General features: G+C 38.5%; 2 protein-coding genes across 28 annotated transcripts; one reads left to right on the forward strand and one right to left on the reverse strand.

Annotated features, from left to right (window-relative positions):
• Positions 1-25,770: 25,770 nt before the first annotated feature.
• PSPC1 (paraspeckle component 1) lies at positions 25,771-95,729 on the forward strand. 23 transcript variants are annotated; one of them, XR_003990063.1, is made up of 13 exons: positions 25,771-26,305; positions 28,268-28,569; positions 31,247-31,342; positions 32,333-32,529; positions 37,878-37,962; positions 38,868-38,976; positions 55,357-55,414; positions 59,613-59,782; positions 78,337-78,592; positions 81,615-81,716; positions 82,985-83,086; positions 87,370-90,081; positions 94,576-95,138. XR_003990063.1 is itself a non-coding variant. In XM_030476507.1 (9 exons), exons 1-9 carry the CDS (start codon positions 25,925-25,927, stop codon positions 63,482-63,484), a joined length of 1,584 nt encoding a protein of 527 aa, XP_030332367.1. In that variant the 5' UTR covers positions 25,771-25,924; the 3' UTR covers positions 63,485-63,779. The 23 variants fall into 23 exon arrangements, 4 of the variants coding, with proteins under 4 accessions (XP_030332367.1, XP_030332368.1, XP_030332370.1 ...); XR_003990061.1 differs by lacking the exon at positions 94,576-95,138 and having other exon boundaries at positions 87,370-87,545; positions 89,854-93,100; XR_003990067.1 differs by lacking the exon at positions 78,337-78,592 and having other exon boundaries at positions 87,370-87,545; positions 94,576-95,729.
• MPHOSPH8 (M-phase phosphoprotein 8) lies at positions 88,518-115,531 on the reverse strand. 5 transcript variants are annotated; one of them, XM_030476502.2, is made up of 14 exons: positions 114,827-115,531; positions 110,823-110,978; positions 109,032-109,886; positions 105,363-105,465; positions 103,992-104,198; positions 103,407-103,532; positions 103,231-103,319; positions 102,141-102,281; positions 101,272-101,358; positions 99,235-99,389; positions 95,377-95,531; positions 93,951-94,078; positions 93,190-93,273; positions 88,518-92,288 (listed from the first exon to the last, which is right to left on the reverse strand). In XM_030476502.2, exons 1-14 carry the CDS (start codon positions 115,106-115,108, stop codon positions 92,247-92,249), a joined length of 2,610 nt encoding a protein of 869 aa, XP_030332362.1. In that variant the 5' UTR covers positions 115,109-115,531; the 3' UTR covers positions 88,518-92,246. The 5 variants fall into 5 exon arrangements, with proteins under 5 accessions (XP_030332362.1, XP_030332363.1, XP_030332366.1 ...); XM_030476503.2 differs by having other exon boundaries at positions 105,363-105,459; positions 114,827-115,286; XM_030476506.2 differs by having other exon boundaries at positions 103,992-104,240; positions 105,363-105,459; positions 114,827-115,286.
• Between the last annotated feature and the right edge of the window lie 18,922 nt (positions 115,532-134,453).

The raw sequence follows: 134,453 nt of genomic DNA on the forward strand, positions 1-134,453 counted from the left end.
GATCCTTCAGCGCTGTCTTGTAGGCAAGAGGACTACTATAATCCTTGAATGCATAAAGAACAAAATATTAAGAGATTGTAGGGTAATTACATTACAACTGTATGTGGCAATATTGTGGATCAGTACTGAAGTACATAGTCCAAAACATGAAAAAAATAGAAAAAACAAATGAGAAAATTATGGAGAATAACTAATAGAGTGAAAAAAGAGACTTAAAATGTGGTTTTCATCTCACAAAACTGCACTACTCTGTAGATGGTACAGGATTTCAGCAGGTACTTTTCTCTCACCATTGTGTAGGGTAGCCTTGATGCTTACTTACTCTAAATGACCAACTTTTGGATGTCTGAAGAGCGCAAAGCAGTGAGAGACACCATTGTACGAAGAAGTTCACATGACTTTAGCTCTGTACAAATCCTAACTCTAAGATTTCTCCCATGGGAAGCTTGTATTTGGTAGTATTAGAGCTCCTTTTTTATTGCCTAGATGTTGAAGTCAAACATAATAGAACAACAGAAAGGCATAGGACACACTGGAATTATTTATCAAGCTTTGGTATGGATTTTTCATCACTACAAATGTTTTAATCACAGTTACTCCCCCCCCCCCCCCCAAATTATAATATAACTCATGTAGGAGTTAATTCTGAGAAAGTCTTTTGTTCTATGATGATTAGGCAGCCAAGAGTCTACCCTAGGGTTAATCAGGAGAGGGAATGCAACAGCCCTTCCTGGCTTTCTGATCAGTGAAGCCATCCTGGATATCCTTCTGTCATTAATAGGGCCCAGGTAGTTTAACTAGAATCAAGGATTAAAAAGAAAAATGGAAAAATGTCCTGTGACACTTAAGCCACATGTGGTCTAATCAGTTTCTCAGAGGAAGACTGATGAGTTTCATGTTACTGTTTATTCAGACGTGATTATAAATAAATAGATGGTACATCAAGGAACTGGAGAGAGGCATTCGGAATGTAGAACTGCTAGAGAAGAGTTACCAACATTTTCTTGTTCTTCTGCTATAAAAGAAAGATTAAATTGCTTTAATCTTTGGTATTGTATTTTCCACTAAAGAGCTTTTTGTTGGTTGTTGGTTTTTTTTGTTTTGTTTTGTAAAATGAATTACTCATTTTGGTAAGACATTTTCTGAAGGGTGATTAAATTCTAAAATAAGCATAGCAGGAAAAACTTGTGGTTTATTTACAAAGCACAGTTAATAATAATTGACCAGTTATTCTTCCTGAATTGCATTGCATTTCTTAATTCTGATTTTTCTCCAGCAACAAATAGCAAGGGGTTTAATTTTCTTCACATTTACCTAGATGCAAACTCAGAGAGATATTTTAAGTTCATAATTACATTGTTGTCAACTTCAATATTTGCTAGAGAAAATAATTTGACTCAGACATTTTTGTGTGGATTAATGGCTGCACTCAGAATCTGTTGCAGTTCTATATCAAGTTTGTCACTGCTGGTAATATCATCATAACAATCAATGTATAAATCCATTATGATGCTTTCAGAATTAAAATTAAGCTATTTTAGTAGAAGCAGAAACAGTGAGGTAAATGGGAATTTGGGCAGTACAAATGAAATTAAAAGCAAACCCTTCATTTGCATATTGTAAGATGTACACTTTTGTAGTAAACATTTCTCAGTATATGGAGTAAAAGTCAGAAGTGTTTTAATTTTCTTTCTTTCACTGACTCAGAAAGGTTCAGAAGCTTCACAGGATTCCTACCTCTCCCAATTCCCCCAGTTCTAGAACTCTAAAGCAGGTGTTTTTGGGGCATTTATCACTTTTAAATTTCAGACCAAACATGAATAGTATAAATTAAAAAATATAAAGATACTTCAGCATTTTCCTGTTTTAGTGTTTTCACTTTCTAGTTGTCACTTAGAAGTTGATGTATTGAGTATTCCTGAGTATATACCAGCGGAGGTAGTGGTTGTCTTGTACATTCGACATTGGCCCAGGGAACCATGATTACGTTTCTTTGCTATGAAATGAAGGAATCATACTATTTGATAGAAAGTGATTGAGGAATAGTCAGCTGTGTTCATCATTTAAAAAAAAAAAAAAAAGTCTCCAGATAAAAGCAGAATTTGCCAACCTTTTAGAAAATATCACCATGAATTTTTCTGCATGGGACAGGACTTTTAAACACAGGAATGCAATAGTGCTTGAATATGGAACAAAGCTAATCTAGTATATTTTGCATTATAGAGAAAGAAACATAAAAGTTAAGCATTTAGAAAGTTCTCATGTTATATGCAAGGTTAATAATACTGTCTGGAGATCAACCCTTTTTACCTAAAATACTGCATGTATTTTCCTTATTAGCTGTTGACAAGAATTACTCCAAGATGAGTCTAGCCCAAGCCAATGGATTCTGAAAATGATTATAAGTAACACTTTTTGAAATTAAAACAGTTAAAACCATATATGTATTCATAGCTGAGAATATTTGCACCTATTGTTTCTCAACAAGCAATAAACCATGCAAAACAGGCCACAGCAAAACCCACAGGCTTTCATTGTAAACAAAGAAGATGCTGAGCTCAGGAAGGCAGAACTGTCAAAGGTTTTACCAAATTAAGTAGTCAGTCAGGAGTATGTCCACTGACAAAGCTAAAAAGAACCAAAGACAGTTCTAGGGTATGCAGAGGGCTGAACTGGGAGAGGAAACAATACAGGACCAGAAAGCAGATCTGAAGGATATCAGTAAGGATTCAAGAGCAGAGGTCAGGAGCATGATTACAACTGAAATGCAAGAACAGCAAAGAATTCCAGTGCATATGAAATGCATGGGTTGGATCTTTAAATACAGGAAGTGAAATTTTAGGGTCAGCTTCTTAGCTTGTCTGCTTGTCAAGACTTGCTACAGAGCTATTAGCCCAGAAAGTGACTCCCAGAGCAATCCGACTGCAGGACACAACAGGGTGTAATCCCTAATATATCAATGCTACTTGGATTTCTCAGTGGCCCACGTGAGACACCACACCTCTCAGCTCCAAAATATATTTACCAGCTGAGTACAGACATGGAACAAACAGAGCAAAGGGTTTAAAAAAAAACCCCAAGAAGTTCCACTGTGGACTGCGGCACTACCACTGACAGAGATTAGTTCTATCAATAAAAAGCAGTTCTTCAGACATTTTGACTATACAGTATGATTTGTTTAGGTTTGTTTCTGTGAATTTTAGTCACCGCAGCAGCTCCATTACCTAACACTGGGACAGAAGAGCTAAATTCAAATGAAATATAGAGTAGAGAAAAATTGAGTTGGTCTCAGCAGACCAGAATTTCCAGCTGTCATTTACTTTTTGTAATCTGAAACGATCCTTTCATATCATAGCATATATTTGCATATAACTTGTCATCCTCCTCTGGAGACAAGCAGTATTTTTAAATATCTTAAAATGATACTGAAGGCTTTTAGATTTTTAACCTTAAATCTCTTACCTCTCTAAAACACATCTATGTTTGCACTGATAAGAATTTCTGAGAACTGGAAAAATATCACATGTATCAATATGGAAAGTGGCTTCACCTGTAGGTAACATCTACAAATTTTAGTTTTCGGGGTTGGAGACAGCCCCTATGTTGAGTGGCAGCTGCATCCAGGTGCCCTCTTTTATCCACTACATGATAGAGTGCATCTCAGCACCAGTGCTAATGTGAGACTGGGAGGGAAGCCAGGACGGATTTAGTGATAGGACAAGGGGTAATGGGTTCAAACTTAAACAGGAGATATTTAGGTTAGATATAAGAAAGAAATTCTTTACTGTGAGGGTGGTGAGGCACTGGAACAGGTTGCCCAGAGAAGTTGTGGATGCTCCATCCCTGGAAGTGTTCAAGACCAGGTTGGACAGAGCTTTGAGCAACCTGGCCTAGAAGTGCCCCTGCCCATGGCAGAGGGGTTGTAACTACATGATCTTAAGGTCCTTTCCAACTCAAACCATTCTATGATTCTATGTTTCTATGCAACTTGGACCTTCTACCCTTATTTGTAATTGAAAAAAGGAATACCTGTAATGACACATGTCCAGCTAGAGAAACAAATGTTTTTGAACACTTGCTGATACAGATACAGAGATAATGACCAGCAGAGTACTGGACTTCTCACATTTATCATCAGTGATGGCAGGTAAGACTGTCAAGATACACAACTAGAAGCAGCTCATCTATTGTGTATGGCACAAACTGAATCCTATGGAAACAATGAGATGCAACATAAAACCAGAAGTGTGCTAGTGCTGGCTAATATATATGGTACTGTAATGAGAAAAAAGACTTGATTAAGTGAACAACTTACCCCATCTTTATTTGCTTAAAATTACAGTTTAGAATATACTAAAGACAGTGTGAAGCACCAGAACAGTTATTCCTGGGAAACTTACCACTGGGAGTGGTAAAAATGACAATCATCATTACAGACATAGTGTAGTATCTTCCACAAATAAGAAGAAATTACAGACTAAAGGAGAAGGACAACCACACACATACAAAAGAAATTGTCTAGCACCTCTGGGAACGGTTAATTACTCCACAGCAGTCTGCGCACACGGAGTGATCAGAAGGGGACAGCATGTGACAATATGCCACACCAGCTCTTTTTAGAACATCAGACTAATACTCTGGTGCTTTTCAGGTAACAACTGGAGAGTGAATAATTAATTCCATTTCACATACTGTGCTGTATCTTTAGGTGCAAAAGGTGTCTAAATGTCTTAAGCATTCTAAGCAAAGAACCAGAAATAGCGAAAGTAATAAGGCCCATGATCAAGAATTCCCTGAACAGACCATAACTGACAATGGCTCAGTTCACAGATGAAGAGTTCCAGCTGCTTTTCAAGGAAATGGTATCAAAGTGACACATCAGCCTCTTACCCTCCTGCCATGAATGGATTAGTGAAATGATTCATTCAGCTATTTGAGAAAGCAATCTGTGCTCCATTCCTGCATGGCATTAAGCTAGTTAGGCTCAAGCTAGTTAACAACACAATAATCTTCTGTCTGTGGAAAAGCACTCTAGCACTACTGTTTATAGGACTTAATTTAAGACCTCACCAGGATGTCCTAATCCTTAATCTACAGAAGGATACTGAAAATAAATATTATGACTGAAGAGTCACAGCTAAAATCATCTGAGGAAGCAGTTTTCGTGTTTAAAAAATGAAAGATATTTCTGGGGCAATTTGGAAAGGTGCAGTAATTAGGACAAAGACTGATCCTCTGCTTCACTAGGCTGAAATCTCATAGAACTAATTAGGTTGTGGAGAAGACATGGAATGCTTAGGCTGAAAGGGATCTCTCAACTCATGTAGCCCATCACTTTATCCCAATGCAAAATGAATTATATCTTTATCATTCCTGACTTGCTCTTTAAAACTTTAGTTAGCTTGTTTTTAAACAACCTCTACAACCTCTTGAATTTTATTCCAACACTTCAACACCTTCAACATTCAGAAGTTTTTCTTAACAACCAGTGTGAATCTTTCTTGCTTTTTCAGAACAAATATACCCAAACCATATTCTTAATTTCTTTCAGACCGTATTTTCTACAGCTTTAGTTATCCTTTTGGTTTTCTCTGGATACTTGCTACTCAATGAATGACTTTGTTGAGTGTCCAGAATTGAATACAGTATTACAGTTGAAAAGTCTCCAGTGTCATGTAATGTGGGACTATTTCCTTGTCTTGTAGACTGTATTCCTGTTTATCCACCCCACTGTTGGTGGGGGTTTTTTGTAACACCATTGTATGTTGGTAATACACCAGGAGTCCCACATCCTTTTTTGTAGAACATTCAACTGAGCACTTCATTGTTCTCCATCCTACATTTGATTGTTTGTGCCAAAAGGTGGCACTGGAACAGGTTGCCTAGAAAAGTTGTGGATGCCCCATCCATGGAAGTGTTCAAGGCCAGGATGGATGGGGCTTTGAGCAACCTGGTCTAGGGGAGGAGGGTTGGAACTAGATGATCTTTAAGGTCCCTTCCAGCCCAACCCATTCTATGATTCCATGATCTTGCAGTTTTCCCTATTGAGTTATATGTTTTTTTCCTCCAGGTGATTGATTTCTCTGAATTACTCTTTGAATTCTAATCCTGACTAAACACAGTTAAAATATCTCAATTTTTTGTGTCATCTGCAAAGTTGTACTTTCTATTTAACTACTCAGGTACCTTTTGAAATAGTGAACAATACTGGACCCTGCCCCTACAGGATTCCAGTCAATACACTCTCTGCTCTTCCACTTGGATGCAGAACAATCAATAACAATTCTATTAGTACAGTTTTGCATTACTGTAGTTTCATCTAGGTCATGTTTCTCCAGGGTATTTATTAGACCTTCACATACAGGAATATCAAAACCATTGCTAAAGTCAGCATAGAAAACATTAACTGATTCTTCCTCTATAAGACCCATTAACCTGACATAGAAAACAATTAAACTACCTTGCTATGATTTGCTACTAACTTTTGTTTTTTTCTGATTCCCTGATTTCTCTTTTCCCCCTTTTTAAGTACAATGTTTTCCCTTTTCTACTCTCTACTTTTCACAATTTGTCAAAGATGGCTGCTAACTACTTCGCCCAGTGCTTTTAAGTATCCTAGACTGAAGTTCCTCAGGTTCAGACAATTTGAGAGTACACAATTGAAAGTAATTTCTTGTCTATTCTTTCTTATTCTGAGCTGAGTACTTACTCCTTTAACTGTAGCATTGTGCTACCGTCTGATCAGAACTGACCGTGGAGTGGAAGCTGAAGCAGAAAAGGCATTAAACTCTTAGACCTGCTGATAACTTTCTTACATATTGATCAGTGGGCAAATTCTCTTCTTGATATTTATGTTACTGCTAAAGTAGTTAAATATATATGTCCTATTCCTTGATAGTCTTAGCTCACTGCCTCCTTTTTTATTTTGATTTTTTATATGTCTTGGCCTCTCTGATTTTTGTACCTTTATACTTATACTATATGTTTTTATTCCTTCCTTGGTAATTTGACCTATTTTGCACTTTCTATGTGTTTTTTTGTTATTTAAGAAGAATGAAGAACTCATGGTTTAACCAAGTTGGCATCTTTGGACATTTACTGTGTTTCCTACACAATGAAACAGTTCACATTTGTGTTCGTAAATTATTTCTTTCAGGAACTGATAGCTTGTCTCCAATTTCTGCTTGCTCTTATTTTCCTAAAGATCTTGAATTCCTATTTCCTAGTCTCTCCTCCCTAGGCATTCTCCTAACTTCCCATTTCCAACCAGTTCCTCAGTTGGTTAAAAATGTATATTGTTGAAGCTTCCTTCAAGGTGCTTTCCCCTGCTGCATCAAAAAGTTTTCATCAGAGGATTGCATGACCTTACTGCATAGTCTATGTCCCACTGTGTTATTTTCCTAACAAATAATAAGCCTAATTAAAAAATCTAAATTACTATCAAATAGTTGCTCTGGACCTACTTGCCCACAGGTAGTTACAACTTTGGCTTTGCTGATGTGTAACAGGTTCCCACAGTGATAACACCCATAATATTTTCTTTATTCTTTGTCCAAAGATCTTCATCAGAAGATGTCCCTCTACCATCTGCAGCTCACAGCAAAGGTAACTCTTTGCTTATTTCCTTATCTGTCCTTCTGCAACAGGTTTTACCCCATTAATATTCCAGTTCCTCCCAAAATAATACAATATTTTTAATTCTTGATTAACCAATTTGATAATAACTTGAATAATGTATTAAGACTTAAAGGTATTTAAACATAGTCATTTAGAATAGTTGTATTTATGTGGAGGGGTGAGGCAAGGGGGTGTTCATCTCATAAGCATCAGGTGAAGACTGAAGATTCATGACTGCATATGCTAACCACGAACATGCAGGGCTTCTGGTTATTTTAAGATATCCTCATCATCCTGTAAGTTCCTATACTGCAAAGACCCAGAGGCTTCCCTACCCTTTATTCTACAGTGGGGATCTGCAAGTTTTCAGCCTCAAAGACCTGTCTGACAAATCCTAAATCCATACATTTTTTTGGCATTTTCTGGTAGCCCTTGAAGTAGCCTATGGACTCAGGTATGGGCCTCCCACTGGCTTTGCTGTGGCTACTCTCCTGGAGTAGTAGCGGCCAGATGACAGACTGTGTCATCTACTCCCAGACAGGCCTCAGGGGATGACTCCTCTCAGGAACAATGAAGTGACTACAGGAATCCCCATCTCCCTGCAGAGAAAAAGCAGGAGCAGGAAGAGGTATGCATAGATAGTACTTCTCAGTAGCCAAGATATGCATGTGTCTGTGTGTGAAAGAAGCCATCTGCGACTTCCTTTGTCTGTTTGCGGAGTTCTTCACAATGTGGTAGTTGCAGCTCACACTTCTTATGTAGGCTAGGAGATTAAACACCCTCAATCAGTCCTACCTAATTTATGACTGCAGTATTTCCTCCACAACCAGTAGACTGGAAATTTGCTTTTATATTTTAAATACAAGTCATAGATTTTTATTTACGTACACTCTTCCAGGAGGTAGACAGCAGGCTCAGGGATATACTATCTATGCTTTAATCCTACCCTAAATAAAGTTAGCTATCAATGTCCTAGAAAAACTCCAGAATGCATTATTCAGATCAGGCAGGTTTTCTATCATGTTATTTGGTAGGCTGAGAATGGGATAGTAAGATAGACATTGAATAAGCAACTGTATTTTCAGAAATTGCACCTGATTGTTCCTAACCAGTAGCTGTTTATTACTATTGCCCCAATCAAACTGTGTATTTAGAAAATGAAACATCAACAGAAGATACTAATTTTAGATCTCCATTAGAAAACTGACACATTTTTAAGGATCTACAATGTAACTGTTTACAGCACACCAAAAAATGTCTCCTGCACCCTGAAAGTAAACAATGGACTTTCTATGTGACACCTTCTATTGTGAGAATGAAAATTTACTTGAAACTGTCACTATTTAAGTGATTTTCACAATAAGCTAGCTCAGAATTCTTCTTGTTAATAACCTTTATGCAGTGCAGCTGGAATTGTACACAGGTGCTTTAATAAATAAAATAATAAATAAATCCTGTAGTTGTTTTCTGAAGACACGCTTCCTCTGCTTGCTTGATAGGAACAGATCATAAGGCCATAGTTTCACAAGGCTGTCCACCTCTTCTAGGATATCTAGTAGTATTGGATCAAAAACATTGCAGCCACGTGATGCAAAGTCCTGAGCTCATACAAACTCACCACGTAACTTCAAGTGTATGTAAAAAATTAGAAGGGCAACTCAGCCCTAGAGGACGTGATATTGGATCAGGTATTATCTCACAAAGGTACTTTACACTTCTTGCTGAATCAAGCATCTTTTGTCCTCCTACAGACAGTATGAAAAAGGACAGCCACCATTAAAAAAGGCATAAACACTTTATCAAGTGTTTCACACCGTGATGGAAATACGGTGCTGTATTCTTTCTTGATCTAGATTAAATCTGTACTGAAAGGTGATCCAGCATATACAAATTTGGAACCAGATCCTGAGGCTTCTCCTGATCAGGAGAAGTATTCCAGTAAATGCCCAGGATGCTTATTGCACTCATCATTCCGTATAGTTTTACTTAATTACAAGCTCTGTTCAAGTAAAACATCCCATTCATTATTTTTCCAGGAGTTCTAAGAGTGAAAGGCAAGGTAAGCTAGAAATAGATCCTTTTGAACTAGTGGATATTGAGATCCAGATCCTACAAGGTATTTGGCTATCAGATTATAGTGGTTATAGTTCTATGTAGCTTGAATATTTTGGGTTGAAGCAATTTTAAAACACATGTCAATGTTGCACAGCACCAGGATTTTTTTCTCCATCATCTGGAATTCAGAGTTAGTCTGTCCAACTGTTCAAGTCAAACAAATTTACGAAAATAAAACAATACAGGACTAAAACCAGAATTTAGATGGTAGCTTAATTATGCTGACCACAGTTCTACAACAGTAGCAGTACCATTTCCATAGGTAAGATTGAACTAATTGAGTAGCATATTTAACTACAGTAAAACCCAATGTATTCTAGTGAAATAAACAGGAAATGGGGAGCCATGTCCCAGCTTCAGCTGAGTAAATGGAGATTTAATATTCTGCCATTTAACATTAAGTAACCACAGTTACTTAATTCAGTCAGGCTCCAAGAGGTGAGTAGAAATGGATTTGTAATTGTAACTGAGAAGAAATGTGTAACTTTGAAAACCACATTCTCTGGAACACCTGGTATTTGGGATACTAGGTACGTATACCAGACTGTCTTTATAGGTAGATAGTTTGTGACTAGTTCTCAAATGGATCCACATAGATCTTTAAATCTGCTGAATAGAGACAAATGCAAAGGCAGGACACATACTCCCATAAAAACCGTCATTTGGCAGCAGCTCTGGTCTCCAAGAGCAGCAGTTAAGCGGGCTGATGGATGCTCTTCCTTCATCATTATTTCACTGTGTAGCACAACTATCTGACTGTGTAGTGATGATCTCTGAACCACTTTTCATTTTAATCCCTGTCATTCCACATCAAATAACTTTGCATATCAAAAAGACCTATGTAATCTGTGAAGGTATTTCTTCACTGAGGCTTCATTCAAGCTTGATGTCTCTGTGCCATTCATCCATTCGCTTAGGCTACCTAGAGAGCAAGTTTTGCTGTTCTGTCTCTTTCCACAAGTTTAGAAAAAGAAAATTAGTTGCCTTTGATGTCCTTACTGAACTCCTCTGTATGATGTGAGCCTTTTCCTGACCTTTACAATGTGCTTCGTTTTCCTTTTTGTGCTGTTTGTTCCTCTGATCCTCAAACATTTGTTGGAAGTAGGAGATTCATATCAGAATATGGAATATATATTTTTAATTCTTGATTAACCAAAACTTTTATCACACTCTCAAAACGATTTGCATCGGAGGATGCTGGGGTAGTCTTCCCTGAAGTGATTTTGAAATATACAAAGAATGTTTTATAACAGTAAATACAGTGCTTCTCACAGGCAGTTCTTCTCTAGGTTAAACATTCACACTGTCTGGATGGACTGCAGTCTGTGTTCACAGATTTATGTGTATTTTTCAAATACAGTATCACCCATTTTGCACAGTATGGTCTTCTGAAAGTTCACTTGGCAAGGAACAGTTCTTGCTAAGTATAAAGTGTGAAATCTGGCAATAAAATTTTAATTTAAACCCAGCATTTTCCAGCCTACATTCTGGCAACTGCTGTCTTTCTAAAAACTAGCAATTTCTAGCCAGTATTATGTGTAGTGGTGTAAGGGGGTGTAACTGAATGCTCATACTTCTGCATTGATCAATATAAAATATTGTTTAATAAATTATAAGATCTTATAATGCAATGTTCAGTAGTTGTATTTTAACATATAATCCCAATGGTATAATGATTTACTTAACGTAATGGTTTACTCTGCATCACTTAACGGTATCACTTAGTCCTACTGTCTTACTGATTTTATAAACATCTTAATACCTGTTCCAAAGTATTTACATTTTAAGTCTGTTCAGTTTAACTTTATGCAGTCTTAATGTACTAATTAATATTGAGCTTAAAATTAGTTCCATGACATCAATCGGTATCTACTGTAAAATATATTGTTATTACTGTTTTAAATTAAATTATATCTAGAAAGTGTATAAAAGAGTGTATATTCACATAATATATGATTAGACTTCAGAAAGAAGCAATTATTTTAGGATATATATATCCTGAGAACATATATGAGGATACATACACCTGATGAGATATATATATACATACACATAAATCTAAGGATATATATATACACCTGAGGGTATATATCTACCCAAAACATTCCACTTAGCTTTCCCAGCACACACATTGCTTTTCTCCTCTGTTCTCAGAATTAGCTTGAAGCAGTCTTAAAAAAAACCCAATAGCGTAAAGTTCCCATTAACTATTTGGATAAATATTTCTATGGAACATTTAATATATTTCTTTTTCAGGCTATTTAAAAATCAGTTTGTGCTATAATAATTTTTTAAGATAGCTAATATTTTATTATCTATCCCTTACTTCACCCAAATAGTCTCATTAGCTAAAAACTAATTAAGTAGCAAAAATGTAGCACATCAGAACTTATATTGTCTTTGAAACTTTAAAAATATGAGTAGCTTGTATTATCTTCTACTTTTAAAATTGTGGTACAATTTATGCAAGTATTTTGACAAGTAAGGCTACAAATACAAGCCCTTCTGTTGGGTCACATTAGTCAGTGGAACCTAAAAACTGTAAGAGTTGAAGGTCCAGATTGCAAGTGCCTTTACTTATTAAAGCTTGATAATACGTTTTCCTTTGTAAGTTGTTCTGATGAGTCGCACTTTAAAAAAAACCCAACAGGGTACTTCCAAGAGATATCATTAAGTTAATAAAAACAAATTACTTGTTTAATCCTTCTACGAGGCACCTGGCCTTGCGGCCATCTCCACCACCTCTTCTTCAGAGCAACATACCCACAGCCATTGAGATACCAACAATGGATGGGCAAGGTTGACTGCAACAGCTCTGTTGAGGATATGTTGAATGTTCCCTGTAAGAAAAGTTAAATGGAAAAAGAAACAGTACGATGACATCATCTTTCAAATGTATTAGCCATTAGAGAAAGATCTTGTAAGAGTAAATACACATTGGGGCATCCCAGCCAAGCTCCCATGAAGGTAAGGGATGCTCAGTCCCATGGGCAGAAAGGATCCCATGTGGGGAGACAGCCCTCAGCCCTGACGTGTCCAGGCACAAACAAATGGATCAGTGCATAGTTCCTTACTATAGATATAAAACCAGAATGTACTTCCGAAGATTTGAGTGCTCTCTTCTTGAATACAAAGTCAGAGGACTGTGTAAATCAATTGCTAGCCTAGAAGTTTAAACTGATAGCAGCTAAAGTTTTCTATCCCGTGTACAGGCTAACCCTCCTAAATTGTCCTCCTATGGAAACAAGGCAGATCATTATGATTCCTGCACTGTTAAGACCTACCAGGACCCCCAGCACTGCATCCCTGCAGCTGGGATGTTCTTTGTTGTTGACCATTTATTTCCCTGTATTCCCAAACGCAAAGGTTCACCCTCCGCGGAGGCTGAGGCCGCTGAGCACGCCGCAACCAGCGCCCTCTTCAAAAAATGGCGGTCAGTGCACACAGTTCTCAACCGCAGGGACGCCACCTTCGCCCCCAGGCCGCCATTTTGAGCGCGGCGTTGGCTGGCTGGCCAGCGGGTGGGCCGGACCTCCCGGGGCCGTGGGGCGGTGAGCTCAACCGACAACAGCAACGGGCTGGGAGATGGCAGAGCAAACCGCACCGGCCGTGATCTCGGCCCCACTGGGAAGAATGGGAGGCGCCGGCACTGTGGAAGGGATCAATTATTCATGAGGTTCCTCACAGGCGCCTCTATGTGCCAGCCTCTGCTGGAAGCCAAGTCTCTAGCTATAGGAGAAAAAAAGTAATAATTAAAAAAGGAATTAGACTATCAGTGCTAAAGAAGTATTTTAAAAGACGGACAATCTATGGTAGGGCAGTTAGTAGAAGGATGGTAAGAGATTAGAGTAAGAAACATGCAATGCTATGCAAAGCTATATGGGTGTAGAATAAAGGAGAGGATTACCATATACATAACAAAAAGTGTGTGTGTTTGTAGCATATACAAAGTACTGCATGGAAGTAATTCACACTTTGAAAACCAAACTAGCCCCTTATCGCAATGCAGCTAAATCTATTGCTGTTTACCAAGCCCAGCTCCATCTCCAAGCTCACTCTGCTGCCCACACTAGTGGCACCTCCAATTTTTGTGCTGATTGCAGCATATTTTCCTTTTAACACTGTTAATCCTTCTGCCTTTCATGGGAACATTCACTGCTTTCTGGGGTGGCAGGTACTAGTGTACAGCCCATGCCAGAGATAGTAGCTTCAGCCCTCAGTGTATTTTGATATTTTGACCGACTGTCTCCTCATCCTCCAAGCACTCTGTCTTCGCCATCTCCCACTAGCAGCAGAAACATGGAGAAGCGAGGGCGATGTTGCCATACTGTTAGATGAGGGCTTTCATCCTTTCAGTGCACTTGCTGTGCAGGTTGGTACATGCTGGTTCCCTGCATTGGTCATGCACCTTCTTTATTCTTTCCTTCCACATCAGGGCACATTATGTTGCATTTGGTTCTCTGTTATCCATGTTCTAGAATTGGCCTTATTTGTGTTCTCAAGTTATATGCCTTCAGTTCTCCATTTTGTCTTAGTGACCATTTTGTATTAGTGACCTGTATCTATAGCTTCCTTCTGTGATTCATATGACAATACAGCTTGGAAAGATGCCTTTGCCACTCTTCAATGTAACAAAGCGATGGTTGGACTCACCAAATGCTTAATTGTGTGTAATAACATTAGGTCTTTGTCTCTGATTATAAAAGAGAGTCTCCTTTGCCTTATCTACTTTTAATTCAAACATCTTCATGGTTCTTTTGCTGTCTTATAAAAGTAGAGAATCCATTCTCTAGTCAGTCCACTGGTTACCAAATCAAAGCTGACATGTAGTCCCTGAAAGGATGCATCCTGATGGTTTAAAATGCCCAGCAGCGCTCCAGTTCTCTGCTTAGCTTTTGATATTCAGTCTTCAAGCTGTCTTTATGGCCAATTTTGCCTGTGCTGAAATTCTGTTCAGTGCAGAATCATTTAAATTGTGCTGCAATGCATGGTAGTACCTTGCCTGAGTGTGGCCACTAGCCAGGTTTAGGGCTTCACTGAAGCCTGACATGTCTTAGATGGTGTGTGCACATGTCTGAGGAGGGTTTCCTCACTGCGTTCTGCATCCCATCACACTCAGCATAGCATGCAGGATGGGGGCTAGTTTGAGAAAAAGTATCTCCAATGTTCTGGTCACAGTTCTTCCTTGAGTATCCACTAAATAAGTCCATCTGCAAAAAGCTGATTTAGTGACTTTTTGTGACTATATAGTTCCACTTTATTTTGGCTGTGTCCAAAGGAATTGGACACAGGACTTTGAACATTCCAGGACCCTGGAATGTCACTGGGCTCCAGGTGCTTCTGCATCATCACATTTTTTTCAAAGTTCACACTTCTTCCCACACACACTAACCGAGGCATTCATCCCAAGCCAGCAGGCACATACCCTTAGCTGTGCTCAAGCACATGTGTGTCCCACACTGCAAACACTGCTGGTTGTTGGTTTTGCATGTGGGCTGCTTTGTACAGCAGGATGCCGCTTTGTGAGACACGAGGTGATCACATGAGCTGATTTGCGGAGGTGAAGTAGGAGTATCTGGTGGTTTTTTTGGTGGGGTTTTTTTTTTTTTCTTTTTTTGTTTATTTTAGTCTTTCCTGTCGTGTTCCTACAAGCAGTACACTGAGTCCTTTGCCTGATAAAAAAAATGACCACAGTGTCCCAATTTGTCTCTGAACTGGAACACCTAATGAACATCACTTGCTTTGGGGATTTGTCCTGCTCATATTTTTGCCACAGGATAAGTGGGATTCTGTGTGTGATAATATGCTATTAATCTTGGGAATTTATGCTTGAAGAGTTCCTTTCATTTGAGGATTCAGAGTGTTTAAAAGTTAATTCATATTACATTACATTACCCTTGTGAAAAAAGTAAACATTTCCCCCAGTGCAGAAATTGAGATATTAAGAAGATCAAGACTTTGTAGACTGTATGTCCCATAGTACCTCTATAAAAATGGCCTTGTTTCTGAAGATAGTAAGTACTTACGGCTTCCACTGATTTTAGCCTCTAGCTTTTGTCACTTGCTTTTTGAAAACACTGCCTTAAATAAATTGCCCTGGCTCACAGGGTGATGTGTTAAATGTGTTCACAGGAAGTATCTGCCTTGGCTTGGTCTGACATTCAAATAGAAACCCTACCGTAGTTCCCTTTACAGTCTTTAATATTAGGAAAAACATACCAGTCTTATCTAGAAGCTGGCAAGATTCAATGTTATATCAGGCAAATTTCTATATGAGACAGTACAATTCCTAACAGATTTCTTCATTGCCGGGCAACAAAGCAATCTTGCTACCATGCTACAGATTTAACCAGTGACTTGCAGTAACTGTCATACAGTGTAAATAGCGCCATAAGGACATGTAGGAGCAGCTTAATCTGCCCTCTAACTGATAAGTCACTGATGCAGGGAAGTGCTCAGGGCAACGGTTCCCTGCTACTGGGTTAAAATGGGATCCCAACAGAAGTAGGATCTGGCTGGCTACAGGAGGGTTGTCTTCAAGTGCAAGAGGATTTCTTTGAGACCAGGCTATCCCAGCAAAGCCGGCTGACCTGCAGGCATGTAGAGCAGTTTATTGTATTTGTTTGTTGAATGAGCTAAACTGCCCTTTCATTTATTCTGGGATTAAATCTTGCTTGAGGGATTAACTGGGGAGCCTGTGGCCTTCTTTATTCTGGTCTGAAAAGAGGTAAAATGGACTATACTGGACTATTACATGGACTATAACTTTGGGGAAAAAAGTGGGTCTACATTTAATGTTTTCACTAGACTAAAAGTTTATGGTTAATTTTACTATCATGATTTAGTGTGTTACATGCCTGCCTGGTAGCTGAGCTATGTCCTTGCCAAGACAACTTCACCTTAATCTCAAGAAGAGCTGGGAGCGAGAAATAATGTGCTCATGTCTCATTTACTCCGTTCAGCCTACTATTTTAGCTCAAGTCTACTTTGATGAGCAGTGTACCGGAAAGCTGGCAAGACTTTGAAGAGAGATGGCTGATACAGGGATAGAAAAATCTTAAACTGCAGCAAGATCTGTTAGGTTCCTCCTCAAATTTCTCAGGTGTGGTTGTTACAGGGACAAACTCTTTGTCATGATCACACAGACAGATACCTCCAAATTACAGATATCAAAGGAAATAGTACTTTAGGGAGTGTTTCTTCCCTCCCCTCAGGGAAGATGAAGCCTCTAACAGATGCTCTTTGAGACTAGGATGAAATGTGATACCACATTTATTAGCTATCAGTGCTTGTTTAAACAGACCTTCGCTTGCTCTTCTTCTCCCTCTCCTTTTATTCTTTTAGCTGGATTAGTTCAGCCATTCTGCAGCTAAGTAATGTGTTAAAAAAAACCCCTACAGTAAGAAATAAGACAGGGACAGTAAGAAACATCAGGGGGAAGAATGGAGCAGAGGCTCTGCATACCAGTGTAAGCCACACTCGCAAGATTCCCAGAGTTTTGCAAAAATAATAAAAATATATAAAATGTTTGAAATCTGATCTGTGTGTGGTATAACTGTAGACATGCACCTGAGTTAACAGCTACTGAATAGCAACTTTAGCAAGTTGAAAACAGCTTAATGCCACATTACATAACATGAAATGAAACAATTTTCTGGTATCATTTTTAATTTAGCAACTTTAAGATTACACAACTTGCCTTTTTTTTTTTTTTTCCCTTCTGTAAAACTGTACATCTGCTACCTACATCTACTTTCTAGACAGGTCAGCATGGTTCTCTTAAACATTTGGCATCAACTACCTGTCAAAGACAGTACAATGAAATAGACAGACTTCAAGGTTTCTGTTACGGCAGTTCCTGAATTTGTGTGCTACACTACAGACATACCACATCCTACTTTAAGAATAATGAAATAAAGATCAAAATTAAATATTAAAATAAGTCTCAAAACAATGTTTCAATTGACCTAGTTTGTTAATTATTTAATAACTTTGATTAGGTAAAATTTTTAAGTTATTCAGTTTTCAGGTTGGTAAAATATTTTGACTTGTAGAAGATGCTAAAACATTATAAATACTATTTCTTGCCTAGCTGTAAGAGTGATTGACAGATATGAGTGAAATCAAAGAGATTTAGGTAAAAGTATTAGATAAACTTCTGAAAATTGAGTTCACACATCCCTAATTCTGTTTAAACTCCTTCCCTTGCCAAACACAAAACCAAATCCTAGACCTGGAAAGCAAAAATAAAGACCACAGAGAAATGTCTCATACTTTTCTAGATCATAGAATCGTAGAACCATAGAATAGTTAGGGTTGGAAAGGACCTTAAGATCATCTAGTTCCAAACCCCCTGCCATAGGCAGGGACACCACACACTTTTCTAGATCACAGTCTATTGCAAGAGTTCTTAAATTGTTCAGATTACAGAAGATTTTCAGCCCCAGTGGCATTGTGGAAGAGTAAGTCAATTCGCAGAGAAATAGCCTTATGCCCCAATCTGAGAGGAAAATCAAAAGAAGAAATTCCTGCACAAAGATGAATCAGGTAAGAATATTCACAGAAGACATCAGCCTAATCAGAGAAGATACAAATAATCAAGTGCAAGAAATGTATTTCCCTGCAGATAGTAAGAGAGATGATTTGGAGTAAGAGACAACCACCCATTGGCCATCTATCGCACCCTAGTGGACATCAAGTGAATTGTCCCTCGAAGTCTTTAAAGCTGGATAGTTCTCTCTGTAGTGTTATTGGCTCTTTAGAATTTAAAACTATCCTGTTAAAAGCCTTTAATGGAATAGGTAGCTTCTTTCATCTCTTCCACAATGGGTGAATATTGATAGGTTATAAGTATTTGTACATTTCACTACAGGTTTTACGAGTTAAAACCAGTATTCTACTGCACTTGTTTTAGTAAGATGCTTAGCCTTAGCAGAGAACATCTGATTTGTATAACACAAACTCTTCCACTTATGTATTTCACAGTGAAAATCTCTGCTTTAGAGACAGGGTTAAATATGTGCTTTTTTGAATTTTGTCATACTAATAGTTTTGCATGAAAAACATATGGCTACCAAAACTGTACAGGTCACTTTACTTCTATGGGTATATGTTCAGGCAACCAAGCTCTTAAAAAGTGCTTAGTTATGCAACCCTGTAGGAGACAATGATATATGTAATAAATATTTGAAGCCATGTACTATTACTTGCATAGAATTATTTTTCAAGGTTTCTCTGTCTAGATTCTCTCATAAGATTCAAGATGTCAGTATAGTAATCTAGAACATTCTAGATATTGGAGCTTTTGGTGAATTGTGTGAATGGTATCTCCTATCAATGGAGTTTCAGAGGTCAAGGCTCCCTGATAAGGGAGAGGTGAACTGAAGAAGTTGAGTCTGGTGTTACATTTGAACTAGAAATCTCTACATCTTAGATAGGTTTAGAACTGTTTTAGGTAATATTAATAATGATTATAAAATACAGTATAGTTGCCAAATAATTTTCATACAAAAAATGTATTTTCTTCATTATTCTCAAATTCAAAAAGCATCACTATGGAGAGGTCATAAACAAAGAAACTCTTAGCTATGCTTGAAAGGGTTTCTTCACTTGATGACACTGCCCTGGTTTCCAAGTGATATCAAGGCATGCTTGTCCCCTGCTCTGGCAGGATGCAGGCCTTCCTTGGTACCCAAGCCATCCAGGCTTCAGCCTTCACTGCTCGTTCTAAAACAAAGATGACAAAAGGTGAAGTTCTGTAATGGTTGAAATTGAAACAACTCTCCTGTCATTCGCCTTCTCCCTGCTGTTGGCAACTTACACACTGCTCACCTTTGTGTTGGATCAGGTGCTTGTCAGACCGCTTTTTGAGCTGATCCAATTCACTAACCCAGCAGAAAATTAGTTCAGTGGAAAAGTATCGAGTTTTCTGTTGGTTAGTGAGCTAACTGGATTATGGAAGGGTCTGCTGAGCATGGAAGCCAGCACAAGAAGAGGGACACTCTATGGCCAAGGGTGAGAGGAAAGTAAGGGAGAAGCAGTAGAGGAGGGAAGGGAGTGTGTTTACCCATTTTGGTGGCAATGAGCTATGAGATCAGCTCAGTTGCTTGTGCACCCTATGTGCAGACTATGAATCCATCACTTTAATATGGGAAACAGTTCATAGTAAGCTCATTCAAACTCCAGCTTCTTTCTTGCCTGCTAATGCAGTGAAATCTCTTGCTCAAAATCAGTACAATAGAGCAATAGAGAAGCATTGAAAATAATTGCTCACTATCTCCCAAAAAGTCTCCACAAAAAGAAACTGAGATAGCCAGTTACTCCATTACCTCCATATCAGTGATCCAATTGCCAGGCGTGTCTCCTGTTTATCTAGCATTTGAGAATTAGATGTTAACAACATCTTCAGCCTGTTTCACACATTTACTGTGATACTTATCTTTTGAACCAATGGCTGTTTATCACATCTTGTTAGTGTGATGACACAGCCTTCTCCTACTTTGTGAACCTACGCTCCAGATGTGGCAGGTTAACACTTCCCTACTCCCTGTACATAAATTCACCATGGAGCAGAGGAGAGGTGTTAGCTCTGCATCAGGATGTGTGCTATTTAACAGAGTTTGTCCTCAACAGTTGGTAGCCTGCTGATCTTCAACCCTCTGCTAGTCTCTTACTCGTGTGATCCCAACAACAAATTCTTCCTGCATCATACATGGTATCACTAGTACTGAGGAAGAAAATACCTGATGGGTGTAGGGTTAGTACGTTGAAGTACCTAGTACTGTATCAATGGCATGCCTCAATTCTGAGTGATTGCACTGCAAAGACAGCTTCCCTGACCTTAGTGTGTGGTTATTTGGATGGTAGCTGCTGTATAGAGGCCATAACCACAAACAGACTGGTGGTGGATCATTTTCATGGTGTGCAAAGTACGGAATGAAGAATAGCAGATGGTTCTGTGATTTGGTAGTGCACTTTTGATCAGCTCATATCAGGATTAAATCATCAGAGACGGGTTAAAATTTGTCCACATGCCATGTGTCACATTAGGACTTCAGAGGAAGAGAGAAGCTTCCTGAGGCCAGAGAAAGACAAGTACACCCAATGAAGACTGCAAATGAGAAGGCCTCTGGGGCCTGTGGGCTATTTTGGTTGGGCTAATTGCCCAGCTTGGTGGCAAATTGCAACTGCAATCTGAGTTTGTGTTAAACTGCTTAGAAGAAAATGGCCTGAATAAAACACATTTGTGGCACTGCTTGCTTTCAGGGCTAGGAGCTCAGCCCGTCTGGGTCTGTCCCAGTCACTTTAACTGTTTCACACAAACTGCTTCTTCTTCCTAACCTAATCCCAGGTTGTAACTGTCTGTCAGGAAGCGCTACTGTCTGATGTGCTGACAGCACACCAAATGGTTGTTTGGAGATAAATTAAGGGCTGAATATATTTGGGGAATGCTTCCTTAAGGCTTTAACTTCCAGCTTGCCTTAGTAGTTAACAGTCACTCTCCTAAAGAATAGGCAAAGACAGTATGCTGAAAAATATTCAAAATTAAGTGTATTGTATGCATTGGTTATATTAGTGGGGAAAGCAATTTTGGAAAAGTTAGGTTAACTTTTGTCAAGCCTAAATGCCCATCTGACAAGTGTACTTTCACAAATATATTCTCGTATGTTTTCAGTCCTTGTTTCCTTGAGATCAATGTTGGTTTAAAGAACACTGACTACTTATACTCAGTTAATTCTGAAATACTGGTTTTCATTCACATTAAAAAAAATCTATTACTATACCAGGCATGTAGGTGAATACATATTGGGTTAGATTTTACAGATTATTTTATAAATTCATACACATTTCTCTCCATGTAAAAACAATGACTCTATCTTGTTGGATTATGCTAATATTGAGGAGAACAGAGAAAAGAACCTGCCCACCAGGTTTAAAAATAGAAAATCCAAGTCATCTTGTCCATCTGGGACCAGAGAGATAATTTTATTTTAGGTTTTCCATCTTTATTTTCACTGGATTTATTCTATTAAATTCTAGTGATAATTCTAGTATTTGTCACCAGATGGCACTGCAATGACATTATCTTGTTACCACTCTTAATGCCCGACTAGTAGCATAATGAGGTCATCCTCAGACAATGACAAAGTATGCATCATTGCTTCAGATTGCATTAAGCACCTCCTTCTCCACACCGTGATGTCTGTACCATCAGGCTTGCTGGCACAGCTGTGACGGCTAGTGCTTTGAATACTCTTAGCCAATTTAACGTTGTAAGAAAAGCTCAGTATCAGAGACCAAAACCTATTCTAAATTTAATTTGTCCGGACATCACCATTAGTAATGCTGCTGGCAAATGCTGTCTTTAATGCCAAGAGATGAAGAGCAGCAGCAGCTCTGACCTCTGTCACGTCCTGCACAGAGGTGTGCCTCAGTTCCCTGACTTTGCATTTCTCAATAGGATCCCAGCCTCAGGCCATCAACCACTGTCTGCTGCATCCTCTACTTTTTCAGTGAGGAATTTCATGCTTTCCCTTATTGCAGTTCTCTTCCCAAATGGAACATTCCCGTCCATCCCCTAACTTACCTTTTGGTTCTAGTGCTTCCTGATATATTCCGTCATGATCTACCACTGTAGCTTGAGTTACAAGTACTGATCCTAACTGTGGCTCATTACAGATTCTAGGAAGTAAAAGCAAATATACCTGGGAGTCCAAAGATGTGTTGAGCAGTGAACTACAATTGCCTATGTTGAGAAGCTGACTTCAGCACTAATACAGCTGTCACCACGGGAGTGCTGTTACCCAAGCAATCACTTCGAAGTTGTTCGAGGGTAAACACAAATAGTTTGAGATTTTTATTTGCAGATCAAGATGTGTAGTATTTACAAGTCTGAAGCACAAAAAAGCTGTCATGACTTTCTTTTAGAGGTCTGAGGCCTCCCTGATTTTCAGTAGCATCCTGTTATTTGGTAGAGAAGTAATGCTGTGATACAGAAAATAACTAGAGCAGTTGCTTCTGACTGTGTCTCGTATGGCACACGGCAGAGTGGTGTGTGTTTTGGAAGTACACCCAAATCTCTTGGTAGTGCTAACACTTCAGCATACACCAAACAGAACCTTCCTCTGTAGCAGACAAAATGAAAAATACTAGTGTCTTTCAGAGTTCTGCTCCTCTTTTCTGCCACTAAATTGTTCGTGTCCTTAGGGGAATAGTGATTGTACTAGAGACAATCATGAATGTGCAGAATATTGTATTTATGCTAGCAAATTTAAATACACCACCACTTGCGAGATCACAATCCAAGGCTACACGAGTCAGAAAAGGGAATCTAGTAATACACGTGAAGGTGGTATATTATTGATACAAGAAGTTGTCATCTCTTTAAGGTCTTAGATAAATTCCAGGGCAAACCAAACTTTGTTAGTACAACATTAGGGTTGTCTGTTGCGGCCTTTTGAATGCCAAGTTGAATAAATTCAGGCTTCCAAAGAAAAACCTTGAAGAATTACAGAGTAAAACCAAACTACTGTGATCGTAACTATTGTTCCCCCACTCTTCTGAAATTGCTTTCATGTAGTTCAACTGCAAACAAAGTATTAAATATAATAATACAAAACCTATGGAGAGTGTCTGGAACAGTCTAGCAGAACTCCTCCCATGACATGAATTGCAATTAGTAAGTCATAAAAATTTAAGTGGATGTTTATAACAGAAAGAAAGCATTGGAACAAGAACTTCAAGGGGCACATTTTTTGTCTCCTTTCAAAATGTTTATTATCTGGTGTCAGTGGCAAGGCGTAGCAATCATCAAGCCACGAAGACTCCGGGCAGTTAGGTAGGAGATGAACTGTCTGGTGTTGTTCTGATGAATGAGTAAAATGTGAAATGATATATTATAAATGAAGGTGAGGAACTGATTGAGCATAACAGATATTAGGGGTTTTTTTGTGCATTACCCTAAAATGTTTGACTATGGGGCATGTGCAAATAGCTCCTGCTCAACAAAGTTTAAAACCAGGGCAAGTATGTGCATTATAGTTATACCGTGAGTCTAACTAATGAAAGTAAGCTATGATGTATAAGCATATTAAATACATTTTTTTTTGTTTGTTTCTTTTCTTCAGATATATTAATGATTTTCTCATTTCTGGAAGTTGGAATTTTATTGATCTCTTTTACTGGACTATCATTTACTACTGAGATTTTGCTACAACAAAGGAAATGTAAGAATAATATGGAATTTGTAAACACTCCTTGCTCCTCTTATTGATTTTTTTATAGTACACAGGAAATCATGGTTGTATTTTTAAATGGTTGTAGCTTTTATTACTAACCTGATTTAAACTGTGTCTGAAAACCATAGCAATTTTATTACACAGCACTGGCAATAAATTAACAAGCAGGCTACTATTGATCTCCGTTTTCCCATCTACTGAGCTTTCACTCTCTACAGTGTATAGTCACATGATTTCTAACATATATCGCACTCCATTTACACGCTTGTCAGTTTAAAAAAGCTATTGGTTTGCTGTAAGTTGGTTCATTTTTTGTCTTAACACTTGTTATTGAATCCTAAATATCCGACATAGCTCTTGGACAGTTGAGGTGATTAAGCTTTAGTGGTCCCATGCTGCTACTCTAATACCTCCTCCATGTTCCTACACTGCCTGATTTCCTGCCTTTGCTGGGAGTAAATACCCTTCCTCTACCATCTGTATTTTCTGATTTTCAGAGGTTTAAATCTGGATTTAGTTTGATGCCTTACACCCAGAAGTGTGTTCAGAAAGGGGTGGGCTGGTAAAATAATTAATGCTGTCTGGGAACTTATGTTTTCTCCAGATTCTGGGACAAGCTCAGAATTAGGAGGAAAGGGACTGAGATCTTTCGTGTGCCTCAGATGGAAAAACAAGACAGAAAGACAGAGTAACTTAAAATATTCCCCAATGGACAAGGAAATCTCTGAGCAGTGGATTCATCCCTGTTGTAGAAATAACCTTTTCTTGAGAAACCACGAGACCGTCTGGACTTTTTCAGTGTTGTATTAAAACAATACAGTAATTTTCTCCTGAAGCCTTGCTCTATTGTCCAGGAGTTCCCCTGTGTGATACAAAGCTACATGGGCACCTGCGGCCCTCAGGCTACTATGGTAGTAAGAGACAAGAACCAATTACCCATCTCCTTCCCCCGCGGGGTGGGGTGGGCGGATTCTATGAGGCCTCAGGCAGACTGATGAGCTCTTTGTCTGAGAAACCATGTGCCAGTTGAATTACTGGTTGAAGCAGAGAGATCAAAACAACGAACTGGGCGTCTAGCAGCTAAGGAAGAGAGAAAACATATAGTCTTATGCTGCAGATGAGACATGTGGTCCAACCTACAAGAAGGGGTGCCCAAGGAAGGACATGTTTGACTTTGCACGTCTCAGAAGTCATCACCTTCATAGGGAAATCTGTTGCCCTGTAAGAAATTGTTCTGTGAGCAGCAGATGTAACAAGGTTTCTCTCCACTCAGCTTTGTCTCCACACGTCACTCGGTGAACGCTCTTCCCGCCCTGCCTGCAGGTCCTCCCTCCCGCTCCCATGCCGTTCTGTAGCGCTCGGGCTTTCCCTTTCCCATCCGCTCCCCGGCAGCCGCCTCAGCCGACCAGACACACCAGGGACCCGCCCGCCTGCCCTGCCCTCAAGGGAGACCCCAGCCAGGTCCCCCCGCCTGGGGAACGGACTGTGGCAGAGTGTGCGGGATCTGAACGCTTCCGAGACCTCTACTCTAATACAATATGGTTGCGGGCGGGCCAGACACCGAGGGAGCCGAGCTAGCAGGGGAGCTTCTGGGCCGTGCTCAGGCAGTGCAGCCCGCTGGTACGCGGCAGATGCAGAGACCGATCTCTCCCGACTTGAAGCACGGCCATCTCTATGCCGGAACCAAAAGGGAACAGGGAGACACCACAGCAAGCCCCTGCGGCCCTACAGCCACACAGAAGGACGCACGCACAAACCCCTCCCCACGCCCACAGCGAGCCGCGGCCGGGAGAGCGACGCGCACGGCGGTGGGCGGGGCGTGCCTCAGGGACGTTACAACTCGCCGAGGTTGGCGGCGGCGCCATTTTGAACTGGCTGAGGGTCGGGGGCGGTGGTGGCCGGAGCGGGCTCCGCGTTCCCTGAGAAAGCCAGTGAGGAGGGAGAGAGGTCTGAATATGGCAGCGAATAGGAACTTGAAGCAAGTGCGGATCGAGAATAGCTCCCCAGCGGCGCCGCTGGGCATGGTGGGGGGTGGTGGCGGCAGCGGCAACCTGAAGGGATTGCGGGGCCTAGAAACTGAGAGTGAGGCAGCGGCGGCCATGGCGCTAGTGCCGAGCAAAGAAGGTGGAGATGAAGAGCAGGAGGTTGGGTTCACCATCGATATCAAAAGCTTCCTCAAACCTGGCGAGAAGAGCTACACGCAACGCTGCAGGCTGTTCGTGGGGAATCTGCCTACCGATATCACAGAGGAAGATTTCAAGCGCCTCTTCGAGCGCTATGGGGAGCCTAGCGAGGTCTTCATCAATCGGGACCGTGGCTTTGGCTTCATTCGCCTGGTGAGGATTCGCGCGAGCCGCTGTGGCTGCCCCGTAACCCAGGGGCTGCCTTTGCGAGCGGGAGAATTCTGCCCCTTGTTCTTCCCCCGCCGCTCCCCGCCTTTCCTTGGCGGGCGACGGTAAAAAAAAAAAAAGACAGCGAGTGTCCTTCATTCTCTTTCTCCTTGCTGCTAGCGCTGTTCCCTCGCTTCCTCTTCCTTCTTCCCCCTCCCCTATTTGCCTCCGTATATCCAAGCCCGAGGCCTGCATTGTGTGCAGCCTTCCCAGCCCCTCGCGTTCGAGTTCCCACCTCACTGCGCGGTACTCGGCTGGTTTAAGGGCTCCTCCGCGGTTACCGTTTACGTGCTGTTACACGGGTACTCCTGCAGCCTGTGCCGCTTCGGTGAACGGAAGATACGGTTGCACGGTCCGCTTTCGTCGTGTAATACCTGTATAAAGAGTTTCTTAATTTAATTGGGAGAATTTATTATACTTTGGGGGGGGGGGGGAATCCTTCTTCGTGCAGAAGCAAATTTCAGCCTGTACAGTTCATTATGGGTATAGGTTTTGTCTATGAAAACACAGTTAATTTTAAAGACTGGACAGGATTGTTTCGAAATACCACTGCTCACACATCGTGGAATCAGAACATGTAATCTCAGAATTGCACAGAAATGGGACCTTGGGTTGTTTGAATTACTTGTGTCCAGATAAGACAAGATTTTTTGAGGGTAATAGGACGTTTGATCGCTATGTTCAAGTTAAGCGTGCAAAAAAAGGAATCGTGAAAAGCTTATGATACTGTACTTAACTGTCACTTTAACGTGCAGGATTAGTTTTCATGTCTGCCATGTCTAGAATCCACGGATTTATATCATTTTAGGAATAGCTTTAGAGTGCTTTGGGTGTCTCTACTTACGATTTTTCTATATATTTTACTGGTTAGGATATTTTTTTCTTTTTGGTCGTCATCTGAAAGATAAGTGCTTGTGGCATTCTGCCATGCATCTTTTACCCTGAGAATCCCCCATCCTGAAATAGCAATTTTTTGGAGGAAGTGTGATATATTTATATGTTACTACTCAGTTTTGTATGTGATATAGGGTAGTTACAGCTTTTGTATATACAGCTTTTCTGTTATGTTTAGGGAATATGTTATTTTTTTAAACAATTTAGTCAGTTGAACTCTGGAGAAAATGGCTATGATCTAAAGAAGAATTTAAATGTAAGGAAATGCAGGTATGAAGCTATGCGAAAATCTCTGAAATGACAAAAAAGGCAGTTGCTGATGCAGACTGTATCTTGGATGTGGGTGCAGAAAACCCGTAAATGTGAGAATAATGAATACATGAACAGAGGTAATTTCATCATTTGTTGGTGAAATTCGAATTGGACGTCCATTAAGAGTTCATCTAACAGTGGTAATGAGAAAGTGTGATATTTTTGTTATTTAAAAACAAAACAAAAACCGGAACAAAACCACCTTAGATCCTGTAGTGTGTTCTTTGAAAATGTTGTTTCCTACTATGTGGAGGCAAGGATGGAGAATATCAACATTTGAGTAGTTATATGAAAAATCATCAAGCTTTCAACTCTACTGAAAGCCTTTACGGAGCAGCACAAATGTATCCATCATAAGGAGAAATTAAGTCTGGTACTCTAATGTTACAGTAATTTGTGTCTATCGTGTGTGTTGGGTTTTTTTTTTAAGGGTTTTTTTTTAAGAATAAATCATAGGGCCTGACTTGCCTTTTTTTTCCCTTTTCCTTTTTTTTTTTTTTTTTTTTTTCCCCTCTTTTACTTCGGTGGACAGCAACTTTGTCTTTCTCTTGGTGGGTGGGGGAAGTTGAGTGACCCTGATGCTAGTTCAGGAAAAAAACCCCTTAACTACTTTTCGGGGGTGGGGGATGGGTCACTGACACAAAAGTGCTATCTTTTGTCTTTGAAAATAAGATACATCAAATATTTTCTATCTTGAAAAAGGAATCTAGGACACTGGCTGAAATAGCAAAGGCGGAACTTGATGGTACTATTTTGAAGAGCAGACCACTTCGAATTCGATTTGCTACACATGGAGCTGCCCTAACAGTCAAGAATCTTTCACCTGTGGTTTCTAATGAGCTGCTGGAACAAGCATTCTCTCAATTTGGGCCAGTGGAAAGAGCTGTTGTTGTAGTAGATGATCGTGGCAGAGCTACAGGAAAAGGTTTCGTAGAGTTTGCAGCAAAACCTCCAGCACGGAAAGCTCTAGAAAGATGCAGTGATGGGGCATTCTTGCTAACAACGTAAGTTCACAGGCTTTTGTTTGAATTGGTGTATGTATTTCTGATGTGAAAGAAAACTGTATTCATGGCTATTCCTTAGTTCTTATTTTTAAGAACTTATTTTTATTTTTAAATTATGAAAGCCATGAGGTGAGAAATTGAGGTGTTCTACATGAATATACCAAATGCTCCTGGTTTTGGTTTTTTTTTTTTGGTGTGTGTGTGTGTAAGGGAAACCATCTTTTTTTGCTTACCGTTTATGAGACTTGTAATTACCATATGAGGGTCTGATAGAAATGTTTTGCTTTTCCTTTATATACAGTATTACTTCTCTGTAGAGTAGGGCTTTTTTCTGGTGAGACTTATTTTCATTGATTGTGCTCTTCCTGATCCCAGTAACTAGCTGCTAAACGGCACACGCAGTGCATTGCTGGTACTTCTGTAAACTAAAGGAGGTGTCCCTGCATTTATCACAGAAGTGTTATTTGTGGCTTGAAAGGCAGAAGTACGCTGGTGGGGTTTTTTTGTAAATGAAGACTTAGATTGAAGTCTTAGATTATGCAGAAGTTTATGGCAGTGATCTCTGGAAACTTTCTGTTTCAAGGGCAAGCAGGCTCGCAAATTACAGTGCTTTTCTTGCATCTCTTATTTCTGTACATGCTGGAGAGAGTTGTTAACTGGAGAGAGTTGTTAACTGCTGTGCTTTAACACATTCATTTGTGACATTTTCAACTCCTTTCTCAAAGACTGTGTGAAATAAGAGATATTCTGTATTTAAAAATAAATATTATTTTCTGATTCTCATTTGGGAAAATAAAGCTGTGGTTTCACAGGGTGGAAGCTCACTGCCATCAAACTGGGGAACTGGTAGGTCGTTTTCTTTTCCTGCCCTGGCTGTGCTGTTGATCTTTTACCCACGTGAGAACTCTTTGATACTTCCATAAGCCATTTGTGCTTGATAAAACAACAGAAAAGTATTCAGCTGTTTTTGTCGGGTTCGTTTTTGTACATGAAGGTGCCTGTTAACATGGGTGCTGTCACGGGTCCAGCAAAGGATAAGGCAGGGGAAAATGTTGCCAGGAGATCACAGAAGGGGAGAGTGTCTGGAACTCCTCTTTCTCATGATAACCTCATAAATCTTGTGTGCCACTGAGCTGACCTGGTGGCTACATAGTAAATTGAATCTGAATATGCCTTTACTCTTATAAGTAGGTGCCAGCAATTTGTTCTTATCCCCTGGGTTTCCTTGGCATTAGTATTTGTACAGAAGCATGGTGAGCCAAACAAGGGAACTGATCTAGTTCAGTGTTACATGAATGCTATTCTTGGCATGAGAGATGTGGCAGGGAAAAAGAAGCTAGGATATGAGGGATGGTATTCTTGTTTTACCAGCTGGATAGATTACTTCAGTTGAAATGACCATCTAACAGTGGCCTGGGTGAATAAAAAGCATTTGATCTTTCCCTTGCTTAGGTGGCCAGCGTGCTCCTGATGACGCAGTTGCAAAGATAATTAGCATGAATCTGCTGCCATGATACTTTGATGTTTTGCTTCAGAATCTAAAACTTTATATTTTTAGCTGAAAACTGTTTGCCTGATCAGAAGAAAATATTTAAATTCGTGGTCTAAATATATCAAAACTAGGCATTGGAAACATTAGAGATTCAAAAATCTTGTGTTACATCATAATTCGTTAACACCACAGTTGAGCTGCATTTAAATAACAACTGCCAGCAATTGCCATGCAGATAACATCAGGAGAAACAGCTGCTGACTTGTGTTCTGTGATTCCAGGCTTCATCTTTTTAATCTGCATGCTATGCCCAAAGTTTTCTTTTTCAGATGTTGATGTTCTAAAAATATATTGATTCTTTTTTTCTGCAAAAAGATCTGTGAAGTAAAATAAAGGTTTGGAACACAATAAATAAGCACTGGCATTTTGAAAATAGTGTTTCTAGCTCTTTTCTTACCGTGTGTTATAGGCTATGCTCCTAAGACTCATGCAGAGTCCTTTTACACGGTTCAGGATCCTTATACTGTTGTCCTTGGCAGTACTGCTAATACTGCTAATACTTCTGATTGCTACAGATAATAAGAATTCAAGGAAGGTATTTTCATAGATAAATTAGGATTCCGATTTGTGAGAGTATGATTATTCAAAGAATGGGTTTTAAATAACTTAAACAGAAGGATTTTTCTCATTATCACTGGAATATTAATGCCAGATTATCAAGCTGTTTTCAATTGTAGAGTAACTTTGAAATGTAATTTTTAATATTCTGTGGAAATAAGAATAGGTCGCGTTGCTCTGTTTTGGGTTCATTTGGTGCTTTCCCAACATGATCGTGGCCCCGTGTGTTGCTTCACTGGTGAAAACAAAAAGGTAGTTCTTTCCTAAATATCTTATAATTGTTTGTAGGTGGTTTTGAGATTTTTTTAAAATCTCTACTTTGTAGCAAACAGAACTGCAGCAAGTAAATTGTGGTTTCTAGGCAGAAGAGCTGGTTTTGGGTATAGAAACAATTGTTTTAAAAGATAATTCTTAAAATCACGATTCATTTAAATTCTATGATTTAAGAAGAACTTGGAAGACGAGAATTACAGATAACATTAGCTTTCTGAAGTGTTTCCTCAAAATATAAAATAAGTTTAATTTCCTCATTTATGATTCAATTATTAAATTGAAAATGTCTTCCAGAACACCTCGACCTGTTGTTGTAGAGCCAATGGAGCAGTTTGATGATGAAGATGGGCTCCCAGAGAAGCTAATGCAAAAAACCCAACAGTATCACAAGTAAGTTGTGTTTAGGTTTATTTTATAAAATGTGATTAATGTACTTAGTTACCTCGGTAAACGGTATGCTAATTTTCAGTATTGAGTCTGCGTAGCAGGAAGTATGTTGTACTATTTTGTGTCAAATGATTAAATAGGATTTTGCCAGTATTTTCTAATCATTCAGACTTGTTGATATAACATTCTGTGTATTTACTGAAGTAGATAGATACCCAGCCTACACTGAAATCAGTTGGAGCTTGTTGTCAGCAAAGCAAGAAGTCCTTTATGGATTAGGGGTGTGGTCTAATCCTCCAGAGATTTGTATACCCACGAATTTTATGTTCTCTGAATAGCCCCTTAACTGTTTGTAAAGTCAGTGGTGCGTAAATCTTGGCAGCTTCCACAGTTCAGATAAAACCTTGAGTATGGCATGAGGAAGTGAGTCTTGATCATTGGGTGACTTAGCTTCTACCTCATCTGATAATGTTAATTTTTAATACTGAAGTTTGATTACCATTTAGAAGTCATGTTGCTTGAAGGTAAAAGGCCTGTTTTGATGATGCTGTAGAATACCACTTTTAAAAAATGTGTCATTGTTCATTGCAATATTAGTATTAGAATGTGAAATAAAACGTTGGCACCTTTTAATGGTTAGAGATTCTGGCTAATACTCTGAGCTGCCTGGTAAGCTTTATTTAAATAACTGGTTTTATGAATTGACTGCTTGCTTTAGAAAGCTGAACACAGTTAATCTAGCATTGCATCTTAGTATGTATTTTGTATTGATGTAGGCATGAATTTTTACCTTAAAACTACATAAATTGAAGAGATCCTTATTTGGAGAATTCCAGCTGAATTAAGCTTTTACTGGTTTAGAATGTAGTCATCTGACAGGTTGATTTAAAGTCAGACCTACACTTGAAGTGATCGTTTATAGATTCTTTGGCTGTTACAGCTGTTGATCTAAATGTGTCCTTCTGTACATTTTAACTGCAAAATTTTTATTAGGGAAAGAGAACAGCCTCCACGTTTTGCTCAGCCTGGAACATTTGAGTTTGAGTATGCTTCACGGTGGAAGGCTCTTGATGAGATGGAAAAGCAACAGCGTGAACAGGTTGACAGGAACATTAGAGAAGCCAAAGAGAAACTAGAGGCAGAAATGGAAGCAGCTAGACATGAGCATCAGCTAATGCTGATGAGGCAAGGTAAAATCAGATAATCTACTAGTATTAATTTTGTTTTGTCACAGATTTTCTTTGTGTAGTATATTGAGCTGTATGTTAAACTTAGATATTTTGTTAGATGCTCTTTAATTAAATGCTTTGAACTGAGAAAAAGGAAGTCATATATCTCCTTGCACATGCTCCTTGATGATTTGTAGAGATGGGTTAGAAAACTGAGAAAGAGGCGATTGTCTGGGTCTGATTTCTTCACTTAGATTTATATGATGTAAGTAATTTAAAGAAATTGGTAGTTTCACACCTATCAGTAAAATTACTTTCCATTTTTGGTGTTGCTCGATAGGACCAAGTACTGTTTATGGGCTATATGCAGGAAAAAATAAAAGGATAGCTCATACTTCTCTTGGCTGTTCCGTGCACCTCAGGTATAATTTCAAATGTTCCAGTAGCTAATGCTATTTCTTTTTCCCTTTGAGACCCAGCTGAGAAGTCTGATGTGTGCATAGTATTATATGTATGTAACAACTTAAAATAACTCACAGTTGCCATGAATTTCAGTCGTTCTTGAAATTTTGAGATCATATATCCCCTCTTTTGTAATTGTTTGGGCATCGAATCTTCTGCTAGTGTTGGGGGGGAGAAGTTTTCTGGGAATTGCTTTCAAGCTCTGCCTTTAGGAATGGAGCTGGGTGAAGCTTGTGTTTCTTGGGCAGAGTAACAGGGCAGGTATCTGCTATTTTCTGCTTGTTAACCTTCTACCCAAAGCACATTTTTCCTGAAATGCTGTGGACATGCAAGCACTGCTTTCCAATTCAGCAGTATTGAACTACTGCTTGATTTTCAGTTCCCTCTGTGTTATTGCTAAATTGCAAGACTTTGAGTGGTTAAAGTTTAAAATACACTGCAGAGCTGTCAGGAAGGATCTCAAGGTTTGTTGCATGAATGAAACACTGAAGATTTGTGTTGGTTTTTTTGTTTTTGTTTTGTTTGGGTTTTTTTTGGTTTTTTTTTTTAATCTTAAGGGAGATCATGACTACCTAAAAAAAAAAATCTTACCCCTAAGAGTGTTAGATTATAAGACAGTAATTAGCTTGATAGCCTGAATAAAAGGATTTGAACTTGTAGTGGATGCATTTCAAAACTTAAACCCAGGTAACTCATAAAAGCTGTCTGCTGCAATTATTTGGCTTTACTTAATGCTTACTCTTAAGAAATGACATTTTTGTTGGTAGTCTGACTTCCCTGTGTGAGACTGGTTTATCTTAATTTTTTCTGCTGACTTGAATGTCATGTTGAAAATCTCTCAATGAGCTGAATTAGTGTATTCACTAGGTTGTTGGCATTAAAGCACCTAAATGCTTTTAGTGTGGTAAAAAAGATCTTATATAAAGGTAAAATACAGAGCATAGTAAAATAAAAAACTGTTTTGAAATGCTAAATAGTTATTGTAGCACCTGAAATGGCAACTGTCAAGTTGCTCCTTGGTTTATTTTCCAAGTAAAAAATGTTTAAGCATTTGGTTTGCATGTTAAGGATAGTTATATCTTACAGGTAAGGAATGTGGATGTTAATGTGATCTAACAGCAATGCCTCTAATACACAGTACAGGCCCCCCCCTTTCAATTAGACACATTTTAAATTTTGATCGTAAGTTCGATATTGGTAAAGATGGTTCAGTGCTGAAAATACAGGTTGGATAAATTTACCATTGACTTAACTAATTGTTAATACCTAACAGTGACAAATACTAACTTACACTAGAACTTACACTCCTCAGGTTTTTCAGAATTTATCCAACTGTTGCCTGTACTTGACAGCCGGCTTAGGGATGGCTTTTTCTTAAATTGTGCCTTAATCATGTTTTACACTGAGACAAGCTGACAGTGGCCTGTTCATTAAGATAGAAAAGGCCTTGATGGCAGAACACGAGAGAACAGCTTAGGTGTGATTCATGGATATTAGGGTTTCCTTTAAGAACAATGTGAAGAAAAAAATACTCTTCCCTTTTTTTTTTTTTTTTTTTGCATATCTGTTAAGCTCCACTTTTATACAGAAGAGGAAGAGAATTAGTGCCTCTGTTAAAGAGCCACTAGAGCGTGAATACTTTTGGTGCTAGTATTCCAGTGAAGAAACATGCTCTTTGTTAGCATAGGAAGAATGTGGAATTTTTTTTCCCTCCTTTTTTTAATATCAGAGTACTTCTCTTTGGTACCAAATGACTTGGAATTTTGTTCGGATAACTAAATTTCTGGTTATTCACCTACAGATGTTTGGTTTGCTAAGCTCTAGGGGTAACTAAATATTCCTTCTGTTTTAATCTTGTCAACTCTCCAGTTTTAGTGTGTAGGAAATGAAGGTGGATTTTTTTTCCCTTGTATTTATTTTCAGACATGAGCTGCTTGTAAGTCTTGCTGGTCTGAACAGTGTCTCTGGGTATAAGTTCAGACCATGCCAAGAATATTAATTATGAGATTGTATCACAGGGTTTTTAAGAAAGATGCAGTTGATACTTTTGAGATGTCAGAACCTAGAATTATTATTTCTGTATGCCTGGTGCACAAAGCACAGATTTAAAGGTGTATTGAAGTAGTTATTCTGAAATATGAAATGCAATGTATTAATTGTCAGGAGTTAAAAAGAAGATGAGAAGGGTGAGCTGACTACAGTGCATCTGCTCCTGCGGGTGAGGGCTTTATAGAAGTTGCTTTATGAGAGTTAGCAGGACTTGAACTAGAACATGTTCGCTTAAGTGGTTGTTTTTCTCGTGGTGTGGTATTAATGCTGAAGGTAGGCTTCATTCTTCTGATACGTGTAATGTTTCATTTTTAAGTGTCATGTTTTGACAGATTTGAGTCAGAAGTAATTTGTAAAGCAGAGTACGTGTTTCCATGTGTAAGTAAATTGGCATGATGTTTCTGATCTACATATTAGTGGTATGCTTCAGACTTTTGTAAATTTTCTCTCATAATGGTGGTTAAATAGTTTATGAAAATATTGGAAAACATGACTGATTTTAGTCAGATGCTTCATTCTTTATTGGTTTTATGAAAGCTGGCCGTTTGTTTTCCATTTTCAGAACCTGAAAAATCAGCAGCTAAAACAACAATCTTTTTGGGATTGGAATTCTTGCTTGTAGGATTAACTTCAGAGGTGAGAGTATGCTTTCACCTTCTGCCGTCTGCTGTGCAGAAGGTTGAGGATAAAATGAAGACCTTGGCCCTGTTTGAAGCAAAGGAAAGTGCAGAAGCTAATTATAATGCTTCCCCCCCCACACTCCTAGCTTCTTTAGTGCAGTTTTTTTCTATTCAGAGAAGGGGCCCATGTCCCAACATGTCAGTCCAGAATTAACCATTGTTGCAGATCTTTTAATATGAATGGCTCTCTGCACAGCCGAAACCTGTAGATGTATATTTTCATCTGGCTAGTAAGGCTTTGTGCCAGGAATCTGCCATTGTCAAATGGTACCAGATCATAAATCGATATGTTGAACTTTAAAATGCTAATACTTTCAGGAAAAGTAATAAGAACTGTGCCGTGGAAAAAACCCCTAAGAGTAGGACTCTACCTCAAGAATAAGGGGGAGCATGACAAATTTGTAGCAATTAGTGGTAGAGAGAAAGTAGGGGATCTTGTGCCAGTGTATTAACCCAAGAAAAAGGGAAAGCTGCATAAATTTGAAAGAACAAAGAACCAGAAAGGAAACATTTTTTCCCCACAGGGGACAATATTGAGAATAGAAGGGGTCAGTTCTTGATCTCAGTAATACCCTGAGACAACCTAAAGGTTAATTTTGAAAGAACATAGTGAACTTGTACTTTGAAATAATCTCAAGGTTACTTGAAAACTAACAAACAAAACCAGCAACAACAAAAGAAACCCCACCACCAAAACAAACGTGCTTGTGGCACTCGTGTCAGGATAACAGTGGCGAAGCCTTCTATGGCAAGCACAGTTGGAATGAAGCTGCCCTCAGACTTTGTGATTTGAATGAATCTTCAATGTAATCATATTCTGTTGAAGTGTGAAATACATTAATTTTGCAGAAGAGATTGGAAAAGCAAGCCCGCAAAATGTGCTTGAGAAAGGATTTCTAATGTCAATAAGAATGCTGTGAGAGTAAAAATCTGATAATCTTTAGTAGAAAAGGAAACAAATCCATGCCATTTTGATGAAATGTACTGGTCATTGTAGTTGTTTTGGGTATTAAAGTGAAGAGCTAAGTTTGAATCATAGAATCACAGAATAGCTAGGGTTGGAAAGGACCTTAAGATCATCTAGTTCCAACCCCCCTGCCATGGGCAGGGACATATTGCACTAAACCATGTTGCCCAAGGCTCTGTCCAACCTGGCCTTGGACGCTGCCAGGTATAGAGCATCCACAACTTCCTTGGGCAACCCATTCCGGTGCCTCACCACCCTCACAAAAAGTTATAATGTATAAGTAATAATATATGCTGATGCAAGTTTGAGGAAAGCGATTTGTGTAGCTATAAAAGGATGCTTTAATACAGTGAAGAAATGCATAGACAAATGCGCGAGTAATTGAACTAAAGGCATATCATAGGTGGTATAGGCGAATATTTCTCATGGTGTCTATAAATAATGTCATGTGGCAAATACCCTGTGAAGACAGAAAAGGCAAGGAGCTGCTTTCTAACAAAAGATACAATTAATATTCATTGAATAAAACACACATTTCCAGGCTGAAGTCAGTAATGTGACTGGTCAGAAACTAGTACAGAAAAAGTAATTACTATTAGTTGCACCCTGCTTTTTTACACGTATTTTAAGTGTTTTTGTAGAGGATACAGCTGTTCCTTTCCGGTAGCATTAAAAGATTAGTCATTTATAAATTGCTTTCAGCAGAGTCATGTGATAAATCTATGCAAGCTTGGATTACATGCACCTGAAGTTCCTATCATTTCTTTCTGATGCATGCCATGCAGTGGTCTGCAGTAGATAGTGGAGAGTGTAAGCCCATATATATTTACTAGTTTTCTTGTTAGTGTGACTTTAGAGGTACACAGCATTGTGAGAAAATTGATGCCTTGCCCTAGATGTAAAACCAGGATGTGATGAAGAGGTTTAAAGTTTTTTTTTCCTTTCCTTTGTTTGAAGACTTCAGATTTCTGTTTCTGTAACCTGCTGTGGAGGCTTTGCCTGTACCTTTTTGTGTTTCTGAGCCGTGGATCCAGTGTGTTTTTTCATATACTAATAGACTTAGCTTTATGGGAAGAAGCTAGTTAAATGTGTTGAGAAATTTCTTAAAAATGGAATGTTAGAACTGTAATCTGACAGTAATAGCGATTTTTATGTTTTGCCACATTGTTGAGTGGCAGCTTTTATCTTTATTGCATTTTTAATCCTGTTAGATCTCATGCGACGTCAAGAAGAATTGAGGCGTTTGGAAGAACTTCGAAATCAAGAGCTTCAAAAACGCAAGCAGATACAATTGAGGTATTTTGTTTTCTACTGTGCAAAGGTGTGGCATGCAGCTGCTGTAGACTTGCATTAACGTAGATCCTCTAGCTTGTAGAGCTTGCTTTTGATGTCAAATAAAAATGTTTCTGCTGCTAAGAAGTTGCTTTTGAAAGCATAGTATGTGATGATTCTTTTAATGTTCTTGAAAAGTGATCACTTTGACTACTATAAAAGAATGGTTTCAAGTATTTCTGAAGTTTTTTATTTCAGCTCTCCTAGTTCTGTTGTAAATTTATGAGCTTAATAAATAGTGTAGAATATCTTAAATGTGATTTTTTTTCTTTTGTTTCATAGTGTTTATTTTAACCTCGTAATTGAAGCATAGCTGTAGTACATACAGACATGCTTCTGAGATTAATGGGCATGTGGAATAGTAGCATTGCAAATTTAAAGTCCGTAATGAGATTTTTTAGGGGTATTTTCACTTGATATTCTGGTATGTTGCAAATAATTTTTCCTTCAGGATTGATTCATACAAATACTTGTTTTCATGCCTCTGCTAAAATTTAAGAAAATAGACATAGTATCATCATGCTGATTGAGTTTAGACGAAACACAAACACCTCTCAAGGGTTAAAAATACGTCTTTTGGCAGTATTGGAATGTTTTAATCCATAGGGACTTGTTACAAAGTGGAATATTTTAGCCTGCTATCCAATATGTAGGCAGAACAACAGGCATAGAATGTACACCTATATTCCAGTTAAAAAAGATAAACACTTCAATAATATTCAAACCCATCAGGTGGAGTAGATTAGTGCCTTACACTATCTTAAAAAAATGAATGTCTAGTTTTGTGTATATGCTTGATCTTATCTCCTGAGTGCAGACCTGAACAGGTCAAGAGTCTAAGTTGACACAGTTTTCAAAAACTATTCTAGACATGAGGAAGAACATCGACGTCGTGAGGAAGAGATGCTGCGGCAGAGAGAACAGGAGGAATTACGACGACAGCAGGAGGGAGGATTCAAACCAAATTTCATGGACAATGTAAGTAAAATTCTATGGCAAGAGTCTGAATTGTTAAAAGAATTTTTTAAAATTGTCGTATTTTTATATACTAGCTATTGAGCTGCCACCTTCTTGTTTACTGTTTTTCCTTCACTATTCCATCATTCTCATGAGCGAAGTGGTACAAATTTAGTAGAGTAGTTATTCCTACAATCTGGTGATATAATACTTCTTCACTTGGGTTCACATAATAATTTGCCTTTGTTATTTGAGAAAAGAATTTTTCCAGTAAAATGAATAATTTTTCTAGGTGGGAAGTCATGGGAATGAATGATGTTTCCATGAAGAGGTGCCCTAGTTTGACTGAAGTTTTAAATTTTAAACCAGTTCAGGCTGTTAAGCTTGTTTGAATTACTTGTTTTGGTTTATGCTCAACAATAATGTACTTCAGAAACAAAATGGGCAGTGTTAACTTCATATCGAGCCTAAAATCACTCTCCCCTATGACCCTACTCTAAAATTAGATGAGGAAAACCTCAAAATCTTTTCTAAATGAGACCGAAAGATGAGAGATGTGGAGGGGAAAAGAAAAAATAAATAGCCCTCTGCTATAATTTCTACATCATTTATATTAGTAATCTGGGTGTGTTCTGCTTCTCAAGACTCACCTTGCAGAACTAGCAAAGTGGTGGTGTCAGAGGAGTCAGCTTCTAAATTTTGATGGTCTATTCTGGTCAAGGGTATGATTTCTTTTTTTTTTTTTTTTTTTTTTTTTACCTACCAACCAAAGCAGTTAAATGAACACACTCTATGGTGAATGCTTTAGTTTCATATGAGAAGAATACCTTTTACTGTTACAGCTATTCTTAGTGAGGAAGCAATGAGTAAGTGATCCACGCAATGTTCTCTTAGAACACTGTAGTCTGCAAGAGGGAATTTTGCTCCCCTTCACAGGTACAGCTTGATACATAAATCAAAAATAAACTGCTGGTTTCTCAGCTACTTTCTAATTTTGTGTTTTGCATTCTATACCATAACATTTTCTGTAGAGTTGAGAAGATTATATTCTGAGACATCCTAAGAGAAGTTAGAAAATATTTCCTGTTCTCAGCAGCACATCTCCTGCCTGCCTCCCCATCCTTTGCCCCTCAGTGTTCTTAGTAAAGATGGGGGGGAGGAAGCAAAATTGCTCCTTTGATATTACTAACAGCTATCAGTTGATTTTGCTGAAAACAAACATTTATTTCCATACGTGCTCACACTGTGAAAGAAAACTGCTTTCAACATGTCTTTTCTTTGGGGTGATGAAGATCAAAATTCATCATGTCCTTTAGTGTGTTCTCACATAATTAGTAAACATACTTGGTGAAATAGCAGGTAATGGTTGTCTGATGTAACTTAGATATAGCACTTAAGTGGTTGTGATTTCTCTAGTACCAAATATGAAATTTCACTGTAATATCTTCACGTAGCATCTTTTGGGTGGCCTGGCTTTGTGACACTGTAAGCTACCTGTCAAAATCCTCCTGTGGCTGATCTGTGAGACCCCATGCTACTTGCCACAGAGAGCTGTGGGAAGGGGAAGCAAGGGAGCCAACCCACAGGCTCGAGAGGGCAGTAGGTCCCTCAGATGCCATTGCTGTCAGGAGATCGTGGCCTCTCTCATGCAGCTTGGGGTGCTGGGGAAAACTAGATAATGTTGGCCACAGCAGTCTACTGGTTTTCTTCTTTCAGCTGTCTTAAGGTAATGTTACTTAGCCTCTGTGCTTGAATTGCTTGCCACAGTTTGGCCATCCTTGTGCTTATCTGCATCTTTAAATGCCGAACTCTGTGTGAATAGAAACTTGGTGTGCTAGACATGGCAAAAATGTAGTTGAAGAAGGGAAGAGGAATGGTTCAAGTGGAAAGCACTTCAAACACTATGTGTAATTTTTGTGACTTACATGGTGAAATTCTTTTGGGGGAAGGGTAAAGGTGGAAGAATGCTTTGAGAGAATTTAGCTTTCCCACTGAGTTGCATTACTGGAATAGTGTGTTCATCTGGAGCTAATTAATACACTGCAAAAATATATAGATGTAGCTGTGCAGTGACAACCCTAGCAAAAGTTATAAGTTATATAAGGAAATACACAGTACAGGTGGTGTTTTTCTATGTCATGTGAAGTTGAAGTGGCATGTACAATGATCTAAAAACAAAAGTTTTCTCTAGTCCTCAGACTAGTCCTTAGTATTCTGGTCATGTGTTGGCTCATGTTTTACTTCTAATGTCCTTTGAAGTTTCGAAGGGGAAGAATTGAAACAAAATTGAAACTGATGTATTTACTTTCTTTAGCAACTGTTTCTAATAAGGGCAGCTATGTAACTCCAAGCATGGCCTATCAATTTTATAGGTGTTCATTATAATTAGTTGTATAGTGGGAATAGGAATTGAAAAAGGCTTTGCATTTTGCAGCAGGGAATTGTAAACCATTTCTGGAGACTGCAAAATGAAACATCAAATACTCTTTCAATTTAGCAGGATTTCTTACACAACTATTTTTTTTTAATTTGTTCTGACTAATATTTGTTTACTGTGAACAGACTCCATCTGTTAAATACTTCTAGTCTCAGATTACCATTGTACATACACTGGAAAATTCTCTTTTAAGAGTTCAAAAGTTGCCTCTTGGTGAAAATTGCATTTTGTTTTTATACTGGTGGATAATTTTTACCATACCAGGTCTTGATAAATTATTTTGGCATAATCCTTATAACATATGAAAGTCTTCTGCCAACCATATATTTAGAAGGAAAATAATAATTGTTTCTAATCCTTGTTTTTGTTTCTTAAAAGCTTTGAAATTAAGCTTCCTTCACTTATATCCTATCCCTTTTTACTGTTCAGTCTAAAAGAAGGACATAAATGGTAAGTGCAACAACAACCAGAACTGGAACCTCTCATATAAGGCTGCAGGGCTTTTCGTTTAAAGTTTCTGTCTGTATCTTTTCTTGTTAAACTTTGATTTTTCAGTATAACTACTTTTGAAAAACATCTTGTAATCGTTTAATGCAGTTACCAGTTACTCAGTTCAGTTACAGATGATAAAAATGTTTTCTGTGTGGGGATTTCTCTTCCTGAAACATTCTTGTTCATGGTGATTTTGTACATGAAAAATTTGATTGCATTGATTGCTAATCCAATGGGCAGCTCAGTGATACCTGAGCAATTAATTAACCTAGTTGTATGGTCTCTAGTAGATAAGGTATTGATAAACACTTCCGTATGGGCTGTGGTTTTTCCCTTGCTTTGTAAAAGTCAGTTAGTTGAAATCTGCTGTTACAGCTCAGTATAGATATATTCTAATTTCACAATGGCTTAACCAGGAAACTTATTTTCCTACAATATTTTGCTGATTTTTATTTTGTAGACATGCTGAAAGAGGAGCTTGCTGATGGTGACTGGAAGCAATATTTAATTTTTCAGCAGCTCAAATATTAAAGTACTTCTGAGTGCTAGTAACACATTAATCAAACTGTGCAACACTTACTGTCCAGTTGTGAATGGCTTACATAGATTTACATTGTTAAATCTCAGTCAGAGCCTTTTTACCAAATAATTCCAGCTCCAGGAAAGACTTCTATTCACCTATTCACTTGTATTCACATACTATGTCACCAAGTTAGAAGAGTGAAAAGAGTGATTTGGATTTAGTTTATTAAAATAGTTTTTATGTATTCATAATAGTTTTCGTTACCAAAATATGTGTGAGTTGCAGTCTTAGTTTTATGGTGCACAGCTTTGGTTCTGTAGTAACACTGAAAATAGTGTCAGGTGGATTGGATATTTTACTTAATGGGACAACAGCTGTGATACTGGTCTACAGCTTACAGCTCTTCTTGCTGATGGCTTAAAGAGGGAGTTGAGATCTTTGGATATCCTTGTCCTCTTACCTCCTAGGAAACTCCCCCCTTTTCAAGTGTAATTTGCATATGAGGAACTGTTTCTTGTGAGTTCATCTATTTCAGCTTCTGAATGCTTACTGTTCTTTCATGTTTGACTTTGTCAGTGAAGTACTTAACTTTTCTTTTAATCTTTTCAAAAACTATTTCTAGATGTTGTTTCGGTTTCCTTTAGTTTTTCTTACACAGAAGTACTGCTGCTGAAGTATCACTTGTGAAAGTATCAGCATAAAATGGCAGCTGCTAAAGCAGTAGAAATTTCCTCAATAGCAGAGATTGTCGTGTACTTGGATCAAAAGCTGTAAGACAGATGAGAACAAGGGACTAAAAAAGCACATCGCAAAACAACAGCCATGTTCATAGCTTCAGGAATGCCGGAAACTTCATTGGGGAAAAAAAAAAACCCACACCACCAAAACAAAACTAAAAACCCCAGACATGTTTATTCTGTCTTCTAAGAGTTTTGTCCTTTAGAGCACCTCATAAATGTAGCTTCCCGTTTCTTTATGTGGAGCTTACTGAGGTATATCTTATCCTTCACTTCTACATTCACTTGCAAGCTGGGCAATAGATGTTTTTGAAACAAGACTATTGGATTTCTGTGGACTTCTGTAATTCAGGAATAGTTTTTTGCACGTGGCTTTTAAGCGACCGAATTGATTTTGTTTTGTTTTCTGATTCCATGATGCTTGCAAGTCCCTGTTCTGTAAGAAGTTTGAATTCTCACTGAATGCAAATACCTTATTCAAAACTAAGCTAAGGCAGATTTACAATAATAAATTAATAAACATTTCCAAGGATCTTTTCAAATTTGGTCTGTTTTCTGCATTTAATAAAAGTTTGTTCTTTATCTTGACAGCCTAGTGTACTTAATGAAGCTGATGGTGGTGAAGTTTTGTGAGATTGTATGAATAAAGCCTCTGTTGCTTAACAAACTGCTATAAAGCTAAGCTGCTTTATTAAAGCTTTTTTGTAGAGCTTGGATAAGAGAGATGAATTATCTCCTTATTGCAATCCAGCATACATACTTATGGAAGTAGTTCATGTTTGATACCTTAAAAGTCTTTTAAGGTAAAGCTAGCTTGCGGAAAGGCAGAACGTTAAATGTAGAACTGAAAAAGAAAAATAACCCACAAAACCCACTGGACAAAACATTCCTGCTTTCTTGGCAGTTGTTTTACTTCAGTGATCAAGTTTCTTCCTGTGCATAAAGCAACACAGGCTAAGCCTTTGAGCAAGCAGTTTATAAATACAGTTTGTGGCTTTCTGGGTGGTCTTAGTTTGGCAGTAGCACTAATTCTTTTTGTATTTTTGCAGGATTGCAGTGATATGTATCAGTAGCCACATACTTAAATCTTGCATTTCTTGTTTTCCTTAGTGTTTTAGATACTAAATTTCATGCTTTAGGCAACAATAGCAATTCCTTAACAGGCCTTAAGATATTCACATTGTCTTGTTTTCAGAAACTAAATTAATTACTTTTAGCTTTTAGTTACATCACCAGGTATAAAAACTATTTTAAGTGTCATATCTGCTTTTAGTATGAAAAGACGTTGCATAAAAGTCAATGCAGAACTTCAGCCGTCTTTTTGTAGCATATTATGTGTTTGTATATGTAAACCAAAACTATTTGTGGAAGAAGGTATTTTTGGATTGTAAATATTTATTTTGTGATCATTTTAGGATTATGTTTTTATATGTATCAAGGATGCTTCTTCAGGTGATTTTTCAGTAATGGAGCAAATAATCATTATAATGTTACATTTAATTTCTGACTTTTAGTTTGGTCTGTGTGAACTGTGAATATTTAGGGTAATGTGATGTTTTTCTTATGTTACAGATTTTTAGGAGACTAAATATTTTACTCTGCCATCATCTAATTCTTGCACAAAGTACTTCAGAACATGCTAATATTTCATGTGAACTTGCAAACAGAATAAGTAATTTTTGTCCCTTAATGTACTGTCAGACATGCATAAGTCTCCAGTACGAATTTAGGTGTTGTGGTACTGCTTGCAAGCATTCCCACATTTGTTCTCTTCTACAGTAATTGATAAGGAATTTTTTGTCTGTTCTTTACGTTATCTGTTTTTGTTGATAACTTAATTTTCTTCCAGTAAGACTGATAAGAAAGTGAAAACACTTTTCAGGTGCTTCATATGCAAAGGCAAAATGACATCAGTCTTTGTCCGTTTTAGTGTTTCATGAGGCCTCAGACCTAGCAGATGCCATTTTTGTTCAAGTATTAATGGAAAGACTTAAAATCCATCTGGTGTGCTTGTTTATACAATACTCCATTTGTGTACTTAGCTTCTCCCATTTCATGGGTTTAACAGGTAGAAATGAAAAAAATCTATTAAAGAGCAGATTTAACAAGTCTACATTCCATATTTTAATATAATTTCTGAAAATTGTTACTGCTCACAAGTTAAAAAATCTTACCTAAGTTCCTTAAATACTTGAGTTCTTCAGTTTTTTATCTTCTGACAATTAAGAATGAGGCTTTTATAAATAACTTAGAAAAATCCTTTGCTAATGTGTTTGATAAATACCCTACATATTTTGAAGAAGCTAAAATTAATGTTTGCCTTAATGATTTTCATTTTTTCTTCCTCAGCTACTGGAGTTAAGTTTGACTTGAAGTTTGTACACGTAAGGCTAAGAAGAAACTTAACTTTCAGTTTCAGTTGTCTACTTGGTACCTATTTTGGACTCACCCACCTGTCTAAATCCTGAGATCTTGGTGGCATTGAGACTTGCAGCCAAAATAAGTTCCTCTGCTTAGAAAAGCTTGTCCTTACTCAAAGGGCCTGTGTTTAAAGCAAGAGTAAAACACTGAAGCAGCAGTAAGTGAAATTTCTGTAGAAACAGTATTTTTTGATGTGAGAAAATGTGTTAATGGATCTGTTGCTTAATATGACGAAAGCTTATTTATAGATCTGATTTTTCTCTCAAGAGTGCCTTCTGAGTAGCTTTTTCCTTGGTGTGAGCAGTAGCCTCTGACCTTTTGCGTCAGTGGCTCTCATGGAGTGGAAAATTTTAATAGTAATAATGCAGTAAACTGAGACATAGAAATTACCTTGTCTTAGTGAGCTTGCCTGTCTTTTGATATCAGGCTAAATTCTGTTTTTTAATTGAAGTCTTTAGGGTTTTTCTCATGAATATTTCACAAGCCTGCTTTCTGTAGTGTAGCCATTGAGTAGGCTTGTCATTACCCGAGGTAGTGATCTTTTTTGGGTTATTACCTCTTACATGAGGAATATGGAATTTAAGTCTGATCGTTCTGTCTTTCCACCAAATCTTTCTTTGGGTCGCACTTTACTTTTCTAGAGATTAGGATTTATTGTTAGATGAATTAGTATTTTCAATTAATAGGGTTTATTTGGAAAAAAAGATGAGGCCAGGTTGGACAGGGCCTTGAGCAACCTGGTGTAGTGGAAGGTGTTCTTCCTGCCCATGGCAGGAGGTGGGAACTAGATGCACTTAAGGTACTTCCCAGCCCACACCGTTCTATGATTCTATGAGTCTCTGTAGAGCTGTTCTGTAACTGTTCAGATGGGGAGCTTAATATCTTGGTTAATAGAAACTGACATTTAAAGAGTCAAATATATTTAAGGTTTACCATTTAAAAATGGTTTTCCCAAACAATATCATAGAATTGTTCGGGAAGGAAGCTTTAAAGGTCACCTAGTCCAACCCCCCCCTGCAATGAGCAGGGAGATCTTCAACTAGATCGGGTTGCTCAGAGCCCCATCCCACCTGCCCTTGAATGTTTCCAGGGATGGGGCGTCTACCACCTCTCTGGGCAACCTATTTGAGGGTTTCAGCACCCTAATTGTAAAAAACTTCTTCCTCATATCTAGTCTGAATCTTCCCTCTTTTAGTTTAAAACCATTACCTCTTGCCCTGTCACAAGAGGCCCTACTAAAAATCTGTTCCTATTTTTTTTTTTTTTTTCCTACAGTGGCTGGTGGCTCACTGATTTGGGCTTAGCATTGTATAAGATCAAAGAGTATTTGTATTAATTTGGTTTGGTACATGATATGAAGCACACTGCTTTTACTAGTGTTGCTGAATGCGGTTTTATTGATACGCTGGTGGCAGGTTAGCCAGTAAGTGCCTCTTCTACATCTACTAGTACAAAATAGCTGAAAAAGACAATGTAATGTCAAAATCGGGCTCTTCAGGCTTTGTTTCTCTTCTGTATGTAGTCCTGATTTTTATAATACTTTCAAAATTTTATTTACTGATGGAGTATTTGTGTTTGTTTCCTTCCCCCCATCCCACTAGCCCTTTCTGAATTATTAAACTCTTGTTTGTTTATACGGTAGCTTATATGTTCTTTAGGTAAGAACCAGCTATTCTTGTTTGTCCCTATTCATTGTGATGCCCACTGTGTCCCTAACATGATTCTGACCTTTGGGTCTATAGTATGTAAACCAGTAGTTTTTGTTAGATATCTTTTGATGAAAGCAGACGCTGTAGCTGAAGAGTTACTGTGGGTGGACTTGGGTCAGGGGATTTAAGCAGAAAGCAGTCTTTCGTAATCCATTTGGATTTGTTCAGATCACCAGTTTCTTAAACTTCTTATTAAAATACTAGATGCCTGGTACAATGTGTATTGTTTTCCTCAGTCAAAAGTCTGTTTAAACAATAAGCATCTTGATTGAAATCTGTCTCATCTTGCTCCAGTTTTACAGTAAATGGCCTCCAGGTTGTATAAAAGTACTAGCTGGAAAATTATGGAGCTGGCTTCAGGCCTGGAAGCTTCATTGGTGGCTCTTTGTTCATGTTTTGTATGTTTAAGTGCAGTGTGTGCACAGGTCAGAACTTTGTTGGGGAAATGTTAAACACTGAACTATTCTGATTGTAAGCAATATTCATAACACATGTGAAAGAATGTGTATGTTTGTTAGATGTTTTTCCTACAGGACTTCTTTGTGGCAATGAAAAACTTTGGCTTTCAGCTTCCTTTTGTCAAATACTTACATATTCTAATTACTTGGCAACTCAGGTTGCTTAATGGGATAGCAACTATGGACTTCTGTTGTTGTTACAATTTAGTCAGCATATATAATATCTACTTGGGTGAAGAAAAGTTGTTAATACAGAAGTCTGACAGTCATATTTAGTGCACTGACTGTACTTAGTGCTGCTTTTCAAGTGTTTAAGATTAATTTTGCAAAGTTACATTCTACATTCTAAGTAAGTAGTAGTTAGAATTTTGCATAGACACTTCATAATAAAGGATACTCTTAGCTGGTTAATTTTTATTCCAAGTAAACATGCATGACTTCCATCTTATTCTTGAATCTTGCAGTTGCGGAAAATTGTTGTTTTGAATTGGTCCAATGTTTACTCTGTTTTAATATTTGCCTAGATTTGTTTCCTGTGAAAGAAAAGAAAGAAAACATTTGGGAAACCTAAAACGCAGCATTTGTTTATAACTCCAAATCTTCAGTTAAATATTTTAGTCTATTTCTGCATGATGGTACAGTTATCCCAGACTTTGTTACCAGTTAAACAGCCCTTCAGCTCCATACCCATCAGGGTGAATTGTGGAGTGCATTTGAAATTAAGTTATTTGCAACTTGTTCCGTGGAAGTAAGGTATTGTCCATGCTCCCATGGATGCCTGTTTTGATACTTACCTGCTATAATGCCATTTCTTTAGCTAAAATAAATCCAGAATAATTTGAAACTGCAGCATAAAATGCCTCTGAAGATGTGAATATATTGTGAACGTAATGTAATCATGTTACACGTATAAATAGCGAACTTGGTGATATGGTGGATATTGCTTTCAGAAAGTAGTTTTGCAGGTAAGTAAATAGTTAAGTGCCTTAACTTGATTAAATGAAAAAGAACTGTATTATGTTCAGCCGATGAACTGAATTTAATTTGTTTTTAATGTCATTACTGTCATTCAAAAAATGATGGCTCTTGTCTCCAGCAGAATCCAATTAGGTTGAAGAATGTTGTAATGAGGAAGTTGCTGTTAAGAGAGTTAATATATAGATATCTTCCTTCCCCCCCCCCCCTTTTTTTTTCCAATAAAGGATCTCCAGATCTGTTAAAGAAGTCACCTTCTCTAAGCACCTTTGTCTTGTGAAAAATCATTTCTGAATTTTACCTTGAAATATTTGAGAAGCAGATTGCATTAATAAGATTTTGCAGCTGCTATAGATGAATCTTTGAGTCCTAATGTGTACAATGAGATCTATGTTACAGCGTTTAGTAAAAATCTGTTGCAGTTTCTGGGATCTTCCAGTCTCCTTGATGCTCATAAATTTGAGGGATCTCCAGGTGATCTTTGGCCTTACCTCATTTAGATTAGCTTAGTAGATGTCTCTTCTGCATTAAATAATATTTTCTTTCATGGGATTATTGAATGTTGCTTGTTAGTGAGTTGTCTCCCAAATGCATTTGTGAGCAATATTAGTGCAATTAAAATGCTTCCTTTTCCAAAACTATCAGTGTAGACCTGACTTAAACATCATATGAGGATTGATGTATTGAAAGGAAGTCAGCTTTTCTTCAGATTGGTTTTTGCATCCAGCTGTAGGAGGATGACAAAAACCCAAAGCATGGGAGGATCACAGTTATTTAGCACTACTTCACCCCCAAAAAATCCCCATCAATTTGCATGTTTCGGAAGGTAGAAGCTAGTTTTACCTAAAAAAGAGGACAATTTTGAACTGTCTTCCATCTTGTAAAGATCAGAAATGGCTGGTATTAAAATAAAGTGAATTTGGGAGAATATGTAACTCCCTTTTTTAAAACAGCTTCTTTTGAATTTGTGAGAAGTGTTGAGTGTGTGTGCATTCTCTTGCAGGTAAAATCGCAATTCATTTCTCTCTTTGCCAGTGTTAATGTGTGTTAGGTGATGCACTGAGAGGCTTTTCAATACTTGTTTGTTCCTGAAACAGAAAGGAGAGAACAAAGATGTAGTGCACAGAGGTTTTTCCCAAACACACTCCTATACTTTTGCTGTTAATTGGCTTTAAAAGAAATTCCCCTGTTTTAATAGCATTGATACTTCCTTTACAGTCTTACTGAAATGAGGAAACTAAGAGATGCATGGAATTAAAATAAATCTTTCTTCCATAAGGGAAATCAGATTTTTATTTTTTTTTTTAACAGCTACAATTATCCTTGTTACTACCATTAGAAATGTTTTTCCAGCTTGTAGCATTTACTGGAGTATCTGTATCTGCATATTATTTCATGCAGTGCTTATTCCTATTTTTACTGATGTGCTAGGTTTTTGTAGCGTTCAGGGTTTTTTAATGGTGTAGCTTAGTCATCTCCATCAACTCTATTGAAGACTTGAGTCACCAAGGAGGAAATGAGCTTTAACTCTCTGCTATAGCCCTGTTAGAATGCTTTTCTCAAAGATTGAGTCCTGTTGATGGCTATTAAACCTAGTGAAAATTCATTTCATTAGACTTTCTAGTTAAAATAGGGCTTTGTAGTTTCCTGTATGCTACCTGTTTTATAGCTATATTTACTGTAGTTGTTATCTAGTTTAATGTAGTTGCTTGTCTTATTTTTGAGCGAGGTAAAAGAGCTTACTTTTCCCCAAACTCCTGGGTGGGAGCTGTCATTCTGTTCATAGAATTCTTGAGCAGTTTAGGCTGGAAGATATCCAGCTCTGAGGAGAGATTAGCTCTGGATTTAAGTTGCAGTGCATGTGATTGAATAAACTGAACTGGGATATTGTAATTTTTGGATCTTACAAATAGATCTTAATGGATAAACAAAAGAGAGAAAGGTGACAAGAAGGCTGGGTAGAAGGCTTCTATTCTGCTGGCAGTTTAACTTCTAGTAAGCTAGTCATTGAAATGAAATAGAATATTCTGAGGAAATGAGAAATAACGCACAATCAGAACTATCCCATAAATGCTAATTTTGACTGCCAGCCTAGCAATTTTAACCACTTGTATGATTTGTCTTTAAAATATGGGTCTCTTACACAAAACTGCAATTTTGTGCAAGGTTTAAAGTCTTATGCCAATTTCTTCTCTGTTCTTCTCTGGGAGAAGCCTTTGGAAACTTTCTTTTCTAGAAAGAACTTTATGAAATAAACCACTCTAGAAAGGAGTAATGAGTTCTAGGAAGGGTTACAGAAATGTCATACCTGTTTTGACAAAGTCTGCTAGGGAATAGAATGCAGTTTCCATGTTAATGAAAACAGGTGAGGATCAATAGCACTGTGAATTTTACTCGAAACACACAATCTTAATAAAGTGTTAATTACTGATTTTAATGTACAAGTTTAAGTTTATGGGTTCTTTTTTGATTAGACAATTTTTGATGCTGTGTCTTGGTGTTATTTTGGTCACCATTCCTTAGCTGAAAGGTGAGTGAATAGTCATATGTTAATTGGGAAGCAAATCCCCTGTCTGTAAACACTTCGAAGAAGACTATGATATGTTATCTTAATAATTCTGTTGCTACCTTGCTTTTTGCTGGTCTGGAATATTGCATGCCATATTTATTCCATACCATAATTTTCTTGAGAAAAGCAGGAATTCTTGCAGGATATTGCATCATTTGGAGACAAGATTTTGAACTTTTTTTGGGCTGCTGCAATTGGAAGGTCTGCTTCTGGGAGTACCAAGTAGTACTGGTTTGTCAGTTAAAAAACCATCAACTTTTATGGCTACTTGTATTTTTATTTTCAGTATGACAAGTGAATTGTATCCAGTATATTCTCCTATATCAATTCTTAAGTGTCTTTTCAAAACCCCTAGTTTCGTGGTTTTATAGATTTATATCCTAATGTATTTAGAAACCCCCCATATTTAAAAAAAACCCAAAAAACCAGAAGAATCATCTTGGCGGTTCTCTGTATACTTAGACTATTGGTATCAATAGTGATTAAGGTGTAAGAACATTGTGCATGATATACCTCAAATGCTCAAGAAATCTTTTTTCTAATACTTGTGGAAAATGTACAATATATATGTAACTTGAAGACTGTATTTAATGTTTTTATGTCGATTACTTTTTACAGTTGATGTTAAAATGAGTTGGAATTGTGAGGCAATCTCGGTTTTAATGTAATTAGCAAGTATAATGCAATAATTGCTATCATAGCAGTTTTTCTAAAAGCAGAGTACTTGGATGAATCAGACCTTCTTGAGGGTTGTTTGCATTAGTGAGTTCTGAAGTATTTGACAAGAATCCTGGACCAGTATTAATTTGGAAAGCTTTCTTTTGACATGTGTTAGACAATTAACCTTTTACAAAAGTATATTATTCTTTGTTTGCTTCTCTCTTTTTTGGTTTGGTTTTGTTTGTGACTTGGGTTTGTTTTTTTTTTAATCTTGCAAAGGTTAAATTACACTTTGCTGCACATTCTTTATCTTATGTTTTTTTGTTTACCAATGTCCATATCATCAATTTTTCTTTTCTCTTTCAGTTTAAGTTGTTTTCCTAGGTTCCAGGTGACTTCAGAGCTATTAATTGCCTCCCCATGTTTCTCTAGTATAGGTTTAGTCCTCTCTTGCTGCTCAACTTACCCCTGATGAGGGTAGTTATGAGTGGCTTCAGGGAAAGGGATGAAACCAGGCTGCTACTCAACAGAAGAATGGGCAGTCGTGTAGTGAGGGAAAAAGCAGCACTAAGAAGATAATGCTATCGTTGTTATCTTCTGCAAAGGGCTTGAGTATCCATGCTCTCAGGTGGGCTGGAATATCAACCAGCATTGGTTCCACTACTCTGTCCTAACTGTTGGTATTCCTTCCTCTGTCATATTGTGGTTAATACCCATGGAATAGTTGACCTAACCTACCTGCAATAACTTGTTTATGCTCACATAATAAATAGCTATCTAGGACATGATTTGTGTGGGGATAGGACTGAATTTTTGTGATTATCTGGACTCCTGCAAATACAGGTTTTGGCAAATTACTCAGAGATGTGTTTTTACAGTTAATGTCAAGCATTTAATTACATTAATATATATGTTGTCAATTAACATTTGAAATTGAGTATTTTAATTCCATGTTAACAATATAGAAGAATTTCCCTGTGCTGAAAATTCAAGGAACATAAGTTGTGAACATGCAGCAGTAGGAATAATAGTAATTCTTGCAGGCACGTTAGCAGATAAAGGGCAGCAGAGATTGTAAGGTGCATTTGTGGATCGTGACTCTATAGCTCAAATGCTTTTTATATGGTAACGATTCAACACCAAAGTTAAAGCTACAAAATAGTGAATAATTACTTCGGGTTTCATAACAAAGGTTTGACTAGACAAAAAAAGTAAAAATGGCAGGTTTTACCCCTCACTCTTGTTACACCTACTGTTAATTGAAGACTGGTAGCATTTCAAGATGAGAAAAAAACTGGTTTATTGCTTTTTCTAAAAAAGTACATGTTATAGTTTGCCAATGCTTCTATTCTTTGCAAAGAAAATGAGTTAAGTTCTAGTATCTAGCACAGCTTTATAGCTCTCTACTCGAAATCCTTATCCAGCTGCTATTGTACTTGGCCCTGCCTTATATAGCACATTTGATACTTAAAAAACCCCAACAAACTCCAACTTGTAGTTGAACCTGAGATGCATCTAGTAAGTTATGTGCAGTGATTTAAAATCTGATACTTTCCCTTGTTAGCTGAAGAGTATGTCATAGCTGTTTGTGGCATGTCCTGTTTTCACATATGCACATGTGTGCATGCGCAGTCTCAATAATGTAAACTTACTGCCACGATGTTTTTCTACCGTGTTGGGCTAGAGATTGACATTAGAGATGAAACACTACTTTTTCTTCTGCGTCTTCATGTCAGGGCTGAAGTAAAAGCAAACAATATCGACAAAGTTGTACGCTGATTTTGTGACTTCACTCATTGGTATCAATTTATGGGTATGATTGATCCTAACAGGGCTGCTGATTTTACTTAAAATGTCTGTTGGCATTACTGTGAAAGGTCTGACAAAGTAGTTGCATGTTCATTTGTAAAGTTTTAACATGGCTTCTAGGGTCAGAAGAAGAGGTCCTTCTTAATGTTTATCAACAGCCTTTCATAGCTGGACCGTAAAATCTGTCTGTGTCTTTTGGTTATGAGGCCTTACCTTTGTACTCCACACTAAGCCATATTCTTCTGAAAATGATGTATAATCTTAAGTACATTTTCTAGGTAAATATTAGTTACTAGAAACAAAGATATCGACCTGAACCTTTTGTTGTATATCTGAAGAGAATTTCCCATTCCAGGATATTTTACAAAGCTGTTTACTCTGTCAAATATTGGTGTTTGCTACTTTAAGTGTGTGAACATGACTGAATGAAAAGGAGTTTGTGAAACTGTAAAAATACCATTAATGTATTTTCATTAATATTTCCGTTTAAAGGTTGCTTATAGTAACAATTAAACAATTGCCTAGTATATGGAATTATTTTCAAAGCAGATCTGAACTACTAATACTCTTATAAATCATAAGTGCAGTCATTTTCAGAATCAGGTAATTTTTTTTGATATGCTTATTCTCGGCAGATGTGTGATCAATCGAGTGGAATATAATTTTAACATTCTTGCAGAAAATTAATGAGAATTTTGCTATAAGTTTCATTAGTTTTCATTTTGAACTGGGAATTTGTTTCTATTTCATCCTTCTGATGTAAACTGTAATACTAAAATACCTTGAAATTATTTGTGATAGTGTACTTTGTTTTCCCCTAAATAATGATTTTTGCTACTCTGGATACTGCCTTTTCAGTATTGTTTCACAACAGGCCATGGTTCACGATCAGTAATGTCAGAACTCTTTTGTTGTTGGATGACTGAGCATCAAATGAATTTGGCATGTTACTCATCTGTTTAGTATAAATGCATGTTATAGAGTTTATGTTGACACTACATTTTTATTCTGGTTTAAAAAGGATGGTCACTATCTGAGCTAATGTATCAATAGCATGATAAAACTCAACAAAAAATGTACTGCCACCAACTTAAGTTAAAACTATTTGAACAACGATAACTGGCAGATTGAATGTAAATACTGTAATTTAACACCTAAGAGCTTGGTTTCCAGTCCATAAAAGCATTTTTGAGTCTTGAAACCAGACTGACTATTATTGAACCACGGCCTATAGGTAATACCATAATAAAAGCTCTTTATTTACAGTTAAAAGGTAAATATTCTTCTTATTAATGAAAAACACTGCGTGAATATGGATTCATTTGCAGTTGATCACGTAACTATTTAGGAGCTTTAGACTGCTGTGTCTGATAAATGAAACTTGTGATATTTAACCTTTAACATTATACAAAAAATGTACGTCATTGATATATTGAACTTATTCCATTTCATCTTATAAAAACAGTGGAGTATAGTTAACTTTATTCCTTGTACATTTTTGTAATCAATGGAAACTTTTGAAACTTGAAATTTTTTATTTTCATGGACTAAATAGGAATGTTTTAAGTTCTAAGAATGACAGGTTGACATGAAAACTATGTTTACTTTCAGAGAGAACAGGAAATGAGAATGGGTGATATGGGTCCTCGTGGAGCAATAAACATGGGAGGTAGGGATCTGAAGGAAAAAGGCTTCTGTAACGTAAAATTTCTTTTTCTTTGGGACTGTACATGTTACTCAAGCACTATTAATTAGAGACAAGTACTAGGAGTAAGCAGTATTAGGAAATTAAAAAAAATCACATACTTTGCTTCCAAATAGCTGTTTTTTTTCCCCCCAAGGTGTATCTTCAGCTACCTGTGGGAGAAAAATACGATGTGCAAGTTGAGAATCAAAAGGGCAGGGAAAGGTGATGCTCTAGAAATTATCTGATAGAAATTGACTGATCTGTTCAGAAAGTATTTGGCGTTCTTTTGGTGGACAACCTATTCAGAGAAGTTGGGACTGTAATTGCATGCTGTGAAATGATGCAGAGCTCAAAATTGCTAAGCTCTTGTTGACGTATCTGACAAAACCTTAATGAATAACGTGGTTGGTGTTCTCCTAATCTATGCAAATCTGTATTTGCAAATATCCTTAGTTCACCTTTGTGACTTAAAATACTGTCACTGCTAAAAACTTACTGTGAAGTCTAAAAAAGTACGTCTTAATAATTAGTACTTGCTCCATGTGTGCAGACTGAAACAGTGTGGAATCTTGCTTATCCAGAATATCTGCTTTTAAACAAGAGTGAAACTTAGAATATTTATTTAAAAACCCAAATCTTACTAAACTGTATTAACTGTCATATATTCTCTTGGAAGCTTCCTGATGTTCATTTGAAATAAATTAAGATGATAATTTAAAGAAAAGTTAATACTATTTTTGTGTAATTTAAATTTGAAAGTACATACAAAACTTGGTAAATGTTGTTGCTTGACCTTTTGAGTAATGTGTATTTATAGATGAGTGAATCTGATGCAGATATTAAAATACATTATTTACCATTTCCTTGCATTCATTGAGACACATTTATCACTGCAAAATAGAACTAGGCTCTTTTTTTTTTTTTTTTTTTTCCCCTTCAGTGAAAAGAGCTTTAAAAATAACTCTAAAGGAAGAGTGAAGTTAACTACAAGTAATAAGCTGAAGCCTAAATTTGGACTAATTTTTTTTTAGTTGTACTTCTGCAGATTATTGCAATCTACTTGAAAATTCTATTTAATTAGGTGACTTTGTAAATATAGATGCTGAAGTCCAGATCTCTATTTGTCCACATCCACAAGATAGACTTTTTACATACAGATTGTAAGTGTGCATGTGTATTAATCAGTTCACAGCCATTTTCTTCTCAGGTTTTAATGCTTAACAGTGATGTTCATAGTTTTGCTTTGTAAACTTTGTGTTATGATTTGATTTTAAACTTCATACAAATGTTCTTAGAAGTAAATGTGTAGTTCCAAAAGAAGTCGTAGTGACAGTGAACTACTATTTTTAAAAGGGAAAAATACCCCTGGCAAATAGGTAAAAAGATAGTGTTTGTTTCTGTAGTATCTGGATTTTAGGTTAGATCACTGGGGAGACTTTTTTTCTCCAGCCCATTAACAACCCCACCATTACAACCAAAAAACCTGACCTCAAAAATCTTCAATAGACCTTTAAATAGTAGACCTTTAATTTTCGGTCTTAGCATCCTTTCTCAACATTTCTGTTGAAATTGTAACTTCATTTTTAGCGGCCTTTACCTGTGCCATCTGTGACTTTTCATCATGGCGGACAGCAGGGAGTTGGACTATCTTCAGTAATGGAAATACCTTCAGGGTAGTGTCACTAGAAAGCAAGGTACCCCTGTGATGGATTTAATTGGTGTTGGGCTGACTTGTGCAGGACCAGTAATTTTACGTTGTTTTTTGCAGCAAACAAGTTCTGAGAGAATCGGTATGCCTTGGTGTAGTATTTAACTGGATCTGTAATGCTAAGTGCTGCTCATAAACTTTTCCATATGGAAAAAGAAAGGATTTTTTTTTTTTAAGTATCTCTGCATTGATGAGGATTAATTGTGGCTTGTTGCCAGCTGTGCTAGACCTTGGCATGTGCAGTTCAGATGGAGTGTACTTTTTCAGCCCTTCAGATTGCAGAAAAGGATTTTTTCCTAATGTCTGTGCCATTGTGACATGAGCACTGATGACTGCTTTCCATCTGTTGCTGAACCTGGTCCAGTGAATTAACTGGTAAGCATCAGTGTCCTACCAAAAAGAACAGACAATCAAGTGGTTAGCTCATAGAGTCTGCTTTGGAGCTAGGAGCTAGATATAGCTAGAGTGCCATAGCAGCCTCTTGCGGACACCGTGCAGGGCCCCACTCTCTCCTTGCATTACACTCCCTTGTTGTCCTGTCAGAGCTGCCTCTGCCTAAAACTGGCTTAATACTATAGAGGCTTGATAGTACAGGTCACTAGACATCACGCTGGAAGCAATATGGGTGTATTTGTGTCATACAGAGGATAAAACTTTGCTGCAGTTGAAGGATAAATGAACACTACCTGTGTGTGGCCAGCTGGCTGAGTTTAATTAGGTTGGAAAGCAAGCCAGTGACATGTAATTGAGCAGACTGCTTTTATGTAATGGCACTACTACCAGCACTAAGCACTACCATCATGTTAGTCCTGCAGAGTACTTCTAGCCTGTGAAAACAAAGGTTTAGCCTTATATTGGAAGTTTAAATGTGTCCTTTTCCTTCTCTATTTAGTCATTGAATGAATGATGCTAAAAAACAGTTTTAGGGCATATTTAACTGTAATTCTCTTGAATTGTAGCATAATCTTCTACCTGCTACATTAACATGCTTGTGGGTAGGGCAGAAGCATCCGAATTGCATATACCTTTATTTTGGCTTAGTGTCAGAGAGAGAGGTCCGGGAGTTTCTCATTATTAAGATAAAATGAGTTCTGCATTTCAAAAGGACAGGATTTTTCTCTATTGCTTCTAATAATCTTGTTTAGCACTTTACATGTGCTACTGTGTTGCATGGATTGTTTTTGCTAAGCAGCTTGCAGTTGGCATAATATATATGATCCAGCTGAGGTCAGCAGTTTTAGCAGCAATATCTTGGGTGCAGTGTTTTCACTGACTGCAGTGATATTTGTACTAGGGGCAAGTGATGAAGATGCAGTTTTGCATACCTGGAGATAGTAATAATACTGTATCTGTGGTAAATGGCTTTCTTACAATGATTAACATTTATACATTTGTTACTAAAGAAATTACAGTTGTAAAGAGAGGTGAGATGTTGACTTTCGAAATAAAAACTAACAAGTTTATTAGACTAGCAACATGTCACATTTCTTGTTATTTTTGTATGTTGCCATGACTTAAAATGTAGGCTGGATTCCAGAGGCATATAATTTTCCATTATCAAATTTTGGATGCACACAAACTTTGGATGCTGAGAAGGGTGGATTATTGCTGGGGGCAGGGGGAAACAACGATGCATCACCACCAGTCTTAAAGTTGATTATATTTGTTACATCTTTAGGCAGATGTAAACAATATATATAATGAGATTTTTTTTCTTTTTTTAACATGAGAAAATGCTGTGAAGGCAATTTTACCTACCTGTTGAGTATGTTAATGGGTACTGGCAGAGTGGTGTTTCCTAGCACAGTGTTATAATTATATAAATGATCTCCTCAAAAGACGTTTTTAAGTTTTTTTTTTTTTCTTCCTCTTATTGTGAATCAGAATTTTAGAGGAGACTATTCTGTCACTTTCAATTATAACAAAAATTCCCTGGTACTTTAACTATAACAAGTTATATTTAAATGCAAGATTTATTTATGCTATTAAAAAAAGTAAAGTTGAGCATCATCTCTGGTGTTGCTTTTAGACCTTAGACTAATGTAATGTAACTACATAGAGTTACCATAATACTGATATATTATGTTATGATCCCTAAAGAGCCAAGTTGCCTTATAGCTGCCAATTACTGCAAAATCACGTGAGATTTTTTCTTGTTTGTGGTGTATATACTGCATATATATGCTATATGAACACTTCAGTTCCTGCACAGAAATCGTACAGCTATGTTTAGCTCTAAAGTTCAGGATTCTCAAATACATGAGGCAGATTATGTAATTCAAAATAACAGGGATTAATGAAAATCTGTTTAAAAGCAGATGATTGAGATAAATGTACAGTCTCAAAGAATATTTTTTATTATTTCGAGTATTGGAAGTCTTGTACATTTGGCTTTTTAAAATATTGTAAATTGTTTGTTTATTCTTGTAAAATTCAGATAGGACAGCTCTAAGTATAGATTGTTTTGCATAGATGCGTTTAGCCCAGCACCTGCTGGTAACCAAGGCCCTCCTCCAATGATGGGTATGAATATGAACAACAGAGGAACTTTACCTGGCCCTGCAATGGGTCCTGGTCCTTCCATGGGACCAGAAGGAGCTGCAAATATGGGAACACCAATGATGCCAGATAATGGAACAGTGGTAACGTATCACTAATTTAATTACTTTGAATAGCTGTCATGTCTCATGGCCCATTTTTGTTGCCAAAGATATTTTCACACTGAGTAAGAACATGTTATGTATTTTGAAACTGTTAAAAGCACTTGGTAAAACTTGTTAATGCAAATGATTTACAACGGAGAAGGAAATCTTTATTTGATATTACTATGAAGTTCCTACTTCCCTTAGGAACGAGGCGAATTCTTTGGTCGGTAACAAGACTTTAAATTGAGGTTAGAATGTATAGCACACGTGGGAAAACTTTGCCTGTATGACCTGTTATGAAAAACTCACTGATAGAAGGAAATCACTTCTGTGAAATGAAGAAGGAACAACATACCAGAGTAATGTGTAAATTTAGGCATTGGCTGTTTTCTGTGAAACTAAATTCTGTGTGTTAGCTTGTTGGGGTTTTTGATGAACAGTTCGATGTTGGAAGCTATGTAGTGTGAAGATATCTTTGTGTAAACTGCTTAATTTTTTAAAGCAACTTTAGTGGGTTTTGAATTTCCTTTCTAACACTGTTGAAAGCATGAGATTATGACAGTAATTATGCCACTTAGAAAATAAGTATGCCAACAGCTGTTAGGGGTAACTGTCATATCAATAGAGGAAAAACAGTATTGCCCAGTAGCCAAGGGTGGTAGGGAATGTCTTGTATACATCTGGAATTTCTTATTAAGAGCAGATAAGCCATTGGGGTGCAGTTAAAGCACTAGCCATTTTTGCTCTGTTCTCATAGCCAGCACTTTTCCTAGCTGTAATGTCTTATGTAGAGAAACAACCGTATAATTTTTAATCTGATTTTTACACATTTTTCAGTATTATTCTGTAAATAGATCTTTGAGATGTTCTAGTGGTGGTCTGATAAAAAGGAATATATAGTATAAACAGCAATTGCATCATAATTTTGTTGGAACACAAGCATTTTGTAGCTGTATTTTTTAATATATGCCTTTTCAACAGTATCCATCTACGATTGAGCAATCTGTATAATGAAGTTTGGACAAAGCTCTTTGTTCCTTACAGGAAAATGAGATTTTGATTGAGCAAAAAATAGATAATGAGTCTGGTCTTTACCAGTTGAAGGAGAAGATCTCACTTCCTATCATGAGCAAGCTCATTTTATCGGTTGTATCATTTCTCACAAAGCAGGTGGGGAGGGGGGATGCTTTTCACAAAATAGAGGTTTCAGAGATGCTTTTTCTAGAGACTGCTGTGCAGTGGTCTCCTGGAACATTCTTTTGTGATTATATAGACACAGAAAAAGAAATGTAAGGAGAAGGAACGTGTTATCTGAAATCATGGTATCTATCTCAAACTGTTGTTTTTCTACAGAAAGTCATTCCAGGTATGGAAATGTAGGGAATACACTGACAATTCAAGATGCATGTTTTAATTTTTTTTTAATACCATTTTCTTCTGCATGCTACTGAAGGACAAATAAGATGTTTGGTTTGTGTTGGGGTTTTTTTTGTTTCGTGGGGTTTTGTTTGTTTTTGTTTGGGGGGTTGCTTTTTGGGTTGTTTGGGGTTTTTTGTTTGTTTTCAGTTTGGACTTTTGGACATCTTTAATTTGGGGAGCAGGCCCCTAGAGAAAGGCACAGCAGAGCTGTGTTTTTCCTGTTGTTGGAAAGACACTTTAAAGATCCCTTGAGGGCTGTCTACTAAGTAAGCGCTGTAAGAGTTAACTTCAGTTTCCACTGAGGGAAATGTAGAATATGCTTTATAGACCAGAAACACGGTGTAAATTTTTTAAATTGGATGTTCTTCACAAGTCTTTTAGGAGAAAGTTGGAGAATTTTGGTTTTGTTCCACTGCAGTCTTTCGAAACATAGGTTTTCTTTGAAAATAACATTTGAGGGATAGCTATTCCTCCCGCACCCCCCTTTTATTGTAGGTAAACAATAGGTAAACCACTGGAGAGAGGGATCCTTGTTGGAAAGAGGACTTTTTGTCCGCAAGACAAATGGTAAAAATTATTAGGAGTATGTTATAAGTTCCTATTTGCTGAAGTTCAGCTCCATTACTAACAAGCTGGCATGAGTTAAAGATAATATTTTTAATAATTTTTAACCAGTGCTGCAGATTTTAAGGTAAACTGGGACAGTAGTAGATCTTTTATGCAGCTCTTGAAGTAACATTTTTCGTATTCAAAGTCAACTTTTAAACATTGCATGTATATACAACCATGATTTAAGTTGCATTTATTTTTATCTATACAGATATAATGCTGTTTTAAAATTTTATATATATATGTGTGTATATATATATATACGAATTAGCAGACTCTAGAACTGTTGAGGTCTATTACTATTACTGGAGTTAGACTTTCAGAAGAATTCTTCTCTGATTGAGGCATATAAAGTGCTAGTGTTGAATGTCCTTGTTGAACTCTGGATACCTGGGCAGTTAATGTAGATCTCTGTACAGAAGGAATTTCTTCTGAAAGCATAACTGTCTTCAACCAGGTGAATGATGAATCGTTGCAAGTTGTGATTGTACCATATATCACTGCTTTTAATGGTCTGTTTGTTGGGTTAATGTTTTACATTTCATCACGTGGGGTTCTGCTTTTAAACACTTGCATAAATACTGAACTGTAAGTGCTCAGATGCATGTTTTCTGGTTTAGCTCTTAGTTGCTATAGCCGAATACATGTGTGTAAGCACATACACTTTTATTGATATTAGGCACAGAGCAAAGGAAAGTAAATGCCGAACATTAACTGGATTTTCATCTTGTATTGATACCTCAGATTAACCTTTAGATACATACCAATTTTTTTGAAAACTAAGCATAGTCCAGTTATGCATTTTGTCACTAGTTGTGTCAGTTTATTTGGACTGTGTTTTAAAAGTCTAACTGAAGATTCCTAAAGTGCCATACAAAAGGATGACTAGTATGGCTGGAAATACCCACAGGTATCTGGGTATATATGTATTCAGGTTATATTGCTATTAAAAGAATAAACGTGCAGTCTCTAAAAATACCAAAAAATAAATACAAAAGCTGGGTGGGGTGATTTTCATTTTGGTTTGGGTTTTTTGTTTTGGGGTGTTTTGGGGTTTTTTTTGTTTGTTTTTTTTCTTTTTTTTTGTATAGTTCAACAATGTTTCTGTGTCTTATTTAAGAGGGAAGCATTGTAGTTTGCATGAAAGGCAGAACAGGGCTCAGGTATTACAATTACTGTTTGCTGTCTCTTCTGTTACATAGAGAATATATATTGCTTCAGATGTGCTTGAAAGGGTGAAGTTGCATTTGGCACCAGAGTTGGTCTTAAGTTTTTACTTTTTTAATTTACTTTAAAAGTTGGAGCATAACATTAGCACTCTTTAATTTCCAGCTCTATTTCCATAATAACTAATTGAATTGCTCCTTTCTTCCCTCTATGTGTGATCCTGATTCTGCTGGACTATCTGCTGAACTTCATGACAACATCACTTGTCGTTTTTGTTGTAACTCACATTTGGCATGGTTCCAAATGGACTTGTATTAGCATAATGAGAGATTCCCTCAAGGAGGTCCATCACAGATGGGTTCACCTCTGGTTAGTAGAACGGGCTCTGAAACTCCTCAGCCGCCAATGAGTGGTGTAGGTGCCGTGAGTGGTGGACCTGGTGGCTTTGGTAGAGGAAACCCAGGGGGCAACTTTGAAGGACCTAACAAGCGTCGCAGATACTAAAACTTACTTCATTCCTTACTGTTTAGAATTCCAGTAAAACTATACAGTGATATGCCTTTATAATTTTAGCTGTTATCTGGAAACGGTTTTATTGTTATTGTAGTCTTTAAAAAAAAACCCCAACGGTTTCTTTTGTAAAACTTTTTTTGTATTCAGTCATAGGCTTTGTAGTATAGAGCAGAAATGATGCGGATCATTATGTAAGGCAATGTGTTTGTTAGCAAAATACAATGTGTGACTATGCTGTAAAACGTGCAGTTATCTGATTGCAATAAAATATAAAAATCACTTGAAAGGATTTTGGGAATGTTATTACCAATACTGGGTGAGAATAATTTTGTGCTTAATTATAAGTGGCATCATTTTCATTCTTAGGTAGTTTCTACTATGTATCAAAGTTCTATTCTTAGTGAATCTGTTTAGCTAAACTGCATGTTGCAGTACATACCATGAACAATTTATAACACCACTGCTTTTGTTTTGACTTTTGAAGAGCCTCAAATTTTATACGAAGTGTTTTCAAGGATACCATGTCCTTGCATCTCAGTCTCCCTTTGCAAACTTAGTCACAAGAAGCTTATCAACGGAGTATATCTGTTACCCAAATTACTAGAATAACTTGGTGGGAAAAACACTTCGGAAGAGGAATCTGTATGTATGTTTTATTCATAACAGTATGAATGAGTTTACCTAAACCATAGTTCTACAGAAGAAAAAACTGTTGTGACATCTGTGTATTCTGCTGATTGTTGCTTGCCATTGCAAGGAAGGAGACATTTGTGCAAGCTGGTTTAAAGCCTTTCACTGTGTAATGCATCATTATAGGTATGTTTCCCCCAATGTGGTTTGAATAGAAACAGGTCTGTTATCAATGATTTAACTGTTTAATTAGGAGGCGAATGTGTTGTCCAGTTAAAATAATTGTTCACTTATAGTAGAGTAATACACATTTAGAAGGATTGCACGAGTATTCTTGATATTTTACAGAATGGTGAATTTGAAAAATACCCATTGCCAACACAACTCAGGCTAGATTTGCTGATTGAGTTTAAAGATAAAGCTGATAAAGGCTGTCAAGAAGCTTGTTACGATTCAGATTTTGTAAGTCATGGAAGATGATGGAAAAGACCTATTGGTTCTATTCCTGTATCGGCAAGAGAGTAGGTATATTTTTGGTTACTATTGCTTTTTTTTCCTGTGCAAAATAGTTGTGAAATCAGTGTTCTGTTTTTATCAGTTCACTCATGTTCACTCAGAAATAGAAATTACTAAAATTCATATGCATGACTTGTGACACTAAATGGATTAAAACTGATTTGAGATAACCTGGTGCCCTAGTTATATCAAAATGGTATGTACGTAGCTCAAAGCATGGGATGCAAGCAGCAGAGAGCATGTATGTGTTACTGCTTAATAAATATAGCAGTGGTGGTCTTGGTGAATTGAATTGTGAGCAAATGGGTGAAGTAAAATTGTGGCATTGCTGGCATTTTGGAAGTACTGTTATTTAAATTGCCAGTGTTATACAGGTTTAAGAGATTGTTTTCATACAATTCAGGAGTTATCACCTATGTAGGTCCTCACTTGTGACATCTGTAACTGCCGAGCATTTTCGTCTAGCCTGTCTTTAATGTTGCCATTTTTTGCTTGACTTGAAATACATGCCACACTTTATAGTTTGTGATGCAGTAGTGAGTAGGGTTTGAAGGCTGAAATACTCTTTCCCCTCTTTGATATATATGTCATGTTACAGCGCTCGTTCTTTTTGGTTTGTTTTTTTTTCCATTAGATGTAAACTAGTGTTTGCATATAGCTACTACGTAAGGTCTCTGTTTGGTGTACTGCATTCACTTGAAAATGCAGTTTACACTGGTGTCTAGTAGGGTGTTTAAATACTAGATTACTTTTGTCTCATATTTTCTGCCCTTTTTGAGGGGGATTGAGAAAGTACAGGTGGGAGTAATTCTAAACTGTCAAGCTGTAAGGGGAACATGTTTGAAATATAACTTGGAACTAGATTCAAGAGGTTTCTTCAGTTTTTCAAAGGAAAAGGCTGTGGCATTCAGGCCTTTTGGCTAACTCCTATATATTTGTTTAGATATATACACCCTCATTCTTGTAATATGTGAGTATGCTTCAGAAGTTACATTAAACATACCAAACCTGCAAGAAGTGGTTCAGTTTTTCCTTGCCAGCCTTATGCTGTTTTAAGTACATGTTGCATTTTTGCTAGTATGTCTGTATTTGAAAGTTATTGTAGAGTTTAATTAATATTAGTGATTTTCATTCCACAGTTGTGGGCTACCCTGTAAAACTGACTTGGCTCTGCTGCATAGTAGCAGTGGGTTTGTCTGCTGTCCTTATTGCAGAAAAGCACCTAGTCTCTTTAAATATCCATGAACCAAGCTTTTAAGTCCTAAAAAATAAATTCTGAAATACTGAATTTGGGCACACTTTCAAGATTCCCTGAAGAATGCCTTTTGTAGCTGATTACAGGCTGCCAAATTCTGCTCTTAATAAAAGCTTGCTTAGGGCTGCCTGGCCATATTGATTGTATACAGCTCAACTATAAAGGCAGTGACTTTTTTTTTGCCATACTTGGCAGTAACTGACTCTAGCTATGCGATAAACATATAATTTGGTTAAGAAAGGAATGGTCCCAGTTTGTTTCCTAAAAATGGTATATAGATGCAACCAGGCAGCATTTTTGCTTGAAGGTACTGCCCATGTGCTGGAAGTGATTAATTTTTCTTGTTCCTCATCTGGCCAATGAGTTCAGCATTTTTTCTCTGTACACATGTACTGAAGTTTTTAACTGTCTGTGGTCTCTTTGACTAGAATGCACAGTAGAGTTCTGACTCTTTCTGCTACATGTTATGGGAAAACAAGCTTGGAAAGGATGTGACATTGACAACTACAATGCACTTACTTTTGAGTGTGACTTTTGGTTGAACTTACTGAGGTTTTTACATTACTCCTGAAATTTCAGTCTAAACTGCTTGATTTTCATGTGAAATGCAATTTTAATACTTAAATATAGCAAAGCTTTACTACTACCCTTTTGAAGGGAGAATATGGTTTGAGGTGAGACGTCCAGCAAATGAGTGGTGTGCTCTGGTGGCATGAATCTCACTTTACTTACGCATGTTGTAGGAACTAAGTTTTTTGCAGACTTAATTTATAAATTTTTGTATAAAAGGTTGATTGTAATTCTTCCTTTCTCAGTGACAAGTCAAAATAAACTGTAACTGTACTATTAAAACAGCAGGGAATGATCTGTAACAACTGGTGGAGTCACTTTACATTGGACTGCAAATGTGAAGGGATTCTCAGTCCCATTCCTGAGGCTTGAAGTGGTATGTGTCCATAGGTGGCTTTACAGAGTCTGCATTCAGCATCTCTTGGTAGCTTGTGCATGGGGCCAAGACTGGAGACTTGAGAGAGCACATGTTCAAATGCAATTCAGTTGTCTTCACAGGAGCCCTGAATTTATTAATTTGGGTGTCGTGCTGTCATTCAGATGCAGAACCATCTTGGGATTTGGTGCTTTCAAATTTTGGGCTGTTAGCTCACTTCTAGCATGAGGGAATATCACTCCAGTGTTCCCTGATTCTTGAATAGTGAGGAGAGAGTGAGTGCGGCCTATGAAAAATAGAGGTTGGACATTAGTGGCAGACATTGGACGGAATTATCTCCCCAAAATTTGCTTTCTTAAAAATTAATGAAATGTGATAATAAGAGTAGAAGGAGGATTAACTAAAAACTTGCAATACCTGGTGTCAGGTATGATTTTTCCCATTGGATTGGCTTTTTGTTGCCCTTTAGTCTTAGTAGGTGGTCTCACGAATTTGGCATTTTGCTGTTATGAAGAAATCTATGTTGTTGTTTTGGGGTTTTCCCGCATAAAATATTTTGAAATTCATAGCTGTAGGTATTTCAGGTTTTTATGGTAATCCATGAAATAGTGAAGTTTATAAAAATTAAGTTATCCATGTCCAAAATGTAAGTTGTAGAATAGATAAACTGAATATTACATTTTCATTAAAACAATATTTTAGGTTTTTTAACGTGTGGAAACAAACCCTCAATGTGTTCATTTTCAATGGGATAGATTTAATAGGTCTTTTCCATCTTGAACTTCCTTAAATTGAAATTTGGAGATATTCATATTAACGACCTCAGTCTGTCTTCTAAAAGCAGGAAGGGATGGGTTTCTTCAGAAAAGCATTTTAGAACAGCAACCATTCCTTCCTAATTGAAGGAACAATTCAGAAAAGTGTGGAGTTCACAGATAAGCATAGCATACTTACAGGTAAAACCATTTAAAAAAATGCTTTCATGTAGTGATTATTTTATACCCAAATCACAATAAAAAAACCCAAAACCCCGTTTTTGTAAATGTGGATAAGAACTAACTGATTTGAAGGGATTCCCCCAAATAGAGGACAAAATGCTTATAATAAGAGGTATGAGATTCAAAAGGAACTTAACTGTGTTACTGCGTACACGTGTTGGTAAGGTTTTTCCATTTGTTTTGGTGAATGGTTTGTCTAGAGCTTGTATTGTTCCTAGGTTTAATAGTGTGCTTTTATGTCTTGATTTCTGTAGAGTAAAGCCTAGCTGTATAATTGGATTGAATTTACATGCTAACTGTATGCGGGATGTGAAGTGCTTGACTTGAAAGAAGCGCAGTGAGAATAAAGATACTGTTCTTGCCTTGAATTTCTCAGTTTAAAAAAAATGTGTAGAACCTTGAACAGGAATAAGTGTGAAGGGTCTTGTATGTAAATTGAAAAAAGATGGGGGAGGGGGAATAAAGTGACATAATAAAAATGGGAGATATGTGGTTTACTTTTCTATCTACAGCAGATTCACAAAAATAACTTTAAAGCTTCTTATACGTGAAAACCGCTAACTAATTTTTAATGGAAAATATGGAAGTACCCGTTACATGAATGTCTTGCATGTTTTGAGCTTTGAGTTCTGTGTTGTGCAGATGGCCAAGGATGAAAAACACTGAAATGAATTAATATTCTAAAAAGATTTTTGATATTCATGGGATGTAGGGTGGGGTCACTGCAGTTAGATGTTTCTTCTATGGTGGTGTTATGAAATCATTCTGTAGAACTTGATTTTTTTGTGGCTGAATACAGCAACTGTATACAGCCACACCTCATATTGTAAGTACGAACCAGCTGATCTTAACATTGTTAGCCTTTCATCAAACCAGTGAGAATCCGGTCTTGCATTTACATCTCATAGCCAGAGAAGCACCAAACAGAGATTGGTTAGTAATTGTCAGATAGGATTAACGTATTTTCATTAGGTTTTTGCATTAATTTCACTGTATTTTTTTTTTTATTTGTGTGAAAGGGGGAAAGAATTTATTCTCAGTGACTATTTGGAGGGAAAAAGAAAAACAAAACAAAAAAGCCCCCCAAAACTAAGCAAAAAACCCACCAAAACCCAACAAACCAACAAAACACTCCTCCCAAAATAGCCCCCCAGTGCCAACCCCTGCCAAGCAAAACAGGTTTTCCTTTGTTAAATAACCACATATACTTAAGCAAGGTAGGAAACCACAAAGTTGGAAGAGGAAATGTAATAAATCTAAAAAGATGTAAACCCCACAATGATTTATTGTAACTTTCTTTGCAGCTGTTTGCTCTTAGTGTTTAGGGCATTTTAATGTTTCTTTTTAAGAAAAGATTTTTACCATTTGTTATTTGCTGTAAAAGGATTTATTTTGCAGTGCTGTTCCTAAGCTTTACATATTTTTATTTAGTGTAAAATTGCAGGAAAGAACTCTGCATAAACCAGCTATCACAGTATTGTAGAATGCAACTGTGAACTGCTGGCAGAAGGTGGTCTTTCAAGCTGCTTACAAATGATTTAATGTATGCTAATGGAAAAGTTGAAATCTTTTTGTGTAAAATAATAATTCAATACATGCATTGCTGCAGATAGGCATAGCCTTTTGCCCTCCTTGCTGCTTGGTCCTGCTTCCTGCCTGCTTTGTGCCACCCTTGCATCTCTGTGCCCATGCAGTGAGCAGGGAAAAAAACCCCAGTGAAAATCCTGCTCGATTCTGCTCATTTCAGTGTGGAAGAACAGCAAGGAGTGGGCAGTACAGCAAGACTACTCTTGACTGTGTGGACGTAGGTTAGTTTGGGCTGTATCTGCGTGCCACGTAGAGAGTATATTTTATATATTTTCTCATTAAGTGAGTTTGGATGACTTTTCAGTACTTCTAAGAAATACATAATTTAGAACAAATAAGTAAGAACTTTGCTGAGGGCTTTCAGATGTCTGAGTAGCACAGTTATGTTTTACATTCTTGGTGATGACCCAAGAGGGAAGTTATTTGAAGTAATGGAGAAAAACCCATACACTAAAATGTTGAGCCAAATTATATGTGAGCTTGATCTGTCTGTTCACTTTCTGCAGTTGCCAAGAAGGTTGCATGCAAGCCAGTAAAATACGGAAAATAGTGTTCTTCACGATTTCTTCAGGAAAGGTGATATACACAGTTGCTTTAGAGAAGCAAGACTGTTCACGTGTACTTTTTCTTGGAAGAAAATATCTACCACAATTACAAGATGGAAAATACTGTCTTTTAAAATGCTAACCTCCTTCATTCTTTGATACAATAGCACTGCGTTGTTCCATATTTTATGTTCTACTTTTAAGGGACAGAGCATATGAAAGGTAAGCTGCAGCTCCAGTTTTAATCATCTTCATGTCAAAAGCCTTTTCCAGAAGGCACAGAAGGAAAATTTTTAATAAAGAAACAGTATTTCATCTTCAGTTTTGTTCTAGTGTGGAACGTTGTGCTTCTAGAACTTCCAGCATTTTATCAGTAGCAGTTCCACATCTGACATTTTCAGAACCAGAGCTGTGCCAAATAATACAAATGAAGTTTCTGTCTTAGTGTGTGAAGAATGTAATTACTACATTTCAAAACCTGAATGTTCAGATTTTTGAAAGAAAATGTATGAAATAATTGTCTTACATTGAATTACTGGTTTAAAAATGAAAAACATGTCAACTTGGCAGTTGGGATGGTTGTGCTTTTATACCTATTTCAGTGTATGTGCCAGTTTATCATTGCCATGTTATGCTTTGTATAGTTTTTGTAATACCACTTCATGCATGTTCCACATCATTCTTGCATCACAGTTGTGTACAGTTTCATATTTTATTCACACTGCTGAATGTGAATGTCTGTAGAAGGGGGTACTAGAGCATTTGTTTGGTATTATGTAAACTTGGTTGGGGGGGGTTTCATTGCTAAGCTTGCTTCCTGTTTGTGTTCACTCTGCATGTTTAGTGCAACATTCACTTTTTCTATTATATATGGGGGAAAAGTAGCAAGTCATGAAAATGTGCTTATTAGGAAAATCAACGGAAGTCCGGGATACCTCTTACAGCTTCCAAAATGACAGCTGGCTCAGGAGAATAAAATCACTTTGTATACTTTCATGCATGATTACTTCTAGATTTTTTACCTGCTTATGGCCCACTTCAGTATTAATGGTAAAGATAAAAAAATAGTTCAGTTTCCATGGATAATCTGGTTTTGATCACAAGTATGTGTACAAGACAGTAAATCACAAATGACTTGATGTTTGCTTTGAATAGTACTGTAACTCCCCGAGTTGTATTAAACATAAAAAAAAGTAGTTTTGAGTTTCATCATTTTTGAAGTGAAGCTTTAAAAATTGTATTGAGAGAAAACCAGCCCATGGCGGGGGGCGGGTATGGGGGGATGGAAGGAAGTGCAGATCATGCTCTTGTTTTGAGCTGCATTACATTACTGGGCATGCATCTTTTACTCTTTAAATTGGGGCCACTGTGTGAAACGTTGTTATGAACACTTAACAAGAAATGTTGTCTTATTTTACCCAGTTAAAGTTTTAATTCATTTTTAGCATCTTAAAAATAGAATTGGTTAGGTTAGGCAGATGGACTTTACTGGGGATATTGGCATGTATTATGAAATCATCAGAAGTAGGATAATTCGAGTGATGGTAGTTACCGAAGGCTGATAATACGTTGTGCCTTTAAGTCTAGTTGGATAAAAGCTGATCTTGAGCATTATTCTTACTACCTTGGAAATGAATTCTTTCATATCTTTTTCTTCTTCCAGGTAACCATAAACCTGAATTTCCCAAGTGTCTGATAATTTTGGAAAATATGGATTTTAACACTATGCTCAGAATCTTAATACTACATTTATACTTCTGCTTTATTGCTGTAGTAGTCACAGAACTACTCAAGGGTTTGACAATCATCTAGATTTTTGGGGAATGGCAAGGGATTGATTATTGTATGTTGCTTAATTCTTGAGCCCTCAGGTAGGAAAACTGGTAATACAGAATCTTCTTCATATTATTGTAAAAAAATCGAAATTGTTTAAAAAAAAATCTGGTATCCTCAAAACTGCCCACTGTCAAGAAAGCTGAATGATGTATCTTTAAGGAAGGTGGGAAAGTTTTATTTTACTAGAGATCTTACATGTTTGTGAAGTATTTGAACTCTAAACCTTTCACTGGTCTGATACTGAGGACATTGTGACTCAACCCTAACTTTATTAGTATTATGGTGAAAATTCTGCAAGCTTCTGCAAAGCTTTACAAGTTGTGTGAGTAATGTGACATAAAGAATATAGGGTTGGGTCAGATCGTTCATCTTTGAAGACTGTCTCTAGGCTGCTCCTGGGTATCCTTATCCGTTCCATCTAGGACTTTGTTTCCTGTTCTGTATTCCAAGTTTTCTTTGACTTTTCCTGATGATGCAGAAGATACAGCTTTATCTGGGGGTTGTAATACTAAACTTGATGGAAATGGGTTAAAGGAAATGATCATGTGTCAGATAGTAAAACCAAAACCAACTTCTTTATATGATTTGCCAAGTCATTGCATACCTCTCCATATGTGTTTTGCTAGTACATGAGTATCACGTATGTATTCTTAACCTGATGTGTTGCTGGAAAGATTTATGGCTCTTCCTGAGGGGAAAAAAGAAGACTTTGTTCTGGATTAATTTAATATTAAAGTTTCTTTTGTGTAAACTAGTTGACAATAAGTGACAGAATACATGACAACTTCAGATAATGGATTGGTACATTTTCTTGACTCACAGGTGTGTAGAAATACTAATATGGAAAAGTGAAAGCAGATAAGTACTCTTCATGGATTTACAGATAGAGGAGGTAGTAATGTGGAAAAGAATGAAGAGGTGGTTTGACCTCCTCTTTCAGTGTCTCTTCTAAAAATCTGGAAGCTGCCATAGAATTCAAAATCCCCAATATGACTTGATAAACTTCATCTAAATAGAAAACATCTAAAATTCTTAAATGTTATTTCAGAGTTCTGCTATAAGTGAAACTAGTTCAATGTAAACATGCAAATAATGCTTTAGTAGACAAAAGAAGTCTAAAAGCCTGTGCTTCATTAAGATAAGGAGAAGAGTAATATGATTGGGGAGTTACCTATATTTTCTCACATTTTTAGTTTTTGTCTACATAACCTTAAAGGAACAGAGGCGGAACTTTTAATGACATGCAGGGAAAGGCTAAGTATACGAGTCAAATTGTGCTGGGAAAGAACTGCAGCTCAAATATGTGTAACTTAATGTGCCAATAGAGGCCTTCTGCCAGGATTTGAGAGCTCCTGCTTAAAAGCAAATGCTGCCCAAATATGGTTCTTTTCTAATTGCAGGAAAATGTCATCTTTGCCTTGATTGTGACAAAAAAAAACAAAAAACACCCAAACTAGACTATAAGGATTTAAGTTTATGAAGAACATAATTATCTTGCCACAGAGATAGATCTGAGTGGTTGAACACTCGGTACCAGAGGTTGCTTGTCTGCTGGTAGGGTACATGTACAGCTCCAGGACTGTCACAGCCTTCTCAGCACTTGGAATACTATAGTGCCTTTGGTTATTCTGGCATTTGCTTTACCTGCCTCAGTTAATCAAGTTCCTTTATGACTACAAAGGTGCTTTTCAAAGTCTTCATCTCTTCTGCTTAGCAAATTTCAGTTGCACAGTGGCAGCTGCTGCAGTTGGGGTTTGGGGGTGGTCTGGGCATAGAGCACTTAAATCAGCATTTGCTTTTGCCAGCTACAGCGGTCTTAGTTTACTCCTTTTCAGTTACTGCAGTGCGCTCCCAAACATTAGTTTTACTGAATTACAGTTGTGGTATTCTCAGCGAGGCATTGATCTGAGCAAAGACTTAGGAAATATTAGATAGAAATTCTCAAAAAATGCAAACTAGTCACACCCAAATTCCTTTGATAATTCAAGGTGTGTTATGGAAAATGAATGTTGGATGATTATTTCAGTCTGATTCCTTCATTTTGTAATAAAGAAGCAAAGACCTGGTTTTACCTCCATGTGCTTAGGTTCATCTTTAAACTACTTGGCTGTCTGCATTTATTTTAGTTTTCACAGTGGTGTAAAATAGAATCACTCAAAATTCATGCATAAATATACTCTGTCAGAGCATACTCAGCAATCAGATGATGATCAGATGCAAAATTTTGCAGAACTCAAAGGAAGTTGATGGAAAGTTGTAAAATAAGATGGAAATGAAGTTAAGGCAAGAACAAGGTTCAGCAGAATAGGAGAGCAAACTGAGCTCTCTTTAAGATGGTCTGTAAAAAGTAGTGGAAGAATCTGGTAACAGGTAATTGTTCTGTTAACCTTTCAAAGAAATTGATGGATCGTTCACTATGCAGAACTTCGTTTTGAAATGCGGACTTTGGTGGAGAAGCTACTGCTTGCTTATACAGAGTTTCTTTTTCAAGACATAGCAAATAATATTTATAGTATGCTAGAGTGGATGTTTTTTCCTTGTGTACATCAAAAGCCACAAACAGGTAACATAAATAACAACTTGTATGTTGTAGTCTGTGTTCATAATATTTTCTTATTAATGTGTTGGTATTTACAAATTGGATAACTGACATAATTTCAATAACTTATTTTTAAATGCATATTTTTAATATGAGAATTGTAGTATGACCTTATATCTTGAAATCTGAATGAAATATGAAAAATAGTGCCAACAGCCAGTCGCTTTGATTTGATATACTTTAGTCTTGAATGTGATGCCAACTGATTGTGTGTAAGATGATAACAAAAGGAAATTCCCTCTTTCCTACCATGTGGTCTTGGCTTAGCCCTGTGCAAACATGGTTTCATCATTAGGCTTTTGTACTTTGTTCTCAAGCGAAGAAAGCTATAGTCAAGTGGAGTGACAAATTTGAAGAGGGGGATAGGTGGTGGAAGAGTTAATTTTAGTAGTATTCCTAACACATGCTGAGATGCCTCATAGTTAAATCAGTTAAATTCAAACTTGAAATTATTCCTAATATTGTGCTTTTCAGTCCTCTTCATTACATGTTAGCAGGTTCTTCCTTAGCTGTGCATATATGAGAGCTGAGACCTAATGCTTTTTTAAATGTTTGATATTTACTTAGCTATTTCACTTCAGGTGGGAATAACAGCTTTATCTTACATGTAGTAGCCACTGCCTCTAAAATAAGGAATATAAAATGGCACAAGGAAGTTGAGATAAATCTTGGTGCAGCATCAGCATATGTCCAGTTGTGCAAGGAAAGGACGAAAAGCCAGGTTTAAATCCCAGCTTGCCAGGCGATGAAGTTCGTACAACAGTAGCAAGTAGAGAATCTCTGCTCTTTGATTTTGTGCAGTTCAGCTCACCACATATTCTGCCTTAAGAATTCTCACAAGTTCCTTGGTGGCGTTATGCACAACTTCTAGCCCAGGTCTGAATAGTAACTTGCTTAGACTGGGCAAGTGCAGGCTTGGTTTGCTGCCAGGACTAGTTATGTCATACTGAAACAGATCTGTAAATGCCTTCATCTCTACAAAGCACAACTTTTCATGAAAAATGATACCTTTATTGAACATTGCTTTAATGTTTTGGGTTTTTTTTTGTAAACAGGTAAGTATTTATGTCAGTGGACTGATGTGTGATAGCATTTGCAGGATACCCTGCAGTTTGTTAATGCTGTTCTGTTGTCTTTGTGTTGAAATAGCTTCCATTTTCTGTGCATTTCAAATCTAATGTAAGATTTTTTTCCAACAAATACGGCTTTATTATGGTGGAAGGTAGAAGTTGGTATTAGTATTGTCATGAAGTAATCGGAGATAAAAATTATTACTCAGCAGAGTTAGTAAAGGAAGGAAATTGCTGGACTGCACAGTGAATTACTGAATCTTTCGACAGGACCAGAGGCAGTGGTCAAACTGAAACACAGGAGGCCCTGTCTGAACATCAGGAAACAAGATTTTAATGTGAGGGTGACCAAGCACTGGCTCAGATTGGCCAGGGAGGTTGTGGAGTCTCCATCCTTGGAGATATCAAAAGCTGTCCATAGTCCTGGGCAATCTGGGGCATCAGCTCTAAGTGGGCCTGCTTGACCAGGTGATCTCTAGAGGCCCCTTCCAACATTAACCCTTCTATTGTTCTGCTACATAAATAAAGCTTTAACTTTATTGAACTGCATATGAGTAAACATTAAATTTTTATGATATGTTTAGGTATTTGAATGCTTCCTTACTCAGTTTCATTTCAATATAGATGTATCTATTGCTTAGTGTTGTTAAGTTTTACATTTTCAAATGAAGCACTTCAAAGATGAAAGCTCTTGGAGTGAATCTTGAGTTGTTGCTCTTTATAAGGACCATGCGACCACAGCTTGCCCTGCCCTTTCCCCCAGCACAGTCTTACGGCTTCAGAGATTTTAGCCCCACAAAGATAATCAATTCAGCTGTCATTATTTTGGAAGAGGAGGTTAGGACACTGCCCTAACTTGGCATCTGCTTCAAAAATAACAGGTAAGGAATCCTACAGGAGGGAATGGGGAGCATTGTGTAAAGTTGGGTAAAGCAGCATTGCGAACACCTCAGAAGTAAATGCATGGTGTATTAGTTTCACAATTCCTTAGGAATGCTGGTTTGTTTTTTTTAATTGGACAAAGTTGGATTATGCACAATCTGGGAAGTTACCCTTGAAAGTAGATTTCCCCCCTAGTTTTTAGAAGATCCAGAATATCTTCAGACTAGTTAGGTGTTTAAGCTTATGCTAGCTGTGCTGGCTTAACCATATCTCTTTTACAACAGATTCTCTAAATTTGTTTCAGACTCAGTACATAAACAAGCCATACGTTTCTGTGATAGGTGGACTCATTTTCTAGAATCTGACAAAACAAGCTCATGAAGTTTTAACTGACTTCTGTAACTTCCAATGCTGAGTGATTGAACAGTTTCAGATGCTTCTCGTCTGTCAGGTTTCTTAAGTTTTCTTTGTTAACTGGTGAAGTCACACCTAAACGTTGTCATTTCTAGATGAAAGAGGTGAGGGTTAAAGGTTAGTCCCTTGCTGCCTCAGCAGTTTTGTAGTACTTAGCTGTTCTATCATAGAATGTTCAGGAACTACACATCTGTGTAACAGGACATGTGAGTGCTGAGGAAAGGATACTGTTAACTTGGATATTTTTCCAAACTGGTTGGCATGAACAAAATTAATAGAAATGTGAACATTGAAGACATTGCTGCTGCATTAAAGACAGCAGATGTAGAATGGATAATTATGAAAGTCACTGATTAACCATCTGTTCCGGTGTTGCAGACTCTGTGACATGGGAATGTTAGTGAGTAATGTAGGGGAGAGGGCTGTGTTCAAAAGTACAGGATTGAGTTGCTGTTTCATATAGGATTATTTTAATGACTGCAGCCTCACAGCTCACAAAATTTTGAAAAAATACATATATATTATGAAAATAACACACTTTATACTGTGCAGTAGAATCCTGAGTGATGTTAAGAAGTTGAAGACTTCATTCCCTTCTGCTGATCAAATCCAAACTTCTTTAAAATGGCAGGGAATCTTTTTTACCCCCCAGAATAGATCCTCCTTTTATATTAAATGCGTGGTCTTACGTCTAGGAATGTAACTTGCAAATAAGCAATTTTAATTAAATTTATGAAATACTTATCAATTTCAGGGTCTTCAGATTAGAACCTTAAGATACACAGATGAAATCTTTGTCCTTTCTGCTTAAATATTTTCAGACATGCTTATCATTCCCCAAATCATAGAATGGTTCAGGTTGGAAGGGACCTTAATACCATCCAGTTCCAACTCCCCTGCCATGGGCAGGAGTGCTTCACACTAGGCTGAAGAAATGGTTTTAACTTCTGTATGAGTGAAGTTTTGCAATCCAGGCAAAGCAGAAAAATAGTTGTCCTTTGATTGTAGTATTGTCACTGGTGTGGGTTTATTATCTAGCCACTAGTGACTGCCATGGGGTTTTGTTGTTGTCTGTGGTTTTGGTTTTTGTTTTGTTAAATCCGATTCCAGAAGGGGAATATTACTACATTCATGTTCCTCTTCCTTGTTCTGTGTAAGATAGTAACGTCAGGTATCCTTTTGAGCCTTGATATGGTGTAATTTTTTCCCTTAAATGCTTACTTGCTTCTGGCTGTCTGCAAGTATATGCTCTTAAGGAGAGAATTTGGGGGACACATGATTGGGAATGGTTGTGTTGTAGTTTGTCTCCTGTAATCACTGGCAGCCAGGCAGTGATGCCTAGGTGACAATTGATTCACTGTCTATTGGTTTTATTGTTGCAAATGTGTGCTTTTCTCCTCAGCAGGGGCTATTCATGGTTAAGGTGAGCAGGTGTGCCCAGACTTGAGTAAAAACTAAGAGAAGAATGGGGAGAAAAAGATTGCTTGACCATTTAAAAATGTCTAGCACTGTGTCTTCTGTTAGTACGTCAGCAGCCAACATTGTTATCTGTTACCTTTTGATAGGTAAACCTGAACAAATGCAAACATGAACACAGCTCTGCGGATCATCTCGGGTTCTCTTTGGAAACCCCAAATAAATGGCCACAAGGGATTGTGTGTTTTCCTGTGAACAGCTCGGCATTGGATTCCTTCCTTTCTGTGTGATGGATAGTGGCTCTGCTGCTCTCAAAATGATACCTGTGCCTGCTGGTGCGAAATGTCATATGGTTCACTTCAGTGGAAGTCACACTTTACCCATGCTGCTGTTATGTGTTGCTAGGTAATTTTTAAAATTACCTAACATAAAATAAAGGGGGAAATGGAGGGAAAGGGGAGGGGGGGGAGCTCTTTGTAACAGTAGCCACCAAAAATTTTGTTAATTAAAAAACCTCAAATAATAAAAAGCCAACCTGTTCTGTCAGTCAAGCCAGTGAGGCTGCATAGCATCAGCGTGCAAGGTAAATGTAAAACATCCTTCATTGTTGCAGGTTGTCATGGTTGTTTCTGCTTGGCATGCTGCTGTGGCAGCCTGGAGCTTGTCTCATGTAGCAATTACTTATTGGAAAGACAGTAGTGGAGAGTACTCTATTAAAGCTGAGTATGTGTTACTTGAGATAGATTGTACTGAAGAGCTGGTTTTCAGTTTTCCTTGATAATGGCTCAGTATATGCCCAGTATCGCTCAGCTTGTGCGTGATGCATCTGTTAATCTCGGAATAGGCATGTTTATCGTGCTCTTTGCCTTTTAGAATATTTCAGATTCATTTTTCTTGGCAGCATACCCACTTTGAGCATTAATTTAAAGAAAAGCTTTATCATATGAACGAAGATGATTAACAGTCTGTTGCCTTGAAAGGAACTGTCTGCTGTGTTCCTGCTCACTCTTACAAATCCCCTTTTTCAGCACTTGCTGCTAGGATACGTTCAGGTCTAACAAAGTAATTAATCATAAACAGTAAGGTTTATACAGGGTCGAGAGGTTGGAATGATCTTAATTTCTTATAGAGAGAGAATCCTGAAGAAGTTGTTACTGGATGGTTTTAGGGATTGTCTTCAAAAACATAGCAGATTTATTTGGCTAAAGTTGTGTCATTAGTATCTACCAGTTGCCAGAATTATGGCTCACTGCTTTCTCTTCAGTAAATCTGGCTGGCCAAGAAAGAGAAGGTAACTGGAAACTGGAGAGACTGTGTTGGGCCTTTGGAAGTCTTAGCCTTTCTGGTTTTAGATGGAAAGGCAGGGGGAGAAGGAAAGCCTAATTGTTAAGCTCTTTAGGGTTTGATTTTTTTTCCGTAATACTAAAATACAGACTGACAGATGAGCAGTTTGTAGTTATAGGTTCCCTTTAAGATGGACACATACTTGTCAATGGCTGGATTAGTTTCTCCAGGTGAAGGTAATGTCCCAGGAAATGGATATTTGTCCAGATGACAATTCCAGCCTGGTTCCCGCAGCTGACAGTCATCACTACAGACATTATTGCAATTCACCTGCTAAATTACTTCAATACTAGCACTTGCAAAATTACAGCTCTAGTTATAAAGGGTTAGAGGACTGTGCTCTTCGTATCTCCTTTAGGAATAAAGTGTCCATCTTGTTGAATGTCTGTGTTATGGATAGGGAACTTTTGAAATTGGATCTGTTGCAAGCTGCACAATGGAGGGAGGGAGGATGGGGGATGAAAAGGAAGCAAATGGGGGAATTGATGAATTAACAGCATTTTTAATAGGACTCTGACATAAAATTGTGCCAACTTTGAAATCATACTTTGGGCTGGTAGCCTCAGCCTTTTTTCAGCTGTATGTGATAAGGTAAATGTTACCTTTATTGTAAATGTCTGTGGTTCTGTGTTGTAATTTGCCTGTGTGTCACTCCTGAGTTGCTTTTTGGGGCTGTTCCTGGAGTAAAGCTAGCCTGAAAGATGCAACCTGTGTGTGGCTTTCCAAAGTAATTCTTTCTGTAACAAATACTTTACAGGGTATGCTAAGCTTTCTGATCATCAAACAGGACCTCAAGATGTTGATAAATTGTTTTAAGAAGTCTTCTTAAAGAAGTGTATCTGAGAGCATACAGAATTCTTGATCCCCTTGCACTGCTGTAATCGGGCGCTTTCCAGGCAGTCTTCCTCTAGAGCCATTTCTTTAGGGCTCCTTGGCTCTGCAGCATGTTTCTATGTCTGATTTGTCAGCCTGAGAAATGGACTATGTTAAACCTCTCAAACATTGCAGTACTCCTGTGCTATTTTAAATCAGAGAGGTACTTGTGGAGAAGAGGTGATATAAATTGGGTGAGGGAGGAGGGAATGTGTGTGTATGGGGGAGAGCTGTTTTGAAACCTGAATGGCTGGGGCAGGGAGCTGTTTGATTTTAAGACACTTTGAATAATTATTTTTCATGTAGGCTCTGGAAGAAGACACACAGTTCAAGATGGGTACCCTTATTAACACTTAGAGTTATTATTTGGGCCTTTTTGAATATAATTACGGTAATGTGTGAATTAATAAATGTAATAGGAATAAAATTATACTCTGTCTTGCTTTTTGTTCTTCCAACTGCACTTACTAGAAATGCAAGCAGATCTATTCAAGAACTTTTAAAATTACAAAATCTTAAAACTTTTGCATCAATTTCTAATGCTTTCAGTATTAAACTGTAGTGAGACTTGTATGCAGCTCTGTTCTGAGATGTAATTATAAAGTAGGACAACATTTTACTCCAGTTGTATTATTTTCATATATAGGTTTGCCCCTTTTAGATTGTCTGTACCACAGCAGCCTGCAGAACAGGGCATGGAAGCACAAATAATGTTACAGTGAGAGCAGTTAGTTGTCAAGATTCATTGATAACTGTGTTGTGTGCAAGGATCCTAATTATTGTAGTGGTGATAATATGAGAAGGATTAAAGGTCACTGTGGCCACATGCATTGCCAGGCCTAGAAGAAGACAGTGTTGTGTTTGATATATGTTTTAAAAACCCTCCAAAGCTAAATAACTTGGGGCTCTTTGGAGCAGAACTGCACTTAATCTGCTCCAAGCAGAAGTATGAAAATCTAGGAACTGGTGAATGTTCTTGGAACAGCGGTTTTTTAACTGCTAAGGTAGTAAAATTAAAATCTTTTGAGAAATCTGTTGTAGTAACAACTAAGTGCTAAGAATGGGTAGAGAATAAATGGATTTTTTTTCTGGTAATGTGAAGTTTTATTTCTCTGTATTATGGGTATTTGAAAAGAGAAGATTATATATTTACATATTTTTATATATAGTTTGAAGTGTCACAGTTATTTACTGTCTTTTCATTTTTTAGGTTACTGTTAAAATCTTAAAATGCAGATGAAGACTGGCTTGTGCAGAATCCTTCTGCTGTCTTACACATACGAAAGGGAATCTAAACCAAGTTTTGTACAAGGTATGTATTAAAGTATTTGGCGTTATTCAGCAGTTACTGAAATTAGGAGCTCTCTTTTTATGTTCACATTTGTCATTTGATGAACAGTAATTCTGCTTCTACACTTCAAGTAATACTTGCTTTCAGATAATGTAATTCCTTACATAATTCCTGTCATATGTTAACATGTTTTTAAAGGACTTGAAGTATATGTACACAGCCTCTATCAGACAGCTCAAAATCTGGCTAGCCATCATGTTTCTTACATCTAAAACCCATAGTGCCACATTAATATGATGCTGTGGCTGAGCTATTGGATATTATTGATATATAAAGAAAAAGACGCCTACCCTGGGTGCTAAAAGCATCTCTGTGAGACTGACAGATGTGGAGGTTTTAAAGAGTAACTTGGTTCAGTAGTTCTTATAGTTCTGAAATTCCAAAATGCCAGTTGCTTTTCTAAAGTAAAAATAATTTTAAATGCTGGGATTTGTCTGAGATGTGCAAGTTCTACTGATAAAGCTAGAGGCATCTGGGTTAGTTCTTCTCTGTGTGTTTGGCCTAATAAATGTACTCAGAGCTGACTCTATAGTTGTGTTAACAGTAAATAGAGAATTAGATATATAAAGAAAAAGACACATTGAGGTATTAATGACCTGTGAAAAATGTCCCTAGCCATGGCAGAGAATCTTCAAAGGTCACTTCCAACCCAAACCATTCTGTGATTCTATAGATAGTAGTCTATATGATTTATTGCTAATGAGAGGGGTCCTTTTACTGATTTTCAAGTCAGCTGGTAAATGAAGTGTGGGAAACAAGCAGTAAAACTTCAGAGAGTTGCATGGGAAGTATAAACATGATGGGGTCCTTTGTCATTCTGTAAAAAAGCATGGGAAGAAGTCTTTCTGCACTAACGCATCTCTCAGACTGTACTGTGAGTTATACTGAAAAATTGCCCATGTGGTGTTTGATTCCCAAGACTGAAATAATTCTAAAATTCCTACCCAAGACAGGCAGAATCCTATTACAGTCTCCACATTTTTACTCTTCCTGCTATGCCTTTTGTGGCATCTTTCACTTAGGTAGCACTGCTTTATAAAGGATTTTTCCAAAGAAAAAATTTTCTCTTTGCATGGTTCAGATGCAGAGTTGGAGCCCTGCTCCCCTCCCTAGTCTTCAGGCCACCTCAGTAATGCACTGTGTGACAGGCAGTCTGGTAGTTACCCTTGCTGCTGGAAATGACTTCTCCCCTGAGCCATGCTGTGCTAACTCCCATCTCACCTCTACAGCTGAAATTGGGGACGCCTTTCACAGAATCCCAGAATGACTGAGATTGGAAGAGTGCTGTGAAGATTGTCTAACCCAAAACTCTGCTCGAAGCAGGATGTCAGGTAGAGCAGGTTGCCCTGAACTATGTCCATTTGGGTTTGGTTTCCAAGGAATGGAGACTCCACCACCTCTCTGGGCTACCTGTACCAGTGCTTGGTCACTGCCATGGTTTAACCTCAGCCAGCAACTCAGCACCACGCAGTCGCTTGCTCACTCACCCCTGGTGGGATGGGGGAGAGAATCAGAAGAGTAAAAGTGAGAAAACTCGTAGATTGAGATAAAGACAGTTTAACAGGTAAAGCAAAAGCCACGCACACAAGCAAAACAAAACAAGGAATTCATTGACCACTTCCCATTGGCAGGCAGGTGTTCAGACATCTCCAGGAAAGCAGGGCTCTGTCATGTGTAAGCGTTACTTGGGAAGACAAACGCCATCATTCCAAAGGTCCCTTCGTTGTTCTTCCCCCAGCTTTTATTGCTGAGCATGACGCCATATGGTCTGGAATATCCCTTTGGTCAGTTGGAATCAGCTGTCCCAGCTGCATCCCCTCCCAGCTCCTTGTGCACGCCCAGCCTGCTGCTGGTGGGGTGGTGTGAGGAGTAGAAGAGGCCTTGACCCTGTGTAAGCACTGCTCAGCAGTAACTAAAAGATCCCTGTATTGTGTTGCTCATGATCATTGTTTAGTGGCGGACTCGGCAGTGTAAGCTTTACAGTTGAAGTGAATCTTAAAGGTCTTTTTCAACATAAACCAATTCTATTATTCTATGTGTTATCAACACTGTTTTAATCCCACATCCAAAACACAGCCCCATAGTAGCTACTGTGAAGAAATTTAACTCTTATCACAGCCACAACCAGCACAGTCACCCTCACAGTACAAGTTCCTTGATGTTCACAGGGAGCCTCCTGTGTTCCAGTTTGTGCCTGTTGCCTCTGGTCCTGTCTCTGGGCACTGCTGGGAAGACTCTGTTGTCTTTATACCCTCTCATTAGAAGTTTATAAATATTTGTAAGATTTTTGCCCCTCCTTCTCTAGGCTGAACAGTCCCAGCTCTTTCAGCCTTTTTAGAACATGAAAGATGTTCCAGTCCCTCAGTTGTCTTCCGTTCACTGAACTCAATCCACTATGTCCATGTCTCTTGTACTGGCGAGCCCAGCACGCGGCACAACACTCCAGCTGTCTCACCAGTGCTGAGTAGAGGGGAAGGATCATCTCTCTCCATATGCTGGCAACTTGCTTTGTAATGCAGTGAGGGATGCCATGGGCCTTCTTTGTGGCCAGGTCACAGTCTTTGCTCATGGTGGTTTCTGGACTTGGTGTTCACCAGGACTCCCACCCAGGTCCTTACCTGCCAAATTGCTTTCCAGCCAGTTGGCCCCAGCCTGTCCTGGTGCCTTGGGATGTTCCTCCCCGGGTGCAGGATTTGGCATTTCCTTCTGCTGAACTTCACGAGGTTCTGTTGTCCCATTTCTCCAGCCTGTCAAGGTCCCATGGATGCTGACATGGCTCTCTAGTACATCAGCCACTCCTCCTAGTCTGGTGTCATGGGCAAAGTTGCTGAGGGTACACCCTGTCCCATGATCGAGGTCCTAAATGAAGATGTTGACAAGGACTGGCCTCTGTACTGATTCCTGTGGTACTCTGCTACTTACTGGCCTCCAACTGCACTTCATGCCTTTGATCACAATGTTCTGGGCCTGGCTGTTCAGGCAGTTTTCAGTCCTATCTCATTGTCCGCTTACTGGGCCTGAACTTTATCTGCTTGTCAATGAAGATGCTATGTCAGTGTCAAAAACCATCCTGAACTCAAGGTAGACGATATGCACTGCTCTCCTCATGTTGCAGATTATCCTAAGTTTTATTGAATATTTCTGTATTTTGTGTTTGTTTGTAGAACAATTAGCTATGGGAACATATTGATTTAAGAAGTTAGCCTTTATGTTAGCATGGGTTGCTGTGCTGCTTGAAATCCCACACCGTGTTGATTGAAGTCCCTGTTCTCTGTAACATGTTAGCCTTAGTCCTTACTCTCTAGAGCATAACCAGACCATCTAGGGTCTGTTGTATATAGGATGAGTTATTTGACAACCTGGCAAGGTAGATCTCTAGCCAGCCAACTTGGCAACAAAATAAGATTAAGGTGTCCTTTAGATGAACTATCCTCATTATACTCTAATATTAAACCCACACCCACAGATCAGGAAGACCCTTGCCCAGGTGAAGACCCTTCCTCTGCACAAGCATAACAACAGAAGAGAATGACAGAGCAGATATTATGCGCAAATCACTAATCGGTCATTGTAACTGGGAGTGCACTACCTTGTAATTTTTGTGTATAAATGTAATGACGAAATCGGCATGGGGTGTGCTTGATTAGTGGAAATTCCACCTAGCACCCAGTGCTGCAGTAGGAAGTGCTGGCTTCTTAATGCTATTCTCCTGACTTTTGGTGACACTCATAGCCAGTGAACTGGTCACCTCGTCACAGATACTGTCAGGTTAGGACCCCTTTCCTTTGTAAATCCATGCTGACTGCTCCCAGTTACCTTCTTTTCTTGGTCTGGAAATAGTTTCCAGTAGTCGGTCCATCACCTTCCCAGGGCCTGCAGTTCCCTGGGTCCCCCACTGGGTAGCAGTGAGATCTGTTTTCCCCTTGTCTCAGTTGCCGTGTCCCTTCGGCAGTGCCAGCAGTCGGCTCCCTCAGCACCGCTGCTGGGCTCCTCCCGTGGCCTGGCGTGTGACCTGTGACCAGTTCAAGTGTTCCCTAACCCGGACCCTCTTATCTGTTTGATACTGGGAGGGCTGAGGAGGTGGGAAAACTGATACATGCTTTGTTCTGTGGTTGTGTCTTGCCCTTAACTAAGGAGATCCCTGTTATTTTCTATTTGTAGTGAAATCACAATTAATATAAAAATAATGACATAATAATATACATAAAAATTATCCCACAATAATGTGTGATATACACCAGGGTACAGAAATAAGCCACGAGGATTTACAGAATCTAGGAATGACAAGGTCTGTCATTTCACGTTAACACAGTTAAAACTCTTTATCAGAAAAGTAGTAGTAACAGAAAAAACACTTATTAGTATTTTCTGACTCAGAAGAGGTTGTTCTGTGCCATTGATGTTTTGTCTCAGCCATGAAGCTGTTGGGAATCGAGCCTTTGCATCTCAGACCGCCACAGCGCAGGAGCCGTGTGGGAGCCCCGGTGCTTGGCAGGTTTCCCAGGCGCCTCAGAATTTTTCTGTCCTCAACTTAGTTTCCTTCCTGTGAAGGAAGAGCGGATGGCCAAGGCTCCCCGGAGATACAAGTGTTCCTTTGACTGGCTAAATAATGGCTCCTTGTCTCTGTGGAGTGATAAAAGCCTTTCTTTCTCCTTCCTTTGTGTGTGTGCGCTTCAGACTGCGGTGTGAACCTGGCTGACGGAGCCTGACGGCCTCATTACATTGCACATTAAAAATTGAGGGAAGATTAGGTTAAAAATGTGAGTGGATTGCATTGATTTTTGGGCAAACTGTGAACAAGCTGCAGAACATGGGGAGAGTGAGGCAAATCAGGCATGTAAACTAAGTCACACCTGCTCAGTCTGATCTTCCTTAGCTTGTTGCTGGGCAGGATTTGTGGGGATGAGAGCTGGCCTTGGTGTGCTGCTGTGTTCCCTCTCCAGCTCTGAAATAGATCTGCATCCAGTTCTGTTCTAAATCCACTGGGCTCCAACCTTCATGGTGAGGTCAAGCTGCTGCACAGTGCTGGAGAGTTCCGGGTAACCTCTTGGAAGGGCTTCGGGAAAGCGTTAGCATTTCCTAGCTCTTTACCCAGGGATATTTGCTACTGCATTGCTCTGCAGTTTGCGTTTTGAGTCGTGTGGTTTGCTGTCCTCTAAAGTATGTGTTCAAGGAAGTTCTCACTTCAGTGTCTCCTGTAACTCTGCAGCCCAAAGTGCAGCCGTTCCCTGAAAGCTGTTCTCTGCTTCAGTGAGAACGGCTGGTGGTGATACACTCTCAGAACTGAAGCTGGCTTTCTGCTGTGCCACAGTGGTGCAAAATGCTGCCCTTCAGGTAGGGATCACAGGGACCATCAGGGGTGAGAGTATCATCATGTTCTCACTCAATAGAGCACCTAACAGTAGTTGCGATGAAATCAGTTTCCTTTGTGCTCATTTGTAAGTTTCTTTGTAGTATTTTTGTGCTTTACATGTGGTTCTCCCCCACCCCGTTGCTCTCTTTGCTCTTGCGCACTGGAATAGTGCTGTTATCATTAAATCTGTAGCACCTAGCTGAACAGTGGAGGGGGACAAATTGAGAGCTGTCACTCAAGCTGTGTTCTTTTTGCTTGTAGATGGGTCTGCCCTGTGAGGCGTGGGGCAGTGGCACAGTTGGAAAGGATGGGAGGACCCACATGGAGCGTGTCCCACCCGTACCCAGGACTAGGAAAGACACATCAGAAGAACCTGCAAAGAGTGTCTGCCTGCAGGGTTCAAGATGCTTGTTCCTGGATGAGGCAACGAGTTCCAGGTTTGTGACACTGCTGTCCCTTGCAGAGGTGGAGGTCTCCACAGTGCAAAGCAGAGTCGAGCTTTTACTAGTAAAGCTGATATTTTGGCCAACCTTGGTGCGTTGCTGAAGTCTTGACTCCCTTTCTAGCTAGGCTGTACCAGAAGCATATTTTCTTTCCAGAAATACTAGTGCTGGGAAATGGTGTTGATAAAAGGGTTAAAGTTTGTATATGCTACAAGAATCAGAGTAAATGATACATTAAAAGACTTCTCCTTGCTTAAACAGTGGGATTTGGACTGAAAAGAAAAAAAGCCATTAGAGTTAAATGAGTAAAAAAATATTTTCAAGCATTAAAATATGTGACAAAAGATAGGAAAGTGGTGGTTCTAGTTAAACAAAAAAGTGTGGATTGTGTTTGGGCTGCAGTACAGTTTAAAACAGCACAGAAGTATTTGTTATCTGAGCCAGCAACAGCTGGAAGGGAGTGGGAGGCAGCGTTAACTGATGGGGAGGCGAGAGCTGCACTGAGGTTGCACTTTCAGGATAAAAATGCCTGCTGCCTTAGTGTAGCCCAATAAAAAGATGAAAACCCAAAACCATCAATGAAATGAATAATGAAAGATGAATGTTGATGCAATCAGAGTTTAGCATTGTACTGTAACATACCACCAGGGTTTTGTTAGGGTTTCTGTATCTATTATAAAACTGTTTCAAATTAAACAGTGAATAACAGGATGTTTATTTTCTACTTCCTGAAATCAGCAGGCAGTGAACACAGATCCAGGGCCTGACGGGAATGTCGCCAAGTTCAGAAAAAGCAGATAAATGTCGTGCAGAGGGCACTGCATTAACCAGTGCTGTGGTGCAGCCTGGGTAGGCAAGCTTGCCTCTCTGTTCAGTGCTCTACGACTGCAGTTGGAGTGCTGTGACCGGTTCTGGGCTCCTGAACACCAGATGTATGTGGGAACAGGCTGGTGGAGGCCACCATGATGATCAGGAGGTTAAAGCCCAGGAGCCATGGGGATGGCAGTGGGGTTTGTAGTCTGGAAAACAGGAGCTCGGGGGGCAGGAGATCACCTTCTTCAGCTGTGTAATGGACAGAGGGGGAGAAGATGGAGCCAGGCTCACCTTAGCAGTACACAGTAGTGAGAAAATCTTGTATAACTACCGGTGTATCCAAGTGTTGTATCACACCACTAACAAAACCTGTGCAATCAGTACTGTCTTGCTGCAGTTAATTGGTTTCCCCACAATGTGGAACCATTGGAAGTTCCTGGTAACCCTTTTGTTTCAGGGAAGGAGGACACAGGGAGCCAGTCTTGGGGCTGGGAGGTGATGTTCACTTGTTGGGTTTAGGGGTCTTGATCCTGCTGTCCACAGAAAAAACAATGTATAGATCCGACAGATCCAGGAAAGCCTGGGAAACTTCAAATCCTTGCATATCTCCTGTGCAAACGCCTCAGACACGATGTCTGAACCAGCTTGGTAAAGCTTTTTGAAAAAACAGTAATAAATACACATGTAAGCAAGGCCTTCGCACCCCAGGGCTCTGGCTGTTACTGTTCCTGGCAGGGAGAGCAGCTTTCTCCCTCTAATACAGATGACTGCGTTCATGGAATGGTTTGGATTGAAAAGGACCTTAATATCTATCATCTAGTTCCAACCCCTGCTGTGGCAGGAACACCTCCCTCTAGACCAGGTTGCTCAAGGCATGCAACTGCTGTCATCACAGGCCCAACTGGGCTTTTATTCCCCAAATTCATATTCTCTCCTCTTGGCTATGGGATGTCTGTACAAGGAACAGCACAAGAGAACAAGACTTCTTGTCAGGAAGTGGGGGTTTGTGGTATAGACCAGGATGTCACCCCAGGGGCAGTCCTGTCACTGTTGAAAACACTGCAGCACATCCCATACCACTGCAGTGACTCAGTACTGGAGCAGCTGGGGGCTCCCTGGTCTGTTGTCATGTCCAGTCCCTGCACACGTGGCTTTGGTTGTTGTAAAAGCAGAGCTGGGCCTCCTGTCATTTTAACAGTGGCCCACACATGAGAGGAGCCTGGCAATGCCAGGGCCTGACCTACCCACTGTATGGGTTGCACGAGTAACCAGCTATGGAACAGTTTGTTGCTGTTCAAAGCATGTAGGAAGTATTACAGAAATTCTTGGAAAAAACCCACCCTGTTTTCCAGTGCCGTGGCAATAGAATTACAGCAGGTACAGACAGAGCACTTCCAGGACTCGGAGCAATCCTGGCTGGCTGAGATAGCCACTGTGCTCTTTGGTACCTGTCTCTTCCCCTGTGTTGAAGCTGCTTTCTTCCATTCAGACTAACGGAAAACATCTTGGTTTTGAGAACTGGCTGCAGAAAATGCACCGAGGACCTGTGACAAAGTCAGCATCACCCACTACACATCATCTGTGGGAGAGGCCAGGACCACCAGGACTGATGATGAAGCAGTGAAAGATAACAGACTCAAGCCTCCAGAAACACATACTACTACCCTTGCACTTCATCATAATAGCAGCAAGAAGAAACTGAGCAAGAACTTTAAAGGTATTTCTCAACAGCACTTGAAGAACTATTTTTATTGTAACTACCTTCTCTTCATCCTTTGTCCACCAAAACCTTGTTCTTAGCAACTGAATAAAACCATGCAATAGAATCAGACAAAAACCAGCTTCAAACATCTTTTCACATGCCTTTTATGCATCTTCAGCAGGGATTTGGAGTTTATATTGCCAACTACAAGAGGAAGATGGCTACAAAATCCATCCTTTAATAAAAGCATCATGAACCCAAATTTTATTCCCATGTCCTGTAGAACTCCTCCCTGTCTCTTACACAAAACCCCCAAACTCCCCAACTCATCAGCCTTTGACAAACTAATTGCTATGATGTCAGCTCCTGGACCATGACTGTCTATTTTTAGGTCAGACTGTACAATAGTTTCTAAACAGCATCTGTGTAAGGTGGACATCAGTTCCTCAACCTTTTGTCCTTGTCTTCAACAGCTCCAACATTTACCAGAGACAGGTACTGTACAGAACTGGTCACGCATGTGCCAGCTCCCCTTATATGTACACCAAGGAGTGACTGTGGAAGGGGGAGCCATACACATGGGCACCATCACCCCAGCGTAAGGGAGCACTCATGCATGTCCCCTCTCTGTGTTCATCGTCCGGGGATACACGCAGCAACTATAAAGACCCAGACCCACACGTGGTCCCAAGATGGGCGGCTGTTCTAAACCAGAACAACGTGAGCGGTCGTAGGTCGTGTTGCTGTTCTAGTTTCCTATAGCTCGATGCAATATTCCACAGCACTGAAGCAGCGTGCTTTGGTACCCACACACTTTGAATCTCTTACATATAAAAAGGTTAAAAAACTTTTAAGAACCCAAATGAAAAAGCGGTTAATTGAACTTTGTATTAAAAAGTCACAGTTTTTAAAAGAATACATCGGCACCGTTTTGATGGCGAGCACTCAAATACATCAAGAGTTTATCTCCAATGGTTTCTCCAATATTATAGGCACATAGTGGCATGTAAACTACACGTGGCAACCAGAACAGCAAAGGCACAATCTGGTTTTATTTTTTTTGTTTTTTTGTTGTTACGCTTCTCAAGATGTTGGTTAATTTACAAAGAAAAATATTCTATACTTCATGCAGAAGTATTACATTTGTAGCACAGGACCGTTACAGAACTGCTGTCATTTAAATAATAATAATAAAAAAAAAAGATAGCAGCTCTTTGCACTGAGGAACTGGATTTCTGCATTGAAGGACAATACGTTTTCTTATCTGGCAGGCTGAGAACATCTCAGATAGATTGTTGATGGATCTTCCCTGCCTACATCAAGCACCGCCTGCACACCGAAGGGAGTTACAAGTTCTCTGGTTTGCTATTTTTACCTTGTATTTATTTTCCCATATGTCCAAGAATGTCAAAGAAGTCACAAGTAAAGCTGTCTGTAAAACTACCAGTTGCTTCTCTAACACAAAAGTAGTTTTAAAACACTGGTGTAAGTAGGAATCCGACTGCGCTCCTCTAGTAGCTGGGCCTGTCCCAATGCCATTGCTGGTGCCTGCAGACCTCACTGTGTGTGTTCAGAGGGAATCGCTTTAAGCAGAACTGCTTTCTTGTTGGTAGACAGCAGCAGGAACAGTTCCAAACCAAAACAGTTCCAAACCAGCCCTCAGCAATTCAAAGTTAAATGTAACTCAACGACTTAAAAGTGTAAGTAAGTTCTGCCCATGGCTCCAGGACTATGACAGTTCTGCATTGTACATAGAAATGCTAGAGTAAGTAGAAAACTTTAGTTTACAAATGGAAAGATCTATTAAAAAAGACATTTCACATAGTTACCTTAAATAGTTCTTATATGCACCATTCCACATTGTGGAAAAGCTGAAATATGCAGTCTGGACTCGGCATGTTAAAGAAAACCAGATTCCATGTATTGGCACAAATACTTACATCTACACCTGTACAAAGTAAAAAAAAGCTGACAGCCCTGTCCCACCAGTGCCGCAGATCCAGCTCCTCTCCAACACACACTTTCCTACGTGGCTGCCAGCAAGGGACAGCGAGATGGGAACGCAGTCTTAGGAGCATGGTGCCAAAAAGTTCCAAACTGCTCTGTCAGTCTCTAAACAGAGAGATCAGAAGTACATCCAAAACAATGTCCGTCCACTCAACATGCTCACAGTTGTGAGGTCACTGCAGCTGCACTCTGTACGCTCCGATCAGCAGCTTCACCTGGGAGAGCAAACAAAGGTTTCATTTAAAGATCATCCACACAGAACTACTGTGTTAAACACTTCTACTATGAGAATAGCATGAGAAAAGGTGTACAACTGCTAGTGACTGAGGAGGGGAAGAAAAAGGAATTTACAACCTAGTAACATGAGTTTGTAGCAGCCCTACAGAAATATGAATGACTTTTAAGACTCCAGTGAAATTCAGCTGCATTAGGTGGTGGTTGAACAAGTGAGCCCTGGATCTGATCTACACACACACATACGCTTCCATCTGAACACGAGTTCAATTTTTTCCCCCTTTTAAAAATAATAATTTAAATGTGCACATAATTTAAATAACATATTTAAGAGTAGAAGTTTTAAATCTGAAGACCTAGAAACTTCACTGGTGTGTCTTCTAACGATAAAAGAAATGCTACCAGAACAGGGTCTGTTACTTATCTTGCAACACATAGTGGGACTGCTGCCCAAAACACCTGGAAAATACAACAGACTACACAGCCTACTTTACTTAAAATCAGACTGCAAATCCTAGTTAAGTACTTCTGAGTTCTCCTAAACACACAAGCAAAAATATCTGTATGCAAAAACTTAATGACTAACAGGTAAGTGTCAGTTAATTCACAATATAGATGCGGAAAATGCTTAGCTGTAACATTACCTTGGTGCTTGAATTATTCTGCCTGCAGCATAAAAAACATTTAATTGTGACAACTGACGCCCTTGGCAACTTTCCTAAGTTCTGGCAATGTCACAGGATGGAACTGCAACTGATGGGAATTGGGATGAGGAAAGTCCTTAAGTTTCACATTAGCAACATACAACTAGAAGCATTTAGACTATGGAAGAGTTATCTTTCTTACAACAAGTCAACATGCACATTTGAGACTGCTTTGTACCTTGGCAGTAGGAGCTTCTGCCAACCGTATAAAAAGCTTGTTAAGGCCTGCAGTGGGGCTGAAGGAATAAATAAAGTGACTGTCCTGAAAGGAAAAAGAAAATGGACAAGGTTAATGGCAAGATATGCCTAAAAGTGCCATGTGAATGGACCAATACAACACAACATTTTCAGTATGCATTTTTTGATAGAAAGCTGGGCATTCTACAAAGAACCTTTGGTGCAGCCACAGAAAAAGCAAAAGGACTTGAGAACTGTGCACTGATGCATTTAGTAGACTAAAAAAAACCCAAATAAACAACACATTAGAAATATGAGGTAGTTTGTTAAATATTTAAGAACTTACTTGGGTCAAAAATTTGAGAGGTTAAACAGTTTTAAACTCACACCTGCCTGCTCAAACCCTCCATTCTGAAGCCACAGAACCACGCAAGGGTTGAGGCTGGAGGGGACATCTCAAGCTCATCTGGTCCAGCCCTGCTGTTCAAGCAAGGCTGCCTAGAAGCAGGCTGCCCAGAATTATGTCTCTGCCTTTCAAGTTATAAATTTCTATGGAGTCAGGTACACGCAAGGTTTGTAGTTCTCTCCATATACAAAGAAGAATTAGGTTTCATTAAGAAAAAACACATTATCATGATAATAAAAAAATGCTTAAATCACAATACTCAAAGTCCAAATTAAGGCACTGAGATTTTCCAGGCTGCTCCATAAAGACTTTTAGAAAGCAGCTTTACAGTCAATCAATTACATGAAAAGATTTACCAAAAATACAGGGAGCTGGAATTTGTCGTTTAAAACCACAGCTTGTACACTGCATGGTCCACAGAGCCGAGCAATGACTTCTTTACCAAAGAAATTTGAATGGAAAACAAAGAGAAGAACTCCAGAGCCTGAAAGGGAAGGCAATTCAGTCACGTGAATTAGAAATGAGATCTTTTAATTAGAATGACTGCATACCATGCACCGTTGAACACAGGTACAAATATAAACATTATATCGTATATATTAAACCCCAATGGAGTATCCAAGCAACATGCAGAAGTCCCATCTCCCAGACAGTGGATCCCAGCACAGAACACAACTAACTTGGTCACTAAGTTAAAGTCCTTTGGCAGCAGGAATAATTTTATGTGGCCGTTAGAAACGAAAGCAAAATGGGTACAGCGATCCCTGGTGAGGTTCACCTCTGCGGGTTTAGGTCTACCTAAGGAGGGTTACGGAATTTCATGTGGTTTGGGTTCTCTCTTCTGTTGGTAAGGACAACCGAGCCCAGTCTATTTTAGATCTTTATGAACTGTGCTGAAATTCAATAAGCAACAATCTTCAATATGCACAGATGCCTCATTTTAATACATAAACTGATACAAGGTTTCTTAATTCTATACAGGATACCTCTAATCAAGAGCTGGAAGACTTATATTACAACTCTCAACAGCCAGAAAACCGGGATGACACAACCACTTTCAGCCTTGCTTTAAGCACTATTTCACAGTCCCAGTCATGTAGTATTTCAAGAAAAATCAAAAGGTAGATATTGCCCCAATATACTCAAAAGGTGAATAAAAATGACTCAGATAAGCCAAGCATCAGAGATTAATATCTGGATTCCTGAAAGAATGAAGAAACATTCCCAAGTATCTCTGGAATTAGATTCCCAGCTTTTTCAAAGGGTCTGTGGGCACGACAGAGTTGACTGATGCTGGCTTCTTTTTGGTAGTATTTCTAGACTGTGTTTGCAACCTGACAGTGCTGTGCCTATACTCCAAGATTCCAGCCCGGTAGGTACTGTCTATAGAAGATGATCCACTATGAGGTGTTCTAAGTACACTCTTAGATAAAGATTGTTCAAAAGTATTAATTCTAAATTAAACCATTCCTGCAACACCCGCACAGAGCTAACGTAACCCTCACAAAGCTAATGTAACCCAGGAACAGGGGAACGCAACTGTGCATGTGTGATAAAAAACCTCTTAAACAAAAAGATACACACAAACTCCACCCCCAATGCATCAAAACATCCCTGCTCTCCCCACGCTCCATAATAAGAGCATCCTTAACGCACTGCAATAAGTCACACACAAATAATTTCACAGAACAGTTACTTTAAGACATACTTAAAAGGCAGTTTCTTAACACACTGTTCCACCCATTTTTTAAAACCCAACCAACCAACCCAGCACCCCCCTACCTTCTGGCACATTTTGGGGGGGTTTGTAGTTAAAATCTGTAGAAAAGTCTGGCCCCTCACACAGTCGATGACACGCAATTGGGAAGACTGGCTCCAGCAAAGCAAGACGAGCTTCAAAATAATCCCTGATGGTATCTTCTGCTACTCTTGAGAGCCTAAAAGACCAAACAAGTTGGGCCCACGCTTCACACAGTAAAATTACTTTAGAGAGTTAGCAAGAGCTGATTAAAAAAAGGATTCCAGATCACCTTTTGGAATCCTGATTTTCAGAAGTGAATGCCTTTGTCACAACCATTTATGCAGAGATGAACCCCAGGCCCCAATACTTTGTTAATAAAATATTTTATCAGTGATCTATTTGTGAAATTCATCTCTCGGGTTCACAAACTTAAAAGCTGAGACAAACGCACTGCAGCAGATTAAAAAAAAGAAATTCTAACCAGGCACCTATTTGGAAGGCTGTTCATGTAGAAGATGTTCCCAAACACCAGTATGTACCTGCTGGCTGAACACAGCCAGCCACCTCCCTGCATGGCTGATTTATCAACCCAACTGCGAGTACAACATAAAACTAAACCAGTCAGTCACTGGCAATACTATTGAGAAAAATGCAGTTCCCAGTAAAACCTTCTTAATAATGCAGTGAAATAGTAGTGACACTACCATTAAACATGGTAGGTTTTGGGCTTTTTTGGGTTGGGAGGGCTGTAACTTAAGCGAGCAGCCTAGCCTGCAAAGAGAGGCCTCGTGAACCAACAGTATTTGGCACCTTTACAAGCAGGTTACTGAGTAACCCTCTTCAGAAAGCTGTTTCGCCACAAATGGGTTTTAAACACTTTTGCAAGGCAAAGGTCCTGACTCTCTCAGCTTTACAGCTTTTTCAGCTGTATGCCGAGCCTGCTCCCCTGCACGCTAGCTGAGATTACCACCTGCCCAATCTAAACTGTGTCTCATCGGAAAGAGACCACAAGAATCCTCATACCAAAGCAAGCCCAGAAGCCACCCAGCCTAGTTTCCAGATACCAGATAAAGCTCCATTAAATACTGGAAATTAAGCAGTTGGCTTTTTTTGGTACCCTGTCCTAGTTTCCAGCAATCTGGCTTAGAGGCATCCAAAACTCAAGACTGCAGCCAAACTGCACCTCTCCTTAGATTTACTTAATCCCTTCTAAAATCCCATGCATTTGTAACCACGGCATTCTGCAACAAGACCCACATTTCATTTTTTTCTGTGCAAAAATATTCCTCCATTTCAAACCTATCAGTAAACCATTTAACAGGACGGCCTGTAGAACCTGCCTCGCAGCTTTAGGTTATTTTCTTCTGTTGTTTTCTGATTTGATTTTACATTTTGACCTTTTGCTCTGTCCCAGGGGGATGTGTACCACCTCCCTCAGCCTATCCTCACAGAAGCCACTCCATATGTCTGATTATCTTTACTTCCCCTTTTTGCTTCATCTGGCTTTGAAACAAGGTAACTGGAATGGCACATGCTATTTAAAGCATCTGGACACCATGGATTTACGTTTTGTTTTCAGCTCCATATTACCACATCACCTTCCTTTTGACTGACAAGCAGCACGGAACTCGTATTTTCAGGTAGTAAGTCTAGAAGCTTCCTCAACTGGCAAGAGCTGTGTTACACCCTGTACAATTCATGCTACTACAGTGACTAACTATTGTTAGGTTTTACGCTTTTATCGCTTTTTTATCCCCCCATTTAACCTGCTATAATAGGAAAACATTCCTTATACCTTCTGTCTGCCCAGGACAGACATTCAAAGGACAGACATTCAAAGCAGTGACCTGCAATACCTCAGATAAGCTTTACAGTGCATTGAAAATACTGTCATCACAATGCTTCCCTCCCAGTATAAAACTGGATCAGAACACATTAGTTCAGCAAAACTCAGTAGCACAACGTCTAGCTGGAAACCAGTCACTCCCAGTGTACCCCCAGGGTCAATACTGCGTCCGGTCCTGTGTACCATCTTCATGTATGACCTGCACGATGGGGCAGCGTACCCTCAACAGCTTTGCAGGTGACACCAAAGTGGAAGGAATGGCTGGTACACCAGAGGGTCATGCTGCCATCCAGAGGGACCTCAACAGGCTGGAGAAATGGGCCAACAGGAACCTCATGCAGTTCAACAAAGAAGTACAAAGTCCTGTACCTGGGAGGAACATCCCCAGGCACCAGGCCATGCTGGGAGTCACCCAGCTGGAAAGCAGCTTGGCAGAAAAGGACCTGGTGGACACCAAGCTGAACATGAGCCAGCAACACACTCTTGCTGCAAAGGCAGTCAATGGTATCCTATGCTGCATTAGGCAAAGTATTGCCAGCAGGTCAAGGGAGGTGACCACTGGGGTGAGATCAGACCTGGAGTGCTGTGTCCAGTTCCTCCTCACCGCAAGAGAGACATGGACATACCGGAGAGAGCCCAATGAAGAGCCACAAAGATGTTAAAGGGACCAGAGCATCTGACATACGAAAGGCTGGGAGAGCTGTGACTCCTCAGCCTGGAGAAAAGGTGGCTCAGGGGGATCTTATCAATGTGCATCTATCAATAAACACCTGAAGTGATGGGGCAAAGAGGACAGAGCTGGGCCTTTTTCAGTGGTGCCCAAGGGGCAGTGGGCACAAACTAAACCACAAGAAGTTCCCTCTGAACATCACATTTTTACTGTGAGGGTGATAGAGCACTGACACAGGCTGCCCAGAATGGTTATGAGGTCCCCATCCTTGAAGATACTCAAATACCATCTGGACAGGGTCCTGGTCAACCAGCTCTAGGGGGCCCTGCTTGAGCGGGGGGGGTTGGACAAGACCACCTCCTGAGGCCCCTTCCAAACTCAGCACTACAACATGTATCAGTGACCACTGCAAGGCAGTTTCTGTCAAGACAGATTTAGGATGTTAGCTGATGATCAGAGACAAAAAACAGCCAGGGCTTTCTAAACACTAAAATAGAAGAGAATGAGCTTGGACTACTTGATAGATAGTCTTATATAGATAAATCATTACTGTAAAATCATCATAAAACAATAAAAGGATCTTGCACTGAGATAGTGTTCTTCCACCACTCACTAATGGCAAAACCTAACCTGCTGCAGAAGCTGAGACTTTCCTTGAGTCTTCTCCACATTCAGAGTCTGTTGGTTATGATTTTCTGCCCCAATACATTAGCTATCAGTATTCCTCCAAACTGATATTTATCTCTATGTCTATCTTCATCTAGCACCCCTGTTCATCAGCTCAGAATATTTTTCATGACCAGATGACACAAACATGTCACATACCACAGACACTGCTCTGCCCTTCAGTCATTCTGTTGCACAGTGAGGATTTTTACCTCCATCATTTACTGGCATGAAAGCTTTACCCCTGGCACTCCAGCTCACTGCTGGCATTTAAGGGTCCAACAACCACCCAACTATCTGCACTGACTTTCCACGGTGTTTCTGTTGGGTGTTCTTTTGTTTCTAATTTTTTTTAAATCTGTTTTAGCAAGTGTTTTATTTGGCATGCCCTAGTAAGAGTTTACATTCAACACCGCAGTGCTTACACACTTCTTAAGTTTTCTGGATTGCTGTATTTTTAGTTTAAGGGATCTTTCACTTCTAGTCATTCTCTTTTCCTCCTTTCCATCTTTTTACTCTGTGTTTAAGCAAGTGTCTGCTAATTCTGTTAGCTCGTATCATTTTAATTTCATATGATTTATTAGTTAGCTTTCTGCCCAAATCAGATCTGTTTTCTTTCCTGAAATCTCCTGCTCTTCCCAGGACTTAAACTAAAATTATGACATGGCCAGTACCGCAAACTTCACCAGAACAAACTTCAAAGTACAGTTTACTCACGTTTCCAAATGACTCTTGAGCTGCTCATACACCAGTAGGTTATTGCATTGTTTAGCAAAATGCAGTGCACTGTTCTGGTGCTTTGACAAAATGTTACAGTCCGCTCCACTTTCAATCATAAGCCGCACTATGTCAGAATTCCCTCTTTTACAAGCCTGGGCAGAAAGCGAGAAGATGGAAGGATGGGCAAAAATGACAAATCATTAGAACAGAGCATAGCACTGGAGTAAACAGAACTGAAGAAATTAATTAAAATAAAAAATTAGGTACATTTCAGAAAACAAGGTACGTGCTGTGTGAGTGCTAGCACAACTCAAAACTCAGGATCACAGTCCATAGATATTTTATCTTTACCCAGGCAACACTACATACCTGGTCCCATAGAAGCAGCAACACTCAGGATTACCAAGTGGACTTAATTGGAATAAAAATATATTAAAGAATAGTTTTGTGACAACACCCAATCTTCTACAGTTCAGTAACTGCAAACTTCCTTAGAACTGTTTACCTGAATAAATGGGTTTCTGCAGTAGTGTTCAGAACGACTAAAGAAACACTTCAAAGTGTCTGTTTCCAGGAAGCTCAGTTCAACTGGTACTTCAAGGGTGCAGTAGATTAACGCAACTTGCCCTAAATTGTTATTTAGTTATGTCAGACAGTCACTGTGATTAACAAGAACATCAGGGCATGTCAAGCAAAGAAGTGACAGAAGTACAGGAAAGTCTGAAGACAGCTCTACTCTGCAGAATGCAAACACATGTTCTTGGTTGGTTGTTTTCAAACACCTCACTCAGAAAAATTAGGGAAAGGCACAAGAGGTTTAAATTTCTATCTTCATGTGGCCTTTCCAAAGGTAACTTCTGAAATTTGTCTCAGCTCTGAACTTTGATATGTGCTTTCAAACCATAATCTTCCATATGGCCCCCAAACACAAAACCCACAAAAATCATACACCACCTCACCTCAGAGAAAGGAATGGAGGGCCAAGACTTCCCCCTCACCCTCTTTTCAGAAGTATGATCCAATTCCATTTAACCAATGAGGTTAAATAAGAGTGACCTGATAAACACATTTATATGTTTATCCCCACATGGCTAAACTTGTTCCAATAAGTTACTGGAAATGAAGACCTTTGTATCTGCACAGCAAAACAAATATCCAGACTAAGTCACTGCAGGCTGCCAATTAGAAAGTATGTACAGCTGTGCAGCAAATTACTAATAAAACCTTTAAAAACAAGAGAAGTCCAAGCTGAGGTTCATGGAGGCAGCCAAATTATGAAGAGATTTTGGACTGACGTGGCTGAGGAAACCACAAGGGTGTTATTTTCTTCAGAGAAAATGTGATTTCCCCACACTTGTTAATCCTTGCAGAGGACAGAAGAGAAACAATACAACATTGTCTTGGACAGAAAGCTTTTGTAACCTCTTCTGCAAACAAATTGCCTTAAACAGCCTATGTATAAATACAGCAAGTTTATCAGGAAGGATGATAAACTTGGTGAAATTATTTGGTATAAACAAAAAAAAAATTACTAAGAGGAGCACAGACTGTTTTAAGGGTCTTAGAATTCTCCCATTACAAAACATAAATAAAATATCTCCTTTGTGATGGGGAGGACTAAATGTGGAGAACAGCGGGTGGGAAGGAGACTGCAAACCCATTATTTTATTTCTGGCCTGCAATGAAATGATAAAAGTCAATCACAGCAACACCTAAGTGAAACACTCTCCTTCCTGGAATTTTTCTCTTCCTGCTGACAACTAGATTATCTCCATTTTAAGACCACATCGGCATGGAATTGGATGATGAGCTACATTTAGCACCGTACACTGATGGCATCTGCACTTATTGTTTAGATATAACAATACATTAAAATAATGGATTAAAACACTGCCTAGAGTAACTAAGGGTAGTATTTGTATTTCAAATATAGTACATGTTCCCTAAATCAACTCTACAAATATGCTCTGATGTTTTATTAGTTTGCCAAAAGCATTTACTATTAAACCATGTCAGGACAAATACTGAACTTACCTTCATTAAAGCAGTTTCACCACTGCTCTGCTTCATGTTCACATATGCCCCAGCTTCCAGCAGAATAGCTACTGTTGTTAGAAAATTCTGGAAAAAAACCCCAAACAAAGCCCCAATACCACAAGACTGGTAAGTACAACATATTCTGGTTTTGTTTCAGAATATAAAATGACATTTATTTAAAACCCATCAGTAAAACGCACAGCATGATTCTATGACATGATTACCAATGTTCTCTTGCATGGCTAACAAGCAATTCAGACTCAGGCAAGTAGACAGCCATGAGTACTTACAATTCTCACTTTTTTCTAATCTTTCAACAGTGAACACCACAGGAAGAAAACATTGGAACCAAGCTCCCTCTTGGCCTTGTATCTACCGCACATGGGAAAACACAGCTTCAACAAAAGAGCACACCCATAAAACATCCTCTAACTTACTAGTTGGTCTTAGTTTGAGAAAAGCGTGCCACCATCTCCATTTCCCAACTCACAAATAGTAAGCCCTATTTATTCAGAGATTTGCTTCTCAAAGTCTCCCAAGTTTGGATCCTGGGTAGCCAGAGATCTTAACAACCAATTCTAACTCAAGAACTTCAGTCCCATGACAGACAAATTCAGAGATATCCTTTGATCCTTTGCCTCTACATTCCCTCTCAGTAAGCCTGTGATATTCTCTACCCAGGGTAGGGTTTGTGATCAGAATTAGTTTACAGTAACCACAGCTGCTGACATTATGCAGTTAAGGTCACCCTGCTATATCCTGCTAACTACTTCTTAGGCATCATCCAAAGGAAAAAAAATTGTGTACCACTTCTAAACATAAGTAAAAGAGCCAAGAACCACAAATACAACAATAACAAAGGTAACCTTTTCAGCTGCGTGTATCAATGCAGTTGTTCCATTTTTCTGTCTCCCATTAACTTTAGCTCCTTTCCTGATTAGGACCCGGAGAAGGTCATCATGCCCACCAGCAGCAGCAAGCATTACCAGGGTCATTCCACTTGGGTCCTGCAACAAGAATCATTGCCATGAAAAATTCTAAAAATCAAATACTTTTAGATAAATCAAAGCTGCAAGAAAAAAACTGCACGTATGTCAACAGATTTCACAAAGATTCCCCTCCCTGGCAGAAGAATTCACACATACACAGCTGCTGGATACCAACAGACTATCACCTCCCACTTCTCCAGTCCACAGGTCTCACACCCTGAGCTCCATAATCTGCAAAATCCGTAACATTCTGAAGACCAGAATAAGAAAGAGTAAAACCAGAATGAGCCAGGAAAAAATGCAGCAGGGTATTTGAGGGTGGGGAAGACAGCAAGACAGTGGAAAAGGAAATCGGAAACCACTGGAGGAAAAACACAGTGGCTCAAGTCAGCTGCTACTAGAACACTGCTCTTGGATTTTATCAATGCAAGTATGAAGAGACTTCTGTGAGTGGCCAGTCTCCTCACTCATTCTTGCGTTTTCCCCACCAGACACTACAATTCAAAGAACACATTTGCTTCAGTAGTTCATGTGGCATCTTTTCTACTAGGCCACAGAAAACTTAGCATAATATATAGTTCTCAAAATGCTATGTAATACAACTCCAAAAGATCACCAGCTGAAAATACTGGTATCAGAGATTTTAATCCTAAAGAATGAAACTATAGTGCTATTTACCATGAAAATAGATCCTTGGGAAAAAAAAAAAAAAACCAAAACCACCCCAAACTGCAAGAACACAGCTGATACAGAACTGGTGGAAAACTAGTAATTCATGGAGCGAAGTGGTCCCGGTCTGTCAAACAGAACATTCACATTTTTTTCATGTATAGATGTTTTATATAGTTTAAAACCTCAAGGTGAGACAGAAATCTGCTACTAGCAAGAGAAGAAAGCTTTTCAAACAATCCAAATTCGCACTCTTCCCTCCCACACCCCTCCAGTACTTCTACTGCAGAAAAATTACCTCTTGATCGAGATTATATTCCTCATTTGAAGAAAGTGCCATCTTTACTGTCATATAATCTCCACTTTTAACAGCATCCCTCAGGAGAGCTAGAAAGTAAGTTCAATGCAGTTATAAGATATTTCACTTCAAAACACCAGTTAAGATTATGTCCCTTTCTCCCAGCAGCTACTCACTACTTGATATCGGTTTTGTTGACACATGATTCTCATCTTCTCCATCGAGATGCTTTTGAAAGTCTTCTAGCGTCAGCCATTCTAACTGCATGTCCATACCCAAACTCAAGACTTGTTGCTTGCCATCTATGATGCATTTGATTTTATGGAAGAAAAAATGTGAAATATAAGTAATAAGTAACTTATAAACTTCCAAACCATTCTTTGCTTGCCATTGCTTCAATGATCAGCAGCGTAACATACTACTATTTTTCATTCAAACAGACTCTGGAAATCAGCGTGGAATGGTTCCAAACAATGAAGGCTGTATTACAAGCAGACATAAAATGCTTTTACTTGAAACAAACTGTTTTATTTGTTCTAATAGATTGGTTTGAAGTGGTAAGAGATGGTGAACACTCCACTACTGCAATAGCAGAAACACACTGGAGACACACCAAGAAGTTATCAGTGAGTTTCAAAGGAAAACATCATTTCAGCCCCCTGCAGAGACAAGGATTGGAGCGCTAAAAGATGCAAGCAGGAATGGAGAAAATATTAATTGCCAGTGCTCAACTTTCCCCTGCATTTGTTTCTACTGCTCACCAGAGTTCTCCATTTGACACACATCCACTACTTCTCGATCACCTTCTGCAGCAATGTAAGTCCATGTGTCTGTTTCATCTCTTATGCTCCTCCTTTCCTTGTACACCTTGCTGTCTTTTGATTTTAATTCTTCTATGAGTTTATATTCTAGCGAAGATTCTTCTCTTTTGCAGTTATTCTCAGAATATTCACTTTTTTCTTCTGAAGCTACATTAAAAAAGTCAGATGCACTTTTGATGTCTTTAAAGTCTAGAATATTAAGACAGTTACCAAGAGCGACCACTTGAGCCACTAAAGACTATTACATAACAAAGTTTAAGTGAGTGACCAGAGTCCCTTTAGAAAATGGCTGTCTCTTTCCATAAGTTAATCACTGCTGAAGCGTAGGAGCAAGCTGAACACAAGCCAAAAATCGGGGAGAACCAGTTCACCTCCAGCTACCCTAGCAAGTCTGAGCTCTGGCTGCTTTCAACCCAGTACCATCTTCATTTGAGAAAATGTAGTTTAGAATTATGCATAAATCACTACTTTGAAAATACAGTTCAGTCTCTGTGATGAACAGATGAAAGACACATGCTGTATAAGGAACAATAATTAATCATTGTTTGTTACTACTTTTCTTAAGCATTGTAAACATCTACGCTACTTTCAGCGAAAGATGTTTATCTAGCAACAGCTATTTGAAGCATCATAGCTCCTCCTATATCCATTCATGATCACCAAAGGTGGAGTTTCCTAGTTTTCCTCAGTTCATCCTCATCATAGTAGTGAGGGAATCCTCAATAAAAATCACCCAGAATTTTACTGAAATCAAGAGTGGTAACATTAATACTCCATTATACTATGACGAGTAGAAATACAACCTAGACATTTTCCTCCATGTATCAAATCATCCAGTTCTGGTGATATTTTAAGGGTTGGACAATGTAACTCATCATTGCGTCTAAAGCAAGAGGCATGAAGTTTAGGAACCTCTACTAGTTTTTCTAAACATAGAAAGTGTGTATTCACAGCATCATCAGAACACTTCTGGAAATAGGCAATAGTTGGATGAATTCCTCTAAAAAAGGATTAGTTACATCCACGGAAGCACAGTTAACTGTATTGGATGAAAAAGGGAAAAATCGACTTGTCTATAAAACCTCAGAGATTTCTATATGCTTCCATGCTTCATACATTAAAGTACATACAGCATTCTCACGAAGCATATATTGACAAAGCCGTTAAAAAGCAGACTTTTGCTTCCTAAAATAAAAGCAGAAATTCTTGTTTCTGGTATGTGTTACAAAACCACACAATATCTGCTCTTGCAGAAATAAGAGAATGTCCTGAAGGGTCTTTCCCTTCTCTCTTTAACCAGTTAGCACTTACTTTTTAGGCCCTTTTGTTCTTTTCTGCTCTTTTCTTCTTTTTCAGGCTCTTTTTTTTGAGGTTTTTCTTTTGTTTCAATTTTCTTTACTTCTTTCTCCTGATACTAAGAACAAAGATCAAATTAAAGCGGTAGAGAAAAAATGGAAAATAAACTCCTTTCACTACTCCAGTGATAAAATACAGTTGAAATTAATACTACTGAAACCTGTATGTAGCATACGTAAGGCCATTCCTAAGAAAAGAATTAAGCAGGTGAGTCAGGAGTTAAGTCTGTGAAGGATTCTTCTGTTAAGAGAAAAGGTTATTTCCAAAGTAAAACAACCTCAATTCATATTTTTACTGCATCAGCCATGCAAGGTGCTTTATGACATGAGGTGCAGATATGCCAAACCAGCATTATGAAGGAAATTCAAAATTATGAACTTTTATTTTGTTCCGAATACTGAACCTGAATAGAATGTCATTATTTCAACGTATTTAACGCTTTTGTAACACTATTCAAAGCAGTTATCACAGCACTGACTTGAACCTTAACTGAGAAAACTTGACATTTGTACACAGGTGGTTCCAAGTTTTCCAATTTAAACATACAGAACTTAAAGGCAAGAGTAATTTGTGAAAAACAGACACTCAGAAAAATCCACCCAAACACACCATACCCACACAGAAGATTGAGCCTAGCAATATTTATAAGCTTCCACCAAAGGCTGCCTTTCTCCTCCTGTAATCCTCTCTCTCCATTCAGCCAGCAAATTCCAAACTGCAGAGTAGGTGGCTGTTGTGGTTTAAGCCCAGCCAGTAACTCAGCAGCATGCGGCCATTCACTCACCCCCACACACACTTCCCTCTCTGGGCAGGATGGGGAGGAGAATCGAAAGAATGTAAACTACAGGTTGAGATAAGAACAGTCCAATAACTTAAGTATAACATAAACAACTACTACTACTACTAATAATGATGATAAGGGAAATAACAAGGAGAAAGAATATAAAACTAAAAGGGGAAAGGAAAAAAACCAAAACAAAACCAATAAACACAAGTGCTGCACAGTGCAATTGCTCACCACCTGCCAACCAACACCCAGCCTGACCTGAGCAGTGATCTGGGCCTTCTGGGTGACTCCCCCCAGTTTATATACTGGGCATTACGTGCTGTGGTATGGAATACCCCTTTGGCTAGTTTGGGTCAAGTGTCCTGTCTCTGCTTCCTCCCAGCTTCTTGTGCCCCTCCTCACATGGCAGAGCATGAGACTGAAAAAGTCCTTGATCAGAGTAAGTGCTACTGAGCAACTACCAAAACATCGGTGTGTTATCAGCGTTGTTCTCAGACTGAACCCAAAACACAGCACTGCACCAGCTACTAGAAAGGAGAAAAAAAATAACTTACAGCTGAAACCAGGACAGTGGGACAAAGCTCCCTGGCATTGCTTTGTATCAGCCCCTGACACTAACCTGATATAAAGCCCTGACTTTCAGAAAAACTGCTCCAAAGCAAGCCCCACAAGACCAAATTTATCATTAGGTGCTACCATTTGTTTGACATAGGAAAAACATCAAATAAAATAGATGAATTTGGTGTATCATAAGGGGTTAGCAGAGCTGAAACATTGAATAATCTTTCTCACCCCCTCACTTGACTTCAGAAAACCTCAGCTTCTGATCACTGACATGATTAACTAGTAGCACAGACAGCTGTTAATCCTGGCAGATGCCCAGTATTCAGGAGACCCATAACTTACTAAAGGCATTACCAGATACTTGTCACACAGAGGGACTGTTAAAATCAGTAATCGTGAATTCTATTCCACATTTACAATACTGATCTGATGCACAACATACACTGCACATTTGTTTTGGAGGTATATCAAATGGAAACAATGGTTCAGCATGCAAACTGATTCCAAACAGAGAATACAGTATTACAAATTGATGTGACAGTGTTCTCTAACCAGAGCAACATAAGGAAAGACTGAAACACACATGAAATCAAGAAATAAATCGATTTAAAGATCAATTTGAAAAGAACAATCTGCTCGGGCCAACAATTTAGTGAAGTCAAAAAACCTCCAGAATGCTCCACCAAGCCCATCACATAAATCTACCGCTGCTCTGGAGAGTAACTAACCAGTTACAGAAACACACTGCTTAAGCCTCCTAGACTGAAAAAACCAAAGAGGCAGAACGCCTTCCTTGCTTCCTTGGTACCTTGTAGCATAAGCTTCCATGGAGCACAACCATGAGAAAGGCATATAGACAACATACTGAGAGTGCTGCCCAAAGAGCCATAAGGAAAACAACTTTCATCTGCTGTTTATTTCTTCATGTTTGGGGTGACAGGATTTTATACTACTGGTAAATAAAATTCCAAAGATTTATCTGATTATCATAACTGATGCCTCTCTCTTATGAATGCTATAGGCTCAAACTACAAGAAAATACTTGAGTAACAAAGGACCACACCATTTCAGTTAATTAAATAACTTTTTGAAACTGGGCTATGCTCATAGTAATCACTTAACCTTGTTTACCACAGCTTTTACCAGCTAGCTCCTGCAAAAAACACTGGTTTGTATAGCTCTACCGTGAGATCATGCCACATAATTCTCTACCCCAAAACAAACTTTCTTATGTTTAAGATTGTTGTATGAATGGAGCAGACCATCTTAAGCACAGGACCACAGGTGAACCTACTTGCTGCCACGGAATTATGGCCTCAAAAGAAACGGGGTAAGAATCAAGGTTTTTTGGCTAATCCTGTTACAAATCAGAAAGTGGTTTCTCTGAGCAGTCAAAGTTTTATGAACTGCAAGATGTATAAGAACAGTCTGAAGAAGCCAAAAGAAATTATATTCCCAGAAACATTCCGAAAATACTGGGGGGTTTGTGCTGGGGGTTTTTTTTTTTTTCTTTTACCTTTACCATCTTGATTTCTTAAAACACTACTATATTAAATGAGGAAAAAGAAATATTCCAGTATTGGCTTAGCCCATTTCTTAGAATAAGTACAGCATTTGTAATTAACATGAAACCATGTCATGAAACCAAGCATTTTCTGTAAGCACCTCAGGAACTCTGACAAGCCAAGCCAGCTGCACAATTACCTGGGAGACTTGTCTTTAGAAGTGATTTCAGCATTCCAATTCTCAGGAAGGTGCTAATGCACATAAGGTATAAAGGAGTTGCTGGCTTTTAAGTGAGATCAGTTGCATGGTTTAGTTCAAAAGTGCACTTTATTGTGCAGTGCTGGATGGATACTGGCTCAACACCGAATGTCTTACTACACAAGCAGAAAAAAGTCAAACTGAGGCAACTGTTCAAGGTGAGGCGAACAAAGCTAAAAATGACAGCATGCTTTGGAGGAACAGTAAATTGCATTCTAAGTAAATACACATAACAAACAGGAGAAATTCATACTTTCACATTTAAAGACACCCTTCCCTCCTCAAGTGTTACCTCCTTTATAGTGTTCAGAATCCAGAAATTTTTCGGTCTCCTATACATTGTGCAGCAGGCTTTTCTTTAGCTTCATCCAGCTCATTAACTTTCCAATTCGTATTTTTTTTCTTTGCCATCACAAACAGTAGTCTTTTGAGATATCTGTACCTCAAAAATGTTTGACTTAACCCCCAGTCCCCTGACCCCTTCCCCTCAAACCCTTAATATCGCTCACCTCCCCAGTTGAATCAGTGGACTTGCATCCCCTTTCATCAGAGCTGAATTTTAAACCCTTCTGCACTGGTGAAGAAGCAGGTGATACTTTCTCCAACTCTTCTGGTGCTATTTTTACTTTTTCTTGATCTTTTTGCTTTTTGTGCATGTTTTTGTTCTCTAAATAGGTATCCTGATTTTCCACTTTTTTACCTTCCTCTTTATAATCTTCAGCTTTCAGAATTATTTTCTTCTTTCTTTTAACCTTACCATCAATACTATCATCTTCATTACTTGCTGATCCATCAAGATGCGTATCAGCAATGGAATCCTTTTCAGCAATTTCCTGTTCCAATCTCTCTTCTCCACTGACAACCTTTTGCTTCTCATCTTTATTTTCAGAATTTAAGTCTGAATTTTCATTATCAGTTCCTTGAGAAAATACATCATCTAGAATACTTGACTCTGAGCCAAACTGAACATCTCCATGCTTTTCCTTCTGTGACTTCTTATTTTCTTTAAAATCTTCTTTAGAGTTTATTTTTAAATCTTTAACCTCTCCCTTCTTTTTCTTGACTTCTTTAGGATCTTCTTTCCTTTGTTTCTTTGGGTCTTTTGAATCCTCCTTGGTTTCTAAAGTCCTTTTTTTTGGTTTTGAATCTAAAACCAAAGTATCGGAGGAATTTTCACATTCTGTTCTGGGTTTTTCTTTGAGTTTTGCAGACTTAGACGTTTTCTTCTTCAGGTCACCTGAACTCCGATCCTCTCCATCTTTTGACTTCTTCTTTTTCTTCTTTGGTGAAACATCATCTTTTGTTTCACTTTGCCAGTCACTGTCAGATTCCGCTTCAAATACATCATCATTTAGAGACAGTTTCTAAAAGGTAGGGAAAAAAAGGAAAATATTTCTTTCCCCATTAAACTGTATAATTTTGGTGTAAATTATACAAAAATGGTAGTGGCAGTTCTTGTTAAGTAAGTTTTGAAACACTTCAATCTTTTTATCACTGCCAACATCATTCCTCATTGCCAAATTGTAATTTGTAAATAAAAATTTAATTTGTAAATAAAAATAAAATTTGTAAATACAATTCTAGCTCACTTACCTAAATTACATTACTAACTGCTTGGATGAGAAGCGATACATACACAAGTCAAGTAAACCAAGCGGGCACCCAACAACTAGATTCCAGAACAGAACTAAATGTGAGCTATTTTACACCTGTAACTATTAATTTGAATTTGTAAAATTTACCTATAGGTTTCCCAAAGATAGAGTACCAGTTTTTTAAAAAAATATTCTTATGCTTCATTTTCAAACTGATGCAGTTAAAAAGAAAAAAAAACCACATATACTGCTTTCTTGTAATTAGCTCACCAAACTAAATGGTTAACATGCAAGAATTCACCATTGTGCTACACAAAGCAGGAGGGTGAATTGAGCAGCACGCAGCTTCACTGACAAAACAATATGCATGTTGATAGCGAAAGGTGGTTGTTTATGTTGTCAAAATCAAACTAAAATGATAACACATCATGTATATAGTCCTATTAAAAACTGAAATAAATTTTAGATGGATTTTGAGTCTACAAGCGAACTTGCTGATTAAAAAAAACAAACAAAACCCCAAACTCTAACTAGAGAGCAGCAACAAGGCTCAGTTTCACATGAAACAAAACAGTTTAATAGAAGAGATTCTATAAGTCTTCTTAATTCCATGTCCCAAATGTCTTCCCTTCTCCTGCCCCCTCATTAGCAGAGCCTAAATAGGGAATACGTCTTCACTGTAAGACACTGGAAGGTGAAACATACCTGTATATCTTTTTTAACAGGTTTAGGCTTATTGTCCACAATTTTTTTTCTGAATTCAAGCAGCACTTCTTTGCAGTCTTCCAAATGAACCTCTGGTTCCCAGGTATCATCATCAGAGGTATATCCTTTCCACCGTACTTTGTAGAGGATTTTGCCCTGTAAAAAAACCCAAAGCAACAGTTAATACAACACGGCACAGGACTGTGTCATCTGCTCGACCCCTGGGGTTGCATATTCATTTTGTGTATACAGAAATGAATGGGAGTTCAACCCAATGTTGACATAAGAATTCCCAAAATTACTTCCATCTACATCACATACTGAACTAAGTAGGTTGTAAAATGCTTCAGTAGTTGGGAGTGGTTTTATCCAAAATATTTGTAATATCTAAAACTTGTTCAGAACCACAGCTACAATCATAAATTCCCACTCATTTTACTGAAATGGATTTTCTGAATGTTATGAAACTGATTTTTTAAAAAAAGTTTAGTATTTCTTCTGTAAAAGTTTCAATCTTGAATTTCTTTGCTGAAGAAGTTGATATAAAATATTTATAACACATTAACATCATTCACCTGTTTTATATTGGAATTTACAACTTATGTTAGATTTGTAATCAATACCACTCTTGATAAACTGAAATATCAACAACTGGGGGTGGGCGGAAGACCAAACAGCAATGAAATCAAGGATCAAGTTAAACTTACACAAACTCCAAGCATGTGCATCTCAGTGGAGTTAATCACAAAGATTTTGGTAAAAGATTATGTACAAAAGCCCTAGACCAATTGTTTCAATAGTATTTGACTTCATCATGGGATGAAATTGCACCTGTGAGTCTCTAGCTTCTTTTTTTCACAAGATTACGAAGTTTTCTACCTATTTAACAAAAAAAAAAAAAGGGGGGGGACCCACAAAAAAAAAGGGGGGAGGGGGGGCAAAAAGCTTCCCACCAAATTATTTCTTGCTTTCTCCTAAATAAAGTAGTCTGAATCCTTACATTTCTCAAAATAGACTCCTTTTCTTACAGAAAGGCAAGACTTACTAGCTTGGACTCAGCACGCTGCCAGTACAGCCAGGCAAGTGACAACTAAAGGCCTCCTGCATCAAGCTTAACTGAAAAGCAGAGATACACCAGACGAAATCAATGCTGTCACCTTTATTAATTAAACCTGCCGTCTCATTAAAAATACGTATGAAAAAAGCTAGCACCAAGTTTAAGGAAATCTATTATCCATATTAAAAAAGCTAACTATGAATACAAGGCAACAGAGCCATTCCTGAACTTATTAAAAAACAAAAAAAAAATCTAAAAATTATTAGTGAATGTGCTACAGAAAGCACCTCTAGAGCGGAAAACAGCACTATCTCTTTCTTTCAAAAATAGATTGATAATGCTCTGAAAGACCCTATAGTGCTAACCAAGCCTGGAAAAGGAATGCTTTGAAAGAACTGCCATTTGACACTTACTATTAAATGTATTTATATCCAAAAATTTACATTTTTGCCTGAGCATCATTAACCTTTGATCAAATGTCATATATGCCATTAAACTTCAGCAATCAACTCTACCTACAATCTTCTGTATTTACTTCACAGACATATAAATAAATAGCCTATATTCAGATACATTAGTACAATACCACTTCTTTTATAATTGAGCTTAACCATACGCTCTTGATACAGGAATTACCTTTCAAAATCATGTTAATCTCTCTTTCTTGTAATGGGGTTAGTCATGAAATAAACAACTAGTAACTTTCTTAATATAGTCATAGAATAATTTAGGTTATAAGGAATCTCCAGAACTAACAAGTAAAATGCCCTGCTCAAACCAGGACCAACTAGATCAGGATGCTTAGAAATCTGTCCAGTCTATTTGGATTTCCCTGTGTTCCATCTTATGTGCGGAGCACTCACGATGCATCTCAGCAGTGCTGACAAGAAACGAAGCAGCATCTCCCTCAATCTGCTGGCCACACTCCTGGATGCTGTTGGCCTTCCTGCTGCAAGAACTGCTGACTCATGCTCACCTTACTTGTCCACGGGGACCCACAGTTCCTCTCCTACAAATCTGTTTCCCAGCCAGCTGGCCTCTCAGCTGTCTGGTAGTACCGGGTTATGCCAGTTCAGATGCAGGACTTCAGTCAGCGGCAGAGTTACTGTTACACCCTTGTAAGTCAGGTACAAAATGAGTTAGGTGGCCTTTTTAATTAACTGAGAAAGCTGGATTATTTTATCCAGTATAATGCAAATGTAAGACTAGGTGGCTGGTAAATGATGTTTTCTTTAGTAGGCCATGTTAACGTTTCATTTATCAGCAGGTCTAACCCCCCATCCCAATTCATCCCAGGAGCGCTTTCTCTCATGCTGCCACTATTACCAGCTCCAGCAACATCAGGACTGCAAATGAAGAGCCCTTCTCTGCGCAGCGCTCTCCAGCTCTCCTGCTTCCTTCTGTAACTGAAAAAAAATGAACACACTGACCAGCCAGTGCTGGTCAGCTGAACACGATGTGCTGGACACTGGCCGACTCTGTATCTGCTCAGACTTTGTGTCAGACTTGGGAACCTGCAAGCTAGGAACCACTAGTCTAAAGCAAATCACATAAAATACATTTCACTGAATGTAACACACAGCTTTTTCCAGCCATTTTGGAAGATCGGACTGGGTGCAGGTATCTTGTCTTGCTCTGTATTTCTGAAGCACAGGGGCACAGCTCCCATCAAAGCGTAATGGAAAGGTGAACCATGCTACAAAGCTAAAACCAACACAAACTGGGTAAGGCACATGTATACAGTGTAAGGCACGCACATACAGTAAAGCTGATTGCAGTGACCCAGCCTGGAAGCCTCAAGTGTGTACAGCTCAGAACCTGCTGCAGAATAGGAATGCAGTGCGGAATGGTTTTATGACACACCCCCCTCCAGATTTTAGGTTCCACTGCAGGGGAATGGGGTAGGGAAGAGAAGTCCTCTTGTTTTCACACCTGACTTATCATTTTGACCAACACTTCATAAAGACAAAGCTGTAAGTACTGTATTACCTCAAAAGCATAACATTCTTAAGCCATCAAGATATTTTAGCCGAGACACAAGCTAACCGTGATAGCATCACAAAAATCTAAGAAATTCTTGATCTGAAGGGTTTCCATCTAAGGGTTTCAAAACCTTGATGTTTTACACTAACCAGGCAGAATTCTGTACTGCCATGTACCTGACTGAAACCTATATTAAAAAACATTAAAAAAATTTCAGGCATAAAATTATTACCAAAAACCCCCCAAAAACCCAACAACTCTCATAATTATTTTTTGTATCTGAGGTTTAAGAAATGTCACAAAATCTTCAACCTGTTTAGAATGTTTTAAAGAAATAAGAGATGATATATTTTCTGTCTAAAAGCAAAGATCACCACAGCCAGTTATTTTAATTGGAGGAAGTATCTCTTATTTTAAGAGGTCTTTACACATTCTGTGAGTGAGTGAACATAGTTCTACTAAATATACACTGAAACCACCTCTAAGTTCTACAATATATTTAATCCTACCCATTTGTGCGCTCACACACCTCACACTAAAACACTGCAGTTCAGCCGTAAAACGAAAGAGTAGTTTAACAATGCAGACAAAAAAACCCCGAAACAACTTAGTAAAGCTACTCCAGATCTAGTCGCTTTAGTCAAAGCTGTAAGATACAAAAAGCTTCCTTGCAAAATCATGCACAATGTGGCTTAAATTACGGTTATAACGGAACTACCATTTTTTTGCAAGGTTCTCACCTACGTATGAAAGACTCGTGCGGGGAAGCCTGCCCGCGGAGCCGCCGCTGCCCGCGGAGCCGCCTGCGCGCCCGGCAGCGAGAGGAGCGCGGCGCACGCCGGGCGCACCCGGGCTCGCCCTGCTGCAGGCGCATGGGGAGCAAGCGCTCCCGCCTCCCGCGCGCCTCCTCCGAGAGCGGGGCGAAACGCGGCCCCGGTGACAGGCGGCGGCACCGCGCACTCACCCCTTCGGTCTTCACATCAAGGATTTTCTCCACCTCGAACACGTCCACATCCTCCTCGTCCTCGTCGTCGTCGTCGTCGTCGTCGTCGTCGTCCTCCTCCTCTTCCTCTTCCTCGCTCTCCCCGCCGGCCGCTACCCCCGCGCCCGCCGCCTTGCCAGCCCGGCTGCCGTCTTGCTCCCCGTCCTCCTCATCCTCCGCCGCGGCCGTCGTCTCCTCCTCTTCCTCCGCCCCCTCCAGCCTGGCCGCCGCCGCCTCAGCCCCGCACCCGGCCGCCGCCGCCATCTTGGGCCGAATTTCAAACGACAACGGTGAAAAGCGGCTGCGACATCCTCCGCCGCGCGAGGAGGGGGCGAGGCGGCTGCCGCAGCCAATCCGCGCCCCGGCAGCCCATGACGCACAGGGGCGGGGCCGAGCCCCGCGGCCTTCGATCCCTCCGCGAGGCGGCTCGGGGCAGCCAAGCGTGGGGGCCTCGGCGGCGGCTCCGGCTGAGGGGGGGCGGACCCGCCGGGATCCCGCCCTGAGGTGGCGGCGGTGGCTTCGGTGGCTCTTGTCGCCGCGGAGCTGGGCGGCTCGCCCAGTGCTGGCGGTCGCGGGTCAGGGCGGGAGCCCCGGTCCGGTCGGCGAGGGGCGGGCGGCGGGTGACCGCTGGAGGGCGGTGGCCTGTCTGCAGGCTGGCCCGGGGGCTACTGCCTCGGAAGCGTGAGTGACCTCCCCCCGCCCCCGCTCGACCCCGCGCCGGGCCGTGCCTGGCACAGTGGCCTCTGCGGAAGCAGGAGGTGGTGTGACCGGAGGCGCTCGGGGCACGTCCGCGGTGTGACCTTTCTGGCAGGAGCTGGGGTGCCCCAGCCTGTCCAAATATAAAGACAGCGTGCTAGATTCCTAGGCAAAAAGATAGTTGCCCTCAGCTGGATTGAGGGCTTGGGGAAACCCACAAGAAATCCGTACATGGACACCTTTGGACGAGGTCCTGCTGGGGATTGGGGCTTCTCGCTGGGGAAGAGAATCCTTTTCAATTCCAGTGTTTTGCATGTTAAAAGAATTGCCTGTGGGCAAGTACAGTTGTGGTTTGTTTTTGTTAACGTATCATGCAGGAGAAGGAAAGACAGTCATGTAAGAAAAAGCAAATAAACCCCATCTGCTTTTCAACTGCCTTTGCTAGAGCTATTGTTAGCATAGTGTATCTTAGAAACAGTTCCTTAAAGAACACATACCACTCAAATGAAACTTGGGCTTTAGCATGAATATATACGGTCTGTGCATACCTACATGGGATGTATCGTTGCAACAGTGAAAATGCCAAACTCTGAACGATTAACTGCAGTGCAGGAAAAAAAATGTTTTTATTCATATTTTTGCCAGCGATTACTTTCTAAGGTAAGTCTTGTAATCATAGAATCACAGAATACCAGGTTGGAAGGGACTTCAAGGATCACCTGGTCCAACCTTTCTTGGCAGCGCGTGACCTAAACTGGATGTCCCAGCGCATTGTCCAGCCAAATCTTAGAAGTGTCCAGCACCAGGGAGTCTACAATGCAGCAACTGACCATACGAAGACAGCAGGTTTAGAAGCTATTTTATTGTTGTGTATATTAAGGAATCTTTCTAATTCATAGGAAACCCATATCCTAGCTTTTCTCAAATATACAGTACCAATCTTTCCTTTGTATTGTTACTAAAAAGAGCCACTGTCTTTGTGCACATGAAAACAAGGATTCAGAGCACCTCAGAACAGAAGGACCTCTGGATATCCATCTTAGCAACCTCCTTTATAAGATCACATGTATCTGCTCCATCCTTGACAGATGTTTGCTTAAGTTCTCATGAAAACATCTATGAAAGAGATTCCACAGTTTTCCTTGGTAACCTCTTACAACTCTTCTTTATTACTGCTGGGGAGCATTCTCTGTTTGCTAGGGCACTGTAACACATTATCTGTAGTGCCTGTGGAATCTCCTGCTTCTGAATATTTTCAGTGGTTGGACAAACAAGTGTACATTATGTTCTGTACACACTCGATCCTGCCTCAGTGAAAGCAACTGTACCAAGACTCTAACTACATTTCCTCAGATCACAAAGTACCACAGTGTGATTGTGTGCAGCTCCTTAATTTAGAAGAGGTAATGTGTTCATTCAAACACAGGTGAAAAGCCCCTTAAATTAAATAACTTTTAGTCTGGTTTTGTTATTAGGCTTCAGTGTTTGATCTGGTATAAAATAAAACCAATCAGTTTTTTTTTTTTTTTTGTCAGAATAAAATCAGAATACAGAGTATTACCAGAAAAAAGAAAAAATGCATTCCTCCTCACAAAAGTGACCTATGTATTTACAAATATACCTATGATCAATAAGAAAAACAGTGCAGAAGAAAAATAACTGTTCCGCCGTTTGCATTTCAAGGCACACTGTAGAAGTTAGAAAACCATCCAATTGAAAACACTGATACATTATGAAGATATTTATTAGTTCTTTTTTTATCACATTCTTTTATCTCTCAAAATATCTCCTGCCATATTTACCTGATTACGTTTTCTTTACCATGTCATTAAAGAAGTACGTACAATTTTAGGAGAAATTAAAACAAAGTTATTATTAAAGTACTTTATAATGTGCAATGAATCAAAGAGAGTAATGTACAAAAAAGGAAATACTAAGGTATTTTTAAACATAATTACAAATAAGTAAAATACTACATGTATGTAAAATCAAGACTTCCTAACTATAAGATCCTTTAATTCCATACCTTTAAGTCTGTGACTATGAGAATTATTATTCAGTAATAATATAAAATCAAACATCCTCAATTTAAACATTTATGTAAAACTGCAAGGAAAGCTAACTCTGCTATAATCCTAAGGAATTAAGTGATTAAATAGTTTAAGTAGAAAGAGAATGGAAGTTAGATCAACTCGATATCCAATATCTTTTGGTAGCAGAATCCCAGTCTTTTTGAAGTTCAAGTCAATAGGAAATAAATTGAAATCACTTCTCTTCTTACCCTCTCTATTGCTTTTTTGATAACTCAAAGCCCAATGAACACCACTCTGTGTAGAAATTAAGTTTTATTATAATAAAATCTTGTAAATCCACCAAAGGAGCAAGAAGAAAATAATTTCTTCTAGCAATAATTATTTTAAAGAGAAAATTTGCTATAGTGTAATGATCTAGCCAGTATAAAGTACATCTGATGCAGAAAACATTATCATCTGAGCTGCCCTATCTTTTTAGAATCTTCCACATGGGAAGTATGTAGACTCGTGATCATTACTTGCATTTATTTGTACTATTTCAATCACCGCAGTGAAGTACGATGCACTTCATAAAGGCAGACTTAACTCCTTCTTTGTACATTCACTTATGTTAGACTTGCTTTCATCCAGCAGTCAATACAATTTTATTTGTATTCTGACTAGAGTTGCCAAAATTATACAACCAATTTTTCCCCTCTGTAAAGGAGTTTCGAAAGAGGGAGGAAGATTTCCAGGGCTTTCCTGACTGTTTCTTTATCCTGTTCATACATGCCCCATAAAGTATGAAGTGTGTAAATCTTCCCATTTTGGCACAAGGCATCTCTTGGTGGCTGGGGCAGTCCAGATTCACTGGAGGCCTATTTCTTCGTGCTTCTTTTAAGACCTTTCTTTTCCTCTATACAAAAAAACTTGCCAGCTGATAATTATTCACCCCCAAAGAAAAGGAATTTCCAGACACAGGGACCGTATATTCAAAAGATAATGGAGCAGTGGGACTTACAGAAGTGAGGGGGGTGGGGGTCAGAAGGAGCCAGCACCAGCATTTCTCACAGGAAAGGGTGGAAGTTGTGCTGTGAAGAATCAGAATATTTTCTTTCTGTCCAGAATGTTTTAGTTCATGCTTATGAAGAACACCAAGCCATAAATTTAATCCTAAAAAGGGATGCAGGCCAACAGGCACAAGTTACACGAAGGAACAGTCCAACACATTTTTTTTTCCTAAATTCTAAAATAAACTATATTAAACACTGGAAAAGGTTGCCCTTAAAAAAACTGACATGGATGAATCTCCATCCTTAAAGATACTTAGAAGTCAGCTGGGCAAGATCCTGACCAAGTTATCCAACATCTGAGTTGTCTATACTTTAAGGAAGAGATCATCTCCAACCTGAATTATTCAATGCTAAGAAGTACAAAATGCCTTTTACTACTATTCTGTATTTCTTGATTTTTGTATCGTATTTTCCAAAGTATTCCTTCCTCTATCCATCTTCTTGAAAGAAACCCTGGGCCACCAATATGATGAATACCTTCCATTCTCTTTTCTACAGCCATATCCTGTCCTCGACTCTCCATAATGAAATTAATCTTCTGTATGTTGAGAAGGTTTATATCACTACATAAAATTATAAGATTTTATTTAAAAGCACACTTTGAATTAGATGTTTCATCAGTGCTTCAAAAACTATCCCTTTGAGTTCCTTTGTGCAGCATATGAACTGTAGCACAAGAAGAGTAGCAGTCAGCTGCAATAGCTTTTCTTTTCTATTTGGGCTTTAAGGAAGAAGAAAGGGTAAACTGTATTACTAGTTAAATGATTTCTTGACAACAGAAAAGGTACCTTCTGCAAAGAACTCCATATCACTTTAAAACAAGTTATCCTAGTGCCATTTAATTACTTCACCATTAGCAATTTCACGAAGATGTTCTTGGGTTGCAAACCTCAACTTGGTAATGCTTTGTTGGGATTTCTGCAGTTTGTGTTTGCTTGGGTTCTAATCTACTTCGATTTTAATACATAGGCCAAAGATTCAAGACACTGAAAATGTGTTTGGCAAGAACAAAGTATACACAGGAGAATTACCTTTAAATATTTTTTAAAAAGCTTACACAAACACAGAAAGTGAAATCCGCATTATCAATTTAGGTAATTCAAATATGAAACTTCAAAAACCTTTGATATACCATCAAATGTCTACAATTGACCGTACCATCAAATGTCTACGATTGACCTGGAATGTTGTAGTTAGCCTACCTGATAGATTGCCAAACAGGCTAGGGGATATGGCCTGCTACACTTGGCAACATCTCCTACATGTGAACTCTGAGATACACCAACAATTCTGCGCATTTCCACAGCCTGCTCTGGATAGTTCTGTATATATTTCTCAAACAACAGCCAGAATAGCAGGAGGAGAAATCTATGCTTTCATCCATTCCCCTGGGAAATAATATGCCAGATACTAGCGCTACTGCAGCACTTTCTCTACTATGTGGGTTTACTCATTTAACACAAACCTTTTTTATTGTATCCTACAAAGAAAAAACTTAACTGCACCAGTTATGAAATATTTGTATGTCGTTCCTGACACTTTTATCACCCTGGAGCTCCCTTCCCATATCACTAAGTCAGGATTGCATGGAATGCTCTTTACTTCATTTAGTCATATAGCTTCATTATCTGAGCATCATAGCAGCTAAAATTCATATGAACCTGTGCATGTTTCTTTCCTGAGGACATGGTGAACTTCAGAACTTGGCATAATACAGCTCTGAAGCAGAAAGCATGACTGTTGAACAGTCAGATGTACGATACAGCTATATGATCTCACAGGAACTAGGACTACAAGGACCATCTCTGGCCCTTTGCTAGCATTTAACACAGAAATGACCTCCATATGTATATTTACTAAATGTAAATATACATTTACATTTACTAAAAAACAAGCTGGGCCTTATTTTAGCATGCTTGGATAACTTTTATTAGCTAATTTCCAGATTAGAATAGCAAGTTCTTCTGTATTGACTGCTGCTTTGCTTGTGAGAGCTAATTTAGGTTGTCTAACCAAAGCCAAAACACAAATATATTTCCATAAACTTTTAATAATCCTAGGTATTTCTCACTGGTTTATAGTTCTGGCAAACAGACCGCCAAGAAGGTCTTTTAAAGGGAGCAGAATGCATACACTACTGCAAGAAGTTTCTCTACAATGGTGACTTGATTGTGCATAGGCAGAAAACAGACTTAAAAATACAGCCGGGCCTTTCAGTGACCAAAGAGCTTTTGGTGTTTGTTTGACTATACATTTTTAAGAATAAAAACTCTTTCCACTCAGTTTCAGGACTTTCCTTCATTTAGAGATTGAATTGCCCTTTTTTGTGTGTGTTTGATTAACTAAACACTAAACAACATTTTGACTACAACACTTTAACAAACGGGTTGATTTTTCAGAGCGGAATTATGGAAAAGAAGAATAAATAGCATACTCTACCTGTGCTATGAAGTCTATTATTCTTGTCTTTCAGAGAGACAGGATTTTGCAATCTGTCCTGAAAACCAGTTTTCACAGGATTCAAAAGATTTGCATTTATTAATGCATAGGCTAAACAAAGAGTTTATGAAAGACTAAAAAATTATTTTTTGAAATATACATTTGGGTGATTTAAACTTTGATGATTGAAGGATGATTGAAAATAATCCTATATCAACGGCCCATGTTTGTTTATGCAATTCAGAACACAAAAGTAACACTCTGTTTCTGTTATGAATACTCGTGTTGTATTGCTGAGCTGTGGGCTGTCCGTCTAAAGGATCACGAGTTCATGATAGTTCTTTAAATTCTTACAAGGTCTTTGTTTAGAACCTTACATTTGAATTGTTGAAAGACCATCTGATGATTTATGCAAAAGTGCTTCCTTTGCTTCTCTTGAAACACGCTGTGACAGTTGCAACTGCTGTTGGTAATTATGCCTATAGGAAGTCTGTTAAACAGATGCTACACAGATGCCACACAGATGCCACATGGCAATCACTAATTTGGTAATATCCACAAATTATTTTTTATCATGCGATCTTCATACAAGTACTCTAAAAAGGGTTCTGATGAGTATTTAGGAAATTCTGGAAGCAAGTCGATATACAAACAGAAAACATTTCTTACTCTGATGCTGTAAATGGCATTGTGACTCTGGCTCATTCTTATCTTGCACCAGTTCCATCCTAATAGCAAGCCGAAATGGATTTATTTAATCTTCAACACGGCAAAACTTAACAACATATCTAATTTTAACCTGAAGGATTTTTTACACAACAAATTCATCATCCTGGTAGAAACAAAGAAAGGTATTTTACAATAAAAACAAAGCTGTAGATAATATCTTAAAAAGAAAAATAAATAATTGATGAAGAGGTGAATCTAAGTGACACATCATTTTTGAAAAATAATAGAATCTGACAGCTTTTATTTTCACTCCTATAATCTCTTTGTATCACTACCACCTCTACTTTTTGTCTTATTATTTTGTATTCTCCACTCTCCTTGTATTTCCTCTTCTCCGTAAAGCACAATCATTCCTCAAAATAACTAAGAACAAAATAAGTAAAAACCTGGTGGGTATCTAGGCAGCAACTGTTTCTATTAGTGTGCCTGTCTTAGAGTGTCAACCTGTAAGGACAGGGATTTTCATCAGCTGGATTCATTTACAAAACAATGAACCTTCCACGGTAGTGATTTCTTATTCCATCAGAATAGAATATTGCTTCCAAATAACAATTTATCACAGAGCAGCTATTTATATGATGAGTCAGTTACAATAAAATATATCTACACCTGTCTTTTAAGTATTAATTACTTGCAAGAATTCTTTACAAATAGCAACTTAGAGGCTTAGAAGTTTCATATGCACTTTACAGGCTGCAAGACAGAAAAAAGTGATCTTACAAATTACTGGCTAGTGATTTAGTGTCTGAATTGAAATGCAGATTACATTCATTCTGTTATCTACCAGTGGTATAATAAATCCAAAACTTGGTGCCTTTTCAAGCGCCCAGTAGTGCAGGATCAGTACCCTGAAGCCTGAAGAGATGTCTGCTGTTTTATAGACTCTATGCACACTGTTGTAACCTGAGGGTTCATTATTTAATGAATAATCTTGTTCATACAAATCTAAGCAGGATCCAAGGTGCCACATCATGAACTGCGAAGAGCCGTGCATCCATTACACAAAACAAAAAATTCAGATTCCCCCTTTACCTCTTCTTACTTTTATCCTTGCCAGCGGACTGCTCTGCTTAGCTATTGTGTAAAGGTCTGAGTGGAGAACAGTGCGCTTACCACCTTCCCTCTGCTTCAGCAGTCTGCTGTGTACACATGCTTGGAATATACTTACTCAGACGACAGACTCCAGACTAAGGACTGAGTTGCTTAACAGTGTAAAGATAGTGATACCCTATGAAATACCTTGAAGATAATTTTAGGATTCCAGGATTCCTAACTGTCAGACAGTGAGGAACTTCTGGATTTATAAAGTGACTGGGAAGAGGACTTAAGGATCACAATTTTAGATTTAGATACTGAAAGTAGGTATTGCCTGGAAAGTAAAAACATAAAGCCCCGTTTACAAATCAAGCCTTCATGTTTTCAAGATTCAATGAGCTTCAGTCAAGTTTTTAGTTCCTAATGCTAAAAAAAATTCAGTGCCTGAATTGGTGCCTATTATGTTTGTCTATTGTATAACAATATGTTTGTTATAATATAACAATTATATTTGTCTATTGTGTAACAGTAGAGTCAAAGTTTTGTGAGAAAATCCTGTCCTTATAATTGGTTAATTTATGAATTACTAAAAAGGCTCTAACATAGATAACTGTTATCTACAAAGAGCAGTCCCATGGGTTCAGGTAACAGCAAATTCCCCAAAACTCTACTCAATTGTTGCTGTGACAAAGAACTATAAGGTGGAGCTGAGTCACGTAAACTATTGTTCTATTAATTTTAAATTACTTAAAAATTTAGACAAGATGTTGACTGAAAGCCACCTACTGAACTTTGCTGAAGACAAACAGAAGTTTACATGTTCCAAGCACAGCCCTCTTTCCATACTTGAGCAATATATATTTGGGTATAACCACTTAGTAATCAGGAGGTAACTAGCATAAAAACTCCACCAAAATTTACAGTATTATAATTGTCTTTATTTATTTACCTCCTTTCTGTTCTAGTATAGGTTATGCTAAATATGCCAGCTCCGCAATCCGATTAGCACTATCAACACTGCACAGTAACAGAAGCTGGTAATTCATTCCTCCTTAGAGGTATTTTGTGGACTAAACCTTGAAGTTTACTGGAATCATTGCATAACTATTAAACGCTCATTTGTAATTGTATTTTAACATGTGTTGTTCAACATTCAGAAATTCATAACTCATTGAGGCAACAGCTTCAATCTTGCACCTCAGTGTCCGGTATTCAGCCAAAGATGATAGGTTTGGGCATGACATATTTGTTTCACATATATGAAGCATATTTCTGATTATCTAGAAAATGCAAACAGAAATTTATGAATAGTTGATACATTTCAGTTAAGGAAATGCTCAAAACAGACTGAATTATAGAAAGTTACAGCATAGTGAAATGGAGTACTCAAAAGAACACTTTCACTTGTTACATAGTTTGGAACAAGAGCAAACAGCTGTAGAACCCCTTGAAAACAATTCAGAAGAACAAGATATGAAAAATAGTGTTAAACTGCTTCTACATAGCTCTAAATCAAGCTTTAAATGGAGCCTGCTCATAATAGTTCCACAAAACAATATTTGTGCTTGATTACCATTTTGATTTTGCTTATGAGCAAAATTTTTGTCATTTTGTCTCTGAGGCCACTATCCAGCTAGGGCAGTAGCCCAAGGTAACCATGTAATTTTCTCAGTTCAGGAGAAAGGAGGACATCTAACTTTGAAAAGATTGTAATGCACAATAATGCACAATTGTAATTCACAAAGCTGTGGGAAAGCTTTATGAGACACAGTAATTTTTTGATACCAGAAATGTCAAAAGGTTTAATTATCAAAAGATTTCCATGGTTAAAGGCACTATTAACATTTGTTCTTTTACAACAGTAAAGAGCCTCCTCCCCTTTCTCCCTTTACCTCTCCCTCTTTATATTTTGTAATTTACAGAAAACAGACTCTGGATATACTTTGCCAAAAGAAAGAGGTATCTCTGGCAGAATCTATGGAATTTATATTATAATCACAGTAGAAGGAGGAAATTTGAGTTTGCTGTACAGTTACAAGAATGATGTAGCTGTCAGAGGTCTGACTGCGTCTCGCCTCTCCAGAGGGCCTGGCTGCTTGGGCTCAGGGCCAGTTTTGACAGTGCAGCTGTGGAGCCTTGGAAGAGAGCTGTGAGAAGACTGAGCAGATTCCTGCCAGATTCTCCTTTGCTCAAGAGATGCCTTCGAGCTTAGGCTCTTGCCCTTGCTCTCTTGGCTGAGCTATGCTGACAATATGGCCTGCATCCACCTTCCCACCTCCTGGTTCTGACCCAGATCCTGTAAACTCAAGTTCCCAGTTTGACCTTGGACCTGCCAAAGAAGCCATAATGAGGAGGCAGTCTGGACTGACCCTGGCTACTATCACCATCAGTCACTGTCACCTGCTCTGCTTTTCCTATTTGGGTACCATGGAACTAGATCTGCTGCAGTGGTGTAACTGCCCTGGCCTTGCTCACTTTCACCTCCAGCTCCAACCGCCTTCTCTTTATGAAGCATCCAACCCTTGCTGCTGGGCGCAAGGGCTGCATCCGTGTGCGCACTCAGCACACTTCATCAGCAATCCCCCCATCAGGCTGAGCATTTCCCAGCTACTTTCTGCAAAGATGAGACAATGGACTGACTTGCAGCAGAGTAACTGAACTCCCAATTGACTCAATTCTTGGCCTGCTTAAAAATGAAGGAATAACACAGGAGCTAAGGGGGAGTTATGGGGTAGATCCTTGGAGATTCCCCTAGGCAGGACAGCTGTGCTTAGACCAACTGAAAGATGTTACCTGATCAGATGCCCTGACTAACTTCTTGCACTAACAATCCAGACAGTCCAGGGAACTCGCCCAAGCAGTTTGTGCTGTAGATGTAGGTACAGACCAAGCTATACATAGATCAGTAGATTTAAATAGTCTCTAGAAACTGTCTACGCATATGCAGGAAAGGAAAGGGTACACAGAACGATCTTTGCATGCAGTTAAATAGCTTAGATATATCGCGTGCATAGTTTAAGATAATGGATAGAAACTGCTGATGTACGTGCTGGAGTAGTTGCTAGGGTTAGCTGGATGATGACAGTTCTGTGATTCTCATTTGATCCAGTTGAAAATGCCATCACAACGATTGCAATGGAAACTCCTGTCACCATCTGGACAGCAACTGGTCTTCCTGTTGAAAACACTGAATTCCCCCCATGAGTATTACTCTATCCGTAAGAATCCAATAAATGACTGTTTTACACTGACAGCCTGTCACTAGCTGTGCAATGTATTCTGTCAACTTCTCTTGTGAGCATGTTCAAAACTGGTGTAGCACAGTACAGGTCTTTCTTACTAGCACAGGGCTAAGCACAGGGCTTACTAGCAATCTGGAAAAGTTATCTGGCACAGGTCCTGTTTTCTACATAACAGCTTTTTGGAAACTTTATTGTCTATTTCAGTTTTGTGACATATAACTTGATAGAATTTCATCATCATCTCTTGTAGTGCCACCTCGCCAGCTCCCTCACCCAGTGCATTCTTTACCTGAAGTAAAATACCTTCTGCTTTACTCACCTTTAAAAGAAGAGATTATTAAACTGAAAGCTATTGCAAAATTGCAGAAAGAGCACAGAGCAACAAATACTGAAAGTGGATCATTTAATTCCACACTGAAACAAAGCTTTAGCTCTTGTCAGTGCAATATCCACAAAATATTTTCTTGCAGCTAGGATATGAAAACATATTTAAAAGTTAGATATTACTCTGCCTTTATACTGGGCTACTTGCAAAGTACCTCAAGCAGTAAAATAAAACGGAATATGAATCAGATTGAAAGATAATGTTCCTTAACATTTTGTCAATTCCTATTGTTAGCTTTAATGCATTGATGAAATAGCAGAAAGTACAGATGAATTTCTAACTAAATATCTAACTGCACTAGTTCACCCTAAAATACATAAAGCAGACTAGAAGTTCTGTTTATAAAGTGCAACCTACAGATGAATTGAAAGTAATTTTAGACAGTTCGTCCAGACAGGATATAGATTTGCTTCTATCTTCATATTCCTTCTCAATTCAAAAATTTTACAGTATACTCTGTATTATTTTGTCTTCTTGAGGCAGGAGGAAAAAGGCAAAATGCTTTTTACTTTACATGAATGACAAGCAACAGCTAGTAAAATGCTGACCTTAGAGGCTGCATAGCAATGTCTTACTGCAGTTTGATACTGATTCAAGACTGGCCTCTGTCTCACAAATGCCTTTTGGGAAAAAAATGGAGGGTTAATCTAACTGAACAGCAGCCCATTTCTTAATTATTATGTTTCAGAAATACAGAGAGTACAGAGAGGTGTGGGGTTGTTTTTTTCCCTTTCAATACAAATGCTGTTTATCTTGAAAATTAATTATAAGTGGGAGGAGTTAGTGAAAACAGTTTTATCATATTCTTACAGATCAGTGCATTGAGATACACAATCTTTTAGGTTCTTCTTCTATGGTTCAGCTTTTGCAAAAGTTACCAATGATTGAACATTATTTATCAAATATGTATAAAATTTCAACTACCTAAAATATGTTAAGAATCTTAACATTCAAACAATTGCACCTCATAAAAAGCATTTACCACAAATAGCATTTCCTTATGTCTTTGCTGATTTATGCAATGTACTTGCTACTGTCTCACATAGTAGTACACATAGTACTACATAAATAGAACCTACATAAATATATATTGTTTCCACATCAAAAAGAGAAAGGAATATTCTTCTACCATACATCAAATGAAGAGCATCCAAAGTGAGTTTCAAGTTAGAAGGTTAGGCCAAAGTCATTCCAGAGTTGGCAACCTTCTACTGGCAAAGCTTTTCCAATTTAAAACCAACATAATCAGGTAATTTTGCCTTCAGTGATAACAGAGATGGAAAAACTCTTACCTTAAACAGTCATTTCGTTGGCTGTTTGTTAAATTATATGAACTTAAATTACATGAATAAACATTATCCTCTTCAATGTCTAGAGAGCAAAGTGAAAGAATTGAGGTATGTGGGAAAGTAAGATTAAATGAGCCATAGATATAACAAAGGGATAGACAGGCAGTTACTCTTAATAACAGCCGTAATCTCCAAAGGCCTTTATGAATAGCTGTGTGTTAATTACATGAGTCATCTGATAATGCAGACAGGGACTATAATTAAAAATATTTTTCCATTACAAGAGAATGGCTGACTGAAGTACAGTTGAAATATACTGGCATGAGACAGTAACCTGCTATTATGCACTGCCTTCTATGGCTATCTAACTTATCTCATGGAAGGGATCCTCCCATAATAATTGTGTTAATTGCTATATAATGGAAAAGACAATCATCTGCCCCAGGGCATACAGCATGTTTTTAGTGTCATGATTCTAAAGTAAAATTTGAGATAAAAATGTCTGAAGCATGGATTTGTTGAAGAGCAGGAGTATAAAAAGTGTAATTACCAATGCCAATCTGAAACAAAACATACATGTTTACTAGGAAAAAAATTACTTCTAACAGCATTTAGGTATTCATCCTCCCAGAGTAACAAGAATTAACTTACCTCATATAGGCTTATGTAGTTTACTGATTCAAGCAGTAAACTATCCAGGTGGCCAACAGCTTCTGCCCAGATCAATTCCACAAAATCACTAACTTAGAATCATAGAATAGTTTGGGTTGGAAGAGACCTTAAAGATCACCTAGTTCCAAGCTCCTGCCATGGGCAGGGACACCTTCCACTAGACCAGGTTGCTCCAAGCCCTGTCCAACCTGGCCTTGAACCCTTCCAGGGATGGGGCAGCCACAGCTTCTCTGGGCAACCTGTGCCAGAGCCTCACCTCCCTCATAGTGAAGAATTTTTTCCTAATGTCTAATCTAAATCTATCCTTTTTCATCTTAAAGCCATTATCAGTCACTTCCTGACATAAAGCACTTGAATGACTGGCTGCTTCTAGAAGTAATTGCAGTAAAATAAAACTGCACAATTCAGTGAAGAGGCAAAAATGCAAGTCATGGCAGTGATGTTCTTACACAGATAAACTTTCCTATTCCCATAAACAATACAGTGCACAATGCTCATTCATGCTTAGTATAATTTCTTCAGTCCCATCGAACTGAAGAGAAGGTTTGCTGTTATGAATTCTTTCAAGAGGAGAGCAAGGCAGGACAGATGGCCATGACCTCTTTTGAAAACTGAGACACGAAGTCTTGGAGAAGACAGAAACTGATCTGCTTGATATCTTTATCAGTACATGGTACTATTAGGTACATGGACATAATAGTCTGCAGACCCCATCACTTTCTTTAAAAGAACATATGGTTCAAAATGACCACCTCTAACAGATGACACTAGATTGCTAGTTCAGAAAGCTCTGGTGGGAAAGACATTACTCCTGTGAAAATAAAAATTTGGAGCAGCAAAGTTACAAGAGAATAGAGAGGCCATGAAAATCAGTGCAATTCATGCGTCAAAGAGTTGTGAAAACAGATGTTCTCATCTTCTGAGGAACATTGTCAAAGCATTTACTTGAGCTTTTTTCTCACTGTTCAACAACTCCAGAAGCTACCATTAAACTTGATGCCATTAAGCAATTCTTACACAAGTTTGGATATTTACATTACTTGTTTATATGGCATCACCGCACAGCTTCTGAGAATACTAGAGGACATATGTGGGCCTTTCAACATTGCTGGATATAATCTATGTGCCAGCTGTGCCCTGTAATAGAAGCTAACCATGGTGGAAGAGAGAAGTAGATAAAGTACAGTGAGAACATAAATGGGAAAAAATTACTTTTCACCCCCTTTAGAGCCACACACTATGACTGGCTGAGAAAAGAAGCAGAATTATTCATTATTTGTATCATAGTAACCAGCAGGATCTCCTCTCAGGGCTTCACTGTACTGATTGCTGTACACTTCCATCACCTTTGAGTTTTGAAAGATTTTTAATAAAAAAGTTTAAAATTTAAATTAGATTTAACACATAACAGCCGTGATAACATATATCTTGTCAGAAGCAAATATTATTCTACTGCAATACTTTGGTGAGAACACTACAGCAATAATAGAAAAGTTCTATTTGGGTTGCACTGAAACACAGAAAGCATTAACGTCCTTTTCAATACTCCTCTTTGCACTGCAGTACATGATAACATAGAAGAGTTGCTGTTGATGTGTTTAAAACTATAAACCTTTTATTCAACTACTGATCCTCCTACATTCTCTCACAGTAACAGAAAAGCTTACTTTTTCAAGGACGATTGCACTATTTTGCAGCTTGGGGCAAAAAAGGAGTATCTTGATAATTTTCACTGTAAAATCTGGAATGGAATCAGAGCAATTAAAATCTCATCTGCCCAGTAAATACTGTAAAATAATAGGCTGCAACATCATACTTAAGTTAGAACTAATAGAAGAAGAAAATTCTATTTTTCAGCAGCAAAATAACAACAAAAAAAGTTATGAGAAATTAAATCCTTCCTGAACAAGCTATTGTACTAACATGTCAAAATGTCTAGTGTGAACCTGATGATGAAGGCTAGATTTCAATCTTTGTTCTTTAGAAGAACTATGGAAGCAACACAGTAAATGTATTTTCATTGCCTGGTTACGTGAAATTTTTATTAGCTTCGTCATCTTCATATGTGTCTGAGGCTAATTCCTCCTTTATTCCTGACTTTCACTTCAGGATATATATGTATAAGTCATATCCTTCAGCATCAGGACATTTAGACCAAGTGTAACTTGTAGTACATTCCCACAGAGTAACTAAATACCTACCCTATGACTGAACAGCAGTCTCTAAAAGTGAAAGCTGCATTTTGTTAATAGATTCAAGAGTGTGGGAACTGGTTTTGTTCCTTTAACTCAATAATTAGAAACAGTTGTAACAATGCTGCTTCCCGATCAACTCAGAGCAGTCTCAATCTTGATTTTCAGGTCTCCCAAGGATTTTCATGGGAGAAAGAGATGTTCAGCACTCAATGAATTGGACTGGATTGCAAAAACTCGTGTGAACCAAGAAAAGAAAAAATTGTGATGATAAGCAGAGCTCCAACAGGAAAATCATAGAACTTGAGCCATACTAATGCCTGCCAAAACTTTGCATGCATTATGGAGCTGGACTGTAGGTGTACACTGAGATGGAAAAATGTAAAATCAATTTCCACAGACAGATCTGAATGCAAGCAAAAAAAAAAAAAAAAAGCTGTATAAATTCATACACACACAATGACAATGTTTATGAGCTTGCCATATTGCTAGATAGGGGAAGGAGGAAATAAATGTCACTTTCAGGTGGCAGACGTAACAGGTATTATGCCTTCACTATTAAGTTAGATAATTCCCTGTCACTGGCATGTGAGTACTTACATTGTTAAGGCATTACCATGATCCTCTGCATGCTTCAAGCTTCTGCCAACTCATATCCTCCCAGTTTCCAGGAACAGTCTGGGAGACAGAACATCACCATGACCATTCCCATTAGGCAGACTCAATATGAGCACTCAGTCCTGAGGGCCAAGAGGGTTCACTAGTACGGGTGTGGGACAATCCATGCTAGCTGGCCACAGTTCCTGCAAGCATTCCTAGGCATGTAATGTACCAGTAGAGATTCAGCCCACTGATTGCACTGCTGTGCACATCATGGAAACAGCTTTCTGATTTATCCATCCTGCATGTTCAACATATATTCAAAATAAAAAGCTGTATTTAAATAAAAAGCTTCACTATCACAGATTTCTCACTCTACAACCATCTCTTCCTCACTCTCTAATTAAATGCTTGCTTTAACAATAACATAACCAAAACCCAATTCAGTGATGCATCTCCTTATTCAGAGTTTCCCCTCTGACAATGAAAGAAAAACAGCATGGCAGTCTTATCCAGGGAAAATATCTCCCTGGTTCCTTTGAGGAGGGAGTATATTGCTGTTAATTTTTTACGTGACATTTCAGTTCTACAGAGCTAGTAGATGCATTAAAAATGTAAACTGAATATTTCTGTTTAAATATTGAACATAGACATAATCTGTACAATTCTTATTTCTCTACATGAGGCAAGATTAACACTCTACAACACTTGCACCACTTGATATTTTCCTACTGAAATCTTGGAAATAAATCTGGAACTTGTGATTAAGTACAAAATTAACTATTTGTCCTGGTTTTGGCTGGGATAATTTTCTCCCCAGTAGCTGGTGCAGTGCTGTGTGTTGGCTTCAGTCTGAGAACAACCCTAACACACCCTCTGTCTATGACAAAGATTTACAAAAAGGAGTAGTGTAGCAGTGGATAGTGTAACAGTGGAAGTGCTGGAGAGGTAGGGAAGAGATGGAAGTAGGGGGGCTGCTTCTCTTCTCAGCACTGTCAACCTGAATTGTCTGTAAAGCAACTTGAATGAAAATCAGCTGTGTGTCATTTGTGACAAACTATGCTGAGGTATGAGAGGCTGGGAAAGTTTTATTTAGACAGGAGTAGAATTTGTAACAACAAAATACAAAGGCAGTGTCTGGTTAAAGTGATTGAAATGTATCATCAATGTGTATTTATTTTCCTGGATTCCTGTGAGTGTAACATTTTCTTAAAAACTGGTGAGAATGACAGTTATAGTGTGAATGAGAACCCTGTGCAGAGCACTAAGCTCTTTATATAGCCTATGAGCTCCTCAGCATGCCACAGGCTTTCTAGGGTTTCAGAGCTCTTCAGTAGTAAATGAGTGTTAAGTGTGAGCTAGAGAGCCTTATGACAGGGTGAGTTCAGACAGAAGCCCAAACCAGTGCCCCCAGTAAGCTTGTTTGAAGCACAGTGCCCAGTGCAGTTCTTTGAAAGGCATTCAGAGGGCACACCTCAAAACCACTTTGAGGAACTAATCAGCGTAAGGCAGCTCTTGACAACTGAAAGATTTGGCTTAAAATTGCATCGCTGCTCCGAGCCAAACTGCTAATACAGACACGCTGCTAATGCTACAGTAACTAGCATAAAGAGAACATATGCTTGTAAAACAAAATGTTCAGGTCATAAATTCTTTTTAACAATGGTTCTTTCAATCCCAGAACACCATGTCTGTATCTCAGCCAGAGGGTTAGTATCAGTGTCACTGGTAAAGACTTTGGGTTCACCTATTTGTAGTTCTGGAAAACCTACTTCATAATGTAAATTTTCCACAGTGACTTAAGGCCAAATAATTTTATTTGTGATATAACTGGACAAAACTGTCACTCTAGAATACTTGGCCTCTCTAAATTCAACCTGGACTCGCAGGATGAGGCAGAACAAATAAGAAATTGCTTGTTTGAAAGTAAAAATAATGTGAAAGGAGAACAGTTCTTATGTTAGCCAAAAATGTCTGGTATTAAGTGGCCTCTCTCTTGGGGAGGTTATTCAGAGCAAAAATGACCTTTCTCCAACTTAATGAGAGCTCCCATGTACTGCAAATGCTAATTAAGCTTCTATCGTCCTACTTCTATAAATAGACAACGCCTACATTAAAGATTGCAAAAATAGAAAGCTGATGATGTTTTCAACTAGCATTTATTTACCATGTCACATTTTTCTGCATCATGTGTGAGTAAATGAGGAAACATTTATTCGAACAGTTTCTTAACTAGTTTCCTAGGACAAAAAAAACCAAACATGCCAACAACTTGGAAAATCAACACTATCAAACAAAATTTTATACATGTCTATGTAATTTTATCCAGAAAAGTACTCTATATGAAGGGCCCAAATAACCTACTGCATTATATACCTGAAAGAACTGGCAACTCTAATGGTAATATGTACATTTAGGTTGGGCAGACAGCAGATCAAAGGGCACATGAGCTCCTTATATACATGTATTTTGTGGCTCTTTTTTTTTTTTTTTGTTGTTGTTATTTTTTCTTTTATGGATTAGCAGTGCTTTTGGCATAAAACTACTCACTGCTCACACAAAACCCCCCAACTCTCCATATTTTAACTAAGAGGTTTTCATGAGGTACTATGTTACCTGAGGTAATAAAAATCTTTCACAACACAGCCTTGTTATAACTTGGCTCTGTGGGAAAATCTTCTTTGTGGTATATAGTCTTACTTTAAGATGCTTTTATCAACTTTATTTTGAAGCTTGTTACAAACAAGATAGATTAATTTGAGGCATATACAAGGGCAAATGTGCCATTGCCGAAAGCTTCCTTTAATAACCGTAGTACAGAACTGGGCACTGCCTCCCTCTTCATTAGAGTTGTGCGGGCACTAGTTTCCCCAATATATTCTGTAAAGCAGACTCTGGGTACTGCTGAAGTATCACCAGAAGTTGTCTCATCAGAAAATAATGAACTCCATTTGCACAGCCAAAACAAAAAGTTTATTAGAAGGCAATGAAATACATAAAACCAATTGCAAGCATCAGCCTGGTTATACATCTTATCTCATCTGGAAAACACCAGAAGCAACTGAAATTGGTAGCTACATCTGATGCAAAATTCCACAAAAGTGCTTTATGTTCCATTTGCTTATGAAAATCAAACTGCTAAGAACTGAGAAAAAAATTATTGTGAGAGCTGATCTGTAAATAAACCATAGGTCAGCCAGTAAGCACAAAAGGAAGGCGTAAACTTGAGGGATTCATTTCCTCCA

Source organism: Strigops habroptila, chromosome 2 (assembly GCF_004027225.2).
Source record: "Strigops habroptila isolate Jane chromosome 2, bStrHab1.2.pri, whole genome shotgun sequence".
NCBI lineage: Eukaryota > Metazoa > Chordata > Aves > Psittaciformes > Psittacidae > Strigops > Strigops habroptila.

What these genes read in the sequence shown, in the direction of transcription:
- PSPC1 (XM_030476507.1), top strand. Translation starts at nt 25,925, where the DNA reads ATGGCAGCGAATAGGAACTTGAAGCAAGTGCGGATCGAGAATAGCTCC. An exon ending in GCTTTGGCTTCATTCGCCTG is followed by an intron (nt 26,306 to 28,267) that starts GTGAGGATTCGC and finishes ATCTTGAAAAAG; the next exon opens with GAATCTAGGACACTGGCTGA. An exon ending in TGGAGCAATAAACATGGGAG is followed by an intron (nt 55,415 to 59,612) that starts GTAGGGATCTGA and finishes TGTTTTGCATAG; the next exon opens with ATGCGTTTAGCCCAGCACCT.
- MPHOSPH8 (XM_030476506.2), bottom strand. Translation starts at nt 115,108, where the DNA reads ATGGCGGCGGCGGCCGGGTGCGGGGCTGAGGCGGCGGCGGCCAGGCTG. An exon ending in AATATAATCTCGATCAAGAG is followed by an intron (nt 102,282 to 103,230) that starts GTAATTTTTCTG and finishes TTCTTGTTGCAG; the next exon opens with GACCCAAGTGGAATGACCCT. An exon ending in CTCAAGAGTCATTTGGAAAC is followed by an intron (nt 95,532 to 99,234) that starts GTGAGTAAACTG and finishes TTGGTCTTTTAG; the next exon opens with GCTCTCAAGAGTAGCAGAAG.